Source organism: Emys orbicularis, chromosome 4 (assembly GCF_028017835.1).
Source record: "Emys orbicularis isolate rEmyOrb1 chromosome 4, rEmyOrb1.hap1, whole genome shotgun sequence".
Taxonomy (NCBI): Eukaryota; Metazoa; Chordata; order Testudines; family Emydidae; genus Emys; species Emys orbicularis.
Window position 1 is genome coordinate 39,030,513 of NC_088686.1, and position 125,338 is coordinate 39,155,850.

Genomic DNA, 125,338 nt, shown 5'->3' on the forward strand with positions numbered 1-125,338 from the left:
TATGAATCATTCCTAACTTCTGCTAATTATAGAATTATACAAATGTAGGGCTGGAAGGAGCCTTGAGGAGTCATCAAGTCTAGCCCCCTGCGCTGAGGCAGGACCAAGTAAATTTAGTGTAAATGTAGGCTTTGAATACATAATGGAGTGGACAAATAATTTTCAAATTATAGGTTGTTTGCAAAATAATTCACTGATCATGGCATTTGGTTGGTTGTATGGTATTTCTTTCTTCTGCTCCCTAAAATGCACATCTTCCAATACATATACACAGAACTTTTGAGCTTCACAAACACTTTTGTGAGTTCTAGAGCTTGTTCCAATATTCTCAAGTAATCAGTATTATGTCCCCAAGAATAGTAGCAAATCAAATTTGTGTAATTTGCAAATATGTTTGAGAATGTGCTTTTTCCTCCCATTATTCCACCAGTGCTAATATTTACTCTAAATTGAGATAAATGATGCTGGGTTATGCCATATACAGGGCATATAAAATGCCCCAAATTAGATTAGTTTCCAAGTGGCTGGGTTATTTCTACACTAGCAAATTTGCACAAGTGTGACCTTTATAGGTGGTAGTTTCCCTGGGCTATATTTAATAACCTGTCATAGCAACACTTCTGGCCTGTGCTGGTTACAGTGATTTCATTTATATCCATTTCTAAATAATATTAAAAGGTTTTCATGATATTCCCAGGGAGATCACAAATAAAAAACAAACAGCAATAGTAAGTAGGTGGAACAGCACTGCAATCCCCACTAACAGGTCAGTCTCATTCAAGGTAGGGTGACCAGACAGAAGTATGGAAAATCGGGACGGGATGGGGGGTAATAGGCACCTATATAAGACACAGCTCCAAATATCGGGACTGTCCCTATAAAATTGGGACATCTGGTCACCCTAATTAAAGGTAGTGTTGTGGCAGCCCTCAACATGGGGAACTACCTAGATACAGGAATGCAGCTGGCAAATGCACAGCTACAGTGATCACAGCTAGCTTTTAACTTTATTTTTCAGTTGATGAATGTTAGGGTACACAAAAGAAAACCTTGGTAATTAAGCTTAATGACAACAAAAGTTGGTCAAGTTTTCTCTTGAAATCAAATGTGCCTGTACACCGCAACCTGATCTGCAGCACCATCAGTTGTTTGAGTCCTTGGTCTGTCCAGAGCTTTTGCCAATGTACCTCGGTCCTTATCCCCAGAACGTCCTGTTATTCCAGTGCTATGCTTGTCTAAAATACAGGGTGTTGTCAATACACAATTGAGTGGTGATTTGGATAAATGCCCCATGGGCACTTAATAAAGGAGAATAAACTCATCTCATATGTGACCAAAACCCATGTCTGTGCTACTTGGTTGACTAACTTGTTAAGAGCTAATGGCTGATAATGTTCCCATGCGTGGGAAATACAGATTGTGGGTGAGTTAAATACAGACAGTGGGTGTGTTAAATACATTCTGTTTATATTCCTTGCTTTTCAGCTCTGAGGCTGTGTGAAATCTGGCTTCTACAAAGCATGAGAAATAATATGCATGCAATATTAATGCTGGGTATTTCAAAATGCTTTCACTTTCTAGGTTTGGATAGGAAATAGTATGCAGAAACTGGGTCATTAGGTTTAACTAGGGTGACCAGATGTCCCAATTTTATAGAGACAGTCCCAATTTTGGGGTCTTTTTCTTATATATGCTCCTATTACCACCCCCACCCCCCCGTTCCAATTTTTCACATTTGCTGTCTGGTCACCCTAAGTTTTACAGAGATCAGCCTCTAGCAGTTTTTATCAATTTGATTTGTCAAAATTGATGTGTCAGTTTTGACAAACTGGCATTTTCAGACCACCCATTTTTTAGAAAAAATTCCCAACCAGCTCTAGTGGTGGGACTTGTTGCCTCAATCTTTAAAGTGCTTTGAGATAGAAGGTGCTATATAAATGCCAAGTTACTATTAATTATTCATGTATTGATTAAGAGTCTCTGAAAGTTGCTTTTATGATTTATTTGTTGTGTCATAAAAAGGGTCATAAAGTATTTGTGGCAAAAACAGATTTTGGTCCTTTAATTTCTTTACACTACACGTCATATGACAGTCTGTCTCATGACGGTGCTTTGCTAACTACCCCATCTTCTCATGGACAAGCTGACAAAAGGTTCAGTAGAGGACTGCAAGTTCCACAGGATGGGGACAACCTTTTGACGGGCCCATTTAAGTGGATCTATTAACTATACAGAGGCAGTGTACCCAGTGGGTATGTGTTCTGTCTTCAGGACTGCATATGTTGACCTATATGTGTGACCAAATAGATCAGCATCCTGGGAAACAGAGATGGAAGCTTTTGTGTTTGCATTTTGGGGTGTAGCAAAAGAGATGGAATCTTCCTGGAAAAGTGTGAACATAGGGTTACCATATTTTAATTTTTAAAAAGGAGGACACTCCATGGGGCCCCGCCCCCGCCCCAACTCCGCCCCTTTCCCGCCCCCAGCCCCGCCCCAACTCTGCCCCCTCCCCTGAACGCTCCGCCCCCTGCTCCTCCCCCTCCCCTGCTTCCCGCGAATCAAATGTTCGCGGGAAGCCTGAAACAGGGAGGCAGCAGGTAAGCTGGGGCGGGGCGCAGTCCGGCCCAGCACCGCGCCGGCCCCGCGCCCCCGACCCCAGCCCCTGCCGAGCACCGCACCGGCCCCCGGCCCCGCACCACCGGGCCCTACCTCCCTATTTTCCCGGACATGTCCGGCTTTTTGGGATTTCCCCCCGGACAGGGATTTGAGGCCCAAAAAGCCGGACATGTCCGGGAAAATCCGGACGTATGGTAACCCTAGTGAACATTAGGGGTGAAGTCATAGCCCCACTGAAGACAATGGGAGTTTTGCTATTGAACTCAGTAGGGCCAGGATTTCACTCCTAGTGTCCACTCTGAAGACTTATGCCTCTAGCTAGGGGCTGTAAAGTTCCCATTGATTTCAGTAGTTGAGGATCATGCCCTAGTAGTCTTTTTAAAATATATAAACAAAGTGAATTGAGTGACAGGCTCAGTTTAACAGCCCTGGGAGGGAACTCTCATATTATGTCAAATTGAAAGAGTTCAGTCTAGTAGTTAGATCTGGGGACTGGGCATCAGGATTCCTGAGTTCCTCACTCTGAGACTGTGTGACCTCTTGAGCAAGGCATTTATTTGTATTTTTTAATGATAAATTTATTGTTGCTCTCCATATATTTTTACAGAAAAAAGCAGGAAGAGTAGAGGAAGAATAGGATGGAAGGTTAAAAAGAGATTGTGATAAGAGATGACATTATCACATGGATCCCTTATTGATTAGTTATGAACCATAATGGTGCTTTGTTAATATACCAAAAATTATTAGTAGGAAAGCAAGGGTGTTGAGCTATGTAGGCCTCTTAAGCATTGGTTTCTTAGGGGTGTAATTAATGAAAGATAGTTACATGTTTAGATCACCACTACAAGATTCTCATCTCTGAGTTAGCCATTTTTTTCCACAGTGAAGAGTCCCTGAAAATTTGCGATCTGTTTTCCTAATGGTGGTGTATTGGGGCTTCACCATTCTGCTGCAGTGGCATTTCTAACAGTCAGCATAAGATGTTATAAACAATAGGTTTGATTTTTTTTTTTTTTCAAGCTTACATTTGTATTGATCCCTAAGGGAGCAAGTAGGGTGGATAGTTTGATTTGTTGTCCTATTACTTCAGTGCAGCACTTAGTGACTTAGTCCCAAATGTCTTAGCTTTGAGGCAAAACCAATGCTGAATAGCAATGTTGTTCAATTCGTGCAGAGTAAGAGGTGTTCTATCATCTGGTATTGACTTTGAAGATGTAAAGTACAAACTGAAGACCTACTGATCGGCTTCAAAGTGGCATGCCACTCTGTCCAACTCAAGTTTGGTTGTGGGTGTTCTCATGTGCCGCTTCCATGAGCAACTGGCAGACCAGGAGTAGATAAGACTGGCAGTAGGATCTGGAGACGGGGCCTGAAAGGGACTGTAGAAAGCAGTCTGAAGAGACCAGGGAAGAGGCCAAGAAGCAGATTGGAGAAGAGAACCCTGGGGACGAGTGGGGTTTCTTTGGTAAAAGATTGCTTGGAAGCCTTGGATCAAGAGGTGAGGGCCCTGCTCCAAAGGGGTGAAAGGGTAGTGGTGTTTTGTTTTGTTTTTTACTTTTTGCTTTTGTTGAACTTTGTTTCACTCCCCTTTGTTTACACCAGAAAGGGAGAGTTTTTGTTGGTTTGGGCCAGGGGCTAAACTAAACCAACATCCCAGTGAGGAGGGAAACTCAGTGGCTTCACCTGATCAAAGTGTGGCAAGACAGTGGCTTGGTAAAGTCATTAGGCCAAATGTAACTCCGTGTACACCCCAGTGTAACTCCTTTGCCTGTCACCTAGGATAAAATTGGCCCCTGTGCTTTAAGATCCTGGAAAGGGGCTGTAGGAGTATGCAGCCATCCTCATTTTCTCCCCAGAGCAAGCAGTGGACTCTGCAGCTGAATTTCAAAATGGGTCTCTTGTGGTCTGTGACCAGCAGGCCTGCCTGGTGAGCTGGAGAGAAACCTCCCTTTTACTGAATGGGTAGGAGCTGTGCTCAGAGTGTCTCAGCTGGAAGTCACTCTGCTCATTTCATGCAAAGTTCTAAATGGTATTTGTAGCAACGGAGTCCATCCGCCTGTGGGCTCCAGACTGGGTTTTACCAACTGTCCGTTCTTTCAGCTCAGAGCTAATGCTATCTTCAATTTATTTTTGAGGTAGTAGGATTATGTAATAATTTTGTTCTCCATCTATCTAAACCATGGCCCTCTCCTGAGCAGAAGGTACTGCTTTTGCAGAACTGCATGGTGGTTTTGTGGTATGTGGATGACTGAGGCATGTGGAAGCTGCACTGCTAAGCATTATGGAGGAAAAGAAGTGTTACCAACTACAAAATCGGAACTTGAGCTGGTCAAACTCTAAAGCACAGTTCACCACCAGCATATTGGCTTCAGTGGAGTTATACTACAAAATAACTGGGCCATGGTGTTTAATTCTTAGCAGTTTGACTATCTGCTCTCAAGGATTGCTGACCCTGAAAGATACCATCAAGAGATTTTACTTACACTTTTCCTCTGCCCTGTCATTTGCAATATATTGCAACTGAAATACCTCCCTGAAAATGTTTCCTCCTCACGTCTTGGGTGCATTCGAACCATTTCAGACAAACGCTCCCAGACCTCCTTTTCAAAGCACTGTACAATAAGCTGCATGAATGGGGGCTGGGAAGAGACCCTGTTGGTTGGAGTTGTTGTCTATTCACTGTCAAAGCATCTGGCGTATCACTGCAGAGAGTGGAACTATTGCAAGATACACTCAGCAGGTTTGTATTTTTTTTCTTCTTAACCACAGACCCATCATTGTGACCTCTCCAATTTGACTTAATTGGCCAAGTCTCTGAGTGAGGCAGCTGCCTTGGTCTACCACACTGTATATATGTGTGTTCAGAGTTTGGCACCAGCCTATTTATATTCACTTTTTTTTCCAAAGCAGATTGCAAAGACACCCTTCATTCAATCCAGTCTATTGGTTTGAAAGTGCCTGGAGCTAAAACTGATTGAGAGAGGCACAGGCTTTTTGGATTGCTGCTCCAAGCAGCTGGAATAAGCTCTTCCACCACATTGAAACAGGCGCCAACCCTGAACTTCTAATTCTTTGTCTTCAGAAACCTTGTCAGAGTTAAAGGAATTGAAACTGAGACTGCTCAGTGTTGTAATCTGCTGATTTTGGATGGTGTCTTAAATATTTTTGTTTGTGTCTGCATGAAATATGCTGGAGTCAGATGTATGTATGATTGCTGGTGAAACAGTGAGTCAGTGGCAGGGATGGGAATAAAACCCCAGATTCTTGAATCCCAGCCCACTGTTCTAACTACTGTTACACATTGTTTCTCCCTATCTTTATTGCTACCTTGAGGGTAGCATGTCCAGGAATAAACATCCAGATCAACAAGGTTGATCAAGTAGTAGGAAAAGAAATTTGTAACTTAAATATTTCTGCTCTTTGCTTCTCTGCCTCTCTGTCAGGCTCTGAGAAGTTGAGGAGTCCATGGTAAAATTTTCAAAACTGCCTTGGCAACTTAGCCAAAGTCCCATTTTCAAATGGGACTTAGGCACTTCAGAGCCTAAATCTCATTGAAAGTCAGTTGGATTTAGGTGCTTTCAAAAACTTTTCCCCATAACTGATCTTATAGAAGCTCTTCAAATACTAAGCTTTTCAGGGAAGGCACTTTGCCTTCACACATGTCTAATTGCCTGCCACACAATTAGCTCTGTATACATGACATTGATTACTAAAATGAAATAGGCGTTAAGGGAGAATGGGTCTGCTCCTTTCCTGCAATAAGGGTTCAAGGAATCTTCAAGGCCAATCGAGCCTTTCCTTAATTTTAACTTTGATTTTATGATGTTATGTCTCCTCTACAGGGAAGAGAGAATACAGCACTCATGCCATAAGTCAGCTCCGAGGTCTTAGATTTGAATGAAGGGAAATTAACTTTCCCGTTAAATATGGCCTATCAGCTCCTAAAACTGTAGTCTAGAATGGCGTTGATGTCCAGCCATTTGGAAGGCGGTATGTTCTGTTATCTAAGGGACTGGGAATCGGGAGAGCTGGGTTCTATCCAGGACTCTGCCACTGACTTGCCATGTGACCTTCCCCACTTAATACCTCAGTTTCCTGATCTGTAAATGGGTATGACGACACCCCCCTTTGTAAAGTGCTTTGACAGCATCAGATAAAAAGTGCAGTATAAATACAAAGTATTTTATTACTAGGCATTCAGAATGCCCAAATTACTGCTAAATGCATTTTTACCAGTTTATCCTATTGAATAAACAACTAATTGTGTGTCTGCCATTGGAAATCGATGACTGTGCAGCTTTAATAATAATAAAAGGCAGCAGATTTTCTTTCTCAAGGCAAGTGAAGGTTGAATAAATTCTCTGTGAAGCAGGGAGCTGCAAAGTGCTTCCACCACAACCATTTTCCTTTTCCTCTGGTAACTTCAAATCCTCCAAGTACAGAGACTGATATGGAGGGGTTGGTCAGTTGCCTTTTTCTAAATGTGGAATTTTAAAAGATGAAGTCGCATTCTTGGATCTTGTTTGAAAACTGGAATTTTCCCTTACCCCTGCAAGAAGTCGGGGCGGGGAGGGGTTGTTTGAGTTTTAGAAGATTTTGTGGGTGCTGTGTGAGTATGCACATACACGGAGAACTTTCATAGCACTTCGCTTGAGCCAAGCATAAGTCAGGTGGTCGTCAGAGGCTTCTCCTATCCGTGGCTTTCTGTGACTTGCAACAGCCCTCTTAACCAAGGGCCTACTCCCTTCTGTGAGGGCACCTTACCAGCAGAGCACCCGCTCCTGTTCCACTTCTGGTCCTCTCCTGAACAGCAACTGTCTACTTCAGCAATAATGCCCTGTGATGGGAGCAATTGACCAACATCCCCTACTCTGTTATTTTTATTCATTTCATCTTATGACACATGCTGCTCTTTCAGACCATGGACAAAACTTAATAGTATGATTTTAAAAGAACAGATTGGCACAATGCTTACCAGCATGCTCTCCCGGCCCCACCCACTGAACAACCAAAGATCAGGACTGACAGCTGAATGTACAGATGAACCTGAATGTATAAGGGTACTGACCACTGAGCTCTAGCACCAAGTGGCATTTGCCAGCATCCTAGATGCTTCACAATTCGGCTCCAGCACGGAGATATCTCTCACGGGACTAAAAGACACGTTTCTCCTGGCAGTGGGTGGAAGCTACATCTCAATGCTTATGCTACTTAACCTCCCTGAAGCGTTTGACACATCTGAGCACTGACCTTCTCACGCGATGTAGGTGGCGCAGCACTACCTTGGCTCCGATCATTCCTCTCCCAACAGGAGCCAGAGCGTGGTAATAGGCAACTGATCCACTTTCCCCCAAAACCCTCAGTTGTATAATCTCATAGCGATCTGTGCTGCCACCATTCCCCTCCTCTCTCCAATATCTACATGAGAGCATGTTGGTAGGTGGTAAGACACCAAGGGTTCCTCTGCCAATGGTGCACCAATAACACACAGTACATATACCCCCTTACCACAGCCACAACCAACACCATTACAAAGATCTCACAGTGCCTTAAAGGAGATCAGCACATGGTAAAGAGCAGCTGGCTCAGACTGAACAAGGGCAAGACCAAAATGGTCAGAAAGGGGAAATGTTTAGAAGTAGCTAGGACATTGTTCTCCCCTTCTTTCAAAGGTGTCTGTCTCCATTCATCAAAGTAATGAAAGTCTTTGGGTCCTGTTCTACTCATCACTTAGCCTAGGAGACCAGATAGAATCAATGGCAAAAATTCTGCCTTCTGCCTCCAGTTTACTAGGAAATTTTTTGCTTTCTTCCAAACTGAGGATCTGGCAACCATGTGTCCACAATAGGCTCTTTTGGAAACATTTCCCTTTGTTACTAACACCCAGGCAGCCTAATGTCCACCATATTCACTTTGTCAGGTTACAGCAACAATCATGCAAAGGATCATACAACAGTGATAAAATGTGTGTGTGTGTTTTGTTTTCTACTGTGTGTGAATTTGATTTTGATTTTTTTAACTGCAAATAAAATATTTCCCATGAGGCTGTCCCTTTAAAAGCAAACTTTGCCCCATCCTTTTCATACAGTTGCCTTTATTCCCTTGAAATGGTGGCAGTCAGGCTAAACCCACACCACCATCCAGCCTGCAGAGGGACGGAACTTCATCTTCCCCTGCACAGGCCACTCCTGGGGCTGGATCAGACCCACCTCCAGTGGCAGTGCAGAAGTAAGGGTGGCAATACCATAACATGCCACCCTCACTTCTGCACTGCTGCTGATGGTGGCTCTGCCTTCAGAGCTGGACACCCAGCCAGCAGCCGCCACTCTCCAGCCACCCATCTCTGAAGGCAGCGCCACTGCCAGCAGCAGTGCAGAAGTAAGAATGGCAATACGGTGACCCCACTACAATAGCCTTGCGACCCCCACCCAGCTCCTGTTTGGGTCACAGTTATAACCCCCACAGTTAACCCCCTGAGTTATAACACTGTGAAATTTCAGATTTAAATATCTGAAACTGTGAAATTTAAGATTTTTGAAATCCTATGACAGTGAAATTTACCAAAATGGACCGTGAATTTGGGAGGGCCCTACACATAGATTTCTGATGTGCTGTAACTCCCAACCACACCTTGTCTTCTGATCTCCAGGTTCTGGCATCACCTTGACTCTGGCCTTCTGATTCCAGCCTGGTACAACATCTGATCTCGGGTCTGTTGAGTTTGGCTCTGGCGATTCCTCCAACCCCTGCTCACGGACTGCCATCTTGCAGCTGTCCTTGACATGTAGACTCCAGCTCAGCTGTGACTGCTAGGCAAGACTACCTAGGTCCCAGCCCCTTACAGTCTGCTTCTGTGGTGTTTCTTGTCCCCTTGCCCCATGCACAGCTCCACCAAATCAATACCCAGACCTCTACATTTTCATTCATCTCCTAGTACAGGGATCGGCAACCTTTGGCACGCGGCCCGTCAGGGAAGTGGCGTGGGCCGAGGGATGTGCTGGTCACTGCTTCCCACTGCCCCCATTGGCCTGGAACCGCGAACTGTGGCCAGTGGGAGCTGCGATCAGCTAAACCTGTGGACGCTGCAGGTAAACAAACCGTCCCGGCCCACCAGCGGATTTCCCTGATGGGCCGCATGCCAAAGGTTGCCGATCCCTGTCTAGTGAAATCCCTCTACCCACATAGCTCTGCTCCCTTGACAGATATTGACATAGGGCTGTGTTTTAGATGGTGGATCCTATTGTTTTAGCTATGTTACTCCAACAGGAGCTTAACTGCTTCTTACATTTAGCCTGAATGAAGGACGTTTGTTACACCCACTAGCTTCAACGAAGTTTAACCCAACCCCCAGCAAAGGAACTGCTCCAGACAATCTGTGCCACAGGCAAAACTTCAGTGTGCCTTCCCCTCCTCATAGGCCTAGGGTGGGAGACTTGGCTTGCCTGTCCCTTCATCATGGCACAGGGCCAACCCGGCCAAATATGAGTGGTGGTGTAACCTATGGGCAAGTCACAATGCCATTTACTCAAATTTGGCCTGGCTGTGCCTCTGTAAGGATGGAGAGCCAGTTGGGTCAAATCTGCCACCCTAGGCAACTGCCCAGAAATCTGCCACCCTAGACAACTGCCTTGTTTGCCTATAGCTAAAGTGGCGCCTGACCTCCACCATAACGATAGCATGAACTTTACTAGTATTCAAAAGATACAGCTCCTGATTCGGCTTGTGTAATTGAATCCAGTCTTGAAGCGTGGGAGGAATTGTGCTGTCTTCCCTGTTTGCTGATGGAGTTGAAATTTCAGTTGCAAATGCAATGCTTAATCCTAGCTTTAAAAAACCAAAAGGCAGTAGTTTCTTTCGAGATATAAATGCAGTGCCAGAACGTTAGTGGCTGACAGAAAAGCACTGCATTCTAGTTATAAAAGCAGGGAAATTTTAGACTAGAAAGATGCATCTCTTTAACAACCACAGCCACATTCTGGCAAACATTTATGAGCACATCATGTTCGTTTTCCCATTTCCTGTCTTATTACTGCTGGTTACTAAGAAATTTGGAAGCATAAAGATGCTTCTTGCTTTCTGATCTCCATTCTCCTCCTGCCAGCTTTATTTAATGATGCCACCATCTAGTGTCTGACATGCAGACAATTCTGTGGTGAGTAACTACGGTACATCATGCATTGTCTTCTTACCTCACTGAATAGATCAGGGGAGAGAAGTTAGCATGTTAAACAGGAGAGAGACCTTGGTAATCACCATGAGGGCGAGCAAAATACAGGAGTAGTTTTGTAGGGTTTAGCAAATGGAACACATCTGGTTAAGTTTGTCTGAGGATAACTTTGGGGTTCTAAAGCTCACCTTCATTTCACACAGACTTTCTATACTTAGGGTACATCTACACTGGAAAATGCTCCCCCCTCCCCCACGCGACAGTGAGTCTTAAAGCCCAGGTCAGTTGACTCAGGCTCATGCTACGGGACTAAAAATAGCAGTGTAGACATTTCCATCCGGGCTGGAGCTTCGGCTCGCTCTCAGGGTATGTCTACACTGCAATTAAAAACCCTGACTTTGGTTTGTGGGGCTCAGGCTAAGAGGCTGTTTAATTGTGGTGTGGACATCCAGGCTTGGGCTGGAGCACAGGCCCTGTGACATGGGGGTGTCCCAGAGTTCGGGCTGCAGCCTGAGCCCGAATGTCTACACCACAATTAAAGAGCCCCTCAGCCCATGCCCCGTGTCAGATGGCACAGACCAGCCGTGGGTGTCTAATTGCAGCGTAGACATACCCTACGACTGAGTGACCAGATAGCAAGTGTGAAAAATTGGAACAGAGGGCAGGGGGTAATAGGAACCTGCTTAAGACAAAGCCCCAAATATCGGGAATGATAAAATCAGAACATCTGGTCACCCTACTTAAGACCCTCCCCCTTCTAGGTTTCAGAGCCAGAGCTCCAGCCTGAGAGGGAACAATCACCTACACTGCTATTTTTAGCCCTGTAGCATGAACCCAAGTCAGTTGAACTCTGAGACTTGCTGCCATGGGATGGCGGGGGGGTGGGGGTGGGGAGGGTTGCTGTGCTGACGTACCCTAAGAAACAGGATATAAATTTTTCAGAGTTTGCAGAGACATAATAAACTATTTTGGAGATTTCCAAAAAACAGATGCCCAAACTCAAGTATTCAATTAGAGGCTGCTTTTGAACAATTTGACCCTAGATGTCTTATAACTTTGTTTTCCTAGCGTTTTATAGAAAAGGCTCCAAGCAATCCCTTTGTAAAGCCAGCTGCCTTCCCAGATAATAGAGCTGTTTACAGTTTACCAGTGCAGTTGTGTCCAGACATGCAGCAACTGACTCCCAGCTCTGCAATTAATTCACCATCCTAGCAGGACAAGTTAGACTCTCTCAGTTCAAAGTGGATGCAGGGCAGGGAACATATGTGCAGCTTGTAACAATGATATCTGGAAGCCTTGGGTCTCAAAACGGATGTAGAATTGTGGCTCATGGTGGCCCTGAGAGAACAAGGAAGTGGCAGAGATGAATATGCCTCCTGTCCTTTCTGATAAGTGGAGGTTCCTAACCACACTTCATAGTCTGTGTATTCAGACTGCTGGTTGCCTACTATTAACTTCTTGTGAAACACAGAATTTTCAGGTAAAACAGCAATTTCCCTAGTTTCTCTATACAAGGGATTCAAAATTAATCTAGGCCTGTAGAATTCAGGACCTTACGTAGGTGTGGTCTGCAGCCTAACCTTAATATATACCACAAACTGTTATTTTATTTATTTGTTCCTATCTCTGGCATGGTGAAGTGATTGTTCACAGAAATGGGCTGTTAAATAACTTAGTCCATTCTCCCCTCATCCCATCAATACAAAATTGTTCCCTACTGTATTTCTTCTAGTGCTCCAGTCTAGTTCTAAAGCATGGTTTTACTCTGAAAAGTGAGGGCAGCATTTGGCCTACAGAGTGTGATTATTATGAGAAAGATAGAACCTAGCTCAATTATCCCATTCCAGGCTGAGTCTACAGGGCTGGCAGTTTGGAAAATTATCTTTTCACTTGTAATGCAGTTATGTAACAGGAGACTACATTACACTTGGAATGAGCACTGAGACGCAATAAACAGGGACATCTCCCCCATGAGTCATTCTTACAGAAACGGTTTCAGAGCAGAATCACACTTTAAATGTTTCAAGCATGTTTCTGCCACTTCCCTGGGGAGCCTGGGAGCAGAACACATCTCACTGTCAGGAATTATTTGTCCTGATATTCATCCTATATTTTCCCTTAGTTTTATCCCATTACACCTAGTTATACCCCTTTGAATCACCCAGAATAATTTGTCTCCATCCTTGGAGCTTCAAATGTTTGTGGACTGTTTATTCTCCCCTACTCCTTCCATGTAGTGTTGCTTTTTTAAGGCCCAGGCTGAAGTCCTTGCTCATTGAGTTTTGGGAGCATAAAATATACAGGATGGGGGCTACAATCTTTCTTCCTCTGTTAATCTCTCCAGCCCTCTAAACACTATCTAATGTGGTTCTCTTTAGTAATTAGGCACCCACAACTGAACACAGTTTTTTTTTTTTTTTCAGATGCAGTCGCAGCTAGAGGCATACAGAGACAGGCTCTTGCCTCCTGAATTTTCTAAATATTATTGATACCGTTTTCAGGAGAGACCCTTTGGCTGCATCCCTTGTCAGAAATAGAGGTGTTCCAGTGGCAGATAGATGTGATGTTATGGGTTGGGGGAACAGCAGCTGCTGACCTTTTTTATCTTAGCTTTGACACAGGTATCCCTGAGGGAAACCCTTATTTATCGCTCTCTTATCCACATGGCACCAGTGATGAGCTCCCAAATCCTAAGAACCGGTTCCCTACCGGGTCTTCGGCGGCAGGGAGAGGTCTTCACTCGCTCCGGGTTTTCGGCGGCATTTCGGCGGCAGGTCCTTCACCCGGAGCGAGTGAAGACACCCCCCCCCCGCCGCCAAAGTGCCACCGAAGACCCGGTAGGGAACCGCGCAGTGAGTACAAGCCGCATGTGCCATGCGTCTGACGAAGTGGGAATTCACCCACGAAAGCTTATGCTCCAATACATCTGTTAGTCTTAAAGGTGCCACAGTACTCTCTGTTGCTATTTAAAGATCCAGACTAATACAGCTAACCCTCTGATGCATTCACTTAAATGTCCCTGCTTGATATTGCAACTGCTTTGTGTGTCCCATAAATGATAACAGAGAGACACTTAAAGAATAAACTAAAGAACTCCTAGAGCAGTGTTGACTCCTGGTCAAAGCAGTGCACTGGGAGCCAATACTGAGGACTGTCTGTGTCACTGTGTAACCTCTAATAGAACAGGAGCGCTTGTGGCACCTTAGAGACTAACACATTTATTTGAGCATAAGCTTTCGTGGGCTACAGCCCACTTCATCGGATGCATAGAATGGAACATATAGTAAGGAGATATATATACACATACAGAGAACATGAAAAGGTGGGAGTTGCCCTACCAACTCTAATAGCCTCTACCACTCCTAGACACACAGAATCCCTTTCCAGAGAAATATCAGTAGAAGAGCTCTGGAGTGGGGGAGGAAAGTGCAAAGATTCCCTTGAACAATGTCTCCATCATTTCAGGGGTAGGAGTGTTTGCCCTCCTGAGAAATGGGTGATGATTCTGCCCCCAAACCAAATGGATTCCAAACATACATGCACAGGCTCTGTCCTGAGACCCACAGCACCTCCCTGCTAGCTCAATGCATGGCTCCATTGGAACCATACTACTTAGGGGCTCCTCTACACATGGCTGTTCTTTTTACAGGCGGCTTCTCCATGTGGAAGAATAGTGGTAAAGGTAATGCTGTGTTGTCTTTTCCAAGTAATCAGCACAAATATAATCACCCTCCCATACCCCATAATTCAAAGCTATGGGCGTTGATCAAAGGGAGCAAGTGTTTCGTTCAGCAGGCTGTATTGTCTGGAGCAGCCTTTAAATTTCTGGAAGAGTCCAAAATTCTGTCTTTGCATCTTTTTCTCCCCACCACAGACAGACACATCCCCAGATCACCTCCAAACCAGAAAGCCCCCAGATGTTACAGTCAATTCAATCTGATTTTCAAATAGTTAAATCTTATTTTTCCCAGAGAAATCAATGGCATTAGTTAGAATAACAAAGCAGCAGTCTCTGCATCATTTACCAAACAAACTAGGAACTGTGCAGAAAGTCCCAATAGCAGCAGAGCCCTATAACTCAAACATGTGCTAGTGGTGCATTTCAAGGCCTCTCAGTACACTGTAAAGATTCTCTCCCAGAAATTTCTAGTTTCTTGTCATCTGTTTTAAGATGCAATAGCTGCTCTGTAGCTTTCCAAATGCAGAGCCCCTGACTCAACAATTCAGGGGACCACTTTGCTTTGTCTCTCTTTCTTAGGAATTTCTCATGTGACCACCACCACCGCAGACCTTGAGTACAGAGTCATCTCCCGGTTCCAGATTTGAGAATCATTTGAGGGGTTCTGTGGCAGTGCAGCAATGGGGAACTTCAGAAAAACTCAGGAGCAAAAAGTCAAGCCTCCAGCATAGCATTTTAAAACTGCAATCTTCTTCAGTTCTCCTTTGGGTGGGGGCGGGGGGGGGGGAGAGGAGTGTGGACAGCAGGGAGGGACTGCTGAGAAAATCCATGGTAAACTGATCTTCCTGACTCCTTCCAGAGGTCTTCCGTGGATGCTTGAAAAATGTGTTCTTGTGGGCTCCAAGTGTGTTAAGAGCCAGATAAATTGTTTTGTTTGTTCATTTCCTGTCATTTCAGGGTTCCTTGAGGACTTTCTCAGTGAGAATAGGGAGAGGTCAGTGTTCTGTTATTTAGAAAGACTCCAATTACAGATATTTAAACAAGCCAAAAGTGAACAGCTTAACAGGTCAGATGAGGAAAGCAAAATATCAAAGTCATCCTCTCCCTCCCTCTCTCCGAGGGAAACCAGAGCCCCTGTGACCCTAAACATCTGATTTCCCCACACACTCACCACCAGTTTACCCTCTTTGTTTAGCGCTGTCCACGGTTTTCTCATAAGAGAGCCCATTGTGGGGTTGGTGGGAAGAGGGGGCAAGAGGTGTCTGCCCTCACTACGGGAATGCAGAGACCCTGCCACTGGTGGGGTGGGAAGGGGAGAATAGATCTGGGCTCAGCTGCAGCTGTTTCCATGTCAGGAGAGAGGGAGCTGCATAAGGAAAGAGAGGGTGTGGGTGTTCAGCTGAAAGGGGAGCAGCCTTGCTTACATAAGAGAGCACTGAAAGGCTCTGAATGTAGAAGCTATAATTACAAATGAAGACTCTGGCTGTAGGGAGCCTTACTCCTTTTGTGGGAAGCCTTGTATTTTGTGTTGGACTTTTGTTATAGGGGCCTGTTTTCAGTCTACAGCAGGTAGGCAATAAGCTTGGGCCCGTCAATTCCCACCATCACCAGGGACTGGGCTGACATTCTGTGACTGAGAGGTTGATCTTCTGAGTTTTCAGCTCTTCCATGCAGGCCTTATTTGCTGCCCTTGTAGAACTGAACTGGATAAAAATGGAATTAGCATATTATTATTGTTATTTATTTGTATTATTGTAGCATGTAGAAACCTACTGTGCTAGACACTATACAAACCCAGAACAAAAGTTAGATCTAGCGCACTGGTTCTCAACTTTGTGGGGCTCAGGACCCATTTGTAAACCTTGATAACCTGTCGTGACCCAGTGAGTAGCTTTAGGGCAAAAAAACATCTGTCTTACTAGATATTTCTTACATTAATGTGTCTATATTGTGAGTAATAAGCACTAAATAAGTGCACCCTGCAGACCATCTTGGCAGCTCCTGTCCTCCAGGGCTTGCTGGGCTCAGCTCCCTCCTCCAGGCATGGGGGCTCAGCACCGGTCAGATTTGGCCCAGCCACTCCTCTGTCATGATGATGGGTGGGCCAGCTAGGCCAAATTTGAGTGAGTGGCCTTACAAGCCTGGTGCATGTGGACCCTCCTCTTCCACAGACTTTGTGTGTGACCTTGGGCAAGTCACCTCGCCTCTCTGTGCCTAAGTTCCCCATCTGTAAAATGGGCATAGTACCCTACCTAACGGGAATTGTGAGGACAATTGCATTAAAGATTGTGAGGTGCTCAGATACTTTGGTGATGGAGGCCATATAAGTACCTAAGATAGACAGAATTAAAAAAATCCATTTAAAATTCATTATTACTGAGTTCTGTCTCTTCTCAAACATGAGGAATGTTATATGACCTCTTTCTGTGGTACTAGAGCTGTAGGATATTTAAGATATGGATACATTGCAAATATTATAGCAGAACTGAAAAACATATACAGGAGGTACAATGACTTTGTTTCAGTGCAATATGTTGGAGATGGGGCCAGAACTTTTGGGAAATGTTTAGATCTGTGGCTTGGGCCCATGGTATTTTGAAGAATTTCTAGGACCTATTATTCCTTCCATTTTTCCCCCACCCCCATCAGCTGCACTATTTTGCATGGCACAGTGAGGGTAAATTATATTATCTTGAGCAGGCAAAAAATATAGTCTATTTTATTTGACTTTCAGCAAGAGTTATCCAAATTTCGCAGAGGTCTGATGGAGTTGTTCTTGTTGGATAAGCATGAGTATATGTGTAGGTGACAAAAAGACTTTGAACACACACAAGATGAGAGGTGAGACATTGGGTGACGTGCCCCTAAAGCATCATGACTTTTGTGGAAAATGGAAAAAGCAGTGTTTCAAATGTATTGGATGCAACTAGAGCCGGTCAGGTTATTTGTTGTGAATCATTTATCTGAGAACCTTGACCATTTTCCCCTCCCCTTTTAAAATTATCTACAAATGGGTGACTTTTACATATTTTCTTCTTGTTATCAGTGTGGTCAAATGAATCGTTTTGTGCAAACAAATTTTAACCAATGTTTGGGCACAAACTTGTTGCTGTGAGTATTCACTATTTGTGTCATTACTAATCATCTAGGTCACATGGTGTTGACTCTGTTTCCTGATAGGTTGGCCTACGTTTTATAAACAAGGGGACTTCCTTCCAGCATCAGGGTGATTTACAAGGCTTATGTAGACACATTCCAGATCCCAAGCCTCATGCTCCACTGCAGCTTTACCAGTCAGCTAGGAAACCATATTCAATCAGTTGAGAAGCCAAGCTAAATTCATGCTTATTCATATTTCCACAGGGCTTGGATGCCACAGAAACAAGGGCTTCATAAAAACCTAAGACAGGTAGGGAATGAATTCACACACCTCTGGAAAACAGAGATAATACACAGGTGTGATGTGACACTTTTAGCCCTATGGAAGAAAATGCTATCCAAGTTGAAGGCTCCATTCCACTTGCTGCATGGGGCTGTTTTAAGATGGAAAACCTTTTAAAAAAATAAAATCACACACAGCGCTCTTTAGAGACCCCATGATGCTTTTTTTAAGAGTAGGGGTTTGTCACAATGCCTTTGGCCAAACTTATTCCTCCTCCGCATACAGAAAAGGTAGTGTTCTGACCCCCAGAGGTGACTGCATTTTGGTGGAACTGTGTATGTAGTTTGTGAAATGTGTTAGTAGCCTTTATTATTAAAATGCTGGGGCTTATTTTTTCAGTTAATTTCTTTACGTTGTTTTTTGTTTGTTTGTTTGTTTGTTTTTTTAACTTTGAGAGACCTAATTACACCCTTTCTTGACTCTTAACAGAATTTCTAATGTGAAAGGGAAAAGCCAGGAAGTGCCAAGGAGGTGCTGCTCCCCATTGATTGGCATTGACCGTTCTGGGCCTTTCCCACAAGCACTGGGTGAAGATGAGCAGCCTGTCCCGAGCATGACGTCATTGGCAAATGTCATTGCTTCCCACCAGTCAGAGTGGGTCTCCTTCAACGATGAGCTGCTCGTGCCGGTTACTTCGCAGGGTAAGTTCCCTCAGATTCCTTTAGAGCCCTTTAAGACTTTTTAAAATTAAACTGGCCCATCTACTGACACAGATTTGGTCTCATGAGAACCTGCCTTCCAAGTGGGAACAGAGGAGGCTGAGTTACTTCCTACTTCCCCTGCATGATGGAGAGTTCTGGGTAAAAATATCAAATGTTATGTATCAAGAGAAATGTTTTATAAATGCCCTTTCATTGGGCCTAGTTCTGCCTCAGTTACACAGTTCCCACTGACCACATGGGATGTTTCACCTATTATAACTAAGGGCAAAACTAGGCCTGGTGTGAGATTAAAAGGGGATGAAGGCTGTTGACCTATAGTTAGTGACAAGCTCAGCAGAGACTGCTACAGGGCTTTGTAAGAAATAATAAACTAATGGCAGCTGCACTAAATCTCTCTATCCCACTCCTGGTGATTCTCCTCCTAGCATGAACCCTCAGGTCCAAGAGCAGAAACTAAAGTTGCCTCTCATCATTAGCAACCAGTCAGTACAAGTTACATATAATTCCTTTCCTGCAAAAATGGGTCCCCAAGTGCTTGAGTTCCTATAGCTAATACAGCGAACATTTTTGATTTCTCTATGCTTATGCTGTTATTTATAAAGAGTTATTTCAGAGGAGACAATCAGCTTTTCAGATGAATCTGGACGTCAGCTGGAATGAGATAGAAAAGCTGCTCTGATGGCAGGAGCTTTGTTTCTTTCAAGGCCTCCATTAGTGGGTGACCAACAAATGGTCACTATGCTGTGAAACCTGTATATGCTGTGTCCCCTCATTCATGCACGCACCAGCCCTGTCTAGCGCAGGAAAATAAGTAGTTGTAGTGGTGGCTCCTCCCACTCTGGCTCAGTGGGAGGCCACTCCGCCTCACTACGTCATGAGGATCTGCCCACCGTCAGGGAATTAGCAGCAGAGTAAATAGTCTAAGGCTCTAGCCCAGGGGTCGGCAACGTTCGGCACGCGGCTCGCCAGGGTAAGCTCCCTGGCGGGCCGGGCCAGTTTTATTTACCTGCTGACGTGGCAGGTTCGGCCGATCGCGGCCCCCACTGGCCGCGGTTCGCCGTCCCGGGCCAATGGGGGCGGTGAGAAGCCGCGGCCAGCACATCACTCGCCCGCGCCGCTTCTCGCCGCCCCCATTGGCCCGGGACGGCGAACCGCGGCCAGTGGGGGCCGCGATCGGCCGAAACTGCCGCGTCAGCAGGTAAATAAAACTGGCCCGGCCCGCTAGGGTGCTTACCCATCCCATCCCCTGTAAGATTTCATACTCCAATGCAGAATTTGGCACTGACATTTCTGTATGTTTTGTCTCAACTTTAGGTGACACAGAAGAGCCTCTGGAAAAGTGTTTTTCCTCCTCCGACACCTCCTCAGAAGACAACCATAATGTGGATGGAGAGTTTCAGGACCTCTCACACACTGAGCTGAATAATGACGTGGACAAGCCTGGGGTGGACTCTGCATCAGTATCTCTGCTTGGGAACCATGTGTGTCCCAAACCTGATCTATCTTCATCTATCAGTAACTGGGTTCAATTTGAAGATGTGCCATGGACCAGCACTTTACCAGCTCACATACAAACAGGTAGGGGAGCTTCATGCAAAGGTCTGTTACAATAATACAGCAGGCGGCCGCAAGGGTCTGCACAAATAGCAGATTTTCTTTTTACCCTTCTCTCAGTTCTCTTTAGCTGAAACTGTGCAAGTCATAGTTGAGATTAAACCAGAGGTGGGCAAATTACGGCCTGCGGGCCACATCCATCCTGCCCGGCCTTTGAGCTCCCGGCTGGGGAGGCTAGCCCACGGGCCCTCTCCTGCTGCCCCTCCTCCGGGTGGCACGGCGGCCAGACATGCTGCTCTGATCGGCATGGTAAGGGGACCAGGGGGTTGGATAAGTGGCAGGGAGTCCTGTGGGACGGGGAGCAGGGGTGGTTGGATGGGGCAGAGGTTCTGGGGGGGGCGGTCAGGGGACGGGGAATGAGGGGGGGAGGTTGGTTGGATAGGCGTGGGAGTCCCGGGGGGCCTGTCGGGGGCAGGGGTATGGATAGGAGTCAGGGGACAGGGAGCAGGGAGGGTTGGATAGGGGGTGGGGTCCCGGGGGACAGTTAGGGGCGGGGGGTCCCAGGAGGGGGCAGTTAGGGGACAAGGAGCAGGGGGATTGGATGGGTTGGGGTTCTGAGGGGGGCAGTCAGGGGGTGAGAAGTGGGAAGGGTTGGATGGGGGCGGGGACCAGGCTGTTTGGGGAGGCACATCCTTCCCTACCTGGCCCTCCATACAGTTTGCCCACCCCTGGATTAAACACAATGGATACTAGCACAGTTTCAAACAGGGCCTATAACTTATCTGTGCCCCTCCCCTCTGTATCAACTACATTCTCTGTTTGATAACACCTTTGGGAGAGAAACAGGTCATTTAAGACATGATAGGTCAAGTCTGAGCTAAGGTTAGCCTGTGGGTTTATCAACAGCAGCATAGAAGATGAAGGGGGAAATGAGTGAAGGGTGAAAGGGTAAATTAAGTTTCCATGAGCCATCTAATCCTTGGCTTCTCCGTTGAGACTTCCAACAAGGTGGTTGGGGTGGGGAGGCCAGGGAAGGGAAGGCAGAGGACAATGACAGTGGTGGTTTTAGTGATAAGGATGCCTGTCCACTGGAAAATGAATCAGACTGTACCAACTCATGTACAGTAGGCCACCAATCAGCTTTTAAATTTTGGGCTACATTCATACTGGTGACCTAGATGTCCACCCTTTTCTTCATGATGGGGCTGCTGCTTTTGTTGTCTTCCCTGATGCATCATCCCAATCGCTGAATTGCTTCTGCCAATTGTTCCTTTCCTAGGCAGTGTCGGGGGAGTGGGCAGCTCATGTAGGTCACTACACTCTGTTATGGACTAGTTAGCTGTCTGGAATCTGATGAGAAGGGGCCATAAATGGCCACTTGTTCTATGCTGGTTCAGAAAAATCAAGGGCTTGTCCATCCCGACACTGCTCCAAGATCCAAGACTTGGGGTGTGACATTTCCTCCCATCACCTGCCTCAAACTGCTCTGCTGAGCCAATTAGGCTGGAGAGTTCAGTCCCATGGAGTGGGGGGAGGCAGCAGAGAACATATAAATGGAGCATATGTGGTACAGAGAGCTCGGTGAATAGTGGATGGAGCTTTCCTATCTTTCAAGAAGGGGTGGATAACCCTGTGGCATGCCCCAAGTCAGGGCTGTGAGAGTGGGGGAGATAAGCCCTCTGGAGAATTAGGACAAGTTTCCACCATAGAGCTCTGTCAGCATAATTCAACTTGTACTTCACACCACATGACACTGGGGCATGAGCAGCAAACATGCTGTCATTTCAAACTGTCCCATCACTCAGTGACCCATGTGGTTCAAGCTTGCAGCACCGTGTCACCCATGTGCCCTCCACCCCACCATATCCCCACCTGACTCTACTGCTTCCCCTCTGTAAGGTGCCTTATCCCCACCTCTTCTACAAGGGGAAATCTCCAAAGTTACTCTGGAAGCCAGCTTTGTCCGGCACTGAGATGCCATTCCCGCAAACACCATATTCTGTCTTCCCCCTCCCCAAGGTGGGGAGAGACACATCTTCTGCTTTCTGCCATTCCCTGGATGTGAGCACACTCCGCTCCTTTCCCCCTCCCCCTCTCACCAATTTGCAGGCAGGACTGATCGGCAAAGGTGCCTGCTTTTGGGCAACTGAGCTTTAATGTGATTTTAGTCCCTTGTTTTAGAGGTGACTTCCCTGTTGCACCTGCTTCTAGATCCCTGCCCAGATCTGGCCGAGTGGAGCTGGGGTCCGTATGGGAATCTGGCTGCTCCTGTTGCCGTGTGCATAAAGAGAGATCTGCGAAGGATATCTCTGCCACACAGCATGGGCCTGTGTCCATGGTTCTGTAGTACGTACCACGGCACGCGGTGTTTCTGCACAACTCCACCATTCTCTCCACATCAAGTGCTCGTGTGCCAAGCGTTGAATCGGTGTAGTATGAAAGGCAGAGAAAGGCTTGGCTGTGTTGGCATAGGCTTTCCTGGGGGAGAGGGAACTGCTGGGCATGACGGTTATGGCACGCTTTTAGAACTGGTTTTAAAGGGGGCTTGGCCTCCTCAGCAATGGAGATATGATCTTATGTCAATTCTAATCTAGAAGCTCAGGGTATGGAGAAGGTTTCAGTCATGTTTGCAGTCCAGCAGCGTGGAAAGTAGAAGTAAATGATATGCCAGTTCTTGGCAGAACGTTAAGACAAGTTAGTTTCCATCAGTGCTCACTATCTTCCTAGTGCTGCACTTAATGTCTGAGGAAGCACCAAAGTAGCAGAAGCAAAGCACGACTCTGAGATAATAGGTGTTTCGTTTTTGTCATAAGTTCTCATTGATTTATTTTAAAGTCTGCATCTAAAGACTCTAAGCTAGATCCTTAGCCGGTGTAATTCATCATAGTTCCACTGACTTCTAGCCTTCTGAATGTATAAAATCTTCACATCAAATGACACAGTCCTCTGAAGGGGGGAGGAACTATACAAGGTATAAAGTTGTGTGGCTGTTCTAGCCCATGCGGCCTATTTCTCCCTGCCCCACTTTCCAAGTATGAACCTCCTGTCTGCTTCTCTTTAAATAATCAGAAGAGGAAGGAAGAGACTTACTCAGTAATGTAGGGCTTGGCTACACGGCATAGTACAGTCCATTTGAGGGGTGTGAAATGTAGAGCACTCTAATGTGCTACACTCTAACTGCCTATGTAGACCCTGCTGGTGCAAACTAGAAGGTATCTAGTTCATGTTAACATAGTACTGTTCAAACTAGATTGTTGGGCTCAACGGGTAGTGATCAACGGCTCGATGCCTAGTTGGCAACGCCGTATCAAGCGGCGTTCCCCAGGGGTCGGTCCTGGGGCCAGTTTTGTTCAACATCTTTATCAATGATCTGGATGATGGAATAGATTGCACCCTCAGCAAGTTCGCAGAAGACACTAAGCTGGGGGAAGAGGTAAATATGCTGGAGGATAGGGATAGGGTCCAGAGTGACCTAGACAAATTGGAGGATTGGGCCAAAAGAAATCTGATGAGGTTCAACAAGGACAAGTGCAGAGTCCTGCACTTAGGACGGAAGAATCCCATGCACTGCTACAGGCTGGGAACCAACTGGCTAAGCATCAGTTCTGCAGAAAAGGATGTGGTGATTACAGTGGATGAGAAGCTGGATATGAGTCAGCAGTGTGCCCTCATTGCCAAGAAGGCCAACGGCATATTAGGCTGTATTAGTAGGAGCATTGCCAGCAGTTCGAGGGAAGTGATTATTCCCTTCTATTCCACACTGGTGAGGCCACACCTGGAGTATTGCATCCAGTTTTGGTTCCCTTCCCCCCCCCCCCACTACAGAAGGGATGTGGACAAATTGGAGAGAGTCCAGCGGAGGGCAACGAACATGATTAGGGGGCTGGAGCACATGACTTGCGAGGAGAGACTGAGGGAACTGGGCTTATTTAGTCTGTAGAAGAGAAGAGTGAGGGGGGATTTGATAGCAGCCTTCAACTACCTGAAGAGGGGTTCCAAAGAGGATGGAGCTAGGCTGTTCTCAGTGGTGGCAGTTGACAGAACAAGAAACAATGGTCTCAAGTTGCAGTGGGGGAGGTCTAGGTTGGATATTAGGAAACACTATTTCATTAGGAGGGTGGTGAAGTACTGGAATGGGTTACCTAGGGAGGTGGTGAAATCTCCATCCTTAGAGGTTTTTAAGGCCGGCTTGACAAAGCTTTGGCTCGGATGATTCAGTTGGTGTTGGTCCTGCTATCCCTGTCTCTAACAAGAGCTCCAGCCCTGAGGCTTTCTACTCCAACCTGACACTGTCCCTGCTTTGCTTTCCCCAGGGCTGCTTTTTACGTTCCCCAGCTCTGTCCATCTTTGTGCTCACCCCTAGACTTCCTTTCTGGACTCTCAGCCCATTAGCTTTTCCCTTTGCCCCAGCCCTCTGCCAGGCCTGTTTTAAACCCCTCAGGCAGGAGCGGGATAGCCACCCCGCTACAGGCTGGTTATAACTTGGGAGAGTATCAGAAACTTCCCTGACTTAAATGTAGAATATAAGTAGCAGACTGGCATGAGAAGACTGTTTGAAATCTCTTTCCTGTGTAACCAGCTGTGGGGAGCAGTGTTATGCAGGCTCAGCACCCTGACCATTTTTTTCGGTGCTGTGGCACTGTTACAAAATATTCAATCTTTTTTTTTTTTTACGCAATGACACAGAAATCTTTAACAAGTGGCACATTCTGTTTTTTTCCTTTTCCTATTTCCTCCTTTTGGTGGAAACAGAGAGAATTTGATTTTTTCCCTCATCGTTAGTATGAGGCTAGCATAGCCCATTATATTGGTACTGAGGAAGTGGCAAGGCACAATAATAGAACCATCCAAACCCTCTTGTCACAGAAATGTGATGTGTAAATAATCAGAACAATTACATTTGTCATTTAACAGGCCTTAGCTAGCAGGTTCCCAGTTAGCTATATCATTGCCATGAGCTTCACTCTTGAATTCAGTGTAGCATAGAAATTAGAGCTGAATGAATCCTTAAGCCTCTTCAACTGCTTGTAAAAAAAAAAAAAACTCAATTTACTAAGAAAGGTGCCTTGGGAAACCAAGATAGAATATACATACCAGGAAAAAAACTCTAAGTCTCTGAGTGCAGAAATAATGGACTGTCAGTACCCTAGGCGTGATACAGGATGAAGTGCATTATTGGGGCAATTCTGTCAATTGCCTTGCAACACAAGCAAATTGCTGAGAATTCGCACAGCTGACAGATCTCAGCATTACACCTCATGACATTAAAAGTCTGATTTCAAGGAAAGACTGGCTCATTTTGGAGCCCTATATCAGTGATTATGAGAAGCGTGAGAGCAGCAGGACTGTCCATAGAGAAGTTGAAACAAGTTGAAGCCTCTGAAGTGAAAAGCTAAACATGTTTTGTATTTTCAGATCAATACATAATAGTTGATTGAACTGATGTTTAACCCATGTAGTCTAGTGTGAATCATTAGCTAAAATAACGTATGCCCCGTTGGGTTCTAAGTTGTAATGGTGAGGGACCAGACGAAGGGCTCATCTGCATGGGGAAATTGACAAGAATAACTATAGAGGAATAAGCTATTTTGCAATGGCTATTTTGGAATAACTCCCCATGTGGCCACTATTCTGGAATAAAAATTGCTTTATTCTGGAACAATTAGTGTGCTTCCTAAGAGAAGTAATTATTTTGCAATAAAATCACTTTGTTCACATAGGAAGGATTCTGAAATAGCTGTTGTGGAATAGCTTATTCCTCAATAACTATTCTGGTCAATTTCCCTGTTTAGACAAGTCCTGAATGTAACAAGTGGGCCACACTTGAATTATTTAATGATGCATCTTTCTGCATTAATCAAAATTAATGCATTTAATATCTGAGTCCTTTTTTTTACTGTTGATTTATCTCTAAGGTATTTTAATAAAATAAGTCATCTTCTAAGATCAATGTACAAACTACACTTAGCAAAGCTCCTTTCATGTCAGTTGTCCAGGCAACCTATGGAGACCACTCCTAAAAGCCTGTCTGCTATGACTGACTGATATTGTTGTGTGTGTCAAAATAATTTTAGATAAAGTTTCAAGTGTGGCTTCCTAGACATTTCATGCCATGTCTAACTCAATTGCTAAGGGAACTCAGAGCTTATAACCATACGCTTCTCACCTTTCTTTTCTGAGCAGCTTCCCATTTTAAAAGGCTTCATCTCTACCCATTAGCCAAGCAGATTTAGCAATCGCACATCTGCAATGATTTTGTTGCGATGTAATTTACACTATGCTTGTCAGCCAGTCATGTGCAATGGGGAATAGACCTCCTGACACTCTGCTCCACGACCACTGATCTTGATCCAGTCGGGTCTAGTAGCCCAGACTTGCATACACACAAGTAGATTGGAGTCTGTCCACTAGAGGGCAATGGTGTAGATATAGATATAGATGCACCCTTAAAATGATGAGGTTGTGGCACAGTTTGGATAGTTTATCTATATATGCCTCAGGATGTATTCTCTTCATGAGATTCAGTTCCAGCGTACCCATTATGACTAATCTTCTGGAAACTAGAAATATACAGATAGATCCTCCTTTGCCATATCTTCCAACATGCCAGCAAATGAATGGAATCTAATGAGAGCTGAATGTACACTATGGGATGAGGGCATAACCTATGGTTCAGAGATTACACAACAAATTCCTAAATGTAGGAATTAGGGTATCCTAAATTTCATATTGATAGCAGTTGGGGTTATAGCCAACACGCTACTGTCAGCCTTTTATCTTCTCTATGTAATAAATATAGATGTAATAACTTGAAAAGCAGCAGCTGGGCCAAGATTAAGATTAAAATCAGAAGCAATAGGTGATCCTAATTGAGAAATGAGACTATAATGCAGTAAAGAAAACTTTCTGAGCTGATGAAAGATGGACTGTCCTAGGCCAAAGTATTCAGTTCTGTTGTAAGTAAAGATGCATCTTCTGTGTCAATCTCTCTCCCTGGAGAAGTATGCAATATTCTGAGGGCATCCCCTCCATATTCTTGATGATGTCTTTGGAACAACCAAATAAAAGAATCCTACCCCAGGGAATTTAGAGCACGTTTTATGCCAAGCCCAAAGTATGCAGGTCAGGATTTAGAGAAGTTAGTTCTGTGTGGATACCCATGCGATACAAAAATAAGCATTAGCATTCATAGTTATGTACATTGCTAATGAATCTCTATACCTTGAGTCAAGTTTCTCTCAGCATTCTCGTTATCTCTTTCAGGTGCAGCTCTAGGCTTGTATGAATTTGGAGGTTCTCCATACCCCACAAATCAGATTTAGATTAAAACTGTCTGTGTCCTATTGCTCTAACTGCTCTAACAGTACTGTGGACAAAACAAAACATGTACAATGCATTTTCACTAAAGATGAGTTAATGAGGATGCAGTCATCTCTAGATCAGGTTTAGGTTGGGGCTAGTATTTGGCACTGAAATCTGGCAAGCTGATACAAGTTGACCCCAAATGAGCAAAAATCTAGTGCAATCAGCTGAGATTGTGATACCTCTACTATCTGGGGCTGCATCTGAACCAGATCAGGAATATGGGCTATTTCTGGGTTGTATCATCAGGTCAGTTTAAATTTATTTTTATAATCTGTGTAATTTTCATGGTGCACTAGCCTAATCTGGCTGGTGCTTTTGAGTGGGCAACACTGAAGGAGACTGGTTAATTATATAAAATTGGCCGTGTAGGAACTGCACTGTTATATGACATGGACACTCAGAACTTACCAGCAACAGCAGGAATAGAACTTGGTTTGGATCCTCCTGCACCAAAATCACAGCGACCAATTGCTTGATCTACAGGAGAATCTCCTCTAGCCCTCAGCAGTATAAGATCTGTGACACACAGTTGAGCAATTCTAATTCCATCCAGCAGAAGGCACTAATGACACACATTAGCTAATTGAATCGCAATAGGTATTATAAAAATAACTATGTAACTCTGACAGCTGAGGAAATGGGAGCTATGTTTATGAAGGATCAGTACTCTGATTTAGCATACCTTTGCAATAGTTGCAGTCTTCCTTGCTAGAGAAAGGGGGCAGATAGTCACTATTTTCCTGCTTCTCATGTAACGTTATCTACATGTTAATAAAGTGCCAGTCATGGTGTTAACCAGGTGCTGTTCTTATTGTAGCAGATGTCATGGTTCATTGTCAAACTGAGAGGGTGTATCTAGTGGGGTTTGCAGGGGTCAGTCCTGGTTCTGATACTATTCAATATTTTCATTAATGACTTGGATAATGGAGTGGAGAGTATGCTTATAAAATTTGCAGATGACACTGAGCTGGAAGGGGTTGCAAGCACTCTGGAGGACAGATTAGAATTCAAAATGACCATGACAAATTGGAGAATTGGTCTGAATTCAACAAAATGAAATTCAATGAAGTGCGAAGTACTTCACTTAGGAAGGAGAAGTCAAATGCACAACTACAAAATTGGGAATAACTGGCTAGGTAGTAGTACTGCTGAAAAGGATCTTGGGGTTATAGTAGATCACAAATTGAATATGAATCAACAGTGTGATGCAGTTAAGAATAAGGCTAATGTCGTTCTGGGGTATACTAACAAAAGTGTTGTATGTAAGACACGGGAGGTAATTGTCACGCTCTATTCTGCACTGGTGAGGCCTCAGCTGGAGTGCTGTGTCCGGTTCAGAGCACAACACTTCAGGAAAGATGTGGACAAATTGGCAAGAGACCCTTCCAGCCCTACATTTCCATGATTCTAAGATTCCATGTAGGGATATTTGCTGTGATGCAGGCCTCCAGTAAGAAATTACGAAGCAGCATTTCAGCAAAAGGCAAGGAACTACACTGAAGCTAAAGAATTGTTCAGCTCATGTATCTTAGTGTCTGATGGAGCGAGACCAGGATTTGGCCCTCTAGGTCTCATTTCTGGGCACATGAAACAATAGACCCTGAGGAAAGAAAGCTAGGCTGTGGCCAAAGCATAATCATAGTTTAAAACTATATCAGTGCAGACCCATTTTTTTCTGTTAGTTAAATAGTCATGATAGTGGCCAATAATAATGCCAGAATTCTTGAGCCTGAGGTTTATGGTTAATCACAGGTTCAACTCCCCATGTTAGTGTCACACTTTGGGAAGTTTTACCTTTTTAAAACTGACAAGTCTCTTTTAATTTTAAAAACAATGAGGGAAAGGAAAGCCAGGGACTTATAGAGCCAGGCCTACTACAAGCTTCCCCACAAGAGCTATGCCAGGGTAACACAATCCTGATCTGCAGCATTCCCTGCTATTCCAGTCCTGGGCACCTTCTTCTGCCAGTGCACCTCACTCTTGACTTCTGTTATTCTACTCCTGCTTGTCTCCCAGGCAGAGCCAGTCAGTCAGGCTGAATTATACCAAGCCATGTCATATGAACAAATGGAGTCCAGGCTGACAATTGTGACCTAAACCAGGAATTGAACATGGCTCTCCAGAGGTTAAAAGGGTTAATGAGTTATAACGTGCTGTTACAAAGCCTTCCCCTCCCATGCTAATGAATCACTGGGCTGTCATGCTCCTCTATCCCAAAGATCTTTAGTGCCACTCATGTTCCCCTCCCCCCTCAAATCTGCCCTCCTGCAACTCTGTGTCATCCAGCTCACTAAATTTCTGTTTGTTTCACACATCCAGCCCTTCCATCAAGAGCACCCTGCTGGACTTCTCCCTCCTCAGATTATTCTGAGAGACAACCCCTTGCCTCAGAGAGCAGCTGGACGACCAACTCAGAGGACACCAGCAGCCAAAGCATTGCCCCTTCCTACACAGATTTGCAGTCGATAAATACTGAGGATCTGACCAGTGGTGGGGCTTCTGCAGCAGACTCAGCTGGTAAGACAGAAACACGTAAGAAGTGCAGTTTGTCTCTTCACAGTCTCAACCAAACTCACCTGGTTTGGATCTGTTCAGAACTGAAGGATAGAGTTTGGCTCCAGCACCAGAACAAACTTCACCACCATTTGGATCTACAATTTTGGTTTGGCCCACTATAGAGATGGGAGTGAGCCATTACATTCAGATGCATATCCAAATGTCCTCAAAGTTCAGGTGTGCTTGGCTCAGACCTATCTCTAGTTAACTGGATGGGATTCAAGAGCTTTTTCACAAGCTACCAAGCTTGCACAAGCTGATTCTTTCTTTCTTTCTTTCTTTCTTTCTTTCTTTCTTTCTTTCTTTTCTGTAAATGGGGCTGGGGATGGTATTACAGGAGTTGAATGGAAAGGAAGCAGCCTGGCTCTGGATAAGAGAGCACTGAAAGGTTCTGAGTGCAGAAGGTGTGCTTAATCTTGAAGACTCTAGCTGCTGGAAGCCTTATTCCATTTGTTTGTTTGAACTCTGGCAGAGGGAAGCCATTTATTTTGTGTTGGTCTTTGTCAATAAGGGCCTGGTTTCAGCCTACAGCAGCTGGACAAACCTTTGGCAAATTGTCCTGCAAAGGAATAGTGGGTTGGCAATGTATAATGAGACACAACATGGTTTTAAATTTTAAGTAATATTTGTGAAGATGTAACTGTTGCTGGTAAAATGACTGGCTGCCCCATATCTTGCCACTGTTTTATTTCATTGTCTCAATGAGCAAAGGGGAGAACTTGGGAGTTCTTGTTATTAGTTCTGTACTTCTCAGAAGAAGTAACACAAGACATCTGTGTTACAATACAATGAAGATATTTACTCTTTCTGAAGTAGCTGCTTGTCTTCATTATCAAAATATTCCATATCTGCATGTGAGAAGAGAGAGGGAAGAGAGTGAGAGGTTGAGGTTAAACTGTTGCTAGCTCTGTCACAGATTTCCTGTGTGACCTTGGATAAGTCTATTTTTTTATGAGATTACTAGTTTGGCTGCTAAAGGTAATGGTGTTGATGTAATAGACTTTGATAAGGCATTTGACTTGCTATTGCTTGACATTTTGTTAAAAAACCTAGAACAAAATAAAATTAACATGGCACACATTCAATGGATTAAAAGCTGGCTAACTGAAAGGTGTCAAAACGTAATTGTAAATGGGGAATCGTCATCGAATGAGCGTGTTCTAGTGGGACTCTGCAGGGTTCAGTTCTTGGCCCTATGCTATTTAACATTTTTATTAATGACCTGGAAGAAACATAAAATTATCAATGATAAAGGCTGCAGATGAAACAAAAATTGGGGAAGTTGTAAATAATGAAGAGGACAAGTCATTGATACGGAGAGATCTGAATCACTTCTAAGCTAGGTTCAAGCAACCAATATGCAGTTTAATATGGTTAAATGTAAGCGTATACATCAAGGAATAAAGGCCATACTTACTGGATGAGGGGACTCTATCCTGGGAAGTAGTGACTCTGAAAAAGATTTAAGGCGGGGGTTCTCAAATTGGGGGTCAGGACCCCACAGGGGGTCGCAAGGTTATTACATGGGGAGTCATGAGCTCAACCTCCATCCCAAATCCCGCTTTGTATCCAGCATTTGTAATGGTGTTAAATATATAAAAAAGTGTTTTTAATGTACAAGGGGGGTCGCATTCAGAGGCTTGCTGTGTGAAAGGAGTCACCGGTACAAAAGTCTGAGAACCCCTGATTTAAGGGTTGTGGTAGAAAATCAGCTGAGCATGAGCTCCCAGTGCAATACTGTGACCAAAAGGGCTAATGCAGTCCTGGAAGGCATAAACAGGGGAATCTCAAATAAGAGTAGAAGGGTTATTTTACCTCTGTATCTGGCACTGGTGCAACTGCTGCTGAAATATTGTATCAAGTTCTGGGATCAACAATTCAAGAAAAATGTTGATAATTTGGAGAGGGTTCAGAGAGAGGCTACAAGAATGCTTAAAGGATTAGAAAACATGCCTTATAGTGATAGACTCAAAGAACTCAATCTATCTAGCTTAACAATGAGAAAGTTAAAGGGTGACTTGATCACAGTCTCTAAGTTTCTACATGGGGAACAAATGTTTAATAATGGACTCTTCAATCTAGTAGAAAAAGGTATAACAAGATCCAACGGCTAGAACAGGGATGGGCAACCTTTGGCACGCAGCCCGCCAGGGTAAGCACCCTGGCAGGACAGGCTGGTTTGTTTACCTGCCGCGTCCACAGGTTCGGCCGATCACGGTGGCTCCCACTGGCCGCGGTTCGCCGCCCCAGACCAATGGGGGCTGCGGGAAGCGGCGCGGGATGAGAGATGTGCTGGCCGCGGCTTCTTGCAGCCCCTATTGGCCTGGAACTGCGAACTGTGGCCAGTGGGAGCCGCGATTGGCCAAACCTGCGGATTCAGCAGCTAAACAAACCGGCCTGGCCTGCCAGGGGCTTACCCTGGCGGGCCACTTGCCAAAAGTTGCCAATCCCTGTTTTAGACATTTGCAGTGGAGAGGGCTTCAGGGATACAGTCCTCTTTCCTTTCCCACGGAAGGGTAAGAAGGAAAGGGAAATCTTTGGGGGTTGGGTATACGAGGAACTATTCAGGGGGAGGAAGGGTTTGGAAAGTCTCCAAGGTAGAATATGAAAGAGATAATAAAACAAAAAAAAAGGTGAAACAAAAGTCAATTTTATTTAAAACTATTCGGTAGATTATAAGGCCAGAAGCGGCGACTATGATCTTATTATTATGATAATTTAATCTGACCCCCTGCATAACACAGGCCAAAGAACAGGACCCAGTAATTTCAGCATCAAGCCCATAACTTCTGTTTAAGATGTAGGATATCATAAGCTAACTTTGCCACCATTTGTTTTTTAAAATTGCATTCAGTTGGATTCAAAACATCCTGAGACCTTGGCAAATGACGACTCGCCCCTTTCCAGTTGCCTGAACTGTTCGAGGCTTAGAGGCCACTAACATGCAGCTCCTTTGTTATAAAGCTCTTCCCTGAGTTATTGAATGATTAAAACAGAGATTTTTACTGACAGTGTTGCCAACTCTCACCATTTCTTTGTGACTAATGTGATTTCATCCAGGGCTGGTGACAGTCTCCCATGAATTTCAGCCCTGCCTGAGGTGGGTGGGAGGAACCCCTGGTTGTCTTCCCCATGCCCACCTCCTGAGGAAGAACACACAATTAGGGCTGCTTCAGGAGGCAGGCAGGAGTCTCTCCCTCTCCCTTCAGGAGAAGAGAGGAGTTTTGGGGTAGGGGAGAGGGAGCAGTAGACATCATTCTTATGGGAAGGGAGGAGGGATCAGAGAGAGCCCCCAGCAATTCAGAATAGCTGTGCTTCCTCCTTCCCTACTGTGCACAATGGGTCAGTCTGCTTCCTGCTCCTCCCCACTCTCCTCTCCATCCCTGCAACACCAGGCCTGGGAAGGGGGAGGGGATGAAGCCCCTAAATGCCCCTCCCCCTTAGGCCTGGGAAGGGAAAGAGGACCCTGCTGCAGCTGGCTTCCCAGTCACAGGACAGAAGGTGGAAGTGAAGAACCTCAGAAGCTGCCAGAGGAGTAGAGGGAGGTGGGGGTGGAGGCAGAACTGATGTGGGAGCTCTGGGGGATGCTTAATTAATTGCTGGGAGGTGAGACAAGCAGACGTGGGGAGGACAATTAGCATTGCCAACACTCCCAGATGTACTGACTGAGGTGACTCTGGTCCCCGGTGCAGGGGCTCTCACTGGCTGCTCGATGGTACAGAGCGTCCAGCTTCTTCACAATATATAATGATTTGGGGGGTCTGACTCATGATTTTTGCCCTGTTGGGGTTGGCAATACTATAATTTATTTATGCTTATGTCTGGTTTGCTTTCCGGTTCCCAGATGATAGCACAAGCCTACTGGGTCAGATTTCCAGTACTGCATGGGAATGTTTAAATAAAAAGTGTTTTTGTTTAAACAGAGGGAGGGAAATAATATTTCTGGTTACACTGTAATGTATTGCTGTGTGTGTTTGTGTGCCTGCCTGTGCCAGTGCCCCCTTCAGAGTGAAATCAGAACTGTTCAACTTTGAGTCATTAGCCCTATATTGCCCAGAGCTATGGGAGAGTCTATTTCTGCTCATGTGGCAGAGGTTGAGTTCTATACCCATTGCCACCATCAAGTTCCTAATGCCCAAGCTCTGCAGCATAGTGACAACCATGACATCCTAAGTGGCTGTGGATTTGTCACAGGATTATGTTTTGTAAAGTCCTTTGGGTTATAAAAATTTACATTTTGGACATAAAGCTAGTTGTTTTTCAGACTCAGGCAGATCAAGGACTTGAACATGGATCTCTGATAACTCAAGTAAGGGCCTGAACCACGGGGCTATTGGGAATTTTGGGCTCACTTATTTGCTCTTTTTTTCTTTTCCTAGTAAACCTAGTTGTTGATGGATTCAAAAGATAAAGGACCTCTTCTTCCCACCCCATTCTAGCTTCTCTCTCTCTCCGTGCCTGTCCACTGACTTTTCAATAAAGTCACAGCAACTGAGGGGAAAGTGAACAGCATTCCATCCCCAGTCATGGGACTGAGCTGCTGACCTCTCCTTTATGTGGGCAATACCTCAAGAGAACAGCTGTGGGGAGATGCTCTGTAATTCATCTCATGCCACTGAGGTGAGCTAGGCTAGGCAAAGCCCTCTATTTATTTATGTTTGTAATTATTACAGCTCTCAGGCTCTGGCATGTTTACCTTGGCTCCATTTGCTCTTTAATGCACTGCAGAAAGCCACAAGCTTCTGTGAGAAGTAGGAGTTAGGTTGGTGATTTTCAGCCCAACAGAAGGGTTTTAGTCTCCAGCCTAACTGAGGATAGAAATTTTTGGTATTCTACCTGCAGTGGCTGGATCTAACTGCTGTATTGAAAGGAGAACATCTGTCTTTGGGTCCCATCCTGTAAGGTGCTGAGTTCCCTCCTAGCTCCCGTGAAGTCTCTGGGAGTAAAGAACACCAAGCACCTCCCAGGATCACGCCCTTTGGTTAAATACCAGGGTGTGAAAAACTTAAGGAGCAACATCAGCAGGGTGGTCTGGTCTCTGAGGTTTAGCTCTTGGCAGCACATAGCTGCACGATGAACAGGAGGCAAGGACAATGCAAAAGTAAATTCTCCTCAAGTGCTACTTCAGGAAGGTTCGTCTTACTATATAACACAGTGAGTTCCCTTTGGAGATAGATATCTGTGCCACATAGAACCTGACCCTGCAATTCTGGCAAATAGCTGGTCTCCCAGGGTGGATAAATGACATGGGAGAGGTGGATCCGGAGTGGCGGGGAAATCAGTGAGGTTTCAGCAGTAGCACAAGCTGCTGTTAGCTGTAACTCATTTCATATGCTCTGGCAGTTAGGGGTATATTATCCTAAATGTGTGTGGGCGTGCTGTGCGGGGTTTCCTGCAGGAATGGGCAGGGGTGATTACAATTCACCCCAAAGATAGGCAGGGTCACACAGCAGTCTCAGGGAAAGTTCTCACTCCAAAATGTGAGAATTGCCTTGTTTCTACCTTAATGTGGTATCACCTAAAGCCTGGGAAAAGCTGAAGGGATTATCTGGGTAAATTGAGGTATGCTGTGCACCAATGATGAGGGGTTTAGAGGATCAGTTTTAGCCCCAACTTTTCATTGAGCTACAGGGGGAAAACAGGAATCAGATTTAATATAAAAGAAGGAAAAATGAGGGGATTATCTAGGCAAAATCTTTGGCTTCTCCATTCTCCCACACTGACAATTCATTCCTTTATGTCACTTGGAGTTTAGAGGCTTCTCCTGATTTTCTGACTTTGTCATTTTTTTCTGGATTCCTGCCTCCTTTGTTCCTTAATTGGGCCCAAATGTTGTGGGTTGTGGGGCTGGGTTGTTACGTACTTTCCATCCATTATAGCTACTTCCCACCTCCCATGATGTGACTTTAGTGGTGGCTGGGTTGACAGCCCTGAGTACAAAGTCCTCTACTTAGCCCCAGAGCAGATATAGGATGGCCAGCAACAGAGTGAGCTTCTCCAATGCTGTCCTCCCTAAATATGACTTAACCCTGCAGGAACTGCCGCTAAGGCGGAGGGGAAGTTCAGTTTGCTTTGTTCATTCAGCCCTTGGCCTCTCAGACTGACAATTGAGATACTGGATTATTTTGTGACATGGACACCTGTCTGCTGAACTGAGATTCCCAACTCACATAAACCAGACCTAATGGTGCTGTGTAAACCAACCCGGATTTGAAATAGTCACCTAGATTAAAATTTTCCAGTGAAAACCAAAGTCAGGGGACAGAGCCAGAGTCAGGAAGCCAGTAGAGAAACAGGATTGGTAGGCTGGGACAAGACTGGAGCAGGACTGGGAACAGGGCAGGCACAGGAACAGTTGCAGCTGTGGGCATAAGCAGATTTTCAAGTGCTCAGTACGCACAATCCAGGGCCAGATTTTCAAGTGTTCAGTACGCACAATCAAGGCCAGAGATCAGCTCCAATTTGGCCACTTACAATTTTTTCAGCAGTTCTCAGTGTCCAGCAGCTCCCATTGTGACACTTATGGCCAGATTGTCAAAAGAGCTCCATGCTGAGCTCTTCAGAACATCTGGCTACTGATTTTGGTGCCTAAATGGCAGCTGAACTCTTTTAGACATCTGACCCCTAGTGAAGAGAGGCTCTGAACCCCTTTACCCATTGCAGATGTGAATAAACACAGAAGTGTGTGCAATTTTAACTAAAGTTGTGATGTTAAAGCAGGCTTGTTCTGAAAGTGGTCAATTTTGTGTGTAGACACTCATGCTTGGGTTTAAACTTGGCTTACATTGGTTTAGCTTGCCATTGTCCTCCAGCAGGGGCTATTTCTGAGATGCAAGGGCCCAGCTTTCCCCTCCCATGTTTGTCTTTCCCATCTCAGGAGCGCTCATTATTAGGTCTGGTGAGTCTTTTGACTTCAGATGAATGTGATTGTTCTGTTCCCAGGGTAGAGCTCAGTGGTGGAGGCAGAGAAGAAAAAGAAAACCCTTCTCACATGAATATATGGATTTAAAATGTGTTCCTAGCTTCAGGTCTTCAGTAACTTCAGTGCTATGAAACCAAAGATGAACTTGGCCCAGAAATGTATGTGTATGTGTGAGAAATGCTATGGTTAAATCTGCTTTGAAAATAAAATATCAATAGCACAGGAAAAATGAGCAAGAGAGTCCTGTATCCATGTATTCCCCAGAGTTGAGTAAATTTTACCAGTTCTGTGATTGGTGGAGAGAACAGCCTATTCAGCTTCATCCTGCCTCTTGATGCACGCTGAGAGAGAGAACCTGCCCATAAGGGCTAGGTGAACCTGCATCTGACTTTTGTTCCTGAACAAAGCCATGACCACACTACAAACTTTGGTCGATGCAAGTTACATGGGCATAAACCCACCACAGTTAGTACATTGCTTGTGTGCGTGCATATTTTGCTCCTTGTGTCAGCGGTGTGCATACTCACCAGGAGTGCTTGTATCATTGCACAGGACAGTGCACCATGGGTAGGTTTCCCATAAGGTTGCCAAACCTCCAGGATTGTCCTGGAGTCTCCAGGAATTAAGGGTTAATCTTTAATTAAAGATTATGTCATGTGATGAAACCTCCAGGCTTATAGAATCATAAAATATCAGGGTTGTAAGGGACCTCAGGAGGTCATCTAGTCCAACCCCCTGCTCAAAGCAGGACCAATCCCCAGACAGATTTTTACCCCAGATCCCTAAATGGCCCCCTCAAGGATTGAACTCACAACCCTGGGTTTAGCAGGCCCATGCTCAAACCACTGAGCTATCCCTCCCTAAAATTGGCAACCCTACTATTCCAGTGTGCAATCTGCCACCATTCAGTACACTGTCTTTTGTGAAGTTTTGGCAATGCATGGTGGGGTTGAAATGAGTTGTGCAGGGATGACTGGGAGCATGAGGTCAGCTTCCCAGTGTGCAACAGTCTCCATCCCATAATGTCATCTATATCCCATAATTTTCATGCCTCTTTTTTAAATCCCACAAACCTACATGGCCCTCCTCACTGTCCACCATCTCTGACAGAAGAATGGAGCCTGCACAGCTCTGCACTATCGTCATAAGCACTTGGAGCACAACATGCACGATCCTCTGTTGTTTGCAGAGCTGCAAGAAGAAAAGACTCAGTGGGGAACATGATGATTTCTTGGAGTACAGATTGCGGTGGGACATAGTGAGAACCAATTCAAGGTTGTTGGAGGTGTTCCAGAGGTGAAAGTAACTTACAGGACTTACCGGTACTGCCCGAGTCCTGAGGGGGGCGGGGCCTCAACCGGAAGAGGCAGGGCCTCTCAAGATTTAAAGGCCCTGGGGCACCGGCTGTGGCTGGGAGCCCCAGGGCCTTTAAATCAACCGGGGCTCCCAGCTGCAGAGGTGGCTGGCAGCCCCCGGGGCTCAGGGGCAAATTAAAGGGCCCGGGGCTCCAGCCGCCGCGGAGCTCCGGGCCTTTTAAATCTCCACCCGCAGCTCCGGCTGCTGGAGCTGCGGGGGGGGGGGGGGGGATTTAAAGGGCTCTGGGTTCCCCGCAGCGGCAGGGAGCCCAGAGCCCTTTAAATCCCCACCGCGGAAGCCGGTGCAGTCCGGCACGGTGTACTGGCTCTTGCCGGTATGCTGGACCGGACCGGACCTGCTTATTTTCACTTCTGAGGTGTTCACAGAGCAGCTGTGGATGGTGGAGCACCACTTCTGGGCCTGAGAAAAGAGCACTGACTGGTGAGATTGCATCCCAATGCCAGTTTGAGATGATGAGCAGTGGCTGTAGAATTTTCGGATGCACAAGGCCACATTCCCGAATCTGTGTGCTAAGCTCACTCCAACCTTCCAGTGCAGGAACACCAAATTTAGAGCTGCACTGACAGCAGAGAAGCGAGAGGCAATCGCACTGTGGAAATGTGCAATGCCAGATTGCTGCTGGTCCATGGAAAATCATTTTGAAGTTTGAAAATCCACTGTGGGGGCTGTTCTGATGCAAGTGTGCAGGTCCGTTAATCGCTTCCCGCTACACAGGGCTGTGATTCTCAGCAATGTGCAGGACACAGTGGATGGATTTGCTACAGTGTGGTTCCCGAACTGTGGTGGAGTAATAGACGGCACACATATCCCTATTTTGGCACCAGACCACCTTGCCACGGAGTACATCAACAGAAAGGGCTAATTTTCCATGGTTATGCAAGCTTTGGTGGATCACGCGGGTATTTCACCGACATCAATGTGGGCCAGTCAGGGAAGGTGCTTGATGTTCGCATCTTTAAGAACACAGGACTATTCAGAAAGCTACAAGCCGGGACTTTCTTTCCTGACTGGTGGATTACCAGTGGGAAGGTTGAAATGCCACCAGTGATACTAGGTAACCTAGCTTACCCCTGACTCCCCTGGCTCATGAAGCCGTTCGACAGCCCCATGGAAAGATTCAGCTACTGGCTCAGCAGGTGCAGAATTACAGTTGAATGTGCTTTTGGTGGATTGAAGGGACACTGGCATTGTTTACTCACAAGATTGAATCTCAAAATATTCCAGTGGTTATAGCTTCCAGCTGTGTCCTGCATACTATCTGTGAAGCAAAGGGGGAAAAGTTGCTGCCAGGGTGGAGGGCAGAGGTGGAGCGGCTGCCTGCTGAGTTTGAACAGCCAGACATGAGATTTATTAGAAGAGCTCAATGTGGAGCTATATAGCTCAGAGTGGCTTTCAAAGAGCGCTTTAACAGTGAGCCACAGTATAATGTGATGTACTATACTCTACCGGCCCTGCTGTTTTGGGGCATATTAGGAATAGAATGGTGCTTGGTGTACATGTTGAATATAACACTGTCAATGCACCTATTGCTGTACATTTATGATTATTACACTGTGTCACTGATCCCATTGGCCTGGAGCGGCGAACCGCGGCCAGTGGGAGCCATGATCAGCCGAACCTGCAGACGCGGCAGGTAAACAAACCGGCCTGGCCCGCCAGGGGCTTTTCCTGAACAAGCGGCAGCCCTAGTTTGAGAACCACTGGTTTACAGCATCTGGGTTTGCTGCCTGAGAGTCCTCATTATGTCCCGGTGCATCTCCGTTTCCTTTTCCTGCTGGGACTCCTGGGCCTTTCTCCTCTCTGCGCTTTCCTTCTCCAGGCTTTTCCACAATGTTTATCCTCCAGGCACTGTGCTCATGGTCCAGTGCAGCACTGGCTTGCAGGATCTCATTGAACATGTCATCCCGAGTCCTCTTCTTTCTCTTCCTTCTCTGGCTCAGGGATTCTGTGGGTGTGGAGGGGCCGCAATGGCAGCAGCTGCAGCTAAAACACACATCGATACCATTGTCAGTATAGTCACAACAGAAAGTGAAAGTTAAGATTCAGGCCTTGGCTACACTTGCGAGTTACAGTGCTGTAAAGCCGCCCACAGTGCTGTAACTCACTGACCGGCTACACTGGCAAGGCACGTACAGCGCTGTATCTCCCTGGGTACACCGCTGCAGTTACTCCACCTCCCCGAGAAGCATAAGAGATACAGTGGTGTGGCTACGACTCTCCCCTGTGAGTGTGTACCAGGAATCAACCTGCAGCGCTGTACTGATCACCTTGTCAAGTGGCCAATCCTCTCCATTGTTGTGACCGGCTGCAGGAATGCGGAAGTGCCGGTTTCAAAGCTCGTACCACAGAGAAAAAGCAAACAGTTTGCTGTTTGCTTTGAGTGAGTGAATGAATGAGCAGGGGGCCGGGAGTTCGGAACTTGCAAAATAGAGTGCTGACACACTCCAAAAAGCACTCTCTCTCCCCCCACACTCCCTGTCACACTCCACCCCACCCCCACCCCCTCATTTTGAAAAGCACGTTGCAGCCATATGAATGCTGGGATAGCTGCCCATAATGCACCGCTCCCAACACAGTTGCAAGTGTGGCCACGCCACTGTGCTGGCAGCTGTCAGTGTGGACAGACTGCAGCGCTTTCCCTACTCAGCTGTACGAAGACAGGTTTACCTCACAGCGCTGTACAGCTGCAAGTGTAGCCAAGGCCTCAGAACTCCCTTCCCTTACACCCCTAAAGTTTTAAACAAGACATGCCTATTGACACTTCTGCTTGGGAGTGCTTGTGCACAGCATCACTCACAGTGTCAGCCATGGATAGTATGGCCCACCAGGGGTGAGGGAAATGAGAAGGGAATTGCTCAGTTGCATCAAACTATGAGTATAGGGCAATGTCACTGAATACTGGCACCATTTTCCATGGATGATGGGATTTTATCTCACTCCTGAGGGTAACAAAGGCGCAGAGAGCAGAGTTATCATGGACAGGCATGGGAAAGTGTCCTACCATTGAGGAAAAAATAAGACTGCCATCCCTAGAAATCTTTGGGAGAGGATAGCAGAGTACTTCCATGAATGTTTTATCGAGCGCTCTCAGGAGGATTCAAGAGAATAAGAGGAACCTAATTAATGTGATGAGGTTTGGAGTTCAATCCCTGACTGGGGAAAGGAATTTATTGGAGTCACTCACATTTTTTATTACCTTCATTGCTGTTTATTTCTATAGCCCCCCTAATGTGCATGGTGGTCAGGAATGATTTTAGACTTGGTTTCCCTTTTAATTCTAGTCATGTGTGTGCTCGCGCATGTGCACAGGCTCAGTGGCACTCAAAATAAGAATAAATCACTGTATTCAGACAGTAAGATTCTAACCTCCCTGGCTGTAATCTCGTGTTGGAATCTCCTTGTTGATTGAAATCTGATCTTTGGATAATGTTTGAGTAGGTTTGTGCATGTACAGACACCTATTGGCTCCAGCCCTGAGGTTTGCTGATAGTTATCACAAGTGGAGGCTCAGTAATGGAATGGAAATTACAAGGTTCACTGCTATAATTTCCTGAAATGTCCTGAAGCTGATTTTGGAGCAGTGATATAGTTTAATACAACTGTGAGTGGCCTAAATACAGATAATTAATATTTGGGTATCTTCTATGTTCCATACCAAGTGCAAGAAGCTGGAAACTAGAATGCTAGAAGGATAGTGGCACTATCAAAGCAGACCTGGTAATATAGGACAGAACGTACAAAGTTGGTGGCCTAAGGTTAGGCGTCGTGATTATTATCTAAGGTACTGTTCATGTGTGACCCTTAGTTAGTTCTCCCTTAGCTGTTTTGGCTCTGTGGGGCTGGCAGTAGTAAAAACTGAATGTTGTCTGTAAATGCAACTCAGTCACACAGGGAGTAGATATGCAGAATAGCCAGAGCCATTTTTATATAGTCCATTTTCCACAATCACTTTTTAAAGGGGCAGTGTCCCAATATAAATCCTATTTTATGGGAATTTGTTATGAGATCAGCACAGAGTTATCTGCAGTGGTGAGTGCACTGCTCTCACAAGGAAGATGTAGCATGAAGAGAGAGTGGTGATTCTGAAGAAAACTGAAATAAAATTAGTGTTATTATTTACGTACCAGCAGTGTGCTTGGCTTTGTTCACTAAAACCTATAGGGACAGGGCCGGCTCCAGGCACCAGCTTAACAAGCAGGTGCTTGGGGCGGCCAAGGGAGAGGGGCGGCACCTGCGGCAATTTGGGGGCGGCAGGTCCCTCGCTCCCTCTGGGAGCGAAAGACCTGCCGCTGAACTGCCGCCGCCGATCGTGGCTTTTTTTTTTTTTTTTTTTCCCCAATTGCCCCGCCGCCGATCGCGATCGCGGCTTTTTTTTTTTTTTTTTTTGCTTGGGGCAGCAGAAATGCTGGAGCCGGCCCTGTATAGGGAACCACAGTTCTGTGCGCTGAAAAGCCTACTGGCTGAATGCTCATTCAGTGCAAAAGTCACAAGGATACCTATGGGGCAGTGAATTGTCACGCATTTGTGTGCTTCATGTTAGGAGTGACTCTTCAGGAAAAATGTGAATGAAGAGAGATGAATGCCGGTGCACAGTGGTACAAAGGGTGTTCCAGGTTTATGGGCCTGCAAAACAGAGCAGACAACTGAAGAGTGTTTGATTATTTGACATGCCTGCCTGCATATCAGCTTCACTGCACGGCAAGGCAGAGTTCTCCCTGTATTGTACAGAGTGTTGGCTCAGAAAGTGGGACATTAGGTTCCCCCAGGATGCTTTGCAGCACTTTCTCTGTATCAGGGCATTCTCTAGCCATGCAGAATTAGGATCTGGTTGGGAAAGTTTACACAAAAGAGGTAGGGGGCTCTGTTGGAGGCTTTGCTCTCATTAACCCATCTTTCCTCCTCCCCTTGGATTGATTTGTTTATACAGGCTTGGTTGCCTCCAGCAACACATTATTAGTGTGAACTTTCATGTATCCTTGGAGACCTGAAGATTTCCCTGCAAACCTTTTGAATTCTTAATCTCCATGGAGGGTGAAATGAGCAGGCATTTCAGTCTACAGATGCAGTTGCTTTGGATTTTCTTACCCCTTTCTGTGAATATCTTAAAGCCAAGTTGGTACATCTCCCCAGCAGCCAATATAACTGAACCCCCAACCTCCATTTCCTCTCTCAGCCTCTGTCAGCGGGACACCCTTCCCAGGAAAGGCAGCCATTGACCCCAGCCATTGACGCTACCTAGTTAAACAACATTAAATGCCCTAGCTGAGACCAGGGAGCATGCCACGCTTAGCTAAGAGGATGCCGGCAGTGCAATGAGCTTGCCTTCTCTGTACATGGCTCGCTCAGGTTTACTCCCTGCTGATTGGACTCTCCTTCAGACTGCCTCAGCTCAGTTTGAAATTGCAGGTCTCAGAGTCCTTTTTTTAGCTCCTCTTTACATTTTGTGTCCTTGTCTTGTCTATACCCAGCATGGATTAAACATCCTGGAAATACCCTGATTTCCTGTCTAGCAATAGTTGCTTGAGTGTCCAGGAACAGAATGGACCATGAGGACTGAACTCCCCTGCAGGTGGTTTTTGGCAGGTCAAAGGTGAGACACATTGGCAGAGAGCAGTGTTGCAGCAATGGCGGAAGTGCAAACGAGTATTTTAATAACCACTGAGCAGGGTCAGATGGTATGGTGGTTAAAACACACCCACAGCCCCTGTACATTAGCATTGCTGTTCCAGGAGCTGTAATTTTAGGGGGGGAAATATAGACAAAGCCTCTTTGTTTAGTGTGAATCCCTTACAGCAGGCACTCCATGCACTAAGAGAGCTAGAAGCTGAAATGCCATCCTCTGTGGACTCCACAATGCACTCTTTCCTTGCGTGTACTAACTTAGGGCTCTGTGTAGATTACTATTACAACTGCTCAGCGAAGCAGAGGTGATGCTGAACTCAGCTAGCTTTTTGAGACTGTCCCTAATGCAGACTTGCTGACACGTTGATCATTGCACCTCCTGCAAGATGTACTTATAACAAGCCACTGTATCCTGTATCAAACAGGTTGCCATTATCAACGCCTATTGTCCCCAGCCCTGTCCTTCTTCCTTCCCCCGGGCTATTTTCTGCTGATGGGGGGAAGAGAGAGGGAGGGGTGAGGGAGGTTTTGTTCTGTGCAGTGCCATGATTGACAGTCCAGCTGCATCCACAGAACAAAACCAGTTTGTCTTGCATATCTAAACAACCAAAGGCTGAACGAATGGAACAAACAGGTGTGAGGAGGGGAAGGAAGGGGGTGCCACACTCAGCCAATAGCTCCCTGTCTATGCTGGTAGAAAGAAAATCAGGTCAGTTTGAACTGACACATTCCTCACAAAGTGGGAGGGAGAGAAGCTGCTGGAGGCCTTCTTCAGTGAGGGAAGGTGTTTAAGATTAACCCCTAGCTTAAAAGTGGATTCCAAGTCAGATGCCATGTGACCAGATTGCCTGCAATCTTTCTGGCATGCACCTGGAAACCTCGGCACAGATGCCTTTTGATTTCTGCTTCAGCACAGGGAGAAAATGAGAGGCAAGGCAATAAGAGTGTGGACAGGTAGGATACATTCTTTTTTCACAGTGTGCTGAAGTGGATGCAGCAAATGGCGTTGTGACAGCTGAGATCATGCTTGTTCATCTGTCCTACAGAGGAGTCATAAAATCGAGATTGTGAGCATGGTGGTTTTTAAAGATCACATGGTGCTTTTTGCAGAATAAGGGTTCTAAGCAATGGCTTCCCAGTGAAATTCCATTTCAGATAGTTGCATAGGATACTCTCTTCCTAAAAGCCCTGGTAGTTTCATTTAGATTGAGGGGAAATGTGTTTTTCACTCGCTGTCCCGTGCTATTGCATGTGCTGTTAAACAGCTCCTGCATTCTGTCCCAGACGTGGCTGCATTTCAGTAGTGGGTGTAGTGATCTGTTTGTGATTCAATTAGTAACATCTGTAAAGTACTTTGGGATCCTTTAGGGTGCAAGAAGCCATAATATATGTTGATAAGATCATTTGTGTTCCTCCCAAACCATTGGCTGCAAACATTTAATACATACTCTAATGTTATGCTGTTAAATTATCAGGACAGTCCCAAAGCCTGTCTATTGCACAAGCTGCCCTGAAGCACCATCTTGCTAGGTACTGTATAAAAGCATGTGTGTGTTTCACTTGGATTTCTAGAGTCCTAGAGGATGGCTTATTGTGCTGTAGTGCTTGATTGAAGCTCCACTGTTTACGTATAATGCAAAGATGTCCTGGTTAAAGAAATCTTTATTCACCTGTTAAAACACTTAATATCCACTAACTAGCTGCATTTTAAGAATTCCTAATTTTGCCTGAGAAGTTCCTTCCTCCCCCACCTCAAGTTTGTCTCTATCCTCTCATTTTTATTTCCTTTCTGAGGTGTCACATTCCTGCTCCCCATCCCACAAAACAAAGGGCCAATCTCTCCAGTTCAGATTGGCTTGAGAGACTGCAGCAGGGTGATGCAAGGAACCACCATCCGCTCCCTAAAGGATGACCATGTTGCCTCCTTAGCCCTTCTGACCTCTAGCAGCGCAGGGTGATGGAACTGACCATTCCCTAGATGGTGACGCTAAACACTGCCACCAAAGTAGTGCAAAATATATATATATTTTTTTTCTTTGCTTAGGAACTTGAGAGCTATTCTATTTATGGTGTTTAAATATTAGTCAGTAATTAAAGGGATACTATCAAAATAAAAAACCTATATGCTGTTTATAGTCATAAAACAACTTTTGCTACAGAAACGGAAAGTGTACAAAAATGAAATTTAATTTTCACCACTCGTGATATATTTTTGCACTTCACTGAAGGATGCAATTAGGCTGGCAATTTTTTAGTCAGTCTCACTCTTTAGTTTTCGTGCTCTAGCCTAAAACAATTTGATTGTTGTGTTTGGGTTTCCAGCACTGCAGGAGGACATATAAGTAATAAGAATAATCATTGTCTTTTCTTATTTTGTCTTTTCTTATTTTTTAAACCATGAAATCATTTCTGTTACCAAACCTTCTGTTCTACAAACCCTAATGGCATGATTCTAATCCCACTGAAACTGGTGTGAATTCGGAGTAACTCTATTGAAATCGATGGAATTATATTGGATGTAATTGAGCTCAGAATCAGGCCCTAAATATTGTGATTAAAGTGCTTCACAGAGCTCCTTCAGCAGGGCCCAGAGAATATTACTAAGATTGCTGAAATTGCATCAAAAATTTAGCAACGCTGAAGTTAAAGCCTAGAGTGGGCTATTGTACGTACCATTTCTAATCTTAATCCATTGAAGTCTTGGGAAAGTAGATAATCCTCACTCTTTCACTACCACCTCCTCAAAGAGCTGAGAATGCCAAACATCACTACGTGCCTGTGGACTTTGTTTTGAGATGGACACTATCAACTTGAAAATCACATATCTGTCTGGAAAACTTTACGTACTGTAATTGAGTACGTTTACGTGGTGCGTTTGAGAATACTTTGTGTGTAGTCAGTCAGTTTCGCCTGTTTGTGTCAGTCTGTAGCACGACAACAGAGAAGACAAGCACATTAAAAGACAGGAAAATGTGATTATGAATGCACAAAAATTGCTGGGGGGGGAGGGAGGGATTCTAATGCATAGGTGTCGTATATGACTGCTCTTTTAAATTTTGAATTGACTTTCAAGTTGACATCCCTATAATGTGATGGGAATGGAGGTCAATGTTTGCTTAATATGCTGATTCTGATGAAGGGGGAGAATTAACTTTCAAGAGGGTTTAGGCATTGGACTGAGATTCTGGAGATTCAGATTCTGTTTCCTGCTGTGCCACAGACTTCCTTTGTGATGATGGGCAGATCACTTAATCTCTCTGTTTCTCAGTTCCCCATCTGTAAAATGGGGATGATAATAATTCCCTAGCCTTCGAGACTATGGTGAGGATACAGTCATTCATCTTTGTGAGCTGCTCTGATGCCATGCTGATGCACACCATAGAAAAGCCTGTAAAATAAATAACACGTCACCCCGTAGCTTCTGCTGCAGAAGTTTCTGTATTGAAGTAGTAGCACAGGAGGGGCTGCAGCTTTGTGAAAGCTTTGGAACACGAGAGATTCCTTTATCAATCAATTTTATGATGACTCTCTCATCTCTAAACAAACTTGTTAACATGCTCATGAATTTTAAAGCACATCAAACGTAGTCTGGGTTTGAAATTATCATCCACTATGTCCTTCCTGAAAAAGCAGAACTGCCCCTCCTTCTCAAGAGCTGGGGAGCCCTTTGTTAATAAGCTTGACTAAAGAAGTCTTTATTAAACTGTTCATGTTGCCGGGTTGGGGGATTTATTTGTTCCCATCCTCCATTCAGACCGTGACCTGGATGAATCAACTGTAATGCCCGAGATCTGAAAAGCTTTTGTTTGGTCTCTCTAGTCCTAACTGCAATTAGCTCGGCACCTTGTTTCCTGGGGCAGGAGAAGGCCTTGGGGTCTCCTGGTGTGTAACCACAGCTCTAAATGTCACTCACTTTGAGTGTCAGTCAGGTAATTCAGCAGCATGTGATTTCTCCAGTAAATCCCCAGCCCCATGAAAATCAATGGAAGTTTAGGATGGTACTTGGGCCATCGTGTTCACTATGCCCTCTTAGTAACCTGTGGTCTTCTTTGCGAACTGATACCACGGCCTCTATGTCTATGGCTGTCACTCACATTGCTTTTACCTACGTACAACAAGAGAGCAGGGACAAGTAGTGGGCCAAAATCTCATTTCTCATTGGTGTAAAGAGGTCAGCTGTGGTCCAGGGAAGAAACTTAGTTTCTCTCAGCCGCTAGCATTAGCATTCTTGCAGAAATTTTTGTCCAGATGTAGTTCATTTCTCTTTCGATTGGGGTGACACAATTACAAGGGGCATGTGTTCCCACTATACCATGTTAGACTATATATTGGCCTTTGATAAAAAGTCATCTCCAAATTGAAATTAAAGAAACACACCAATTATTTTACCTACTATCAAAACAAAACATGAAATTTCAGTCTAGGACCTAGGTGATGCATCTTCCTTTCCCATTATTCTCTTCAAACTGGCTAACAAGATTCCAAGCTTATTTCTTGTAGATTTACACCTGGCTTCCTGTGCAGTGCACTAACTCACCATGTAGACAAACCCTTAGTTCAGCAGTGACCATGGGGAGTGCCTGATATTGCTTAAGAGCAAACTTCTAGGTAAGCTGATCACAAAGCAGTGTTCATAGCCTCTGAATGGAGTTTGGTCCAGGTCTCCTTTTCTGCAAGGATGGTGGTTGTAACATGAAGAATTGTGAGCAGGGCCTAAATCAGGTGTGAATGAGAATGAGGGCGTTCTGATGGATCATGGAGGATACTAGGTTGGGTATGAGTTTATGAAAATTTGGAGAGCCAAAGGAAACCCTCAGCAAACCTTTCCTGCTAGTGAGAATCCACTAGGCTGTGGCGTAGTCTCCCAAGAGAAGTGGAGAAAGCTCCATCACCAAGGATATTTAAAACTAGATCTGACAAAGCATTGGGGAGCATATAGACCAATCCTGTTCTGGCCCGTAGGGGGTGGACTAGATATCCAATAGCTCTCCTTCATCTCCAATTGTGTACTTCTAGAATTTGTAACAAACTTCTCCTCTTCAAGGGATGAAAGGGTTAATAGTATCTGGGTGAAAATCTCTGCTTCCTGTGAAGTGAGTTTGCCAGGGCCTGTCAGTGACATCCCTGCACCTAACGGGGGTGGGGGCTTAGTCTCAATGGCCAAATTAATTATGAGCTCTAATTGGGGACAAGAAACAAAGGAAAGAGGCTTGGGGAAGCTGATCTCATCTCTCTGGCCTCCTTGCTTTGCTGTCTCAGCCATAAAGATGGGAACCAGGGACAACAGGCAGAAAATTCTGTCAAAAGGCTTTCTGTGGGTGGGTGGAGGGTTGGGCAGGGGATGGAGGCGGTGAAGGGGCCGGGTGGAGAGAGTGAGAAATGGATCAGTCACGTTTGTTTAGGAAGTCAGGGCTCCAGGCTGGAATTTTCATCCTTCCCAGCGGCAGGGTTGGTTTAAGCCACGCACTTGGTTGTAAAAGTTTTGTTTAAGCAATTTGCCCTCTGGTTGATCCTCCACCTTGTTCTGCCCTGACCTCAACCTGCCACAAGCAGGTTACAGTCTCTGTTATATAGGAGGCTGTTTTTCTTCTAGAACTTACGGGTAGAGAAAATCCAGTCTGCTGCATGAAAGTGATTGCTGAGGGAAATGTGGGGGAGAAGGGACTGAGAAGAGGTGTGCATAAGGGGTCTTGTGGTTAAGAGGCAGACCTGAGAGTTAGGAAATGTAAATCCCAGCTCTGCTACTGACTCGCTGTGTAATCGTGGCCAAGTCACTTAGGCTCAAATTTTCAAAAGACTAATTCTAGGTGCCTCAGTATTTGATTGCCCAACTTGAGAAACCCAGAGCTTGATTTTCAGAGGTGCAGAACTGAAATTGGTGGGAACTGAAGGTGCTCAGCACCTCTGAAAATTGGGCTGTTAGGTGTCTCAAATTGGACTCCAAAAATTCTTAAACACTTTTGAAAATGTTGGTTTTAACCTCTCTCTGCTTTAATTTCCCAATATGTAAAAGGTGATAGTTATACTTCCCTACCTCAGAGGGTTAATTAATATTTGTAAAGAATGTTGAGCTCTCTGAATGGAAGGTGTGAAGAACTGCAAAGTGTCAGTGTTCTTATTAAGCAACAGAGGGTCCTGTGGCACCTTTAAGACTAACAGAAGTATTGGGAGCATAAGCTTTCGTGGGTAAGAACCTCACTTCTTCAGATGCAAGTGTTCTTATTGCTATTGTTGCTAAAAATATTAAATTGAAATTTGAACTTGATTCCACACATCTTATAATAATATACGTTAAAATTACTGGACTGGGGAAAGAAATCTAGATTAATAAATTAATGAGTTCCAAGGCCAGATCATCTAGTTGTGATCATCTAGTCTGACCTCCTATGTAACACAGGCCATAGAACTTCCCAAAAATAAAACAAACTAATTTAGTTTAATGGCACAGGTCATGCTAGAACCTGCAAGGCCAAATTTTCTAACAAAACCCCTGTTTTCCCAGAAGGCTTAGTGATTTATGTTGTGCTCTGCCATGCAAGAGGCTTGGGTTTGGATTTTGGTCCCAGTCTCCCTTCCTGGAGCAGGGAATGCAGTGGAGACTGTGTCCTTTGCTCCTGAGAGGATAAGAACAATAACCATCATCCCTCTGGCAGACTTTAGTAATGTTCATAGGGACATGAAGACATCATGACCTATCCTGGCTGGGAGGAGAGTGGTTATGATGGACAAAGGTAAGAGAAACTGTAGGGATCCTCTGGGATCCCTCAGGAAGGGGAACCACCTATTTTTAATATTTATATTGCAGTAACACTTACAGGCCAACCAGGTCAGGGCCACATTGACTATACAGACATATACAAGGAAATGACATTCCTTGCCTCACATAGATTACACAGTATAAAAGACAAAACATAATTTTCCAGTTCTCGCCTTGTAATAAGGGGCTCCACCTCTTCAACACTCACGCACTCACTGGCAATTTTCCAGAAGTCAGAGGGTTTTGGAGAGTAATTCAGAAGTCTCCTGTTTGTGTTGTTTGAATTAAACTTCTTTATAAAGTTGCTTCTTGTTTTTCTAACTCTCCCCTCAGAGTCTTCATAACTTACTCCAAACACCACAGGTTGCTTCCTGCAAAATGCGTCTTCCCTGGGGAGTTCCCTCTGTGCTGGGAACTATAGCTCATGATGCCAGTTCCTGGCATGATATCACAAGACCCCTCTCTGCAGAGAGGAGGCAGCATATACCATGAAATGCCCCAAAGTCTAATTTTCATCTTTCTGTGGACATCATCTTTATTTTTTGTGGCCTTCTATTAATTACCTTATAGATCTCTTTATCCAACTTTTTGTTATCAATCAGTGGGTGGAATAGCCAGTCTTATGTGGGAGGATCATGGGTCTGGGGTGTGTGTGTGTGTGTGTGTGTGCGTGCGCGTGCGCATTCGCTACATCTCTCAGGTCTTGGGGTGGTCCTGGGCAAGGAAGTCTCATTGATTGATTCTTCCATCCAGCCCATCCACTCCCAAAATGGATTACTGCTGACCTCTTCTATGTAGAGTTGAGCAAATTTTTTTCAATTCATAGATTTTTCATCAAAAATGCATTTTTGGTGCTCTAAAACTGTTCATAAATTCAGGACAAATTCAATGACTAATTTGGCTGAGAAAAATCTAAAATAATTTTTAACTATAACGGTTCAAAAAAGAACTAGATAAGTTCATGGAGGATAGATCCAATGGCTATTAGCCAGAATGGGCATGGATGGTGTCCCTAGCCTCTGTTTGCCAGAAGCTGGGAATGGGCAACAGGGGATGGCTCACTTGATGATTACCTGTTCTGTTCATTCCCTCTGTGGCACCTGACACTGGCTACTGTCAGAAGACAGGATACTGGGTTAGATGGACCTTTGGTCTGACCCAGTATGGCTGTTCTTATGAAAAAGTTCATGTGTTTCATTTTGACTTTTTTGTTTGAAAATAGTGTTTCAAATTCAAATTTGGCCAATTTTTTTTTAAGATGAAAAACACCCACATATGGACAAACTGAAAAATTTGTTTTGAATCAACCCAAAACATTTTGGTTTATTTTAAATCCTTTTTTAAAGTTTTTGATTTGACAAAAAAAAAAGGTTTCAGTTATAATCCACCTGGATTTTTTTTTTTTTCGGTTTGGTCCCCAAACCCAAAATCCGTTATTTGCTCACTCTACCTGAGTCATTAATGTATTCCTCTAGTGGGGCAGCCTGCTTTACTCCAGTAGGTGATTGCAGTCAGGTCTACTGCCTGCTGTTCTCATTTGAAATTTTTTATACCCTCCTCATCACCCATGTCCTACTCATTGTTGCTTCATCTGGTCCATCTCATTGTTGGACCCAAATCCCAAACCATGGGACCATGGCTCAGTCTTTCCTTGTGGTTTCCACATTTGGTCAGTCTGAACCATCCAGACTCTAATTCCACTTACCATGTGTACAACAAATTCATTTAAAATTCTTCCGCTTTTTTGACAACTTGACTGTGTCAGCGGAAAGTGGAAAATCAGTGAGATCTTTGCAAGCCGGGCACTTTCCTACATGGCTTTAAAATCTTCCAAATAGCTCGTCTTGAAATCTCTGTTATCTTTCCTGATGCTTCAAACTCCGTACATTCTGTCTCTCCATAATAAGGAGTGGGGAAGTGAGGAAACCCTCAGTAACCTTTGAAATGTTATGTGAGTGGAATGATGCTGGTTTTTCTCCGGGGACACTGACAGAGTTTTGTCCCTGTGGTCTTGAGATTTTATACCAAATTGGATTTTATATCCAAACTGATTCAGGGGGGCACATCACATGATAGGAGATTTGGAATGATATGGGGCATGTTTTGCATCAAAGGTATTATGTTGTGTTTCATTCTAGGTACAATTAAATGGTATCAGACTATCTTTCCCCAGTGCACATGGCCTTTAGCTTGAAAGGGACTAGGGAATGTTTATGCATTTCCATCAGGGAGCGAAACAATAGAGATGAATGGATTTTTGAAAGTGTGATGAATACTGTCAATTTAAAACGTTGATTCCTGTTTTGCCTGGTCTGGAAATAAATTCAAACTAGTTCACTTGGGAGCGGAAGGGGAAGAAGAATGTAGCAGGCAGCAGCGTTGGTATATGAAGAGTTAACTTCAGAAAGAGATTCAGCTGCTGGCATTGGGAGGAGGCTGCTGGGCTCTAGCGCAAGGTGATCAGTTGAAATGCTTCTTGCCAGAACTAGGGGGTGTATTTATTTTCCCCATTCAAATAAATAAAAGCTTAACTTTTCAAGTTAGTCGGATATTTGTTGTCTCCAATCGTCCGACCCCGCGCCCGTCTGCTCCTGCCAAACTCTCTGCCTGTTCCCTGCCCCCTGTCTGCCTATCTCCCGCCCCTTGTCTTTCTGGGTGTGCCTGATCGCAAAGTAACCTGCACATTTTTTCCTATCTGCCCTTCCCACGCGAACAAGACGGGCCGATTGGTAGGCATGAAAACAGCCACGGGTCCTGCTCAAGCATGCAAAGTGCATACCTCCCTACACGACTCCCACACGGACGCAGCCTCTGTCTCTTTCTCTCTCACACACACGCCCGGCGAGCCTGAAAGCCATGGGTTGGCATAGAGAAACTTGCTGAAGTGCTCTGCCCTCCCTCCCCCCGGGTAAGTGCAACAAGTGAGAGGAATAAATTCACCTGAGTGATCTGTTTCTGTTTTGTTTTAATTCCGAGGGATCCAGAAGCTGCCGTGGGAGAAAGGACTACAGTGATGGGGTCACTAACGTGGAGAGACGAATGGATAGATTTTAAAAAGCCAGTTGGTTTGCAGAGGCAGGGAGCAGTTCGAAGAAATGTCTTAGCTGCTGAAGTCTGTGTGAACTTGTAACCGGATAGCATTGACTTGGGAAAGGAGGGGGGAGGGGGGCTGATGATGCTGTAAAACTGGTGGGATGAGGCAGGATTGCCCTTTGGCCCTACAGAAGCCAGTTGGAAAGCTTTTGATACCGTGTTTGTGGAAGGTGCAGCCTGTATAATGACACCAGCTTGCAGTGTTTTCCCAGGCTGAAATGTTATTTTGCCTGTTGCTATTTTTATAATGTCTCTCTTGCACTATTACCGATGTCTCAATTTAAAAATTAAGAGGATGATGATGGGGTTTGATGCTTAACTGTTTGTTGTGGGAAGTGATTTCTTTTCTGATGGGGGACCCCATCATAAGACAAAGTAGATGGGATTGTACCTTGCCCGATAAAAGCTTTTAGCTGCTTCTCTGCATGGTGAGATGAGGAAACTGAAACAAACAAAAATGAATGTATTAATTTGCTCCATGTATTGTTGAGGGGAGAATGGAAATCTGTGTGTAATACTATCTAGAAAGGTTACAGGGTGTCTCCAGGAAAGAGGCAGAGGTTTTTAAACAAGTTTTGCCACGAGATTAACAGCTCAGAGGAGTTCTTTGTAGAAATTCAGTGGGTGAGTGAGCAATTCAGATTAATCAAGTGCTGCATTGTTTGGCGATTCCCGTGTTTCAACATTTGTTCTAAAAACAAAAAATTCATTGCACTGGTGTGTGCAGGAGTAAATAACTGAATTTACAAACAACCAGAACTTTTGGGATGGGGTCCTGAAATGCAGAAAGCAAAGGTCTGTTAAAGGCAAGTCCTATGGGGAGGTTAATTTGATACCGGCTATTTTTTTTACATGCATGTTATTTTTAAACAGTGGGTTGGATTGCAACCTGATTATATTTAAGAGCATAAAATATCCATGCAGTGCATTTCTAGACATGAGGATGGGTGAAGAAATTCGCACACATATTGATGATTCTGTGCCTAATGAACACCATCCAGGCTTTCACTTCCTTATAACTCCCAAAAATTCTTAATTCAGCAGCAACTTTCCATGCGTGGTCTTGTCACAGTGGTGATTTTTTGCAGGGAAGTTGCAGCAAAATCCATCCAGCTATTTTTGAGTTAACCAAGCTTGGGGGTGGAAAATTGTTTCTGTTTTTATACAATAATTAAAGCTGTTTTTTTCTGTGCATAGGAATTGCAAATGGCTGGACTTGAAACATTTTAAAATTTACCATAGATTCATTGATTTTAAGACCAGAAGGGACTATTGGCTGAGGGAACTGGGCTTATTTAGTCTGCAGAAGAGAAGAGTGAGGGTGGGATTTGATAGCAGCCTTCAACTACCTGAAGGGGGGATTCCAAAGAGGATGGAGTTAGGCTGTTCTCAGTGATGGCAGATGACAGAACAAGGAGCAATGGTCTCAAGTTGCAGTGGGGGAGGTCTAGGTTGGATATTAGGAAAAACTATTGTGACGGGTTGGATCACAGAAACCCCCTTGGGAGCTGCCACCCGATGTGCAAAGACTACCTCTGCTCCTGTTTTCCCTGCCAGCTCAGGACTCCAGCACCCTGTCTTGCTGGGCCAGACACTCCCGTCTGCTCCAACAAAGACCCAGGGTCTGAATCACTTGCCCCAAAGCTGCAGGTTTACCTGAAAACAGCTCACAGAAGTGTGCTTGTCTTTAGCACTCAGATGCCCAACTCCCAATGGGGTCTAAACCCAAATAAATCCGTTTTACTTAAAGCTTATGCAGGGCAAACTCATAAATTGTTCGCCCTCTATAACACTGATAGAGAGATATGCACAGTTGTTTGCTCCCCCAGGGATTAATACGTACTCTGAGTAAATTACTAAATAAAAAGTGATTTTATTAAATACAGACAGTAGGATTTAAGTGGTTTCAAGTAGTAACAGACAGAACAAAGTAAGTCACCAAGCAAAATAAAATAAAATGCGCAAATCTATGCCTAATCAAACTGAATACAGATAATCTCACCCTCAGAGATGCTTCGGTAAGTTTTTTCTCAGACTGGACACCTTCCAGGCCTGGGCACAATTCTTTCCCCTGGTACAGCGCTTGTTGCAGCTCAGGTGATAGCTAGGGGATTCTTCATGATGGCTCCTCTCCTCCTTTGTTCTGTTCCACCCCTTTATATATCTTTTGCATAAGGCGGGAACCCTTTGTCCCTCTGGGTTTCCACCCTCCCTCACTGGAAAAGCACCAGGTTAAAGATGGATTCCAGTTCAGGTGACATGATCACATGTCACTGCAAGACTTCATTGCCCACTTGCCAGCACACACATATACAGGAAGACTCACAGGTAAACACAGCCATCTGCGGATAATGGTCCTTGTTAATGGGAGTCATCAAGATTCCAAACCATCATTAATGGCCCACACTTTACATAATTACAATAGGCCCTCAGAGTTACATTTTATATTTCTAGTTTTAGATACAAGAGTGGTGCATTTATACAAATCAGATGATCATACTCAGTAGATTATAAGCTTTGTAATGATACCTTACAAGAGACCTTTTGCATGAAGCATATCCCAGTTACGTTATATTCACTTATTACCATATTTTTCTAAAACTATCCCAGTTACATTATATTCACTTATTATCATGTTTTTATAAAACCATATAGACTGCACAACGTCACAACTATTTCACTAGGAGAGATGGTGGAATCTCCATCCTTAGAGGTTTTTAAGGCCCGGCTTGACAATGATTTAGTTGGGATTGGTCCTGCTTTGAGCAAGGGTTTGGACTAGATGACCTCCTGAGGTCTCTTCCAACCCTAATCTATGATTCTATGATTGTGATCATTCAGTCTGACCTGGAACCATAGGAATTCCCTGAATTAATTCCTGTTTTGAATGAGAGCGTATCTTTTAGAAAAATATGCAATGTTGATTTTAAAATTGCCAGTAATGGAAAATCCACCATAATCCTTGGTGAATTGTTCCAATGATTACTTACCCTCACTATTAAAAATGTGTGCCTTATTTCCACTCCGAATTTGACTAGCTTAACTTCCAGACATTGGATTTTGTTATATCTTTGTCTGTTACAGGGAAGAGCCCTCTGTTATCAAATTCCTGTTCCCAATGTAGATACATATAGACTGTGATTGAGTCACCTCTTAACCTTCTCTTTGATAAGCTAAATAGATTGAGCTCCTTGTGACTTTCACTTTAAGGGATATTTTCCAATCCTTTAATCATTCTGGTGGCTCTTCTCTGAACCCTATCCGCTTTTGAATCATGTACACTTGAACTGGACACAGTGTTTCAGTAAGGATCACACCAGTGCCAAATACAGAGATAATATAACCTTCCTACCTGATATTCCCTGTTTATATATCCTAGATCACTTTAGCCCTTTTGACCAGTGTTGCACTGGGCATCGTGTTTCACTGATTGTCCACCAATACCTGCGCCCCAAAGTATTTTTCACAGTCACTGTTTTCCACTTAGAATCTCTCATCCTGTCTTTCTGGCCTACAATTATTTTGTTCCTAGATGTAACACTTTATATAAGGTTGTATTGAAATGCATACTGTTTGCTTGTGCCCAGCTTACCATGCAATCCCGATTGCTCTGTATCAGTGACCTGTCCTCATTATTTACCATTCCCCCCATCTTTGTGTCATCTGTAAACTTTATTGGTAACGATTTTATGTTTTCTTCCAGGTCATTGCTAAAAATGTTAAGTGGCATAGGGCCAAGAACTGATCCCGGTGGGACTGCACTAGTAATGCACCCACTTGATGATTCCCTGTTTACAATTATGTTTTGAGACCTATCATGTGAATGTGGTCCTCAATGTGAACGAGTTTCCAGGCTAAACCCAAAATTTTCAAACATACGTGGTTAAATGTAGCCACTTATATCCATATGTAGGTGGACACATAAGTGTCTGAATATAAATATTGGTGCCTAAATTTAGGTGGTATTGAAATTTTTGAAAATTCTGGATTAATTTTTTAAATAGAATGTGCATATCTATTAATGTATAAATATATAATACACATACACAATTATAAACTGAAGAGAGTCGTGGTTCTAACTCTGGAGGTCCTGAATTCATTTTCCTAAGTAGATCATGCAAAGGAAAAGCAGTTTGAGCATCTATTTGAACCCTTCTTGGTATTCACAGCATGAGGTGCTATCTGTTTTGCATCCTCTTGCTTTGCCCACTGCCCAGAATCTGTGGACACAGATCTCCTGACAACATTGCTGTATTCAAGACCATATTCTTGACTTCTAGGTGGCCTAATATTTTAATAGTACAAATCTTAACTTCCCCACAAGCTGTATGGTCCATTTATCCCTGCTTGAACCATGTTCAGGTATTATACACATATTGACATTGTAGTAGCTTTGGCAGTTCTGATGCCCTTATATTAGTGGTCACTGTTGGTTATTCACATTCTGAAATAATTGTTTTACAAACCTGTTGTGAACTATAAATATGCCAATGAGAAATGAAACCTTTGTGTTCATATTCAAGTGTAGGTTTAATGTGATTCTCCTTAGTATGGAAAGAAGCATGTACCCATATCACTGTATTCAGACTACTATATATATATACACCTCTACCCCGATATAACGCTGTCCTCTGGAGCCAAAAAATCTTACCGCTTTATAGGTGAAACCGCGTTATATCAAACTTGCTTTGATCCGCCGGAATGCGCAGCCCTGCCCGCCTGGAGCACTGCTTTACTGCGTTATATCCGAATTCGTGTTATATCGGGTCGCGTTATATCGGGGTAGAGGTGTATTGTTCACAGTAAAGTACATTTAACGACCATGAGATCTGCAAAGTTACTTCCCGCTGAACACAGCTCCTACTGATTTGATCCAAGGGGAGAGGCTCCCTTTTGTCTCACCCAGAAAAGTTGCTGCCTACAGAATGTGAGGGCCTTGCTTTATATCCCATCTGCAGTAGCATGCAGGATGCACAGAACCAAACCACCTAAGGAATGTCTCTACCATAGGCTCCAATTCCGTGTGTGCTCCGCAGCTCAAATACCCACTAAAAAAATAGGGGGTACTCAGCACCTGCAGGGCTGGGTTAATCTTTTGTGGGCCCCAGCACCTGGACAGTGGCCCCACCTGCTGCTCTGCCTGTGCTCCACCCCGAGGTCCCACCCCCACCCAGCCTCTTCCCCCCAAGGCCCTGCCCGCCGCTCACACAGGGGGGAGAGGGGGGAGAGGAGCACCTGCCAGCAAAAACAAAAGTCAGCGCCTGTGATCTCTACTAAGTGATTAACTCTGCACTGGCATCTGGCCACCTGTTGGGAAATACAGCAATCCTTTTTCCAGGTGGTCCCTTGATAGGAAATGGGGAAACCAATGTAGCGAAAAGAACCAACTGAACTTTCTCCTCCCCAAATTTAAACTGAACCCCAGAGCTTTTAAGAAGCTGGAAACTGTTCAGTTATCTTTGCTTTATTGCCTAGTTTGCAGCTGCTGCAGCATGTACAGGTTCCAGCTGGGACCAGAGAGAAACACTGAAATGTCGGGAATGCTGATCCAGCTGTATTTCTGCCCTGACCTGAAGTGCTGGAACTCTCATGAACGAGTCTATTCTCGTGAGGTTTCCACAGTGATTTCTAGACCTAAAAGGTTTAGAGAAACTTCCAAACTTTGTTGTGTTTTTTCTGAACCGGGTTTGCAAACCATTTGTGTAGAGCAGGAATTCTCAAACTGGGGGTCGGGACCCCTCAGGGGGTCACGAGGTTATTACATGGGGGCTTGTGAGCTGTCAGCCTCCACCCCAAACCCCGCATTGCCTCCAGCATTTATAATGGTGTTAAATATATAAAAAAGTGTTTTTAATTTATAAGGGGGGGTCTCACTCAGAGACTTGCTATGTGAAAGGGGTCACCAGTACAAAAATTTGAGAACCACTGGTGTAGAGAGAGAGAGGCTTGAACCAGAACTCTAGTTCTTCCAGTTGAACCAAAAAGATCCCTTCCCCTGTCCGAGATGGGAGCTGTGTTTGCTTCTGCTGGAAGTTGCTCCTTCCACCTTTTATGAACCATAGATTTAGAGTAAACGAGGATCAGACTGACCAATGGTAGGAAGTAAAACAAGTACTGTTGATCTAAGTCAGTGGTCACCAACCCGTAGATCACGATCGATTGGTTGATCCTGGAGCCTCTGCCTGTCGATCGCGATCTCAGGTCGCTAAAAGTCCGGTGGGGTAGCGGGACTAAGGCAGGCTCCCTGACTGCCCCACGCCACTCCTGGAAGCGGACAGCACGCCCCTGCGGCCCCTGGGGGGGCAGGGGTCTCCGTGCACGATGCTCCTGCAAGCACTGTCCCCACAGCTCCCATTGGCTGGGAACAGGGAACTGCGGCCAATGGAGGCTGCGGGGGCAGTGCTTGCCGGCAGAAGCAGCATGCGGAGCAATGTCGTCCCATCCCCTCCCCGAGGCCGCAGGGGCATGCTGGCTGCTTCCCGGAGTGGCGTGGAGCTGGGGCAGGCAGGGATTCTGCCTTAGCCCCACTGAGCTGCCAACCGGGAGCCACCTGAGGTAAGTGATGCCCGGCGGGAGCCCACACCCCTTCCGCACCCCAACCCTGATCCCCCTCCCAGAGCCAGCACCCCATGCCCCCTGTATCCCAAACCTCCTCCACCCCAAACTCCTGCCCCAGCCCTGAGCCCCCTCCCAGAGCTAGCACCTCATAACCCCTCCTGCACCCAAACCCCCTCCTGCACTCCAACCCCTGGCCCTGAGCCCCCTCCTGGAGCCAGCACCCCATACCCCCTCCTGTACCCCACAACCTGCCCCAGGCTCAGCCCGGGGCCCCCTCCCACACGCCGAACCCTTCGGCCCCAGCCTAGAGCCTGCACCCCCTTCCTGAGCCCCATCCGGCTGAAAGTGAGTGAGGGTGGGGGAGAGCAAGCGACAAAGGGAGTGGGGGATGGAGTGAGCGGAGCAGGGTCTCAGGGAAGGGGTGAGGTAGCTCCTGGGTTGCACTTAAATTAAAAAAGTGATCTTGTGCATAAAAAGGTTGGAGACCACTGATCTAAGTTCTTTTCTTCCTCTTAGAGCATCTGTATTAAGGTTGGAAATCTTTTTAAAAGATTATGCTGTAGCTCAACCAAAAGTTATGGGCTTGATGCAGGAACTACTTGCTGACAGGGCCGGCTCCAGGCACCAGGCAACCAAGCTGGTGCTTGGGGCGGCACCTGGAGGGGGGCGGCGCGGCGCTCGGGCCGCCGGGGAGAGCGGGGCCACAGCCGGGCTCGCCGCCCTCCCCCCGGCGCTCTGGCCGCCCTCCCCCCCCGCGCCCTCCCCCCGGCTGCCGGGGGGAGAGCGGCGAGCCCCTGCCGGGGCTCGCCACCCTCTCGCCGCCCTGCCCCCGGCGCTCTGGCCACCGGGGGGGAGTCCTCCCCCCGGCCGCCGGGGGGCGCCGCCCTCCCCCCCCCCGGCACCCTGCCCCCGGCCGCCGGGGGGAGAGCGGAGCCCCCGCCGGGGCTCGCCGCCCCCCCTGCGGCTCCGCCCCCCTCCCCCCCCCCCCCCCCGCGGCAAAAAAGCCAGGGCCGGCCCTGCTTGCTGAAAGTCTAGGGTGTATATTTACGCACATCAGACTGGATGACCGCAATGGTCCCTTCTGGCCTTCAAAATTTATCACTCTATTTGCGCCATGCCTGCATGCACTGCTTGAGACACTACACCCAGGGCCAGGTTCGTTAAATTCCAGTGGAGCTCTGAATGGTCTGAATTTGCCTGGAATGTGGGCTATATTTATGTTTGGGAAATGTTAACTTGGGTAATAGAATTGACTTGTCATTAACACTGAAGAATACTGCACGGAGGAAAGAGACAGAGCATGCTATTTTAATTGTGACTTTACATTAAAAGTGTACAGCAACTACTGGGCATTTTTAATCCACCTGGAAACCTGGCAATTCTGAGAACACTTTGAATTTTCTCCCCTTTGTTTATTTTATTGCTTCTGATGGACCCAAAAGGAAGGCAGTTCCAAACCAGTGCCGTAACAACCCCACCAGCTTCTGCTGCCCTTTGCTGGTAATGTGCAGTAAAGGGTTAACACTTCTGCCTGCTCCTTAAGAGCTGTGCACAGCCTGTGGGCTAGGCAGTGTAGCAGGGATTTGGAATGGACATGTTCACTCACCACCACCCCATAGCAGTGGCTGCAATAATGTTGCCAGTGAATCGCATTCACCCTGCTGCTATAGCAACAGGTAGAAAATTCTTCTGTCTGAGCTGTTGTTGCCTCTGTTCAGAAATGCCTGGTTTGCAGACAGCTTTATTGTCTGCAGGACAATTGTCTTCCCATGAACTTTCCATGAAGCAGCTTCCCCAAGATAAAGAGCCCAACACAAAGCAGGGGCTAAATGTAATGGGGAGGTTTAAAGGGGGATCTCCCTTAATTTATGTTTTAATTGTAGGGGAGAGATGGGCAAAAGAGTTCAGACTCCTCACAAGGAGGGGAGGGAGGGTGGTTGGTTTTGCAAGGGCTTGCTAATTATCTACTGATGCCTCATGGGAATGAGATTGTACATGAGAGGACTGGTTGATTCAGAGGATTTGTTAATGGGTGGCATAGTCTTTCATCTTTAGGTAACCATTCAAGTCAAGTCGTTACCATATGATGGCTGTTCAGAGGCTTATGTTAAATGAGTTTGGTGGGTCTCAGTCCAATTCATGTTGGACCAGTGTGTACATCACAAAAAACATCACCCAAGATGGTTCTAATGGGCAGCTTTATTCAATCCCAACAGAGAGGCCAAGCACAGAATGAGGCATGTGGTAAGAAGGTAGCTCGTATTCCTCAAAGTTGTTCTTTCAGGTCAGGGATAAAGCACAGTGATGGGGCAGTTGGGGGGAAACATCCTGTGTCTGTCAGTGGGTAAATAAGAACTTAATCTCCAGGGCTGTCAGCCTTTCAGGAGCACTAAAATTCTTACACACTTGTCTCCAGTGAAGTCTACTTCCTTGACACAAACAGATATACTCTTAATTACACCTACCATTGGCCGAGTGATCTAGGTGGAGTTGAACCCGAGTAAGTGAGGGCAGAATCTGGCTTGATGAATTCAGGTGGGGAATAAGCACGTCCATCAGCAAATGATATGTGAAATGTTTAATTCAAAGCTTTACATGAAGAATATGTGCCTTGTCCACTTGGCTGGTCTTTCCATGTTCCTTCTTTTGACCTTATTGTCTCAGAGGTATCCAGTGTGAACCTATGAACTCCTGGAGTCACAGCTCTAGAGGTCAAAGATTACACTGCATGCTCATATCCTGTAAGAAGTCCCTTATGGGAACAGCATTCTAGGAATACCCGGTTCAGTTTAATGTGGTCTCTGTTTCTCGCTACTTGTCTGTACCTGAATGTCTCAGAGTCGAGAGGGGAGAAAAATCACCTCCATAATGTACTGAGAAAACTATGCACTATTACTTCATGGGAGAAATTTCTTCTTGTCCCCAACTAGTGATCAACTTATACACTGAAACATGAGACTATATGGTTGCCCTAGTCAATGTAACTGCAGATGCTATTCTTGTTCATAGAAGCCTTATCCTCTTCAGAACCTTTCGATTTCCGTCCATAATATCCTGCAACAGTGAGTTCCACAGCTTCATTACACATTGTTTTAACAAGCATTTCCTTTTACCTGTTCAATGGTTGTTGCCTATTTCATTCCTGAATGTCCTTTTGATATTTTTGTATGAAAAAAGAGAAATGCACAACTGACTTTTTCATTAATATTGTTCTGCCTTTACTCTTCTTTCCAAACTGAATAGTCCCAGTCCTTTTAATATCTTTTCATCTGGAATCCCCTCACTTCTCTAATCATTGATCATAGAATCATAGAGGATTAGGGTTGGAAGAGACCTCAGGAGGTCATCTAGTCCAACCCCCTGCTCAAAGCAGGACCAACCCCAACTAAATCATCCCAGCCAGGATTTTGTCAAGCTTGGCCTTAAAAACCTCTAAGGATGGAGATTCCACCACCTCCCTAGGTAACCCATTCCAGTGCTTCACCACCCTCCTAGTGAAATGGTGTGTCCTAATATACAACCTAGACCTCCCCTACTGCAACTTGAGACCATTGCTTTTTGTTCTGTCGTCTGCCACCACTGAGAACAGCCTAGCTCCATCCTCTTTGGAACCCCCCTTCAGGTAGTTGAAGGCTGCTATCAAATCCCCCCTCACTCTTCTCTTCTGCAGACTAAATCAAATCCCCCCCCTCACTCTTCAGTTCTGCAGACTAATGTTTCCTGAAACTGATGTTTCCTTTTGAAGACTTCAGTTCTTTCAAGGCTCTGCTGCTAAATCCCACATGGCCCTTTAGAAAAGTTGTGCTTTGTTTACACGACAGAGGCAGCTGCTGGCCCCTGTTTGTTGTCTTTCATGCCATTCACATTCTGTCCTCTACTATCTCTTCTTTCAGCCAGCCAGCTACCAAGCTGCTCTTAGATGTCCATCAGAGTGGGGGAGGGCTACAGAACATTAAAGAAACCACTTTCCATATTAGGTAAGAGGGAACGGTTTATTAGCACAACCTCTTCCTTGATGTAATTACCTCCCTCTCTTGTCATTCTGTCATCCTGCACCCTGAAGATGTGATAGGTCTTTTCCATCTCTGTGCCCTATTATCCTATATATGTGCTAAATATTCCATCTGTTTGATCTTTCTCTTCCCTCAATAACACAAACATTCATTTCCATTTCGGTGTCTGTCACACTCAATGTAGGCATTGCTATAATGCAACAGAGCATTGTTCCATCCTCTCCCAGTATTCTACCTCCCTGGTAGTGACCTATAAAAGATATTCAATGACAGAAGTTCTCATCCTTCTTTTATCAACTGCCTTCAGGTTGCAGATTTCACTCCTCACCTTTTATACATGGCAACAAGCTCACTTAATGCTCATATCAGCCTGACCTTGCTGATGTTCAGGCCCCCTGATTAATTCCCCCACAAGGCTATTTTAGTGTTCTCTGCTCCTGTTACCATTTCGCAAAGGGACATAGGACTGTTGAATGAAGTTGCTAGGTGAATTCCTGTCTCTTTGCCCAGAGTGCAGAGCACCCTTTGCGGGTGAAGGGGAAGACCCAGAAGATTGTAGGGAACCAAGGTGGGAGGAAGGTGAGGATAAAAAAGAGCAGAAATCAGAACTGATATACACAACAAAGGTCTAGCAAAAGGGAACCTAGGTATTTTGGCATCATACATCGTGTGTTTAGACCACAGGCAGAAACCAAAACTGTAAGGTGTGTCAAGGTCTCCATGCCTGATGGAAATGTGACAATGTTTGTGCTGAGAGGAGAGGAAGGAAGCCTGGATTTCCTCTCCACTTCTTGCCACACAATCCCAGGGTAATTAAAAATATTTGTATTGTATCACGGGTCACCTATTTCCGTCCTTCATCCTTGGCCACGTGGAGCCCTCATGGCTCAGCCTCCCATTTCATACTGAGGTTTGTGCCTATCTGTCCTTTGTACATGCTCTCCCACTCAGCCCATCTGAAAGATGAGTGAGAGAGAGGAAGCAGTGGTTTGCTGGATCGTTCCTGAATGGCTGCTTCTGTGGAGTGACCCCTAATAACCTTGTGTGCTGTGGTGACTCCACACACACTTATATAGGAAAAAACAAAACTCCAAATGATAGAAAAAGATAACAGCACAGTATTTGGTTCTGTTGATTTCCTGCAATTGTGAGCAGTTGCATAGCAGCTGGGCTTTTATGACGGGGCCTGCTCTGTTCATGTGTTTGAAGGAAATGGCTGTGCTAGAGGAGTTCCAAGCCAGGAGCAAAAGGATGACTGGCCTAATCAGTCGTCTGTCATCCTGACCTTCTGTGTCTTTTTTGCAAACACCCCAAGGACTAGGGATGAGAAGTGAGATAGTGTTATCAGATGATAAGTTGTCTAAACTGCAATTAAACATCCACAGTTGGCCCATGCCAGCTGACTTGGGCTTGTGGGGCTCACGCTAAGGGGCTGTTTAATTACAATGCAGACCAGGGGTAGGCAACCTATGGCACGTGTGCCAAAGGCAGCATGCGAGCTGATTTTCAGTGGCACTCACACTACCGGGTCCTTGCCACTGCTCCGGGGGGGGTCTGCATTTTAATTTAATTTTAAATGAAGCTTCTTAAACATTTTAAAAACTTTACGTACAACAATAGTTTAATTATATATTATAGACTTATAGAAAGAGACCTTCTTAAAAACGTTAAAATGTATTACTGGCACGCAAAACCTTAAATCAGAGTGAATAAATGAAAACTCGGCACACCACTTCTGAAAGGTTGCTGACCCCTGGTGTAGACGCTTGGGCTGCAGCCTGAGCTCTGGGGACCCTCTCACCTCACAGGGTTTCTAATTGCAGTGTAGAAATACCCAAAACTGATCTTTAAAGCCAGGCAGTCAACTCATGCTCATTTTGAGTGTGACACCCACAAATTCACTTGGACCCCAGTTACCCTCAGAAACATTTTCATCATCTGCCATTGGAAAGCAAGCAGGTACAGCTCCATCTGTCTGGGAAACGGGCTGTGTTCTGAAACCATCTTCAGCACTGCTTTGCTGGCCAGGATGGGCAGGGTAAACCTTTATAAAATAGCGATTGGGGGAAACAACATTTTCAGGACGTTTAAAAAAAAATAAATTGTGTCCTATCCATGGTCGCTGGCACATGCTGTCAGGAACACTTTCTGTGTAGCTGAAAATGCTTTTGGACTAGGGCTATACTTTCCCGGTGTGGAAGGAGATGCAGAACACTGACTGCAGCAAAGAACTTGTAAACTTCTAGCATTTTTACCACTGTGTCAGTTAACACTGCTGTTTTAATAGGCACAGTGGAAAAAATACCAGACTCCATCAGAGTTGTGTCTACCCTACAACTCCTACTAGGGCGGCTTATTTACACTGTAAGCTCTTCAGGTCAGTGACTCTCTCTTACTCTAGTTGTACTCTACTTAGGACAGTACAGCCCAACTTTTGGTAGGAGGCTCTTAGCAGTAGCATAATACAAATAATGATTAAGGCTGAACTGGTGCTACTGGTGGGAATTTTATTCTTCTTAGTCCATGGTCCCCTAGTAAATCTTGCTCAAAACAGTGCTGAAATGTAACTGGAGCTTTAATATCTGCATCCTGGGAAAAGACAACAATACAAAAACTGGGAACAACTCTTAAATGGGCTTAGAAAGAGAGTCAGGAAAAACAGATATAAGCAGATAAAATAGTCTTGTATTTATACCGATATAATGAGAATATATTCCAGGATCTATTAGATCTAGGCACTTCTTTCTGAAAATCTTGGTGTACTACTGAGAAGTCTAACAGTTTCTCAGTTGGGGTTTCTCTAGTAACTCTCACTCTGCAGAGCTTTCCTTAATTGGGTTCTATGAGCAACCTCCTATGACTTATTTTTATAGTCCCATTTCTATCTGGGTGAATACCTGCATCTCCCAGGTGCGGGTTCTGTAAGAAAGGGTGCAAACAGCCACCCCCATCCTTATGTAATCCATACTAGACATAGAGGGCAAGCCTGCTCTCTGAGGTAAAAATCTTGGAAAAACTCCCAAATCCCTTCCTAGACTACCAAACCAATTCTCTTCCCTCCCCTATTACTCCACTCTGCTTTTTCCTCTAGGCCACACACAAACCCTTTCTTTGTTCCAGTCCTGTGCCCTCTCCTTCCAGCAAGATCAGGGGTAAACAAGCTGGTAACCACCACTGTTCCCACCTAAATAATGCAGAATAATTAATGATAACCCTTTGTTCAGCTCTCGTTTGTTACAATATTGCCAACTTTTCATTTTGGTCCATCAGTAAATTATGGACAAGGCAAATAGATTCAGATAAGACCAGGTCTGTAATCAATACTTCAGCTCACAATTTCCATGATAATAAACCTGTTGGTAATGTTGCTTGATTAGGTCATGCTGTGGAATAAACAATACTGGTTGCACTGTGTGTCTTGCAGGCTGCCACTCATAATCATGTTGTCTGTATTTAGCTTGGCCAGACTGCTACCTGGTGGTTCCGTCCATGGTGAGAAATGGTGAAAGACATGCCCTCCAATTACCTTGCATCCAGCAGGTTATTGTTTTAGTCAGCACAAGGAATCCTGGGACACTGAAATACTGTGTAAATACAGAGAGAATATTGCCAGTCTGGGCAGTCTTTGTTATTGCTGTGATGTCAGTTCAGAGGAAGTTCTGCTATTGCTAAGTGATACTTAGAACTTTTCATCCACAGGTCTCAAAGTGATTTATTAAAGAGAGTATTTTGCGCCTTTTGGCTCAAGCACATTAGCCAATATTCTGGGCTGTGATGGAATTTTTCCATTAGGTGGAGAAATGGATGATACAAGTCAGGGATTTCTTTGATGCAATTCTGTTTGTTTACAAAGAATGTACAAAGTCCCATTTCCGTGAACACAGCAGGGACAAACAGCAGCAGGACAAATTTCTTGCTTGCAATTTTCAAGCCTGCTTTCCAGCCAGTCCTGGGCCCCAAGGAGCTCTGTCTCTTCTCCCTCTCAAGGCCATGCTCAAGACTGTATTTCTGACTTTCTGGTTACAAACACACAGCTTTAACCAATCAGTGCCCCATCCCCTGCGTTTACAACCAGTCCTCAGAGAAACCACCCAGCTTGCATAGCTTAGCTTCTTCTCAGTCTGGTAGTCTTTAGTGGTGGTTTTTGTTGTCTCAGCTATGTTACTCCATAAAGGATTTTAATTGCTTCTTAAAGATAATAAAATACCTAATATATCAGTAGAGCTCAAAGCACTTAAGGAAAGTCCGTATCATTATCTCCATTTTACAGATGGGAAAACTGAGGCACAGAGTAGTGACATAACTGGCACCAGGTCGCCCAGGAACAGAACCGAGGTCTCCAAAGTCCCAGTCCAGTGCTGTATCCACTAGGCCATGCTACCTCCTCCAGTTTTGCCTGAATGAAGGATGGCTAATACGCCCTGTGATGGCTTACTCCCCACCTCCGGGATGCTACCTGATGTACTGAGGTACCACTGAGTCTGCCCATTCCATCAGCCTGGGCTCTCTTACACTGCCTCTCTGAGCCAGGCCCTCAAGCCTCCTCTAGCATGCACACACGTAGGGACACACCCAGCTGCAGAAAAACACAGACACTGAAATCAGCACTGCATGGGAAGGCTTTCAGCTAAGGAATTGCCCAGCACTCAAGTGCGCACGCCCTCTGGAGTGTAAACCCAAAATTATATTGTCTTTCACTGCACAGAAAACTACAGTGTAAGCTCATAAAATTCATTCCCTCCCTCAATGTGGAGGAAGATAGGCACAGCTTTTTGCCCCCGCCCCCAGTTATGGATTCTACAAACTGGGTTTAGAGAAAACAAAAACAAGTTTATTAACTACACAAGATAGATTTTAAGTCATTATAAGGGATAGCAAACAGATCAAAGCAGATTACTGAGCCAATAAAACAAACACGCAAACTAAGCTTAATAAAGAAACTAGTTACAAGTAGTAATTTCTCACCGTAAATCTTGTTTTAGGCAGATTGCAGAGGTTTGTGAAAGCAAACTGCTCTTGCTTGCAGCTTAAAACTCCAGGTATTTCTCTTACAGACCAGACACCTTTTCCAGCCTGAGTTCAGTCCTTTCCTCCCCTTTGTCTTTGTTTCTTAGATGTTTTGCTTGGGGATTCAGTGAAGAAAGAACCAAGATTAACTCACTTCCCTGCCTTAAATAGGATTTACATATGGCAGGAATCCTTTGTTTCCCAGTTTGATTCCCACCCCCTATTAGTGGAAAAATCCTAGTAGTCCAAGATGGAATCCAGTACCAGGTAATATGGTCACATGACCCTGCATTGTCAAAGCAGCCATGAGACAAGGTTGTTTGCAGCATCCCAGGAAACTTCTCAAGAAGGTTGGAGATTAGCATCTTCAAAGTCCTATTGTTCTTCTTAATGGCCCATCCAGGCTGATTGCATTCTGTCTGGTGGGCATTCCCCAGTTGTAAACCCACTTGTAATTGTTACGTAGTCAATATTCCTAATATTCCTAACTTCAGATACAGAAATGATACAGGCATACAAGTAGGATAATCAGTAAATTATAACCTTTCCAATGATACCTCACATGACCAGTCTTGCATAAAACACATCTTAGTTATGCCATATTCATATCATAACAGTATCTCAATGAAGAATATGGGGCGTAGTGTCACACACCCATCAATTTTAATGAGGTCTGCGATTGCCTATAGATCAAAGACTTGCTTGACGGCAGCCATTAGCACTTTGCAGTGTAACCGTATTGTCTCTGTATTACAGAGAGGGAAACTGCAGAATGGAGGTCAGTGATTTGGTCAAGGTTCCACTGACAGTGGTGGAGCTGGGATTAGAACTCATGTTTTAAATCCTAATCCACTAGATCATTCTGCTTCTCTGATACTGATGTCACAGTATCCTTATTGTTATTGCATTTGTTGGGAGGCTATATTTGGTGCTTGTGCAAGTGAGGGACTACTAGCAGTCTGCAATGTGGGATAGTGTGGGCAGGTGCTAATTAAGCTACACACACACAACTGAAACAAAATCTGTGTAGATCCACTGTTTGCATATAGATCATTCCCTCCATGCTTTCCTCTTTCCCTTCTCACCCCCGTCTCCAACCAATCACTTAACCCTTGTGCCGTGTACTACAAAGCTCCTGAAATAATTTGAGGCAAATGTCAGCTCCCTCTAGGTCAGGGGTAGGCAACCTATGGCACGCGTGCCGAAGGCGGCACATGAAGGCGGCACATGAGCTGATTTTCAGTGGCACTCACACTGCCCTGGTCCTGGCCACCGGTCCGGGGGGGGGAGGGTCTGCATTTTAATTTAATTTTAAATGAAGCTTATTAAACATTTTAAAAACCTTATTTACTTTACATACAACAATAGTTTAGTTATATATTAGACTTCTAGAAAGAGACCTTCTAAAAACATTAAAATGTATTACTGGCACATGAAACCTTAAATTAGAGTGAATAAATGAAGACTCGGCACACACCAATTCTGAAAGGTTGCCAACCCCTGTTCTAGTGTACACACAGACTTAAGCTTGACATTAGGAAACAGGTTCTGTAGGTGTTTTGAAAGTAAGAGCCACTGAGCAGTGATCTAGCTTGTAAATTACTTTGGGATCCTTGGGTTGAAAGATACTTTATAAATATGAGATGATTATTTCACAGCTGTGAAAGGAGAGACCATCCTTTGTGTTTTCGTTGTCCAAAGAAAAGGATTTCTAACACACATCCCCGTCCCTCAGACCTCTCTTGTGCGCACACACACAGTCAGATTTAGCAGATAGAATTTGAGCCAATGACTACGTATGAGATAAAACTTAATCCTTAGAAATGCCCTGGGTTCAGGAAGCAGGAAGTCAGTGTTACTATTTTGAAGTGCTGTAGGGAGCCAGTAAGTGTCAGGCATGTGCTGCATGCAGGTTTGAAAATAGAAATGTTTGTTCTTTTCCCCCCTTTTCCCTTCATCTGAAGCTCTGGACTCCAGGATTTAAATGTTTACCAAGGACTGTGTTCATATATACATATAAATCTCAGTTGTCAGTGTGTCATCAAACATGAAATACTCCCTTTTCTACTGCTCTGCCTCCTGCCTCCAAACTGAAGTGCAGCTGTATAATTCTTTCGAATGCTAAATGACTGACTGAGCCTCAGCAGTCAGAGAGAATTTTTTATTATTATTATTATTATTTTATTTTATTAGTGAATTCAGCTCTTGTGCCAACCTATTTGACAACCCTGGGGATGGAATTTCTCTTTATCCACAGAACAGATACAGCATGCATGGACAGTTGACCGCAGCAACACAACTTCCCCTGCCCCCCTCCCACTGCTAGGGTGCTTTGTTCTCTAGGGAGTAAGAGGCAGATGGCCCACTCAATCTCTGGCCTCTCTGATGGCATTGCCAGCTAGGGGAAGGGGACAGTTGTGGTGATGGTGGCTTTTTGTGGTGCACAAACCTCCCCAGTAGGAAAAGAATTGAGACCATCCTCTCCACCAAACAGCCATTGGATGGGGACAATTTTTGATCATTGCCACATAGTTTGGATTTTAATGGAAAGCCTGGCAGTGGAAATCTCTGTAACTTATCATCAGTCCCCTGTGCGTTCCTTCGAAGATTCTGACAGAGATGAGTTACATTCATGTCTGTGGAAGAGGAACCTTATAGAGCTACAGTCTGCAAAAGGGAGCTGCCCCAAGTGTGTTGGTAACAGATCCTTTAACGGGGGCTGCATATCCATGTGTAGGTTGTTTTTACTATTTTTTTAAGAATTAGCAACTGTTGTTTTAGTCTCATTAGCTGGAAGCATGAGCTCCCGGAAACTTCTTGAACTAGCATTAATGATTGCTGTAACATTCTCCCAAACTCCAGAATATTCCTGCCTGGCCTAAACTTTCTCCTGATGTCTGCTATTAAAAGTATCTGCTAATGCAGCAGCCAGAAGGGAGCGGTGAACCTCATATCTATTGCTGATTAGAATCGGAGAGGAAGTAGATATTAAGCTCTTTGTGGATATGAGCTAAGTCCAAAGTCCCTGCAAAAAGGCATCCTGCATTCTTCATTTGCCTTGATAAAATATAACCTGTTTGGATCAGCTGTTTTAATGCAAGAATTGTAACATCTATCATCCATGTTTATCTCCTTTTCTCCTTCTTGGAGTGGCTGCAGTCACAGAGACCTCCTTCCCCCCTGAATTACTTGACATTTTCTTTTCCTTCCTCCTCTGTTAGGAACAGGAGCAGCTTTCGCACTCATAAGCACTTCCTTGTCCCCGTGCCCTACAAGGGTCTTGTCTACTGTAGCAATATTAAGACCCGTACTTCAGCACCTGTGCTCTACTGATAATAGTAACAGCTCAAGCTGTAGTGCAGACTTGGTGCAGTTTTTAAAACCTCTGTTTGTGTAGACTTGCTTAGAGCAGATTTGGATGACATAGTGGTAAAAACACCTGAGCCGGGGTGGGGGCACAGCAGGATGAGGGGCGGGGGGAGTTGGTCCCCAGAGCGCGGGGCCAGGGCACAGTAGGGGATGGGGGTCGGTCACCCTGGAGCAAGGGGCCGAGGCACAGCGGGATGGGAGATGGGGGTCAGTCACCCTGGAGTGAGGGGCCAGAGCACAGCCGGGGGGGGGGGGGGGAGGGATTTGTCCCTAGAGCGAAGGGCTGGGGCAGGGGCACAGTGGGGTGGGGGGCACAAAGGATTCCCCCCTCCCAGGTGGTGGCAGCTCTGGTACCTATCTCTCTGCAGGAGAGGCTGGAGCCGGGTCTGGGAGCCAGTCAGTCACTTCTCTCCCTCAGCAGATGAGCAGAGAGCAGCTCTTCCAGGCTCCAGCAGCAGCTGCTGTTCTTCCTGCCCTCAGCTGGGAGCCTGATTGCAGTTACTCCAGTACTGGTGACTGGACACTGTCTGGTCCCTTTTCTACTGGACTTTCCGGGCGAAAAATGGACACCTGGCAACCCTAGGCCTGCCTAGGTTACCATCAGGGCCTTTAGGTCAGCTAGACGTGTGCCTCTAAATGCTTTGTTCCCAAGCACAGTGGATTCATGGGGTGCCATAAACCAGGGCTAGTCTGAGTGGGAGAATTGTGGAATTCTGTCCCAGGAGAGGTAAAGGCATGAGGCTTGACACCTGAGGGGGTGTCCTCAGAGAAACCAGGAAGGAGACAGAGGTGCAGCTAGCCCTGTAACCTGGACAGCTTCCACCTGTGTTGAATTACAGGTCCCACTCTTTCCAGTGTAGATGCAGCAGAGTGAAAGATATCTATCACTAATTAATGTCCATGCTGAGGTACAGCTGATGCCATGCTAAATCAGCACCATCGCGATGAGAGATTAGGAGGGCTTGGCTTTGCTTTTTCTCTTCTTCTGTGAGTCCCTATCAGTCATGTTCCCTCAGAGCAACTTTCTGCCCACACAGTGTGAAAGCCCCAGGAAGGCTTTTGCTCAGTGACAGGCTGCAAATCCTGCACTCTTAAGGAGGCCCTGGTTGGGAGAGACACTCACAGGTCAATGGAGAGTATCCTCCTCTTCCTTCAAACTGCCTGCAGGATCACTGCAAAGCAAGGACAGATGGGAATGCCATTCAGACCTGAGCTCAGCCGTCCAGATATCCAGACTGATCAGGTCTTTTAAGCTGTAACTTGTGTGTCTGCAGAAAGCAGCAGTGGACAGTTGACTCTTCTTCCATCAAGGCCCATTTATGTATTTTTCTTTCTTCTTGGCTCAGAGGAAAGAGAGGATTGTGCCAGCATAGAGTGCTGCCTGCTGCCTAGACCTCTGCTGCTGTCTGAATCCCCAGGGAGAATAGGATGAGAACCCCAGACTAAGGCTCCTGGCTAGAGGGAGGTAGGGCAGATGATCTCTACTATTCTGCCATCCCTCGACCTGTGCAAAGAGAGAGAGATAATTCCCAGTTATGGCTGGGGGAGGGGCATATGCAGGGCTTCTCTCTTCCCAAAGGGCATGGCCCCTGCCCACCCTACTTCTGCTCCCACCCTTCTTCCCTCTGGGCACTTTCTCTGCCCTTCTACCCTCCTTGCCAGGAATGCTCCCCTGCCTCTAGTCAGAGTTTCTTCTGATCCTGCATCCATCCCTTGCCCTTACAAAACCTGCTGCCACCACAACACAAAGATAAAAACACCCAGTACTCGCGCTGTCACTTTCCCTGGTGGGGCTGCACTGGGGCTAGGTCAGCAATGAGAAAAGTGCTAGTGTAGACAAGGTCTTAGCATAATAGCCCATTGGGAGCTTGAGTTCTCTTGCCATCACTCACCTGGGACCAGTCTAAGTTATATCTGAGACGGGTCAGTTGTCAGCAGCTGTCTTTGTGATTGCAAACTGTTGTGGGTGTCTCATTTAATGGATTGGACTGCTGGAAATATTTTGGACTGCTGGAAATATTCTAGACCAAATTAGTCACCACAAGGCAGCATACATTTGATTTGAAGGATGAAGTCAGTTGTTTGAGAATTGAGTGCAAGAAACTTGACAGTGTTTGTAAATGGGCTAAGTGAGCCCCAGTTGTATGGCATAACCTGAGTGGAAAGTGTGTTAGGTAACTTAGATTGTAAATTCTTTGGCCAGGGATTGGGCCTTACCTATGTTCTGTAAATTGCAGTGTACATTTACAGTACAATATAAATGTTTTTGCAATAATCTTGAAAATTTCACTGTTACATTGGTCTTAATGTACCACCTTCTGGCCAGTTTATAGAAACGCACTGAGTTGATCTACAAAACAAACTGGATACTGTGCACTCTAGGTAAATATGGCAGCCTGTGAACTGATCACTCAAATTGCAAAATTAATAAAGAGACACTAATAACTAGCCAGATTAACGGACAGACAGTTCTGCAAAGCTGTACACCTGAGATGGAGTTCTAGTGCATGCAGGAGTCTAGATGGAGAAAAGAGGGAAAACTGCTTTGGAATAGTTGGTGTCGCTTACAGGTCCAAAAGAAATCACACTATTATTATTACACAGTCTTGTCCCTGTTGTGACACTTGACTTGAATACTTATGCTTGAGAGAGAAATTCCACCAGTATTTCAACCACAAGTTAATGTGCTAGCTACAGAAATCACTGGGTGAAAATCTATGATGTGTGTTATGCAGGAGGTCACACTAGATGTTCATATGGCCTTAAAATCTAGGAATCTTATAAAAGCATTAACCACCTTGTCCCTGAACTGGGTGAACTATGGGCTTGTGTACACAGTGCATTAGTGTGCACCAGAGGGATATAAATTCTACCGTACACTAACTGCCCCATGTGGACCCTGCTGGTGCACACTACAAGCTCTCCAGTGTGTGTTTTAATGTAGTACTGTTTGAAATGGGACTACATTAACACACACTAGGAAGCTTTCAGTGCATTCCACCAGCGTCCATATGGGCCAGTTAGTGGGTGACAGGCTAGTGCACGCTAGAATTTACACCTCTGTGGTGCGGACTAATGCACTAGTAGACAAGCCCCCAGTCTCATTTGGAATATGTAACTAAAATAGTAAATTTGATTAAAGGGTTTATTTGAAACTCTCCTTGCCATGTATCTTGATCTTTTGCTACAGTCTCGGACAGACTTCTTCTTCAGAATTATATTTCAAAGTAGTTTGTGTGTCTTTGCTGCATCATTTGCATTGGTTGATTAGTCATTGACCAAGAAATAAATTATTTTAATTTGGTGGGTTTGGGTTTTTTTGGCTTGGTTGGATGTTTCTGTTTCACTATAATCCATGTTGAAAACATTAGTGCAACTTCCATACATTTGTACAAAATGCATTATGAAATGTATTTGGAAAGTAAATTTGCTAAATATAAAAATCTCTTTTAGGGTTCTAGTTTGCTGGATTTTGTATCTTATAAATGTCATTTTTTTTAAGGCCAGTAAGGACCTCATCTGACCTCTTGCATAGCACAGGTCATAGAGCTTTGTCTATTAATTCCTGCATCCAGCCCATTACCCTTATGCCCAGAGAATGCTCCCAGAAGCAACTTGAGATGAGGATCAACATGGAGGTAAGGTGAATATCATGGTTTATGGGTTATTGAGATGCTACTTTGTGCACTCCATGGTTATTGCTGAATTTAGAGTTCTTTATCATGGCTGACAGCTTACCTTCTCAATAAGCACAACATAATGAAAATATTCATCATTATTAAACTTAGATGTGCAGGAAAACTGTAAATTACAAAACCAGCCTTGCGTTCTGAAACCTTTTCTTTAACCATGGAAATATTCACCGGGTTGTAATCAAACTGTGTTCTGCTCATTGACAAACCTTTGATTTTGTTAAATCAGTATCCCCAGCAGAACACAGACAAAACACAAGCACCAGAAAGGAAGAGGAGGAGGAAAAGGAAAGAATCTCTGTTACTATCAGATGTGGGTGGTTGGTTGGTTGTAATGTTGTTTCAGGCCTGCAGCTGTGACAACTCCCTAGGGCAGTCTGATGTTGGTCTATTGAAGATAAGGTCAAGCTGTAATTCTGAATCAGAGATAAGGTCTAGTTGTTGGGAAGCACTTCCCTTCTCTTTTCTGGTAGCAGAAACTAGCAGACACTATGTCAGGTAAGAAGATCAAGACCAAATTTGGGACTGGCTAGAGCAGGGGTCCCCAATGCGGTGCCCGTGGGCACCGCGGCGCCCGCCGGGGCATCTAAGTGCGCCCGCGTACTGGCCAGTGGACGAGCATCCGCCAAAATGCCGCCACCGAGCAGCGTCATCCAGAGGCGTCGCTGCAGAAATGCCGCCGATTTTCGGCGGCATTTCTGCGGCGACGCCTCTGGATGACGCTGCTCGGCGGCGGCATTTTGGCGGCGACGCCTATTGACGTTGCCGCTTGTCGGTGGCATTTTGGCAGATGCTTGTCCGCCGCCACGGTCCTCCTTGGCTCATCGTCTGGCGCCCGCCAGACGAAAAAGGTTGGGGACCACTGGGCTAGAGTATGTTGGGAAAATCAAACAAACACCATGGCCTGCATTCTATAGGCTTTGACACCCGTTAGACCTGAACATCTGAGCAGACAGAGAAAAAGAACAAAGAAGTAGCTCTATGCCTTGCATGACTGAGTCAAAGTGACTTCCATCTGAACCTGAGTCCCTCTGCAATATGAAGAACACTCCGCATCAGGAAGATTATTTTAGACATATACTATACATTATTATTTCTATAAATATTCTGGCCGCCTATCCCATAGGTAAGAGAGAGAAGGTAGGTGAGGTAATATCTTTCATTGGACCAACTTCTGTTGGTGAGAGAGACAAGATTTTGAGCCACATGGAGCTCTTCTTCAGGTCTGTAGCTGTGACACTCGGAATACCTTTCCTAGACCTGAAACTAAATTGTTCTAACTTGGGTGCCCAAATTTAGGCACCTACATTAGTGGCCTGGTTAAGCACAGTGGAATTTCATACCAAACCTGCAGCAATTTTAATCTGAAATACTGAAGAGTCCATTCCCTACAGTGGGCTAATGACTACTTAAGTATGGTTCCAATATGTGGATTAATGTGAATTAATCATGACAATTCTCGATAGAAGTAAAATTGCCTAAATGGCTTTTCCAGATTAACATCAGCCCTGTTTCAAATACAGGTGAATTTCATAACAGATGAATTTCATTTGCATTCAGTAAATTGAGCACTAACTTCCTCGAGGTTTGCTTCATTTAATTTTAAATGTAAGACATCACCCAGCACAGTAGACTCTAAACTGGAGACCAAATACAGTTAAGCTTTGGGTCAACATCCCATTGCTAGATTGCAGCAGCCCTAAACCCCCAAGAATAGCAAATCCTGTATCCTATTTTGGATATTTGGATAAAAACATGACTATTTTATAAGGGGCAATTCTGCCCCAACCCTTACATGGCTTAGAAGTTCCCTGACACACCAGAACTGGTGTGGTTCCACTATACAGGACAGGGCATGGGGGGGAGGGACAGCATTTCAGATGCTGCTGAGATGCCCCGCCAATCATTTACCCAGAGTAGAAGTACTAGGCCTGCTCCAACTCCAAAGCTACAATAGCCATCACAGAACAGACCTGCTGCTGCTCCGTGGCTCTCCTGTTGTGAAAATGCTGACCTCACCTACTTCTAGGAGAGAAACTAAGAGATTTAAGGCCTATTGATTATCACCCAGGAGTTTTGGGGAATGGCTTAAAACCACTTAACCAATCCACGCAGGAAACGTGGTTCGAATTTTGTTTTGGGAACTAGATTTGTGTTGATGTGTTCCTAGACTGTTTAAGAAATGATATGTTTCAAAACTGTAAAGGCATAACATATACTGAGATTTTTCAAGGTTGCCTTGTTTTTAAATAACATTGAGTTAAAAGACTACTGAAACAGGACTGTCAACCGCACAGTAGCTTTCCATGAACTTATAAAAAACCCACAGGACTCTGAAGGGTGGGTTGTAGCTTTTGCTGACTTTGTTGGCACCTTGACCAGTGATGTCAATGAACATAGAGGGAGCTCTGCTCCTCAGGGGGTTGGGTCCTCTGTACAAAATTGCTTGCAGCACACAGGTTGGGCACTTCTGGCACTAATCTGTGCTGCCTCCATTTGGAAGTTTACAGAACTTCCAGATCACCTACTGGAGTGAATAGCCGGGCATGCTCACTGATCATCTTAGTACATGGGACTTTGATCTCAAAAAGGATACCCAGGGAAATAATCACCTATACACTCTACATGCAGCACATGAAAAGATAATCCCTGCCAGAAAATATCATAATGCCACTATATAAATCCATGGTGCATCCACGCCTTTAATACTGTGTCCACTTCTGGTTGCCCCATCTCAAAAATGATATAGTGCCAACTGGAAAAGGTTCAGAGAAGGGCAACAAAGATGATCATGGATATGGAACAAATTCCATACAAGGAGAGACTAAAGAAGATTAGGTCTCTGCTGCTTAGAAAAGAGACGATTAAGGAGGGATATGAATGATAGATGTCTATAAAATCATGAATAGTGTGGAAAAAAATGAATTGAGAATTGTTGTGTACCCTTTTCCACAATACAAAAACCAGGGGTCACCCAATGAAATGAATAGGCAGCAGGTTTAATACAAACAAGAGGAAGCACTTTTTCCACACAATACCCAATTAACCTTTGGAACTCATTACCATGAGATGTGATTGCCAAAAGTATAACAGGATTCAAAAAAGAACTAGATAAGTTCATGGAGCTTTTGGAGCTAGATAAGTTCATGGAGTCCATCAATAGCTATTAGCCAAGATGGTCAGGGATGTCATCCCCATGCTCAGAGCGACCCTAAACCTCTTCACTGCCAGAAGCTGGAAGGGGAAGACAGGCGTGGCTCATTCCAACTGCCCTGTTCTGTACGCTCTCACTGAAGCTCTGATACTGGCCACTGTCAGTCTGACCCAAATATGGAAATTCATATCTTCTTAGGCCAAACTCAAACAAATGCCCAACAATCTAATGCTAGATTTCACCCAGCTCCTCTTTATCTGTGCTTTTTTCCTTTCCTGAAATTGCTTATAGATAAATAAAAGCTATCACCTTTGTAAATGGCTTCCTCAGTACTGGGTTGATTCACTAAGGCCAGATTTACACTGGATTTTTTTCTCAATGTAATAACGTCAGTTAAGCGTGTGATTTTTTTTGTTTGTTTTACAACATTTCTATACTGACAAAAGCCCTAAAGTAGGCATAGTTATAGCACCAAAAAACCCACAAAAAAGTGCTTTTCCCAGTGTAGCTTATTTTGCTTGAGGAACTGGCATAATACCGGGAAACCTTTTCTACCGTAGACTAAGCCTAAGTGATCTCCAAACCCAGCATCAGTGTTCAAGGCATCCATGAGAAGCATATATTGCCATCCAGGTTTTCCAAAGCAGTGTATAGTTCCCTTGTGTATGGTACTGGCACTTAAGTTGTTTGTTATATGCAATGAAAATCCACGCTTTTACATTGAGTCCATTTTCCAGAGCAATAATTGTATTCAGAGCTCTTTTCATTTCAAAGGATTTAATGCCTTCAAGAGCTTCTTCCTACCTATGTGACACTAGTACTACCAAATCTGTGAAGAGTTTACAAGGCATCAATTCCTCAAGCAGCTGCCTGGCAGTTATTTTTCCCAGGTAGAGGTAACATGATACTCTAAAAGAGAGTTCAGGCCAAAAAAAAATTAAATAGAGAAAAATTAAATGAAGCAATAAAGCAAATCAATGACTCCATTCCCATATAGTGAATTATAAGAGGCTTGGGGGACACAACAAGATGTTCCATTTGCCACCTGTTTTATTGTTTATTACCATTCTTATTTTATGCTGAAATGTGAAGCCTTTTGCTGTTGCTATTTGCTGACCTTGTAGAGTCAGTGCAACAGTAAGAAACTCATGGAAGGTGCAGCAATACAGCAAGGGCCCTCTACCTGGATATTTAATAGCACAGTAAAGACTTTCCCCTAGACTGCCCAGATTTTTAGTGGCATGGCAAGGATGTTCTACCTGGATGTATCTGGCAATATTTGGCAACTGGGCTGGAGCTATGGCATGATGCCTTCTGGCAAGGGAATTCAAGCAGTTAAAAGACATTTTAATTTTGGCTAACGATATACCTATAAAAGTCATTTGCTTTCCAGAAACAAAGCACATTAAGCAAGAGAGACAAAGGGGCTTGATTGCTTTATTTTGACTGCTTTTTATTTTCTTTAGTGCAGAACTAACACTTCTCATTTTGGATTCATTCTCTGTCAGGTCTTCTGCTCTCTGTCAGCAAGTCTTGATATATTTTGTGCAGTGGAAATATTAACGTGCTTAAATCAAATCCAGCTATTCCTGCAGGATGGTAAAGTGCTGCTCTTATCTGTTCAGCGAATAGGATACTCTTTTAGCCACACCTCTCAAAGTGTCACTGTATTGAAGGGTCTCTCTCACTTTCAATTTAGAAATGCTGATGTTTTGTAACTTGGAATGAAAAAAATTCCCTTCGTGTTTTAAAAAAATGGTCACACTGATTCATAAATTCCTCTAAATTAGAAATGGAGACAATCCCATTCACTCCCAACTACCCCATCCTTTGGCCTGTTCAAGGTTGTTCCCCACAATATATTGGTCTAGTGCAGGGGTAGGCAAGCTGATTTTCAGTGGCACTCACACTGCCCGGGTCCTGGCCACCGGTCCGGGGGTCTCTACATTTTAATTTAATTTTAAATGAAGCTTCTTAAACATTTTAAAAACCTTATTTACTTTACATACAACAATAGTTTAGTTATATATTATAGACTTATAGAAAGAGACCTTCTAAAAACATTAAAATGTATTACTGGCACGCAAAACCTTAAATTAGAATCAATAAATGAAGATTCTACTTCTGAAAGGTTGCCGACCCCTGATCAAGTGACTCTAGTCCAGGGGTGTTAAGGCTGTATCCCTACTTTGAACTTTAGGGTACAAATGTAGGGGCCTGCATGAAGACTTTTAAGCTTAACTACCAGCTTAGTTTTGGTCCACTGCCACGATCCCAAAGCTAATTTTCTTTCCTGGGTAGCCTTGAGAGACCTTCACCAATTCCCTGGTGAATACAGATCCAAACTCCTTGGATCTTAAATAAGGAGAAATTGACCCTTCCCCCCTCCTTCCTTTCACCAACTTCTGGTGAATACAGATCCAAACCCCTTTTGGATCTTAAAACAAGGAGAGATTAATCAGGTTTTTAAAAAGAAGGCTTTTAATTAAAGAAAAAGGTAAAAATTATTTCTGTAAAATCAGTATGGAAAATAACTTTACAGGGTAATCAAACTTAAAGAGCTTAGAGGACTCCCCTCTGTCTTAGGTTTAGAGTGTAGCAAACAAAGATAAGCACTTTAGTAAAAGGTACATTTACAAGTTGAGAAAACAAAGTAAATTTAAGACGCCTTGCCTGGCTTTTACTTACAATTTTGAAATAAGAGAGACTTGTTTAGAAAGATGGGGAGAACCTGGATTGATGTCTGGTCCCTTTCAGTCCCAAGAGCGAACAACCCCTTAAACAAAGGACACACACAAAAGCCTTTCCCCCCCGAAGATTTGAAAGTATCTTGTCCCCTTATTGGTCCTTGGGGTCAGATGTCAGCCAGGTTACCCGAGCTTCTTAACCCTTTACAGGTAAAAGGATTTGGAGTCTCTGGCTAGGAGGGATTCCATAGCACTGTACACAGGAGAGCTGTCACCCTTCCCTTTATAGTTATGACAAGGGGTCTCAAACTCAATTTACCTTAGGCCAGTGCCAGACCTCAAATCCTCCCAGCAGGCCAATAATATCACTGAAGATGGTGTTCAGAAAAGAAAACATTTATATTGTATTTTTTATTTTGAATTTCTTAGAAATAATAAAACTGTCATACAACTTTATACAATTCTTCGCTTGTCAGAGAGTTTTTAGTGTTTGCCAGACACCTGGCAAAGCTTCAGTTCTGTCAGTTTGTTGATGTTTGGCCTCAGTGACTGAGCAGTTGAAACCTTCAGGATTGCAGCAAGGTGTGCATCAGATAGTTGTGTTCGGTATTTTGACTTGTTTATATTCATTGTGGAAAAAAGTGACGCTACCTCCATGGCTGACTCTGCCTGGCAACTAATGATGCTGCCTCCATGGCTGACTCTGCCCTGTGACTAGTGATGGTATCTCTATCCGTCTCCCCCAGCCAACGGGAGCTGCGGGGGGCGGCGCCTGCAGCAGACATTGCTGGCAGCGTGGCTGCATGCATCTCTCCTCCACGGGCCGCAGATGGCCCGTGGGCCGGGACTTTGAGACCCCTGCTCTAGTCTAATTGTAAATGGTCCATGTATTGGAGCTTCCACACCACTTCCCTTGGGAGTCTATTCTACAGGCTAGCACATCCAGTTCTCAGGAAGCTTTTCCTGATATTTATCCTACCTTATCTTTTTCTTAATATTATCCCCCTCCACTTAGTTATAACCATAGAGCCCAAGCTAAATAATTTCTCTCCCTGGCCCATGTTTACATTCTTCAAATATTTGTAGACAGTGATAATATTCCCCCACCCTTTAGTCCTTATTAGCCAAGCTACGCCTGTTTAGCTCTCCTCATCAGTGTAATTCTTCCAGCCCTTAAACAATATTTATTCTTCTTCTCTGAACTCCCTCCAGTTTAGCAACTGAACACTGTATTTAATTTGATTTCAGAGTAGGATAAAGACGGCCTATTGCCTCCCAGCTCCATGATGTGATCTCTTTACAGAGGACCGGAATCAAATACTAATTTGCTCTGGTTTCCTCCTAAAATAAAATAATCAAGTCACTTAAAGTTATAAAACTACCATTTTTTAAAAATAATTTTGGCTGCATTTTTAGGCTCCTGTATCACAAAAGCAGCTTTGTTTTTAAAAAATCCTGCTTATACCCTGTGGGAAAACTCTGACAGATGTTCTTTTTAGTGGGAGTGCTGCCTGCATTGCTTTCATATGAAATCAGGATCTCTATTCGTCTGCCACTCGCCACCCACCTGAAGTCCTAATCCTCTGTGGTATCACAGTTGGTTTCTGCAAGGCTGTGATACCACAAAGGATGGATTATGACCTTAGATGGGAAATAAGTCTCAGGACCAGGTGAGCTCATAAGAAATAAAGACCCTGTTTGAGTGTAAATGTCACCAGTCATAAAAGAAGCAAGAAATTCTATGTCCAAGATTACTGGAAAATTGTAAGCCTCTTCACTACATCTTTATACTCCCCTTGCTCTTTCTCCAAGCAGCTATATGCTTGCTGGCTGGCCACTGAGGAGAGAAGCTACTTATAGAGAGGTTTAGCAGTGTGGGACTGGGGACTAGAGAGCAGAAGGCCAGTTCCCACAGAGGTCAGTTTTGTACTTGGTAATTTAAAAAAAAAATGCTTTGGAGCTGGTTTGGGGGAAGGGTGTGGAAGTGAAAGTCACTCTTTCCCCCAAAATCCATGTATAGACCTGGGGCGGAAGCTTATTGAGGGAGCATGCAGGATCTACCACCCCTCCCAGGAGCAGGAACTGTGGTTAGGATTTGTATAAGGCTTGGTCTACACTAACCCCCCAAGTCGAACTAAGGTACGCAAATTCAGCTACGTTAATAACGTAGCTGAATTCGACATACCTTAGTTCGAACTTACCGCGGTTCAGACGCGGTCCACACGCGGCAGGCAGGCTCCCCGTCGACTCCGCGGTACTCCTCTCGCTGAGCTGGAGTACCGCAGTCGACGGCGAGCACTTCCTGGTTCGACTTATCGTGTCCAGACCAGACGCGATAAGTCGAACCCAGAACTTCGATCCCCAGCCGCCGAACTAGAGGCTGGGTGTAGACCAGCCCTAAGAGTTCCATCTTATGTGCAAAGCTAAGACTAAGACCTGGTTGAATGTGCAGGGTGAGGAGGAAATCTCCTGATAAACTGAGATAGTGACTCTTTCTTTTATAAAGCACTTCAAGATATACGGAAGAAAAACATTGTATCGTTATTATTATTATTATAGTTTTATTATTAAACTGGGATCTGAAAAGCTAGTTGGATTCTTTCTTCTTCATACACAATCACCAGTGATCATGATGATAATGCTATAACGTGTTCCATATGTAGATCTCAAAGTATTTTATTTTACAAGGTTGGGTAAGTGTCATTATCCCTGTGTACCGATGGCGTAACGGAGGCCCAGAAATGTGAAGTGACCCAGGGTCACATAGTCGCACAGCCAGAACTGAAACCAAGGTCAACAGTTGGAATCTAAATTTAGCTCTCAGATTTTGCTGATATGGGTGAGGCAGATGGGAATCAAGCTCTCTCCTTCAAGGGGATGACAGCACTTTAAATGCTTGGTTTTGTCTGTGCAGTAAGCAGATGTGACACAGAAGTTGCCCAGAGTGCAAACATAGGGAGCACCTAAGTGTGGTTTTTACAGTCTCTTTTCTTGCACTTCAGAGCAATGAGTTTTGCAAAGTACATAATCTGCATTTTGATGCAAATTTAAGAGGTAAGGATGTTGACATTTCTGTATGTTAAGTATGGTGCAGCAGCAGATTATAATTCCAGACAGGATGCCCATCTTTGAGAGCAGCTTCTGTGATCCTGCTCTCCAACCCAATGGAGATTAAACGCTTCATCCTCAGAACATTCCCAGTTGTGTGTGTTCTTTATATAAACACCACCACACAATTCACCACCACTGGGAGCATCTATTTGGGAAACATCCAGGACTGGAATAGCAGGGGGTAGTGCAGGTCAGGACTGAAGTGCATTGACAGAGCTGTGTATGGGGAGCTCAGGTCTAGAAAAATAGAAGCTGTTACAGGCCAAGAATGGTGTGTCAGACTAAGAGAATGTGGGGAAAGATTGCACAATACAGGCCTGAAATATGCCTTTCTTTAACCATTCCTACATCATTAGTTCATAGCTTCCCTGAGAAGCACTTCACAGACATCTTAGGGCTGACTGATAATTCTCCACAGGGCAGGCCAAGTAAACAGCCTTGTTGAATGTCTCCTGTGCAATGAATGTCATTCAGGCACCTTTTCCAGTGCTTATGCTCTTTCCCCATGTGCTTTAATGCTAACAGCAATAGAGCAGCCGAAGCACATGGAGATGGAGTGGGAGTGGCAGAAAAAAGACCTTCCACCACTTTTACTCCCTCTTCCCATTGGATTCAACAACCCAAAAGCACATGGGGGAGAGGGAGCAGAAGGGAAAGAACAGAAAGAGAAGGAACAAGAGAGAAATGAGGAAGAGAAGGAACAAAAGAGGAAAAAGGAGAGAGAAGGAATAAAAGGAGAGAGGGAGTAAAGAAGAAAGCTACAAAGAAAAAAAATTACAGAAAAAATGACTGCAATATGGTAGGTGTTTGTTTTCTCTTTTTAGGTTTTGTTTTGTTTGGGAGAGAGGAGGAAGGTACAATCCCTGCTATCATTCCTATTTTCTTCATTTGTCTCCTGCTGCTTCTTTCTACCTTTGTCTCTCTGTCCCTTTGGAGGTGACTGGCACCGGGTCCCTCGGTAACTCTTATCAGACTCTTTGGTCTTTCAGCCAAGTTGTTTGACCAGTTCCCTTGCACAGCATGCGAATTAGCCCATTTTGTACATGCAAACTACGGTGCTCACAAACTTTCTCCTTTAGAGAAAAGAACTAGTTGGCTTCAGACTAATGGACTGAAATTTCCATTTTCTCTCTCTCTCTCTCTCTCTTTAAAGACAATTCCTCGTCTTTCCAAGAAGATGAAGAGGTAGATATGGAGGCTGTCAACTGGCAGCTGAACAGCACCCCCATGAATGGGCACTCTCCAACCCCAACCACAGCTCGTTTCCCCAGCTGGGTGACTTTCGATGACAATGAAGTCAGCTCTGCTTCCCTCCAGAACCTTTCTCCCTTGAAAACAAGCACCCCACCAATAGCAACGCAGACTGCAGATGTGAACTGTAATCTTGCTGCATCCTTTAAGAAGAGGGAGCGCCCCAAGAGCACATTGGTGGACCTCACTAAAGTTCAAAAGCTAGATCTTTCCTCCTTAAGTAGGCTGCCTTCTGTTGGAACACCCCCCTGGAGTGCTACTAATCCCTTCCTGGATGAGTCTCTGAGGGATGTCCAACCCTCACCCATCAACCCGTTCAGCTCATTCTTAGAGGAACGAGATAGGCGTTCCCACAGCTCCTCTCTCTCCAGCGCTCCAGGCCAAAGCCAAAGAGACTCCCTTATTATCCTCTACCAAGAACCTGATACCATCAGCTTTGATGAGTCAAGCAAAAACTTAACCCACACAGATGCTGTCGAGCAGCTCAAGCAGCTCCGGATTGGGGATCCAGATCACCTGAGCAGCCCAACTCTACCTGATGATGACCCCCTGATGCCATTTGAGGTGGATGGCACATTGTTGAACTTGGCCACATCTCAGCCCAAGGATGGCTGGCCAATGATGCTCAGGATACCAGAGAAAAAAAACATCATGTCATCTAGGCATTGGGGGCCAATCTACGTCAAGCTGACTGCGAGCGGGTATCTACAGCTTTTTTATGAGAAGGGACTGGAGAAGCCCTTCAAGGAATTCAAACTTGAGATCAGTCATGAGATTTCAGAGCCCAAGCTCCAAAACTATGATGAGAATGGAAGGATACACAGCGTGCGTATAGACCGCACCATCTACAAGGAGAAAAGGAAGTATCAGCCTAAACCAGCAATCAGCCACGCAGCAGAAAGGGAACAAGTGATAAAGCTAGGCACTACTGATTATGAAGACTTCCTTAGTTTTATCAGCGCAGTTCAGGATATACTAATGGACTTGCCAGCCTCATCAGCAGATCTGAGCACAGTAGGATTAAACTATCAAGAGGAAGAAATCACTGTTGATGTCAAGGATGAGTTTCATGGCATCTTGGCCAAAGGAGACAATAGGATTCTCCAGCATAGTGTGCTGACACATATACATGTTCTCAGCTTCCTTTCTGGCCTCGCAGAATGCAGGCTGGGCCTTAATGACATCCTTATAAAAGGGAATGAAATCGTTGCACGGCAGGATATTATGCCCACCACTACCACTAAGTGGATTAAGTTGTATAACTGCCAGTTTCATTCATGTGTGGACGAGGAAATGTTTAACAGCTCCCACGTTATCCACTTTAATCCCTTGGATGCCTGCCGATTCGAGCTGATGCGGTTCAGGACTGTGTTTGCTGAGAAGACTTTGCCTTTCACTCTGAGAACAGCAGCCACTGTCAAAGGTGCTGAAGTGGAGGTCCAGAGCTGGCTGATGATGTCCACTGGGTTCTCCTCCAACCGTGACCCTCTAACTCAGGTCCCCTGTGAAAACGTGATGGTCCGCTACCCAGTGCCAAATGAATGGGTGAAAAACTTCCGCAGAGAAAGTGTCCTGGGAGAAAAGTCTTTGAAAGCCAAGGTGAACAAGGGTGCCAGTTTTGGATCAACCAGCGTGTCTGGTTCTGAGCCAGTAATGAGAGTAACTTTGGGAACTGCCAAATATGAGCATGCCTTTAATTCCATTGTATGGAGGATAAACCGACTGCCTGACAAAAACTCAGGTGAGTAGAGAGTACTGTGTCTGAGTGGATAAACTTAAAGGAAAGGTATATTTTGGGGGCTGGGGGACATTGGCGTTACATGGTACAGTGGATAAACCATTGTCCTTTTGGAAGGTTCAAAGGGGCATCAGTTGCATGAAATGGCTGGTTGTCTTACTCATCCTAACAGTGGTTTAATGTGTCTCACAAAGAAACACTGTTTTTGACAAAACCATTTTGGTGTAGCCACATGCAAATATGCCTTCCAACCATGGTTTTATCGGTGCATTCTGGGACTCTTGCCTAAGCTTTCCCATAATGCACTACACTGTTTCTGAGAACAGGTACTTTTTGGGTAACTTCCAAATGTAAGGCACTGTATTGTGTAATATCAGGGGGACCAGCTGAATCACTGTAGCTCCAGCCCTTGTGACTTCCTATCCACAATGTTGTAAATTGCACTGGTTCATCAAGACCTGAGACAAAGATCTCATTGCATGTGTTGCAACCAGCGCTCATACACGTACCAGGTATGGCAGTTGTGTGTGGACATAGGGCACTGTGTATACATTACAAGCTAAAAGTATTCCATGCAACAACTTGTGGCTACATCTTTCAACTAGTGTGGACAGGGACTAAGACCTGATTTAACATTTAAAGGGACACTATCAAGGTAAATCTTATAACTTAAAAAACCTGTCCTGCCCTGTATTTTTATAGTTATACCTTTAATTATTAACATTCAAGTAATCTGCAAAATCTAATTTACTTTTTACCACTATTACCATTTGTTCACTTTCTGCCCTTCACCCAGTTTGGGCAGTGAAATTTGACCATCTAGTTTACTTTCTGTTTATAGTGAATTACCCTTTCTGGTTCCCATGCCCTTGGCTAATGCAATTCTTTGCATAAACACTGTTTAAAACACTGACTTGTTCCTGTAGCTGCCTCACTGGGCAGGTTCCTGCATGTACTTTTTCCCTACAAGAGAAGTTCCATGATGCTCCAGACTTGGTCCTTTCTGAGAACATCTGTTCTCATTTGGCAGGAAGGAAGGAAAGCATTGAACCAGGTGCTTCTCACCTTTTGGATCACTTTTTAGCTCAATAAGGAATCCACCACAGAGTACAAACCTGGAGAGACATCACTCTGACAACAAATGAGGCTTGGAGAGTTTACTTTGGAGGAGAGACTAGAAGCGAAGAGTAGGGGGAATAAAAAGAAACATCAGGATGAAAGGCTAATCTCATGTCAATAGCAGCATCCCTGGAAAAAGCCATACTATCAGCCTGACCCTAAACACAAATAATTATGTGCTTGCTAGGAAAATCCCACTGTGCTGCCTGCATGACCCTTCAGGTCGGGATGAAGTTCAGTGACAATTCTTCTTCTCTGGTACCGTCCATCTGAGGATCTCAGTGTGCTTTACAGATGTTACAGGGGGGAAAACTGAAGCCCACAGAGATTAAGCATACGTCTGCGCTTCAAGATGGAAGGTGCAATTTCCAGCTCAAGTTGACATACCCCTGCTAGCTCTGATCAAGCTAGCATGCTAAAAATAGAGTGTAGCCCTGGCAGCGGGAGGGGCTAGCTGCCCCAAGTACATAAACATCCAAGTTGTTAGGCAAGTACTCAGGGCTGCTATCCCTCACACCACCACAACTATGCTCTATTTTTAGTGCACTAGCTCAGTTATTAGCCCAGTCATGTGTCCCTGAGTTGGAATTTACACCTCCCGTTCAAAGTATAGACATAACCTTAAGTGACTTGTCTAAATTCACACAGCATGTCATTAGCAGAATGCGCACAGATTCCAGAATTCTTGACTCTTTTGCCTGCTCAAACCATTAGTGATGCTCCCTTACCCGCTTTCACCTTATGTGAAATGTTAACCCAAGTCTCCAGTTCTTTGTCTTTGTCTCTGTCTGTAACCTTACATCTGCCTCCCAGCAGGGGAGGATGAAGCTGAAATGCAGTCCCTGCTGTTGGGGAGTCTTCCCACACAGTATTGAGCAGTAGTGACACATGGGTGCTAACTGACTGTCTGATACACCTGGGAGGAGGAGGAGTGCCCTGGCTGCAAACAGCCCCTCCTGTCAGGTCACATTTTGATTTGAGGGAAAGGAAAGGGGAGCAAGCATTATGACATGGCCACTGTATCTATGGGAGGTGGTGTGGGCGGGAATCCTAAAGTATTGGTGGAGGTACACCTCTACCCTGATATAACGCGACCCGATGTAACACCAATTCGGATATAATGCGGTAAAGCAGCGCTCCGGGGGGGCGGGACTGCGCACTCCGGCAGATCAAAGCAAGTTCGATATAACGCAGTAAGATTTTTTGGCTCCCGAGGACAGCGTTATATCAGGGTAGGGGTGTATATTTCTTGACAGCACTTATCCCATGGCTCTAGATCAGGGGTAGGCAACCTATGGCATGCATGCCAAAGGCGGCGCGCAAGCTGATTTTCAGTGGCACTCACACTGCCCGGGTCCTGGCAGTTGGCAGAGGCCCTTAGATTGCAAGTTTTTCACAGCAGGGACCACGTTTGTTTTCTCTCAAGTGCATCAGTGGCATTCTATAAACAATCAAACACTAGTTCAAATAAATGAACATTATGTTTGTTGTGATAGTTAAAGACCTTCCTTATTTGTCCTGTTGCCAGACAAGTAGGTTCAATGTTTAGTTTCATTCTCATGATGTTACGCAGTGTCCGAGTTTTTTTGTATTATAGGTGGGGCTAGTTGCACCACCTATCATTTAGGTTGCTTGACATTTTTACATGCCAGGCGTCTTCCTTTGGCTTTTTTTTTTTTTTTTTTTTTTTTAAACTTCAGCCAGAGAGGCATCAGAGAAAGAGGCTAGGGACTCATCGATTGTTTAGCCTATGTTAAAAAATTATTGAGATCTTTCCTCTGAAATGCTCTAGTGACCCCCATGCTTTGAAGCAGGGATTTCAAAGTTGGCAGGGGGTGGTCTTTGTATCAGGGATGTGCCATTTACCATTCACGTGAAAATTCACCATCCCTCCAGATGATTCAGCATGCTCTGCTCTCTCTGGCCAGACAGTTCCACTGGCCTTTGGAGGTGTGGATGTAATGCTGCCTCCTATCCACGTTCGTCTCCCTTTCTGGGGTGTTTCTGCTGACAGAGCCACAACATATACAATGTTGGGAAAGATTCCTTGTCCCCCCTCCCCTTGTGCATCCATGCTGTAGTCAGACACAGCTTGGTCCTTAACCTCTCTGTGCTTCAGTTCCCCCCACCCCAAACAGGAATACTTCCTTACCTCACAGTGGTGGTCTGTGGATTAAATATAGATAATGGGTACAATTTTCAAAGCATCTAAGTCCTGTTTTCAAAAGTCAATGGGACTTAGCCTCATAAGTGACAAGAGGCCCAGATTTTTAAATGTATTTACATATTATTTTTGAAAATGGTACTTAGGGTATGTGTCTACACTGCAATAGGGAGGTGTGTTTGCAGCCAGTGTAGGCATACCTGAGCTAGTTTGTCAAAGCTAGCTCGAGTAACAATAGCCGTGAAGCCGCAGCAGCACCAGCACTTGAGTATGTACTCAGGGTCCAAGGCAGGCGGGGCTATCTCTTGCAGCCGGTCATGCTGCCACAGCTTCACTGCTACTGTTACTTGAGCTAGCTGTGATCTATCTGGATCAGAGCTAGTTTGGATATGTCTACACTAGCTACAATCACACCTGTGGATTGTAATGTAGACATGCCCATAGGCTACATCGACACTGCAGCTGGGAGGTGTAGTTCCCCTCTCAGCTAGATGTATATGCACTACTCTGTTCAAACTAGTGTACTAAAAGTAGCAGTGTGGCCACGGTGGCACAAGCAGCAGCTCGGGCTCACCGTCCAAGTACATACCTGGGATCTTGGACAGGGTGGTACTTAGGCAGTGAGCCCAAGCTGCCACAACTACACTGCTATTTTTAGCACACTAACACAAGCACAGCGCACCGATCTGGGAATCACACCTCTCAGCTGCAGTGTAGATGTAGCCAGAGTCTCCTAAGTCATTTAGATGCTTTTTAAAAATTGTCTGCAAAGTGTTTTGAAGATGAAAAGCCAGAATTAAAGTTCAGCGGTGTTTAAAATATTTATTTTAAGTCCATTTATTGGAAAAAATAAAGTCATATTCTCCTTTTCTTTGCAACACAAGGAACAAATGAGTACAATATTATTTTAACATTTTGGGGGGTTCTTTGTGCTCTTTTAAATTAAACCTTTTCCTCCTCCTCCTGAAGCATGTCCTTTGATAGGCTCTTGACTTAATATACATGGAGAAGGCACAGCCCTTAAACCTTGTGCTCAGGATGTAGTCAACTGGAGTTTTCTTGGAAACCTGCTTCCAGTTGCTTTTCCATTATGGAAGAGCAAAGCCATTCTGGGTCCTTGAACCTTGACCCAAAACTTCCGTCAAGGCATATTTGAAGTCTGTAAAAGTTCAGTTAACACCCTTGTTCTTCATTGTTTTTCATCTATGCACACCCCCGTCCAACTGAAGATGGGAACACCAGTGGATTCTGAAGAACCTGTTTGTGCAGTATTTACTGTACGTTTATACAGTCCTTAGCACAATGGGACCCCAACCTGGCTGAAGCAATATAAAATATTTATTATTGTTGTTTATTATTTATTATTATTAATAATAATAATGATGATGTTATTTCTGGCTTGACCAGAAGCAGCATTTACCTTAAACTTCATTAGGAAGCCTTTGTGCATGATTGAGTAGTGTTTGTGCAGTGCTTTGAAAATACCAAATGCTCTGTGGATGGAATTCACCCCTCTGAAGAGGGACTTGCACAAGGCCTATAAATCCCATTTAAGCTCTATTTTGAGGGCTGAAGTGAGACTCAGAGGTGCTTAGGCATTGTCTAGTGCTGGCTCTCTGCACAGGGGTGAATTTCACCCTGTCAGTGCTAAGAGTTAGTACTATCATTGAAGATACCCTGCCTTGCTTTGCAGGCTCAGTGGGCTAGATATTTTGGAATAAACTCTGGGTGTGCTCATTGTTTGGGTAGTTGTCTGAACTGCTGGTCTTCCAGGGCCCAATCCTGCAAGCCCATCACGTATGGTACTCCCATTCTGCTCCATGTGGAGGGCTTTCAGGCTTCTTTCCACTCTTACTTCACAAACCCAATCTCCTGCATTCCTTTTTAGCTTCTCAGTGTGCATCTTGATCACCTGTATAAAAGGCAAATGCTCCCATAGTGATTGCAAAATAGATGGTTAGAAATTAAACATCACCATGCACAACCAGGTGGCCAGAGTCTTGTTGTGTCATGCATGGATTTGTTTTACTTAGACAAATGTAAGAATAATAATCATGCTTAGGATCAATCTAACACCCTTCAGCCAAGGTTCTCAAAGTGCTTTTGAAAGATACTATCCTCATTTTGCAGATGGAAAAATTGAGGCATAAAGAGGTTAAGTGACTTGCCCAAGGTCACAGTGAGTTGATGACAGGCAGGAATAGAACCCATATGTCCTAATGGTCAGCCTGTGCTCTAATGACTAGACCACACTGCTTTCCAACATGGCAGAGGGGACAGAAAACAAAATGTAATGCTCACAGATCACTACAATTTTAAACTATCACTTACATTGCCCTTTTTAAGGAGTGAGTATTGTGTATGGGGATGGAATAATGAACTAGAAGTTGGAATTCCTGGGTTCTGTTCCTAGCTTTGCCATTGACTTGCTGTGTGACCTTAAAGAAATCATTTAATTTTTTTTATTTTGTTTTCCTATCTATAAAATGGTTATAATATCTAGCTGAAAGGCCAATGTGATCCTCAGATGAAAGACATCATTGGACTGTGTACTGCAAGATCCTGCCTTTGGCTGTGCCCAATACCTGATGCGTCAGAGGAAGTAAAAAACTGCCCAGAGTACACCGGTGCTGTACATGGAAATAGGTTGGAGAATTCCTTCCTGATTCCTGTGGTGACTGGTTTATACCCAGAATTCTCATTCACTGAAGCCACTCTAGAATGATCAACTATCATCCCTGCAGCTTGTTTACTTTAGTCATCTCTGGAAGCTCCAGCTGCACTGTAGCTATTATGACTTCATAACTTACTCAGGCAGATTCTCTGTTTACCCCTGTTTTAAGATGCTTCTTCCTAGGTGTTGCCCTTGTTAATCTTCACAACAGTTTTAAGTTTCATTTTCTCTCTCTTCCCAGCTTCCGGCCATCCCCACTGCTTTTTTTGCCACCTGGAGCTTGGCTCTGACCGGGAAGTGCCTTCCAGTTTCGTCCGCTATGTGGATGTGGAGTTTGACATGCCCACCACTTCGGCGTCCAAAGCCACTGTTCGGTCCATTTCTGTAGAGGACAAGAGTGATGTCAGGAAATGGGTCAACTATTCAGCACACTATAGTTACAAGGTAAAGTGAGCAGCCGGCAGACACTGCGGCTAGCATAGCTGTTGCATGACTCATTTTTCTTTAGATGTATTTAATGCTGGTGAAAGAGATGATTTATCAAGGTGAGACAGAGTCAGAGGTGGGAGCAGAACTCTTGACTCCCAGCCCTGTGCTTAGACAATCCTAACTCATCGCGCTTTGAATTCCTGTATCCATCGCTGCCAAACAAGTAACTGTTGAGTGACACAAGGTTTCCCCATGCTTTTCTGTAGGAGTAGTACACACCTTTCTTTCTAGCTTCAGCAATTTTGCAGGTATTCTAGTCAAAAGTAAATATTTCAGTACTGTTAAATTGTGATGGGCTAATTCCTGAACTGGCATAAATCAGCATAGCGCTATTTGTTTCAGTGGAACTACACCAATGTGCACCAGCTAAAGATGTAGGGTAAAATCTTCAAAAATGCCTACGTCCTGTTTTAGAAATGACTTTCAATGAGACGTAGGCTCCTAAAGGCCAGATTTTTAAAGGTATGTTGGCACCTAAGTATAGTTGGTCCGGAATTTCTCAACACTTTTTTCTTTCTTTTCTTTTGGGGGGTGGGGAGTGAGAAGGGGGCAGATTTGTCAAAACCAAAATTTTTTGTGGAAACGGACCAGTTTTGACAAATCTTTTGTCTGGGAGTTTTCATGGGTCTAGGATGGAATTTCTGGTCAAAACTAGGAGAGATTCCAAAATAACCAATAGCCTGATTCAGAGGGACTTAGAACCTGGGTTTTCCACACCCCAGGCAACTGCCATAACCACTGACCTATAGAGTCAGAATGTGTTTGTCTCTGTTTCAAAGTAGGGAGGGACTAGAGCTTCCCGATTAAATGTCTGTAAGACTTTTTGATATGGGCAAAACAACATATTTTTTCTATAACCTTGTTTTCAGAAACGATGGAACCATTTTTGCTGAAATTTTCTACAACAAATTCAGCCTGAGGCAGATACTTGGCATGTAAAATTTCAGACAAAATGGTTAAATTTAGGCAAAGTTGCTAGCAGCTGAAAACAGGGTTCTATAATGGAAAATGTTGGACAACCTTAACTAAGGTGGTGCTACCAGCTCTGCCTGTAATAAGCCAAGATGGAGTAGAAAGATCCTGGTGTCTATCATCACTCCTTCTGGGAACCTAAGGGAATGGACAGCTAGAGTCTTGGGCATCCAGGACTTTACTATTGTTTTACATCATTTTGCTGGTGCCAGTGTTTGGTAAATCAGAAATACTTAGAGAGCAGGCTGTGGTGTGCCACAGAATTAGGTTTTCAAACACGTTTTAAAAGGGCTTTCTTCTCCCAAGGGTGTTCAGCCCAGCATGTTGACTTTATTTATGACTATGCAGAGATTGAGTGTTTATACACACATGGATCTGAACTGTTTTTATTTTACTTTTGAATGTTTTTAGTGTGTTAAACTGTATATGTTTCATTGTAAAATTTCTGGGATACTGTTGTAGATTGGTGCTATTTAGAAATACAGTTACTATTATTAATTAACAATATCAGATATGATCAAAACAAGAATCTCTAATCTAAATCCCTTTGAATTTCAGGGAGGCTTGGATTCAGATTTTATGATCAAAGTCTTCTGCAATTTTAGATTGTGGGTTTGGATCTAAAACCAGAAGGGGGATGATACCAGTATCAGTTTGACTGTATCCAAAGTCACTCACGGACAGTTCTTTTCATGATGTTTTGATCCCAAGTTGTGAGAAATTGTACAAAATTGCTGTCAGTTTGGATGAAACCACTGAGATCTGCTCAAAAGATTGAAGCATTGTTCAGTCTCTAAACTCTAGCCCTCATGTGACCTCAAACCTGAAATTGAAAACCCTGTACTAAACTTAATCCAGATCCAGAGCCCCATCCTCAGCCCATATCTAATTATAACCTGTGGTTGAGAGCAAGTAATTTCCCAGCCTCTGTGATAATCCAGAAGTTTGTGGCCTGAGAAGAACATAAAATCAGAAGCTGGTTAGAACTTCTTGTTCTTTTCTTTCCTTTTTCAATACAGATGTTTCCCCTCTTTTCTTTCTTGTCAGGTGGAAATAGAACAGAAAAAGAACTTGAATCTTGATCTGAAGGGAGCAGAAATTGAAAATCCCAAGGAATGTGCCATGCAGTGAAGGAAGACTTGTCTGCAAGACCCATGGGAGGAGCAGTAATGTCAACGGACCCAGCTGAAGAGAACTGCAACACATAGCTTCTGCTGTAAGAAGTACAAAGCAGTATTTTTTTAAAAAAATGCTCTTCAGTGTGACTGTGTCTTGAGTTTCCTGGCTCACTATGATCTGTATTTTGGCAGGAGGTTCATTGACGGTTTATTTAGAAGAGCTTAGGGATTTGCTGGAACATTTTAAATTCATCCAATGTATTGACAGAAAGACTTACACTACATTCAAGCCTGCCTTCCTTTCTGCTTCTTCACCATTTACCTTTCTGTACTGAAGTATGTTATGTCGACAACTGCAGCCAAAACAAAAAGCAACCCTGACCTCGCTTACAGTCTTCTCCTATCATTTGAATGTTTTCTTGTAAACTGGTGGTTTGGTCATCAGCAGAGCCTTTCCTTGTGATCTGCAGAATAAAACCTTTTGAGAGCTAAGCAATGGGGGAACTGGGGAACAGCAAGGGGAAAAGTGGTGCATGAAAAGGTCTTTCTTTTATGAAATAGTCAACAGAATAAAAATTTCCCTACATCCAGAACATAGTGAACACCAAGGAAATAAACAACAAATAATATAGCTGATTATCTGACTCTTCCCAATCATCTTTTCTTATCTCATCCTCTAAACCCAAGCACTAAAGTAATGCACATTTTAATAGGATCTTGACTAGTCATGAGAAAAAATCATTTGTTCTTAAGGTTTTCACTTGCTGGTCAGGTTTATGCCATTAGCTTGATTGAACATGTGATAGCTGCTTTTAATAGAGAGTGTGCAGTGGATAGCAGGGATAGAGCAGGGGCATTACTGAGATTAGATCATTCCTGCCTAGAAAGATATCTGAGGGAAATAGATTTTATTTTAACATTTTCCTGAATGGTTAAGTAGACTGGTTACTGGTTCATGTTGTTTGGACAGGAGGAGCTTGTGTTCCCGATACTTTGGAAGTCATTATAAGAAGTAAATGTTGTGTGTTCCTGTCCTTGCAATACAATGTTGCTTTCAGGTTTCATCCTAACAGCAGGGCCGGCTCCAGGCACCAGCTGAGCAAGCTGGTGCTTGGGGCGGCAGATTGTTCGAGGCGGCATTCTGCCCAATCCTAGGGTGGCACGGCCGCTTTTTTTATTATTATTTATTTATTTTTTGTTCCGCTCCGTCCACCCTGTAGAGGGCGGTGGCACGGAGAACCAGAGCGCCCTGCAGGGCAGTCCTCTTCCTTCCCTCCCTGCCGACCGGAGCGGAGCCCTCGCGGCAGGCGGCAGGAGGCGGCGCAGCGGGAGGGGCCGCGTGGCAGCGCCCCCGCTGTAGCCCTGGCCGCCCCCTTCTCTCTCTCTCCCGCCCGCTCCCTGCACCCGCGCTCCGGCCACGCCGTAGGGTTTTTTTGGTTTTTTTTTGCTTTGCCGTTCTGGCCGCCCCGTTTTTTTTGTTTTTGTTTTGCTTGGGGCAGCCAAAAAGCCAGAGCCGGCCCTGCCTAACAGTACTTCCTAATCCAAGAAAGCCTACAGTGTAACAAATGTGTGTACTGTAGACACAATTATCTTTTCAATCACACACTAACTGGGACTAAAAGCCCCTAAAAACACCTCTATCACAGTGAACTAAGGAAACCTCCTCTTAGCTGAAAGTAGTAGCAAGTCCCTCCCTTATCTTTTTCCTAGACCAGACTGTAGAAGGCAAAATCACTCATTCAATACACATTGCAGTTGAGTTGTAAAATGTTTACAATACCTAATTTTTACAGTTGTGTATCTAACCTGTTTGCTCCCCTGCCCAAAAGTAATAGTTTTTGATAAAAGAATAGTAATTTGCTAAATCATTTATCTTTTTAAAGGGATACTGTTGACTTAAATATCATACATTTTAAAAAATCCTTATGGTATTATTAACAACATGCTAATTCATTAAAACAGAGCGACTTTTAAAATTCTACATTTATTTTTCATTATTTGTGCACTTTTTACATTTTGCATTTCACTCAGTGTGGGTCATTGAAAATAGACTTTCATTTTGGTCCCTGGTTACTTTCACTGTCATTTCCATGAACAGTGTTGCTGTGTTCAGGTTCCAAATGCCACACGGGATTATTTACATTTGGACTAAAATTGTTTTCATTAATTTTTTTTAAAAAATCATGAGACCCCTTCTAAGGCCCTCTTTCTATATGCACCTAAATTTTAAGCCTAGAGTAATCTGATGATGTCCTTTTAAAATCAAAATTAAAAAAGAAAGGCTCATCTTTTTCTTTAGGTAGCAATAAGGCTACAGCATCTATGGCAAAAGAACATTTCTAAAAAATAATTCAGGGCCCGATCCTTCAAAGACTTATTACTGGGCATGGAGCTTTCAACTGCAGGTAGTCCTAGTGAAGCCCAAGGGTCAGCTCCAAGCACTTCGTTTCATAGTAAGTATTTGCAGGATCTATCTGTAAATGGGAACACTCATACCCACCTTTGTAAAGCATTTAGGGAGCTGTGGATAAAAAGCACTTTTGAAGTGCTAAGTATTTATGACATAGGGTTGCATAAAGTTAGAGAGATATGCCTGAAACATCCAAACAGTCCCTGACACTGGGGTGAAGGAAGATTCAAAATCTGAACCCATATCCAAATTTCTTGATTGACCCTTACACTGGGCTGGCTAGGAACTTTGTGGCTCAGGTCCATCTCTGTATAAAATAAGACTTTCCTCCTAAAACTCAAAACAAACTGTTGTTCAAAAAAGTTTAGGTAACTTTTGTTCCCCTTATTTTCTATTTTCACGGTTGTCTCTAGAACTCCAGTTTCTGGTAGGGTGACCAGATGTCCCAATTTTATAGGGACAGTCCAGATATTCGGGGCTTTGTCTTATATAAGTGCCTATTACCCCACACCGCTGTCCCAATTTTTCACACTTGCTATCTAGTCATCCTAGTTTCTGGTAAGGCCCAGAAAGAGAAGTAACAAAATACAAGAAGTGAATGTGTTCTCAGGATGTTATTGAGGAACTATCGGAAAGCTCATGTGAAAGAGGCTGTTCTTATTAAATTTCTAGCCCAGATTTGCAGACCCAAGAGGTTTGGCTACCTTAGATCAGTATATGAACTTTTGCATGCTTTCCCCAACCTCTGAACATTTGGAAATGCATCCTAGTGACAGTTAAATATAAGAAATAATTAAGCAACAAGATTTGACAGGCCTTGAACAGAGAGGGAACTTGAACACAGTTCCCCTTCTCTGTTTTATTTTAAGAAGTTTAGCATATATGGAAGTCCAGCCACAGGACAGATACTTTCCAACAAATGGGATTCATAGATTCATAGATTCTAGGACTGGAAGGGACCTCGAGAGGTCATCGAGTCCAGTCCCCTGCCCGCATGGCAGGACCAAATACTGTCTAGACCATCCCTGATAGACATTTATCTAACCTACTCTTAAATATCTCGAGAGATGGAGATTCCACAACCTCCCTAGGCAATTTATTCCAGTGTTTAACCACCCTGACAGTTAGGAACTTTTTCCTAATGTCCAACCTAGACCTCCCTTGCTGCAGTTTAAGCCCATTGCTTCTTGTTCTATCCTCAGAGGCTAAGGTGAACAAGTTTTCTCCCTCCTCCTTATGACACCCTTTTAGATACCTGAAAACTGCTATCATGTCCCCTCTCAGTCTTCTCTTTTCCAAACTAAACAAACCCAATTCTTTCAGCCTTCCTTCATAGGTCATGTTCTCAAGACCTTTAATCATTCTTGTTGCTCTTCTCTGGACCCTTTCCAATTTCTCCACATCTTTTTTGAAATGCGGTGCCCAGAACTGGACACAATACTCCAGCTGAGGCCTAACCAGAGCAGAGTAGAGCGGATGATGGAGACTCAGAGGTTTCTGTTCTTGCTTCATCTCTCTCTCTTTTTAATTCAAAATAAGTTAATGAAACTAAGACCATAAGACTGATTCTGATCTCACTCATACCGGTGTAACTCAGTAGTAGCTCCTCAGAAGCCAATTGGAGTTCAGTGGATGAAATTGGGTCATCTATTCTTGAAAAACTATTTTAATCCCCATTTGATTTCTGCAGAGCATCCTTGATACTTTTATATTTATGCAGTCAGATTTTCCAGAGTTCAGCACCAACTATCAAAGCCAGATTTTCAAAGCAACTTGCCTCCCTATTAGGCACCAGAATAAATGGCCAGATTTTCAAAAGAGCATTGAGTGCTGGACTCTTTTGAAAATCTGGCTATAAGTGTTGCAAACTGGGGGGCTACTAGATGGTGGGAACTCTTTAAAATCTAGCCTGAGGGCTGAGCACTTGAACATCTGGCCTTTAGTGCCTTCAGAGGGCTACACTGTCCTTGTGTGATGTGGCCAGTGCCAGCTTTCCTCAATGGCAGTCTGTCTTTCTATCTCATTCTTTCTGCTAGTGCGCAGTTATGCATGAACCATGTTCTCCATTCACAGGGCACACAGCAGTAATTAGGATAAAGTACTGGTTGGGTAGGGGGAAAAAATCAAAAATTTCATCAGACCTTAGAACAGCAGAAACGATTTAGACGCAAGAGGTTTGTATGATAGGAATAATTATTCCACCTCTGGGAAGAGGTCCCTTTAAATGCCTTCTATTAGGTACACCCTTTGTGGGTGACACAATCTCTGCCTTTTGATCTCCCTTTGAAGTGCTTATAGTTCTGGAGTGCAACATGCAAAAAAAGTGCCTTCAGTGCACCTGTACATTTATTTCCTGAAGCTATTTCCACTCTGACCCTCCTGTTTTCTTTTTCAGTTTCATTTTTGGAGAGTAGTGGTACTTGGGGTGCACTGTGGTTGCTAACGTTTTTTTGGGGAAAATCCACACCAGGTTTTAGAGAAACAGACAACATTTGATCAGAGTGATTGGAGACTAAAGTCCTCCCCTCCTCCTACTCTTACTGATACATATTATATTTAATAACTCTAGATATTGTGCTGATAAGAACAAAGGAAAAAAGGCAAATTCATCTGAAAAATACTCCAACAGATTGACGATACCTGCTGCATTTGAAAGTTATTCAAAATTAAAATGATAATCCCCACTAAAGACTGGGGAAATTTTAGGGCTCTTCACTGCATGCATTGTCATCTGGGCAGTGCTGAGATATCATAGCATCGTGACATACATTATCTTCTGGCAGGGAGCTGGCTGGAATACCTACTTGACAAGACAATCCAAGACTTAAAGGAGCCACATGTCCTCTTGACTCACGAGCTGCCAAGAGTCCCTCCTGATTACCTCACTACTGATGAAAGGATCAATTTCATTGCAAAAGGTCCTGAAAGTGAAAGAAGGGGCACCAGAACCAGTAAAGTCCATCTCTGGAGCCCAATTACTCTGTCAGTTGCTTGCAGGAAACTCTCATTGATTTCAGTGGCACTTAGCATACAGTGGCACTTGGCCCTGATGTGTTACCTTTATTCTATGGGTTGGCAGATTTTAAAAGATGATACTGCCTAGGTCAGCCTTTACAGATTTAGCCTACATGGTTTTCATCAGTCTAGGAATTAACGGAAGCCACTGATCAGTTGAAGAAATACACACCATCTGCTGCCATTTAGCCTAAAGCAACCTGCTGTGAGCTTTGAAGCCTTCTGGGACAACAAAATTTAAGTTGTTCCTAACCTTCCTTATGCCTCATCCATCCACACAATTCAGAACCTCTTGCACTATTGTGATGGACTGATCTGATTATTTTGTAACATGTTCCTTTCTTTTTGTTTTGTAAAATAGGAAAGTCTACACACTGGCTAACTCTGTAGAGGTGGTTTAATTATGTTGTGATGTTGTTGGTTTTTTTAGCAGCTCTGGAGTGGGATATAATTTTTGTTTGAACTGTGGGAAAACTGTTAAATAAATGTAAACACAAAACAAAATCCTCACATTTTGATTGTGACATTGAACTTGTGTCCTGTATCCTCCATATCCTGCTGCTCTGAGCACACTGTGCTATCAACCAAGGGCTCCCTCTAGGAGAACTGTTTTGAGAGGTACAAGAGGAGATGACATAACCTGGAAATAATGGGGTGATACAAAGAAAGGGAATATTTCAGCTGAATAACCAGTGAGATTGGTTAGACTGCGGGATAGTATCCAAGGGAAATGCTAGGAGAGGTATCACTTAAGCCTTTTAATGGATGCACAAAGCTGTAATGATATAACATAGGGGAGAATCCTGCATTTGTGGGTATAGTCAGGAACAGGTGACCTGCTCTAAGTAGGTCTTTACCATCTCTAATTTAGAAGCTGCAAAAGGGCATGAATAAACATGAGGGCAGCATCTGCCTTCCCAGTCCCCAGCACATTTTTAAATGACATGAGGAAGACTGCAGGGAGGAGAGGAGTGCCTTAATGAGAGCATTTGAGGCTGTAATTGAGGTTAAAGTCCTGTTTACAAAGGCCTCTGCCATAATTCTTGGGATGTTTTGAAACTTGGAGAAGCCATATCAGTTGAGTGCGCTGCAGCTTCTGCCAAGGTCACTGGGGCTGCTGCCCCTGGCTGTTTCTCACTCCAGGCACTTCCTACATCAGACTGAAGACCTTGGCTGTTTTATAAGCCAAAGAAAACTAGTCTTCCCTCATAAGGGCTGTTCAGCCACAAGGCTGATTTGCTATCATCCTTCCCAGTTCCCCCAAGTATGTGGTAAAACTGAGGGGAATTAAATCAATGATTTTCTAGTGTAGTGCAATAGAATTACATGTGGAACGATTCCACACAGCTGCTGTTCAAGCAGCAAACAAGCCATTAGGTGAAGTCCCTTTAGCAGGCAACAAGATGGAATGTTGGAATCAGAAAGTTCCATGGCAGTTGGAATGGCAGTTTACTTATTTATTTAGAGCTACAAAGACAGTTGGAAGTGGTAGTTTTGGGTCAGATGGTTGGTGTTGGACGTGGACGGGTGAGCATGGCATCCTAGTAACATTCTGTGACGACTCTTTTACAGCTGTAGGTCAAACTGGAGGGAGAGGTTGAAAATTGCCAAAGACATAAGAGAGGGGAAAGTAATTTTTGAGAAGAAATCCCTTGCAAAAGATTCCTCTCTCACTTGCTTCTATGAAGTTAGAGAGACTTGTTGGGCATGGTCAGTTCCTCAACTATACCAACAGGGAGAGTGCTCAGGTTAAAAAAATAAATAAAATAACACAGAGGAATTCTCTCGCCAGACTTGACAGAACTACCCAGGAGTTCTGACTTCTGCCCAAAGCAGTAGATCCACTGCAAGAGAAACTGCAGACAAGAAAACTAATTTTGACTTTCAACCTTAACGTGAATTGGTCTTAACAGGACAAATATGGCTTCCTACCTGTCTGTCTCCCTACCTTTGAAAAAGTTTTGTTTGAATCAGACTGCTGAAAGCAGGAATAAAATCTTTTTTTTTTTTCAGGTGGCTATCTATTCTTTTTACAGGAGGAGAAAATAAATGTTGGAACCCCAAGTTTTCATGGTAGTTGGGAAAGCTGTTCTGAGCGAATGATGTAGAGGGTTTGTGGTGGCAGGGGAGTAAAGGAGAGGAAAACATGGCAGCATACTTTGAGGTTATAATCTCATCAGAGAAATTTGATATTGTTTCACAAAGTCCTATGACCAGGCCAGAGACTGAGTGCCCTGGAAAATGTGACTGAAGGAGCTGCAGAATCTGCCTGTCACTCAAAGATTGACACTGGGAATGAAGGACAAGGCAAGTGAAAATTCAGGGCAAAAACTACAACAAACTTGAGGATTTGTATACCAATATGATTGGAGTTGGACCTGCACCACATAGTCAAGACTGATTATTGGATGCTACAGTGATAGGTGCCCTAAAAGATATCTTAAATAGACCCAGATCCAACTTTGAGGGTGTCCAAATTCTGGGGTCTTATCTCTGTGTTGTATAGAATGGGTTTGGAGATTGAGTACTAATTAGCAAAGGGAAAAGCAAATTAGAGTAACAGAATTTAAATGTGTTTTTATTTTGTGTGTTTTACCCTGGGGGACCAAGGAATTGCTCCTGAGCAGGAGACTGGGAGTTGGGATTCTAATCTTCAACCTACCACTTACTCAGTGAGCCAAATTCTAAGATGACTTTGCACCCCTTCATGGGGTTTCAGGAAGTGTAAATTAATGCAGAATTTGGTCCTCTGTGAGACCTTAAATGTCAACTGGGCCCAAATTTTCAAAAGTGGGCATTAATTTGGGTTACACTAACAGCCATAATGAGAAGGTTATCCTTACTAGATAAAACGGTTGAGATCATTTGGTCACAGTGCGTGGTAGGGATGCTACAATATATATTAGAAACAAATTCATTCTTGCACTGGGAATGGTTTGTTTCTGAACTATCCATCTGAGATCTCCTCCCGCCACCTTGTGGCCAGATTCTAAAACTGACATTCCCTCAATGTGGAAAAGAAATGGTATTGTTATGAAGCCACCGTGAAGGTTGTAACTAGCTTCCTGTTATTAGCAGGGAAATCTTTTGTGTATGATTTTCTGCCTAGAGAAGAGTTTCGTTTTTATTTAAAGTTGGGGGTAATTGAACAAGACAATACCAAAATATGTCAGTTTGATACATCAGTGGTAAATCACATCTGCTTGCATTTTCCTAATTGTTCTTTGACAAGTGTGCGTCCTGACTTGAAGCCACATCTACTGATTCTCAGCTGTGTCCTTTAGCCACAAGATCATATTTTCCCTGCAAGGTCCCCAGCAGACTTTATAAAATTTGCAGTGGCCTTTGCATTCTTTACTCTGAATGTCTCTGCTCATTGGCCTTGGCGGTCTCTGCTCCTTAGCAGTCTCTGTTGACATCAAGATGAAATATTGCATGTTGGGACATGTTGTGTCTATAAGGACACGTGTATTGTTTCTTTAAATTGGTAGCAGAAAGCTAGGCAGGAGCGTGCTGGGGAAAGTTCTAGGCAGACGTTTTACAGTGAAGTGGAAAGAGTGAGTACAGTACCTCACAATAAGCATAACGCTGTTGTGCTTATTCTAATAAGGTTCTTATTCAGGATTGGAAGAAAGTGACTCATTCTGTGATTCTTCACAATTGTCACATGACTGTGTCTTCCAGCCTCACTTCCATAGTCAGGTGGCCTTAGCATTTGGCAAAGGGACCATGCTTTGGTCACCCCTGGTTTCATACAACTGGTTGAATGATGCAGGCAGAGGACTTTAAAACTGAAGTGATAATGTAACTTCTGCTGCTTCACATATAAGATGTTAACCTTCAGCTCCTTTGGCAGCCAGCCAGTTAAAACACTGAAGGCAGCCAAGCCAGGCCCAGTGTACACACACCCATTTAGATGCTGCCTAGGACATTAGTTTCAGTGATGAAAATGAATGCAGTTCAGGTAAAGTCACTACTAATGCGTCAAGTTATTTTCCACTGAACAGAACACCAAGGCAATAAAGGTGACAAGGTTTCCTGCAGCCAGACAAATGCCAAGGCATTTATTGAAAAGAAAGGAAACTATGGTAAGATTTTCTTCTCCTCCCCTCACAGAAGTTCAGGAGGCCCAGCATGCAGCCTGTGGGGGAGGAGATAAAAAAGTGACTTTAAACTGCCTTTGTGCTACCAGTATTTTGGAACAGCCTGTACCTGCCCAGACCTTAATGTAACTTAGGCTGCTCTGATTTATGATCTGTATCCCAGGGTCTCCTGTGTACCTTGGGAAGCACAGAACAGTGATACTGTGGTGTGCATGCAGCATGTTCTCACCACATGCTCTCTCTCTCTTTCCCCTTCCTTGGCCTGTCCCGACATACAGTCTATCCTGGGGCAAGGAGCAGGATTAATGAAGAGCCTTTATGCCAGAAAGCCCCCCATGCAAGGCTTATTCTTAGTTACTGCACCCTTTAAGGTCCCTTTGCACTGCCAGAGCAATATAAATGAGAATCAGACCCTATGATGATGATTTAGTTGGGGTTTGTCCTGTTTTGAGCAGGGAGTTGGACTAGATGACCTCCTGAGGTCTCTTCCAACCCTAATCTTCTACTATTCTATATATGGCATGCCTAGGGAAACTAATAATTCTAGCAGATCATAAGCCAATTAGTTAACACTTTGTAGTATGGCTAACTCATCTGCAAATGCGGGTCTAAGCATTCCAGAACACAAACAATTATGGAGTGTCTAGACTAGCATTTACAAAGATTTTAGTTAACTTGAGTTAACTGGAAATCAATTAAACTTGAGTGATGACAGGATCACAAACTTTAGTCTAGATTTAGCATATGAGGAATCCTGCCTCGTCTGGCAAGGTCCTCGTGGCAGACATACTAGACAGTGGCTGGGCCAAATGCAAAGGTGATGTGTAAGAGAAGGTGTAAGTTATATTTAAATAAGCAAGGGCCAGATACTTCACTCACTGATGCTAGTGTAAATCAGGAGAAACTCTATAGCAGTAAATAAATTATACAGATGGCAAAAGCCTAAAGGCCCTGAGTAAATATGTGTAAGGGAGCCTAAGGGCTTGTCTAGACTAGAGAAATTTGCACTGGTGTAACTACATTGTAACATCACTGCAAACCTGTAATGTAGAGACGCTGAACAGAAGCAAAACAAAGCTTGCACCAATGTGACTTACCCTGGTAACTTACACTGGTGCTGCACATCTACACAGGAGATTTGCCCTGATTTAGTTACACCTAGGCAAAAACCCCAGTATACAGTAGTTAAGTCGATTGGGCGGGTCTACACTACACTCATTGTGTTGGTGGAGTGCGTCCTCATAGCAGCACTTGCATTGTTGCAGAGAGCAGTGTGCCCTGGGTAGCTATTCCACAGTGCAACTTGCAGCAGGGGTTTTGGGGAAGGGCTTGCAGTGCCTCATGGAACCAAAACATTGTCGCAGGGGGAATGGGAACACAGCTTCAACCTCCCATGATGCAGTTTACTTCCTCCCTCTCTCCTTTGATATCAATGACAAACAACCCATACTTTTTCACCCTTTTTTTCAAAAGGCTGACTTAGCTGCGCGTACACCATAGCCCGAAAAGTGAGGACCCTGCTCAGCTGTGCACTCTTGTTGTGAGCATTACAAACACCTTGCACCTTTATCTGAAGTATTTCTAGAGCCAAGACAGTTTATTTTACCGGTTTATTTTTTGGAGGTGGTAAATCCTCCATGGGAGTTGTTGTGATCCAAGTGTGCAGGGCCATTAATCGATTCTGCTAAGAAGAGTAGTGACTCTGGGCAACGTGCAGGACATGGTGGATGGTTTTGCAACAATGGGGTTCCCTAACTGCGGTGGGGCGCAGACCACCTTGGCGCCAGACCACCTTGCCAAAGAGTACATAGAGTCCCAGAGGCGTTCATTATCTCATTGAACATGTCATCGTGCGTTCTCTTTTTCCGTTTTCTAATCTGCGAAAACCTCTCCACCAGTGTGGAGGATAAACTGAAGGCCAAGCTTTCCACTGTAAGGCATGCACAGCACAAGGCAACCATAGTACAAAATTGCTATGTAAAAATCACTCCCCTTATTTCACTGAAGTATCCGGAAAATCTGAGTATGCTGAGTATGGCCCAGGGATATGGGTGATGGGCCTTGTGCTTCAACTTGTGGGTAACCTGCACAAGAAGTACATGTGGGCAGGTGGACAATGCCCCCTCCCTTTAGCAACATGTATGGTGCACAGAGACCGGGGACCAGTGTTAAGCCTCCCAAAGTGCAATATGTGGCCGAGGCGGCTCTGGGGTGGGGGTGGGGGTGGGGGAGAGTTTGCGGCCACGAGAGAACACAGAAACCCCCCCTTCCCTTGACACTGCTGTTAGCAGTTGCCCTGGGCTTGCAGATTCTTAGGTCAATGCTGTCCCCTGCCACCCAAACCACAGGCATGTTACGGAAACCGTGGGTGGGAGAATCACATGCTCTATTGTGTGTGGTACAAGCACTTGTAATGAAAACTTCCACCATTTCCTCTAGGTGACCCTGTGTGATATCAGTCTCTTGAGGGTAACAGAGGTGGCAGGGGAGCAGATGCTGCGAGTGTCTGGGTACAGACCTGGTCCTTATGCTGCTATACCGTGTACCTCAATGATGCCACCAGAATTAATACTAGAGTGGTGTGGGAAATTGTCCTACCATGGTGGAAGAAATAAGAAATCTTCTGCAAAGGATTGCAGAGTACCTTCATAAAAGTTTCCTGAAGATCTCCATGGAGGATTCCTGGGCCATCCCAGTGCACATAAACAATCTTGTCTGAGGGGCACCCTCTGCATAGCTGGAGCGGCGACTGGGAATCAGATACCCACTGCATCTCACTTTTTCTTCATATTAAACATAAAATATATGAGCATGAAACCCCCACAGTTTGATTGGAATTGCATACTCATCAGAGGTTCCTTCCCCAGCATCACGCTCGACCACAATGCTATCCTGCGACTGGCTGGACTGCTCCAGGGTTAAAAATAGTCCTGGCTCTCAGGGAGAATGGATTCCCCTCTTGCCTGCCTCCCATTCTCCTCCTCTTCCTTGTCCAAAATCTCCTCATTGTTGCCTGAGGTGGCCCAGGATTCAGACTCCTGTGAGGTATCCACGCTGCATTTGGGGGTAATGGTGCGGTCACCGCCAAGAATCGCATGCAGCTCATTGTAGAAGCGACATGTCTATGGTGGAGAACCAGAATGACTGTTTGTCTCCCTTGTCTTCTTGAATGTCTGCCGAAATTCTTTGATTTTCACACGGCACTGCTGTATGTCCTGGGTGTAGCCCTTCTCCTCCATGCCCCATGCAATCTTTTCTTAGATGTCTATGTTTCTACAGCTGGATCGGAGCTGTGCCTGCACAGTCTTCTCCCCATAGACCAATAAGATTCACCACCTCCTGTGTACTCCAGGCTGGAGCACGATTGTGGCATCGAGTCCGCATGATCAGCTGGGCTGGCGAGCTCTCCACACTGATCAAACAGGAAATGGGAATTGAAAAGTTCCCAGGGCTTTTACAGGGGAGGGGCTATTTCTTGTGTACCTGACTGCTGTGCAACGGAGTTGAAAACGATCATCAGAGTGGCCACAGTGGAGTATTGTGTGACACCTCCTGGAGGCCAATTCAGTCAACTTATACAACGCTGCATCTACATTGCCAAGTACTGATTTTGCCCCAAATCCCTAAGTGGCCCCCTCAAGGATTGAACTCACAACCTTGGGTTTAGCAGGCCAATGCTCAACCCACTGAGCTATCCCTCCCCGTGATTACTTTATATTATTATTTTGATTAAAATATTTGCACTGTAAAAAAGATAAACAAAAGAAATTGTATTTTTCAGTCACCTCATACAAGTACTCTAGTGCGATCTCTTTATCGTGAAAGTCAACTTACAACTTTTTTTTGTTATATAACTGCATTCAAAAGCAAAACAATATAAAAAATTTAGAGCCTACAAGTCCACTCCACCCTACTTCTTGTTCAGCCAATCACTAAGACGAACAAGTTTGTTTCCATTATGATTTACGGGAGATAATGCTACCTGCTGCTTATTTACAATGTCACCTGAAAGACAGGCATTCACCAGGCACTTTTGTAGCTGGCGTTTCAAGGTATTTATGGGCCAGATATGCTAAACATGTTGGAGGTGATCACTCAAAATGAAGTGGGCAATTGAGGGTTACATGCATTACCCCTTCTGCTTAACAATCTGTCCCAATTTGTATTTAGCTCAGCTGCTCAGACACTGCTTCCTTCCCCAGACCTGAAGAAGAGCTCTGTGTAGCTCGAAAGCTTGTCCCATCCACCAATAGAAGTTGGTCCAATAAAAGATATTACCTTACCTACATTGTCTCTTTCATATCCTGGGACCAACACAACTACAACAACACTGCAAACTACTGTTAGTTAGTACATGTTGGCTAAAATGTGCTAACATCACACTTTAAACCCTCATCAAGCCAAGGCCTAAACTTGAGTTCCCTCCATGTTCATCTTTACTCAGATGAGTAGGCCTATTGATTTCAGTGGGGCTGAAAGAGTAAAGGTGTCAGAATGGGGCCCTGAAATCCTTACTCCATTTTTACTCAGGCAAAATAGGAGTCACTGGGAATTTTGCTGAAGTATAGACTGTGTCAAACTCTGAGTAAAACTTCAGGATTTTCGCCTATCTGAACAAGAATCAATTGATTCACCACTCAAATGCAGATACCACTTGCCATTATGCAAACTAAAATGCAAGAAGGACCTGCTTTTTGGGCCAGTGACCATCTTTTCATTGTGTACATGTACAGTGGCTAACACAATGGATCCTCTAGGGATTACCACAATACAAATAAACAATCATTCTAATTATTGTATGTGATTTCCGGATAGTAGTGGGGAGAAACTAAAATTCTGATGGTGAAGAGCCTGCCTGTGAATGTGTATCCTACTCTGTGGGGTGAAAGAACACCCTCAAGTAGCATCAGTAGCAACCCCGTGACAGCACATTCCTTCGATACTGCCCAGCCTTTGTGCTGTTTAAGTGACAGATTAGTCAAACACTCAGGCCTTGGCTACACTTGCGAGTTACAGTGCAATAAAGGAGCCCCGGGCGCACTAGCTCATTACCCGTCCATTCTGGCAAGAAACGTAGAGCGCTCTGACACCGTGGCTACAGTGCAGCTGGTATTCCACCTCAGCGAGTGGAATAATGTTTGCTGCACCCCTGCTAGAGCGCTGCGGCACCAGTGTGGACGCCCTGGTCCTATAGTGCGCTCTGATCGGCCTCCAGAAGTGTCCCACAATGCCTGTGCTAGCCACTCTGGTCATCACTTTGAACTCTACTGCCTGCCCTCAGGTGACCAACTGACAGACCCGCCCTTTAAATTTTCTGGGAATTTTGAAAAATCCCTTCCTGTTTGCTCAGCCAGGCGTGGAGTGCTATCAGCGAATCATTCCTGGTGACCATGCCTCCACGCGCCAGGCGAGCCCCAGTATGGAGCAATGGCGAGTTGCTGGACCTCATCAGTGTTTGGGGTGAGGAAACTGTCCAGTCCCAGCTGCGCTCCAGCCGTAGGAATTACAATACCTTCGGGCAGTTATCAAAGGACATGATGGAAAGGGGCCATGACCGGGACGCATTGCAGTGCAGAATTAAAGTGAAGGAGCTGCGGAATGCCTACCACAAAGCCCACGAGGCAAACCGCCACTCCGGTGCTGCCCCCGCGACCTGCCGTTTCTACAAAGAGCTGGACGCAATACTTGGGGGCGACCGCACCTCCACTCTGGGGACCACCGTGGACACTTCAGAGCCCAGTGCAACAAGGCAGGAGGAGGAGGAGCAAAGCGGGAGTGAGGGTGCTGAGGTGGAGGAAGACACCCAGAATCCCTAGATGCATGCAGCCAGGAGCTGTTCTCAAGCCAGGAGGAAGGTAGCCAGTCGCGGCGGCTGGTGCTTGGGGAAGGACAAACACCAGAGGAGGTTCCCGGTAAGCGGCTTTTATTTTGGGAAGGAAGTTATTCGGTGCGGGCTCTTGGGGCGAGGAGGGTTAGGGATGCATGCATGCCTAGATGTAGAATAGGGTGTTGATATGCTCTCTGACATCACAGTAATCGGCCTCAGTGATCTCTTCAAAGGTCTCATCCAGAACTTGGGCAATGCTCTTGTGCATGTTTCTTGGGAGAGCCACTGTGGTCCTTGTCCCAGTCAGGCTAACTTGTCCACGCCACTGTGCCATGAGGGGCGGGGGGACCATTGCTGCACACAAGCAAGCTGCATATGGGCCAGGGCGGAAGCCGCATTGCAGTAGAAGACCCTCCCTTGCTTCCCAGGTCACCCTCAGCAGCGAGATATCTTCCAGGACGAACTCTTGTGGAAAATGTGGGGACAGTGTTCAGTATAGGGGCCCCCTGCCACTGTTGGCTCTCCCCAAGGCACAGAAACCCAGAGGACAGTATGGCCATGAAACAATCAGTCACGCTTGACGCTGTGCTTACTCACCATTTTGGGGCTCCCGTGGGTTATGTGCGCTCGCTTTGGGACAGGAAAATTATGCTATTGTGTAGACTGTGCTTGCCCTTAAGTACAGGGGAATCATTGCTCTGTCTGGTGTGAACAATGCTGCCTCTGTTAAGTGTTGCATTTTGCCTTTACAGATGCAACCTTGAGATCTCAGCCGTCCGTGTTATCATCAGCCGAAAGACTCCAAAGAATCAGAAAGAGGCCACGTAGAAGCAAGGAACTTATGTTGCATGAAATACTGCAGCATTCAAGTAAGGAAAATCAAAAAGTGCAGGAGTGGCGGGAGAGTGAAAGGAGGGTCCGCCAGCAGAATGCGGATCGCTGGCACCAAAGCACGGAGCAGCTGCTAAGCATCATGGAGCGCCAAGCAGACTCGATACAGGCACTCGTAGCAATGGAGGCGGAGCATTACCGCGCCCTCCCCCCCCCCGCAGCCCTTGTCCCAAAACTCTCTCCCTTGTGCCCCCATATCACCTCCAACCCACTTTCCCCACCATCCGGGTTCTTTTCCCCACCAGCTGCCTCCAACACCTGTAGCTTCACTACCCAGCCCTGAAAACTACGACCCTTACCCACTGCACTCAACCCTTATCACCATGCAGTATAGCCATCCTGAAGTGCAGCACTCATTGCACAGCACTCCAAACAGGACATACACAAATCTGTGATTGTACCGTTCCCCACCCCATTGCCCTTTCTGTTTCCCAAGCAGTTGTGTCTCTTTTCAATAAATGGATTTTCTTTTCAATAAATGGATTTTTCGGCTTTGAAAACATTATTTATTATTGCATAAAGTAAAAGATACCTTAGCCCAGGAAAGAAACAGGCACTGCAAGTCAGTGTAGCAAACACAGATTCCTACTAACTTTGGAACCACTGCACTTCACTCCCGTGCAGAGCACCAGACATTACTGGTGGCTTTCAGCCTCAAATTGCTCCCTCAAGGCATCCCTAATCCTTGCAGCCCCACGCTGGGCCCCTCTAATAGCCCTGCTCTCTGGCTGTTCAAATTCAGCCTCCAGGTGTTGAACCTCCGAGTTCCATGCCTGAGTGAATCTTTCACCCTTCCCTTCACAAATGTTATATAGGGTACAGCACACGGATATAACCGCGGGGATGCTGTCATCGGCCAGGTCCAGCCTCCCATACAGAGAGCGCCAACGGCCCTTTAAACAGCCAAAAGCACACTCCACAGTCATTCTGCACTGGCTCAGCCTGTTGTTGAACCGCTCCTTGCTGCTGTCAAGGCTCCCTGTGTAGGGTTTCATGAGCTACGGCATTAAAGGGTAAGCGGAGTCTCCAAGGATCACAATGGGCATTTCGACTTCCCCTATGGTGATCTTCTGGTCTGGGAAAAAGGTCCCAGCTTGCAGCTTCCTGAACTGGCCAGTGTTCTGAAAGATGCATGTGTCATGCACCTTTTCGGGCCAGCCTGCATTAATGTCAATGAAACACCCACGGTGATCCACAAGTGCCTAGAGAACCATCGAGAAATACCCCTTCCGATTAACGTACTCGGAGGCTAGGTGGGCTGGTGCCAGAATTGGAATATGCGTGCCATCAATCACCCCTCCGCAGTTAGGGAAACCCATTTGTGCAAAGCCAGCCACAATGTCATGCGTGTTACACAGAGTCACGGTTCTTCTGAGCAGGAGTCAATTAATGGCCCTGCAAACTTGCATCAACACGATTCCAACGGTCGACTTTCCCACTCCAAACTGGTTAGTGACCGATCGGTAGCTGTCTGGAGTTGCCAGCTTCCAGATTGCAATAGCCTCCTGCTTCTCCACCATCAGGGCAGCTCTCAATCTCGTGTCCTTGCGCCACAGGGTGGGGGCGAGCGCCTCACACAGTCCCATGAAAGTGGCTTTTCTTATCCAAAAGTTCTGCAACCACTGCTCGTCATCCCAGACTTGCATGACGATGTGATCCCACCACTCAGTGCTTGTTTCCCGAGCCCAAAAGCGGCATTCCACGGTGGTGAGCATGTCCGTGAATGCCACAAGCAAACTCGAGTCATATGCGTTACTCGAGTCAATATTGTCGTCGGAGCTCTCACTGTCACTTTGGATCATAAGGAATAACTCGACTGCCAAACGTGATGTGCTGGCGAGACTCGTCAGCATAGTCCTCAGCAGTTCAGGCTCCATTCCTGCAGACTGAAAGGGAAGACAGAGCGTGCAGTACAAAAAACGTTAAAAGATGGCGCCAAATGTTGATGGAAACAAAGGGAATGCTGGGATTCGAACCAATGCATCATGGGGCGTTGGGACAGGACCCAGAGTGCCCCGCACTCCACGCCCCCTTCCCACAAGCCACAGCGCCAGAATGGGAAGAGGTGCTCCGTAGGATAGCTGCCCATAATGCACCGCTCCCAATGCCGCTGCAAGTGCCGCAAATGTGGCCACGCCAGCGCGCTTGCAGCTGTCAGGGTGGACAGACTGCAGCGCTTTCCTTACTGCACTCTCCGAAGGTGGGTTTAACTCACAGCGCTCTACATCTGCAAGTGTAGCCATGCCCTCAGACTTCAACTGTTCTGAATCATCACTGTTCAACTGATGATGGGGTTCTGGTAACAGACAAAACTTCATTGGCTGTGATCCATGAACCCCAGCAATAAGGAATCCAGGTAATAAAATAACTGCATTTAAAAAGCAGTTAAGACTCTCACCACACACAAGACCCTGCATCAGTGGATCTGAGAAAGGATTTTGAGCTGAACAGCATGCTGATAAATGGCCTTCACTGATTACTACAGGATGTTTCAGCCAGCAGCTGCTTTATTCAGCTGTCCAAATGAGCAATCAATATGTTAGCTATTCTTAATGCATCTAACAGTGGTTTCCAGCGTTAAGGGAATATATCATGTTCCTCAAAACATCACACAGCTTCATTGGGTAACTTCACTATATGATGGAAAGATGATGCTCTTTAAACATTGTAATCTGATCCTGTGGTTTGGTATTGGTTTCTCTGAGTTTATATAAACCCTCTGGATTTATTGTCAATTCTTCACTTTTGCAGGACGGCAAATGAGAGTAAAAGAGCTGAAAATAAAGCTTTTTTAAAAAAGGGAAATTAAAGTTGAAGATAATTTAAGAGGGAGACTTTGACTTATGTCATGTCTACACTACGTTATTTAGGTCAAAATTATGTTGACCTAAATAACGTCGACATACAGCCACCGTAGTTATTGTACTGCTTGTGCAAGTGCACACTACACTCCTTATGTCACCGGTGCGCATCATCACCAGGAGCGTTTGTATCGATGCAGAATGCAGTGCACCATGGGTAACTATCCCACTGTGCAACTCACCACCATCCAGCACAGGGTGTTGTGGGAAGTTTACACAATGCCTTCTGGGGCTGAAATGAGTCATGCAGGGGTGACTGGGAGCAGAGGTTCCACTTCCCACAATGCAGTGTTCTCCATCCCATAATTTCATCTGCATCCCATAATATTTGATGCCTCTTTTCAAAATCCCCGCAAACTTGCATGTCCTTCCTTGCTGTCCACCCTCTCTGACAGAAGCATGGAGCCTGCACAGCTCTGCACTATTGTCATGAGCATTTTAAGCACAGGGCGTCTGATCCACAGGGCGTCTGATCCTGCAGTATTGCAGAGCTGCAAAAGGGGGACATGACAATTTCTTGGAGGCTAGATTGCTGTGGGCCATAGAAAGAAACAATTCAAGGTTGTTGGCAGCATTCACGGAGCAGCTGCAGACAGTGATGTGCCAGTTCTGGGCCCAAGAGACAAGCACTGACTGGTTGGATCTCAATGTAATGCAGGTTTGGGATGACAAGCAGTGGCTGCAGAACTTTCGAATGCACAAGGCCATATTCCTGGAACTGTATGCCAAATTTGCCTCAACCCTCCAGCATAGGGTCACCAAAATGAGAGCCACACTGGCAGCTGAAAAGCAAGTGGCGATTGCACTGTGGAAACTTGCAATGCCAGATTGTTACCGGTCAGTCGAGAACCAATTTGGAGTCGGGAAATCCACCGCAGGGATGGTTGTCATGGAAGTGTGCAGGGCCATTAATCGACTGCTGCTATGTAGGACTGTGACTCTGAGCAATGTGCAGGGCATAGTGGATGGTTTTTCAGCAATTGGGGGTCCCAAACTAGGTGGGGTGCTAGACGGTACACATATCCCTATTTTAGCACCAGACCACCTTGCCAGAGTACATCGACAGAAAGGGCTACTTTTCCATGGTAATACAAGTGCTGGTGGATCACCACGGATGCATTACCGACATCAATGTGGGCTGGTCAGGGGAGGTGCATGACGTGCACATCTTTAAGAACCCAGGACTGTTCAGAAAGCTGCAAGCAGGGACTTTCTTTTCCCCCAGCATACCCCTGGCTCCCATGGCTCACGAAGCTGTACACTGGCCACCTCGACAGCACCAAGGAACAATTCAACTACCAGCTCAGCAGGTGCAGCATGACAGTTGAATATGCCTTTGGTCATTTGAAAGGTCTCTGGCATTGTTTACTCACAAGATTTGACTTCAGTCAGAAAAATATCCCAATGGTTATATCTGCCTGCTGTGTTCTGTATTATATCTGTGAAGCAAAGGGGGGGAAGTTTTGCTGGGATGGAGGGCGGAGGTGGAACGGCTGTCTGCTGAATTTCAACAGTCAGACACGAGGTTTCTTAGAAGAGCTCAATGTGGAGCTATACAGCTCAGGCTTTGAAAGAACATTTTAATAGTGAGCCAGAGTAGTGTGTGTTGTTGTAGTGTGCTCTACCAAGCCTTGCTCTTTTGCAGCCCAGTATGAATCTTTCAATGAGTGCTACGTGTAGGAAGATAACATTGACAATGCACCTGTCTGAAATTGATGTTATGGGTTCTGTGACAAAATAAACTAACAGGAAATTGGTGGATGTCAGTCCTGCTCAGCACCAGTCAGCATATGTTGTGAACTAATAAAGATGAATTATGTTCCAAAAAATAGAATTGTATTCTGTAACATGCACCAGGAAAATAAAACAACCATTTAGCACTTTATAAACCATAATAAATTAAGGGAACAGAAATTATGAAGAGGAAAGAACAGTCATTTCCATTTCAGGTACACATACACCAACCATGTCTTTCAGAGGTCAGCGTATGTGCAGTTGTGATTGTCTTTAATGTTCCCCACGGTGGAGTGGTAGGGGTAATGCAGCAGCCCTTGATGCCATGTGGAATGTTGAGGGGAGGTGTAGGGAGGTCCAGACATTGAGTTGTCTATAGGCTGCAGAGGGAGGTCAGCACAAGACTCTTGAGCGCAGGTCTAACAGAGTCCGCAACATCTCTGTTTGTTGCCTGAGAAGCCCCATTATGTCCTGGTGCATCTCCCTCTCCTTTTCCTGCTTGAACTCCCGGGCCTTTTTTCTAACCACTCTTGCCTTCTGCATGCTGTCTGCAAGGGTCATCCTCCAGGCCCTGGTGTCGTTCTCTGATGCAACACTGGCAGCATCTCCTGGAACATGTCAGCCTGAGTCCTCTTCTTTCTCCTCCTTATCTGGCTCAGATGTTCCATAGGTGTGGAGGGAGTGACCCTCAAGGCCACAATGGCAGCAGCTGCAGATACAACACAGAAAGGTACCATTGTCAGTGTATTCACGACAGAAATTGAAACTTAGGATACTGAACTAACTCCCCTTGAGTCCAGAAAGTTGTAAGCACTACATTCTCACTTCCCCTTGGAATTGATATAGCACGGTGCTAGGGTTGTCAGGCGTCCATTTTTCGACTGGAACACCCAGTCAAAAAGGGACCCTGGCGGCTCTGGTTAGCACCATTGACTGGGCCGCTAAAAGCGGCGCAGCAGGGCTAAGGTAGGCTCCCTGCCTACCCTGGCTCAGCACAGCTCCCAGAAGCAGCAGCATGTCCGGCTCCTAGGCTTAGGGGCGGCCAGTGGGCTCTGCACGCTGCCCCCACCCCAAGCACCGGCTCCGCAGCTCCCATTGGCCAGGAATTATGGCCAATGGAAGCTGCGGAGGTGACGCCTATGGATGGGGGCAGCGCGCAGAGCTGCCTGGCCACACCTCCGCCTAGGAGACACCCAGAGGGACATGCCGCTGCTTCCGGGATCCGCTTGAAGTAAGCACCCCCTGGAGACTGCACCCTGAACCCCCTCCCACACCCTAACCCCCTGTCCAGCCTTGAGCCCCCTCCTGCACCCAACTCCTTCCAGTACATAGCACCCAGGGGTCTGGCAATCAGGACAGGAGATGGGCTGTTTGTGCTGGTGCTGCAAGGGGCTGCTAGCCATGGAGGACTCTCGGATCTAGCTGCACACACGTATCCCCCTTCATGCCACTGCCAGTCCAGCAGAAGATGAGCTGTGTTGCACTGCAGCAGACAGGGGTGGCCAGGAGAGAATGGGGTCTGCTCGCCCCCCAAGGCAGAGGGGGCTGGGCTGAGGGGCCCCTGTAGCTGGGGCAATGCTGGGCCCCAGTTGTGAGTAGCCAGCAAGGGTGTGTGGAGAAAGCATGGGGATTTGACAGTGCTGAGGAATGCATGGGAGCATGGTAGAGACAGGAGACACAGTCCCCCTAGAGACAGAGCTTAAGGTAAAAGCTTTGGCTGCTTTGCGTGGAGTGGAGGAAACCAGGGGGAACTGGGAGGGATTGGGGGAGAGAGAGTTTGGGGGGGGGGGATGGAGCAGAAGTGGGTAGAACTGGGGGGGGCGGCATCAGAGTTGCTGAGGGTGGGAGAAGTAGGTTGGAGCACTCTTGGGGGATTTAGATCAGAAATGGGAGTATGGGGAGAGTGAGAACGAGTTGGAGCAGAGCTGGAGGGAACTGAGAGGAGGTCTGGGGAAGGGCTTGTGGGGGCCTAAAACAGGGCTAAAGGGGTGGATCAGGAAAGGGGGGGCAGGAGGGGTGACTAGATTGGGGCTGGGGGAGTTGACAACTGGACTTAAGGAGGCTGGAGGTGGGTAAGGGAGACCTGAAGGGGGCTGGATCAGAACTGGAGGAGAATGAGGGGGCTGTGGGGATCTGGGGAAGCCCTGTCCTGGGTGGGGAGCTCAGAACAGGCATACTGAGAGCCACATGTCAAGAACACATTGCTGGATGAAGAGTTGGGAATGGGCATGCTTGATGTATATCCCAGGCTCTCAAGCTTTCAGGAATGGGGATGGGACACCCATTGAGATGAAGGCAGAAGTTCACACATCTCAGAGCTATTGTTTCAAGATGTATTTATCTCCATGGAATGTTCTGATTCAGCAGAGACTATCACAGTCAGATGAATGGGTCACTTCACATCTCTGAGCTTCCTATGTTTTCAGGATCATCCTGTGCTGGGGATCTGATTAAAGCAGTGGATAATTAATTATTAATTTCATACACAGTTATAGCAGAGCACTAGAATGTTTCTTCTACATTCTCTAAAATCTGCATGCATGCTTGGATTGTCTTGAAATGTGCTGTGACTCGGGGCAGAGGGGGGCTAAAATAGGGTTAGTGGTCTACATTTGGGGTCATTTGAGCAAGAGATTACTGAGGCCTTGGCTACACTCGGGACTTCACAGGGCTGCCGCGGCAGCGCTGTGAAGCGCGAGTGTAGTCACGCCGGCAGCGCTGCGAGAGAGCTCTCGCAGCGCTGTATGTACTCCACCTCTCCGAGGGGAATAACTTGCAGCGCTGCGAGCGAGCGTGCAGCGCTGCAGGCTCCGATTACACTGGCGCTTTACAGCGCTGTACTCGCTGCGCTCGGGGGGGGGGGGGCGTTTTCACACCCCTGAGCGCAGCAAGTTGCAGCGCTGTACAGCGCCAGTGTAGCCAAGGCCTGAGATATAGTCCCTATCCCACCCCTCAAAGAAAAACAGATGGTAACAGGTTCTACCAACATTATTTGTGCATACCTGGCTTCTAAAGTTTTAATGGGTCAGAAAGGGGAGGGTGAGATTAAAATAGTGGCAGGAAGAGAGGGGCTATATGTGGCGGTGGATGGTGGGAAGAGAGACACCAGTCTTCTCTCACATGCTTAAAGTTACTGTAATCAATATGTAATAAAACTGTCAAGTTCTTGGGGTATAGACCACATCTAAGATTTCTTTCACTAGTCCTGTTAGCAACTACATGCTCCAACCATTTCAAAACATGATCATTATTCCCATTCCAGGATAATATTTTTTATTATGTGTATAACTGTAGCACTGAAGAGAACTAGTCCATGACCCCACTGTACAAACAAAGAGCAACCTAAATATAACACATGAGACAAGACATAAGTATATATCCCTTTATTAAGTGTTATCCTCTATACAGTAACAATGAATAGCCTTGTTAACCTCTTTTTAAATCTTATTTTGCTCATAGTTTCAATAACATGTTCCGGAAGTTACTTCTGTGGGTTAATTATGCCTTGTGTAAAAATGTATTTCCTCTTGCCAGTTTTTTTTTTAAATTTACCCCCACTCATTCTCATATGTTGTTCCTATGCACTATGGAGACAGATGTCTCAGACAAGCAGGGCTAGATCCATAGATCAGCTGCTACCTGCTAGCAGATTATGATATATACTGTGATGTGAGAGACGATGCTAACAATATTCAGTGTCACAGTCACGGCCCCTATTCTCCAGTGTGTTGGACTGTGTACACCTCCCGAGTTCTGACACCTCGGCCAGGGAGCTCGCTGCAGGCCCCCCCTCCCGGCCAATGGCAGGCCGAATCGCTGCGCGTGTCCGGAGGTCGTGGTGGTGGCCCCTAGGCTACAGCGCCGGGCAGAGGCACTAAGAAGGCAGAAGAACCTTCCCTTCCGCCTCGGTAGGTCTGAGCGCGGGAGCATATAACGTGACCTCTCCGCCACTTCCGCCTCAGTAGATGTCATGGCGGCGGAGCCAGCCTCACACGTGACCGCGGGCGGGCGGAGCTCTGTCCCACACGCTCTCGCGCGCAGCCTCGCTTTCCCCCCCGCCCGCGTCCCCCTCTCGCCCTGGCCGCTCGCGCAGCTGCTCGGCTCTTGCTATATAAAGGGGCGAAGCGGGCAGAGCGGGCGGCTGGTGGCGGCGGCTGCAGCCCGAGGGCCGGCGAACGAGGCCGGGCCAGGCCGCGGGGCTCCCCGTGTGCCGGGGCGGGACGCGCGGGGGACGCGCCGGGCAGGTTTATTGTTTTAGGGGCGACTCCGCCGCGGTGGGGGTGTCCCGGGGGGCTCGGGACATGGCGAGCTCGGCTAACACAAACCCCGTGGTAAGGACCGGGCCGGGGGGAAAGGGGGGCCCTGGGCGGCGACACAGGCGGGGCTCAGAGCCCCCCGCCATCCCTGGCTGGCTCCGCCGCGGGAACGGCCTGGCCGGGGCAGCGGGGCATCGCCCCTAGCCAGGAGCCAACTTCTGCTGAGGCTCTCGTGGAGGCGAGCGCAGCCCCGAGGCGCCGGGACCCGCCAGAGCCGGCGAGGTGGGACGGAGGCTGGGGGAGGCGGCGGCGTAGAGCCGATCGGCGGGCAGGCAGCGTCTCTCCCAGCGAGGAGCCCCGAGGCGGGCCGAGCCTGGGGCGGGGGGAGCCGGGTAGCTCCGCCATCAGGCTGGGGAGGGGGCGAGAGGCTCCTCGGGGGATGCGAGGGGAGATGCTCCTGTAGAAGCCAAGCGCTGCCTCCTGCGCCGGGGAGCGGGCGAGGCGGCCGGTTGGTGGCATGTGTGGAACCCAGCCTGGCACTGCTGGAGCCATTTTATGTAGCTTTATAAGAAGGAGGCGATGGTTGAAAAGCACTTGTCCCAGCCTTGCAGACTCGGCTGACGGAGGAGAAACCCCCCTCCAGCCTCGCCCAGAGGCAAAGAAGTAATTAAAAAAAAAAAAGTACCCCTTTCTTCCCCCCCCCCCCTTGTGCCTTCTGCACTCTCAGGTGGCTTGTTTTACTTGTATTCACATAGGTGTGCAATAAGCAGTCACATAAATCTGTGTAGCCACCAAGCCCCACCGATCACTTCTTTCCCTTCCCCTCTGACAAGAATAAACCATCCACAAGCCTACCCCCAAAAAGCTGCCGACAAACCCCGAGTCCGGGCGGTTACGGTGCAGGCTTGGCCCCCTTGTTTGTGTCTCTGTGAGATCCATCATGGCTTCCCCTGCCTTTCTGTCTCCCTGCTCCTTGTGTTCCTCCTCCCTGTGGCTGCCCTGTTTATATAGAGCCATTGCCGCTCTCTAATATAGACTCTGCCAGGATGGGAAGGTGCTTTCCAGCCCCACGTCACCGCCTCTCCATTTAAACACCACATCAGCCTTTAAATAGGGAGAGAGCTGCTGGGAGGTGCATGCACCAGAGGCAGAGACTGAAAGAGAGACAGACACGATCTCTTTGTCACTCAGTCCCCGCTTTTTCTGCGTAGCTGTTAGCTAGAGTACCCTCTGCAGTTGTCTGCTGCTCTTAAACCCAATTGCTGGAGCTGCGGGATTGTAAAGTAGCAGTTGCTTGTCTCTGTTAGTTTATTTAGGGGGATGTTCCCCTCATTGATTTAATAATCTGTTGAATTAAATAGCTTTCTTTCCTTTTTGTGTGTGTTGTTTAGGGAAAGACAACCAATCCCCCACCCCGTTTTGAAAGTATTCTGGAGTCCTTAGCTATTGAAAGCAGCGCAACAAATAACTAGTATATAAATATGTCTGCCCTATTAAGTGCCTTTTCTGCTGGGGTAAAGTGGTAGCTGAACTAAAATAGTTCTTATCCAGTATTTTGTAGAGAGAAGGTGGGATACCTATTTTATGATACTTTGCAAAAGTTTATTTATAGCTGTGAAGCTATACATATTTAAAATGTTTAAATTTTTGTAATAGATTGTAGGCTGGACTTCTGTAGTACTAAAATATCTGTTCTAGGTGATAAAGCTGATGGTTATACAGACATGTTATTACCCTCCAGGAAGAGCTAGAATTTTAAAAAAGTTTTTCATAATTTTTGTGGACGTAATATCAACACCAGTATTATAGGCAAATTTAAAAATATTTATATATTTAATATTTATAAATATTAAGTGCCAGGTAGCCCTTTATATCCTAACAGAGCCAGGCTTATATAAGTGTAACGTGATTTCTGTGACCTTTGTATTTTTTTATTTCGGTTTCAATCACTTAAGTTAGTCAGTAATTCTGTACATTGCAGTTTATTATATGTTCCGTAAGCTGCATGCAGTGTCTGCATATGAGGATCTGAATATAAATGTCAGCAGACCCTTCAGAAAGCACTAGCTGTGCTCTGATAGTTTCAGGTTTTTTTATTTTGTTACAAAAAGGCCTCCTTTGGTTATATAGTATGTCTTGTTTCATCTCACTATATAATAAGCTGAAAGCAGTATAGAAAAGAAGGCATTTATTCTGAAACTGCTTGCAAATATTGGTGTTTCAAAGCCTCACTAAAACTTGAATTCTCTGTTGTACAAAGATAGTTAGCTGCACCTGTCTACTAAAACATTACAGCGATTGAAAGCTGTTAGAAAACAACTATGTCTGGAAAGTTCAGTTTGTAGCAATAAAAGATTAATCAAAATAAAACCTTAAAATGTAGCTGATTGAGGTACAGGCTAAAAAGGGGTAAAGGGCAAGTTCTCTGTAGGATTTTATTTTTCATTTAAGACTTGACCACTAAAGATAGTTTAGACACTGGTGCAGTTAACTTTATGGAGTTCAGGTCTGAGACTGGTAATAGAGCCAGATATTTTAACCTTAGCTATCGCAGTAACGTGAACAGAAATATTCTCAAAGAACATGACCAGTTTATAGCTTTAATATGTCAGTTTTGGGGCCTAAACTACTACTGTACAACATTTTTTTAATGTTTCACTGTAATTAAATCACCATTAACAGTTTTCTTTCTGCTAAAGAGAAAATAAAAGCAAGGATTCTATAGTAGATTGTTATAGCTAATTTGTAATAAAAGGACTCCAACAACTTAAAACTTGGTCATTTAAAAAAAAAAAAAAGACTTAAATGTAGTTTCAGGTACTGCTTCTCTCCATGCACCACCTGCCAGTTCCTGTGGTTTTACAATTACATTTTACTATTTATTTTAAAAGATGTTATTTCTCTGTCCTGTTCTTAAGTAAAAGAGCTACACAGATTGGGGATATGAATTCATCAACTTCCTTTGGTATAGGGGAAATTGTGAAAGCAGCTATACGCAACATGCAGTCAAATGCACAAAGTATACAAACAAACTTCTAATCTTCTAGTTATAGGAATCTTAGTTGTTACAAAAATAAGTGTTAAAGAAATTTTAGGTGTAGTAAAAAGCATCCCTTTTAAAGTAAAAAAGTAACTTAAGAAATTTAAGCTCAAATGGCTTGTAGCATTTAAAACAATTTGGTGGTGTTTGTTCTTTGGATTCTAAAATGTAGCATGTGCATCTATAGCTTTCTTTTCAAATCAATTTCTGTCACAAAGTGTGAGGGGACAAAGGGGTTAAAATTTCTCTTACAACCAATTTGTTCCATTCCCA

At 45.0% G+C, this 125,338-nt stretch overlaps 1 protein-coding gene across 1 annotated transcript; it reads left to right on the forward strand.

The window, feature by feature from the left end:
- The first annotated feature begins 18,439 nt into the window (after positions 1-18,439).
- Positions 18,440-97,020, forward strand: STON2 (stonin 2). Its single transcript, XM_065404316.1, has 7 exons — positions 18,440-18,545; positions 19,881-20,144; positions 27,605-27,613; positions 29,805-30,002; positions 86,557-88,395; positions 94,591-94,793; positions 96,858-97,020. The coding sequence occupies exons 1-7, from the start codon at positions 18,458-18,460 to the stop codon at positions 96,939-96,941; spliced, it is 2,685 nt and encodes an 894-aa protein (XP_065260388.1). The 5' UTR covers positions 18,440-18,457; the 3' UTR covers positions 96,942-97,020.
- The last annotated feature ends 28,318 nt before the right edge of the window (positions 97,021-125,338 follow it).

Coding starts and splice junctions, on each gene's coding strand:
- STON2 (XM_065404316.1), top strand. CDS start 18,458: ATGACGTCATTGGCAAATGTCATTGCTTCCCACCAGTCAGAGTGGGTC. Junction 30,003..86,556: donor TTCTGCAGCAGACTCAGCTG/GTAAGACAGAAA, acceptor CTCTCTTTAAAG/ACAATTCCTCGTCTTTCCAA. Junction 88,396..94,590: donor ACTGCCTGACAAAAACTCAG/GTGAGTAGAGAG, acceptor CTCTCTTCCCAG/CTTCCGGCCATCCCCACTGC.